Source organism: Siphateles boraxobius, unplaced genomic scaffold (assembly GCF_051911475.1).
Source record: "Siphateles boraxobius isolate OS27281-9 unplaced genomic scaffold, OSU_SipBor_1 1, whole genome shotgun sequence".
NCBI lineage: Eukaryota > Metazoa > Chordata > Actinopteri > Cypriniformes > Leuciscidae > Siphateles > Siphateles boraxobius.
In genome coordinates this window covers 22,760,778-22,904,956 of record NW_027508699.1, presented here as the reverse complement: position 1 = coordinate 22,904,956, position 144,179 = coordinate 22,760,778, and the positions used below count along the sequence as shown (strand labels likewise).

The 144,179-nt window shown below is 42.2% G+C and overlaps 1 long non-coding RNA gene and 1 pseudogene across 2 annotated transcripts; one reads left to right on the top strand and one right to left on the bottom strand.

The window, feature by feature from the left end:
- Positions 1–50: 50 nt before the first annotated feature.
- On the top strand, positions 51–704 carry LOC143738023 (uncharacterized). The gene is made up of 3 exons (XR_013203824.1): positions 51–146; positions 310–378; positions 623–704. It is a non-coding gene; the product is annotated as an uncharacterized LOC143738023 (long non-coding RNA).
- A 27,631-nt stretch (positions 705–28,335) lies between these two features.
- LOC143737669 (cadherin-18-like) lies at positions 28,336–110,610 on the bottom strand (annotated as a pseudogene). The gene is made up of 12 exons (XR_013203694.1): positions 110,470–110,610; positions 104,081–104,565; positions 86,859–87,153; positions 83,537–83,656; positions 57,020–57,187; positions 56,520–56,707; positions 56,136–56,389; positions 54,157–54,293; positions 52,398–52,519; positions 45,631–45,745; positions 32,775–33,026; positions 28,336–29,116 (listed from the first exon to the last, which is right to left on the bottom strand). The product of XR_013203694.1 is annotated as a cadherin-18-like (transcript).
- Positions 110,611–144,179: the final 33,569 nt, after the last annotated feature.

Below are 144,179 nucleotides of genomic sequence, written 5' to 3'. Positions count from 1 at the left end.
CATGACGTAAGAACATTTGAAATCGACAAACAGCGCAAAGAAAGTAACGTTTTTGTTGAAGAAATCGGCGCAAAATGCCCGTTGTCTAAATTGACAAATTGCCAAACAACAGAACTCCTGGTCAACGGAAGAGCTCTTTCACAACTGTAAGTTTTTTTTGTGTGTATTTTTCAGTTTACATATAGCTTTCTCTTATCCTTGATATATGTCTTTCAGTGTTAGATTTTACTTTCTTAGAATTGTATGACAGTCGCATTAAATCTGAGTATATGTTACTTTTGAATAACAGCTAGATATGTTTTAATCCAGACTCCAAACTGCCTGTTTGAAGATGAATATAAAACCGATGACGCAATAAAGTCTCCATTTACAACAAAGGTAGCCTACTATAATATTGTGTTCTGTGTATATGAATACTCTATTTTTGCAACTTAAAAGTGTTAATCTTATTGTCTTTTGAAAGTAAAAGTTAATAATATTTCAGTAATTCATAAAGAGGTAATGGGAAAATTGGAAAAAGCATTCAGTCTAAAACGTTTTCAGTCTTTTGTGTTTAAAGCAAATATTGTATGTGCTTGTAATATCGTTGTATGTTGACAGACCATGTTTTAAAATATTTCAGGTAATTACTCTGGGGCTGATGGTCAATGTAAAGGACACAATCTGTCAAACATAAACCTGCAGAGGTGAATGGATATGGGAGCTAAAGAGACTTGTAACTGGTAGGTGGTTTTGTAACTTGTTGTAAATCTTCACAGAATTACCTTTATATTATAATACAGATTATAGTAATCTTGTTCAAATGTTAGGAAATAATTATGTTGGTTTAAGAAAGCCAACATATTGTTAACCTATTTGAACTAAATATTATTATTATTATTATTTTTCTGAGACAAAAATTTTCAACTCTTAACTCCTAGAGCTTTAGTGCTAAAAGCACCTAACACAGACCATAAATGATCTCATCCAAAAGACATCCAAAAATGAGAATTAGCCCATGATTTACTCACCCTCAAGTCATCCTTGGTGCATATGACATTCTTCTTTCAGACGAATACAATCGGAGTTATATTAAAAAATGTCCTGGCTCTTCCGAGCTTTATAATGGCGGTGAATGGCCGTTTCTGTTTTAAGTCTATAAAAGTGCATCCATCCATGATAAAAGTAATCCACACGGCTCTGGCGGGGTTATAAAGGCCTTTTGAAGCGAAGTAGTGCTGGGCGGTATACCGGTTCATACCGAAAACCGGTGTATATTTTTGTTATGATATTAATTTTTAATATACCGCCATACCGATGTATTTAATTACACAACGTTCGGAACGACATTACGCCACGCGACACTGTTTCAGACAGACCCTTTACAATGTTGCACTTCTAAGCAGCGACTGCGAGGCGAGAGTAAACAGCAGTGCTCTGGTGTTACGTTACAGGGAAGATGGATGCTGCAGAACTATGGCGTTATTTTCCTGTCAAATGTCGAGAGCGCATTATTGTAGCGCGAAAGTACATTAATATAATGCGCGAGCGCCAATCTCTCTGCTCACGCGCGGAATATAATGTGCCGCGCTCTCAGATACACGCTGCTCACGTAAAGGCCTGTTCACACCGGGACGAATTTCGCGTGCGATATTCGGCAGCGTTTAACGCCTCGTGACTAAACAATGGGCGCCAATGTGAGTGTGCACACCGACGCTTAAAACGCCACGCGTAAAAGCGTCATTTTTTTTAAAACGCCTCGGGTTCGTTTTTTTGGTTTGACGCGCCGCGTCAAAAACTATCCGACCAATGAGATTGGCGCTTTTGCTCACGTGTCTGGAGCTTCTGAAGTTACAGTAAAACACAACTTGGGGGCGCTCAAACACAAAACGGTCTTGCCGAGCACACATACGTAATGGCGAAGAAGATATACAGCGTCTACTACACCAAAGCAGAGAATGTCTAATGACCAAAGCCCGTCTACGGACATTCTCTTATTAGACATTATTATTATTAGACTTATTAGACACACTCTGCCGGGAAGAAATAAGACGAGGAAGATGCAAGGCCAGATGAATGTAGAGCTGCTGGTCTTGTTGGTGTCTTTATAAAGAGACACCAACGAGAATAAAGAACTATATGACAAACGCGACAAACTTGCTCTCTTCTTCTGAGTGACAAGCGTGTGTCAGAAGCACTTTGTGGACCGGGGTATTTCTGTTTTACATTAAGCGCCATCTAATGTCAGGGAATAAATTTGCATGTTCACTCGGCTCATCGTCAGCGAAAATCGCTTGGGTGTGAACACAAAAAACGCGTTGAAAAACGCTGACGAATAACGCGAGCCGATATTCGTCCCGGTGTGTACGAGGCTTTAGAATAGGTCTATTTTCTCTGGACTCGCTCAGAGAATCCTGCACTTAAAACGTGTTCAGTGCAATTGCGAATCTCTCCTCTTCCCCAGCTGACAATTTGAGGTTATAAGAACGTTTTCATAACGTTCCCATTAAGTTATAAAAACGTTATTTCTGAATGTTATAGGAACATTCAAAACGTCCAGTTTTTTAGACGTTGTATTAACGTTATTTCTTGGTTATTATAAGAACTTTATTCAAAACATTATAAGAACGTTCAATTCTCCCGTTATATAAACGTTGTATTAACGTTATTTCCTGGTTACAAGAACGTTGTTAGAACGTTAAGAAATAACAATTTTAGGTTATACTGGGCGCTATTCTATTCTACAATATTCACTAATGACAGTAAAATAGACCATCCTAAGTCAATTTACTGCAGTAATTCCTCTCTCAACCAGTAGAAAATGCTTTGAACACCTGATTATGCATGAGAAAAAAAAACGTCATAAACCGGAAAACCGGCATCATTTTGAAAAAAAAACGTGATATAAATTTTTGGTCAAACCGCCCAGCACTAAAGCGAAGCGATGCGTTTGTGTAAGAAAAATATCCATATTTAAAACTTTATTGACTAAAATAACTAGCTTTAAAATAACTAGCTTAGCATATATTTCTTTCTGCTTTTGAAGTAACTAAAACGTACAGCTTCACTAATAGCAAAGAGATGCTGCACTTACAGGTATGATTAATTCACTCTAGAAATAGTTCTATCGCCAATACATTCAAATGCAGTGTTACTTTATCTGTATCTGATTTAAAACAAGCAGAAATCTGTAAGAAATGTAACGATCCATAGACAATATAAGCGCTGTTAAGTCAGAGCAATAGCCTCGTGGGCAGCGCTGTGCCATGCTGGAGCTGTGCTCACGGCGACCTGAGTTCCAGTCCTGGTTCGAGGTTCAGGCTTTTCAAGCCAACATCAACGTTTGTTCACATAATTTAGCCTCTAGTTGTGTTATTAATATGGATTAAGTATATGTTTTAAATTACAGAAACAAAAAAGATACTCATAAGGTATCATATTTATACTTTCAATAAATTAGTCTTTACATAATTTCTGATTACTAATTAGGCTGGCTAATTTTGAAAGTTTTCAATGTCAATATTGCTTGTGATCTTAATATGTATGTATTTGTATTCTTTCTGTTTACACTGTTGCATGATCTTCTTTTATAGGCTATGAGGAAAAACCCTACCATGCACACAGATAATAGAGTTCACTGCTGCTAACTGGGAGAGCAGCTGGACAACTAGAAGAGAGAACAGTAGAACACATATTAATACAGATGACTGTATTCTTCTTCTGCAAGAACCAAGACTAGCAAAGACTGATGATGACGCATGATTGCACATTGGACTTTACTGATTTCTTCATTTAATGTTGGCCATTTACTGTACGCAGAACTTCTAATAATTTATGTGGATGCCATTTATAAACCTGTTAGATTCTGATGTTTTAGTTTTGAGATTAATAAAATTGTATGTTTTAACAATGTTATAGCTATTAGCTAAGCATTTTTTTTGTTTAAGAGAACATTTTGGGAACAAAAATAAAACTTCCCGCTAAAAACTTTACAAGAATGTTAGGGAATGTAATGTTCTAAAAATGTTATGATTAAACCTTTATAGAAGGTCATCACAAAACATTTTTAGAGTGTTCTTAGAGAATGTTATGCCATCTTTTAAGAGAACATTCTGGGAACAAAAATAAAACTACCCGCTAAAAATGTTATAAGAACATTAGGGAATAATGTTCTAACAATGTTAGCATTAAACATTTTTAGAATGTTTTTAGAGAATGTTATCCGATTTTTTAAGAACATTCTTGGAACAAAAAGAAAACTATCCGCTGAAAATGTTATAAGAACATTAGGGAATAATATTCCAACAATGTTAGCATTAAACATATTTAGAATGTTTTTAAAGAATGTTATTAGAACTTTTAAGAGAACATTCTGGGAACAAAAAGAAAACTACCCGCTGAAAATGTTATAAGAACATTAGCGAATAATGTTCTAACAATGTTAGCATTAAACATATTTAGAATGTTTTTAAAGAATGTTATTAAAACGTTTAAGAGAACATTCTGGGAACAAAAAGAAAACTACCCGCTGAAAATGTTATAAGAACATTAGCGAATAATGTTCTAACAATGTTAGCATTAAACATATTTAGAATGTTTTTAGAGAATGTTATCCTAGCTTTTAGGAGAACATTCTGGGAATCAAAATAAAACTACCCGCTGAAAACATTATTAGAACACTGCATGGTAATGTTCTCAGAACATTTTTAGAACAAAAAATTTCTAGCTGGGTTGTTGATGCTTTGGTCGCTCTGACGTACCAGCATTATGTTGGAGAGAAGGAAATTGTCACAACATGAAATATAAACAGAAAAACAATCAATACATTGACACTGGAAACCTTTTATAATGACAGCATTTTTATATTGCCTATTCCGCATCTCAAAGCACGCATACAGCTTGCCACATAGAACCGGTCAAAGTAAGGATTGTGCATTAAACATTTGAATTGTTTATTAATAAACTAGTGTTCTCTGTCAGTTTTCGGTTCATTTATGAGACGCGCTCCAGTTCACGCGCCGGCGCCTACGTGTCGTAATAATATTGTCTACTATATTTGCTTTTTATTTATTAATCCAGTCAATTTGTTGATGAAAACATTTATTAAAATGAAGATACAATTTATACAAAACGAAATTTACTTAAAACAAAACTTAATAAGTGGTCAGAATTATGCCTGACCCATTCCAAATGTTTTCCGATATATGGTGACTCAAGCACTGATGGACCAAAGAGCGTGCATTTTGACATTTGCAGTAAAACTTGAAATATAAATTCTCAGAAAATGCATTTCATACAAATATATTGAAACGTCTGTTTATATAGGCCTACTCCGTTAATAAAGGTGTCCGGACATTGGAAAAATATCAGTCCACGTGCGTTTTATATTTAATATGAGGGAAATAGACATGCATGCATGCGTGACACAAAAAATCTTTAACCTTTAGGTAGCAAAATATTTTTTAGAAAATTCTACTAGACTAACGTCACTCATAAATCATGAAATTCCACACATCCACCATCTCTTGAGTTTTATTAAAAATCTTTAACTTTTAGGTAGCAAAATATTTTTTAGTAATTCTGTCAATTACACTTCTGGAAATCATCTCGCGACCCCCCCCCCCCTCGCTGTCTCGACCCCTACTTTGGGAACCCCTGATCTAAAGAAACTCGACACAGCTGCACATAATAATCAATTAATGACCTTCAAATATGAAATTTAATCGTAAGCTTGGCAAACAGTTTTGGAGAATTTTATGTTTCCCCATTCAAAAAGATTGGAGCTGCACTTGCATGCCAGAGAGGTGTTTCAAAGATGGCCGCCAAGTGAAATAAATAAAGGGACTTTGACTAAACATGTGAAAAATCACCCAAACACACAATGAACAGATAACACTTCCATGTGCATGCAGCTCAAACAAGCCTCCTTATTTCAATATCAAGATGATCTATTTACATAGAACTTTATTTTCCATTTTGCCAGGATATTCTAATTGAAAATAAAATTTCTGAAATGGGCCAAACCCCACCTGCACAATCTCATAGCAGCCGCATATTTTACAGTTGAGTAGAGAGGAGAGATTTTATTCTCTTTTTCCTCCCTCAAAAGGAGAGTAAACTGCTGCGCTTCCACAATAATGAGATCAATTACACTTCTCCATCGTGTTTTGTGCCTCCATTCCCAATCGATTTTTTTGAGAATCCTCTTTGAAGTTTTTGCCGCTCTGTTTCCAGAGCTATTCTGCTATTTGTCCTTGACTTCATGGAGGCATACCTGATAAAAACATACCCAGGGGATGGAACATGCATGGTAAGAAAAAAAAATCTGCAAACCTTTGAAGGTGCAGTGAGTAAAACGTTTTGAAGGCAACCCAAAATAAAAATTAAACTACTCTTCTCCATCTTGCTATAATGTAGGAACTCGGAATGACAATGCCTTAAAAGGAGATCAAAACCCCTGGGTTGTTCTTTGAATATGAGTCAGTTTCAATGTATTGCAGCAACCTCACTCTAATGCCCTAGTTCAATAGTGAAAGATCACATTAAAACTTTCAATTTCTTCAAAGTGTAAAAAATAATCCCTTCTAACCTTTTTAGCGCAGGTATTTCTTTCTTTCACTCGTTTTAAATATTATTAAGGTGTCTCTGTAGCGAAAATATCGAAACATCACAAAACAAAAATGTGAGCTCACCTTTATTAAAATTTTTAACATAGCTGTCCGGAATATTCAATTCTAGACTGGTAAATCGCACAATCCATTTCGCTGTAGCCATGAGATGAGACATTTCTTCTGCGCTACTGTCATGTCTCGTATCACAATGCGGACTCACCCCCAAACGTTTTACTCAAACACAACAGCTTCCAACTTGCATCTCAGTTACCAAATGACATCCAGTTTTAAAATGACTGAGTATTTCTACAGTGTTCGTCTTGTTGAAGCTGATTGTTTTGTCCATTGGACTATGTTTTTTTTAGGGGCAGCTTTATGATAATATACAGGTGAAATGATATTAACTCAAATCTGTATTTTATGTCCACATATTTATTTATTTGGTGAGTAGAAAATTTACACATACCTCCCTTTTGCAAGATTTGTCAGCATTGTCTCCACTGCTCTTCCTTATATGTCACCAAAATATCATCAACTTCCCCATGCATGCCCCCATGACATCTCTGGCAGACAGCAATATGTCAACTTCCTTCATCACACTCGTGTCATCAATCATCCCGCTGAAGCAATCAAGCCAAGCCAGGGAAAACTGTTTTCAGAGGGATTGTGGTAACTCTGAAAAACCATCATGTCATGCACCGAACTAAGAACTGAATATAAAAAAATTTAAATCAGTATACTGTAAGCTAAATGCTGTTGCTGACTGCAATTGTGACTGCACAGTTGTTACAATGTTCTCAGACATTATATTTAAGTCTCACTTTTAATATTGCTGTGCCATTTTGACAGGCAGTCAGTTTTAAAATACCCTGATAACCGAGTAAAACACATTTGAATTTTTGTAGGACTGATATCGTGCGATCCAATGAGGCTGGGGTTGGACAGACCAGTCAAAGAGCTGTGTCACAGTGGGCTGACATTATTTTCTCATCCTCTTTGTCTCCTCCTCGCCTGTCAGCCTCCCCACTGTGGTAGACAAGATGGAGACTAATCCCTCTGACTCAATCTACCCTGACATTCACAAAGCACCTGCGTCTGGATACAGACAAACAGCAGGATGCTTGTGCCTCCATATCAAAGCATTTAAGATGAGCTGAGTTTCACGCCTAGCTTACGCTCACTATACTCTATATTGGCCCTCCTGTAGCGCCAACATGATTCATTACAACCGTGCATTAAAACACTTTTTGGACAAACAAACTGCTTTCTCACTCCCTGCTGTGGAGTGAGCCTAATTTTGAGAAAATAATAAAGAGTGTAATAGACTGTGATTTTTTTTTATTTTTATTTTTTTTTACAAATCTTTTAAGCTGTTTAAAATCTCTTGATTTGTTGTGATCAGTAAATGCCACTTTAGATCATGTCTGTAAAACATCTTGTGTTTTTTGAGGCTGGTCATGATAGAACTGATGTGATGCTAATTTAACAGCATAGCTATGGCAAATCAATAAACAAAGCATCACGGTTAAAATAGCAAAGGGAACTGTAACAACCCCTTTAAATTCATTAACTTTTTTAGAGGGGTCACTTGGAGAATTAAATTGAAATTCCTATTTAAATTGGGAGCTACGGATACATACAAATAGCACAATTAAATTATACAAAAAAAAAGTGTCCACAAGTTTCTAAGTGTTTCAAGCCTTAAAGCTACTTTGACTAAACTCTATTTTACAAACAATGTTACCCTGTCATATGGTCACTTTATTGAGAGCTTGAAATGAAGCAAAATCTTAATACATTCTGGATTGCATTACACCTCAATTAAGGATGGAACACCTCATTTGACTAAAGCTTTAATTTAATAACCTTCATCTAGATCTCATTAGGCATGCCTGTTTGACCTAAAAACTGCCTTTGGCCACTTATATGCCTATGAATAGAGCTATAACCTACTTGCAATAATGTAAAAGGTTCTGATTTAAGTATATTGGTGACATGAAAAAAATATGTGCTGAATGCAAGTGACTAATGTTGTGTGGCCTTAACTGTCTGAATGGCATGTGATCAATTTCTGTGAATAATCTCATTGAGGTCATTGAAATTATGTGTTGCAAGGAAATAATATACCACCTGTATACAGGCTATATAAAGCCAAAGTCAGAGAGAGAAGCATACATAGTGTAAAAAACAACAACAACGGAAAACAACAACACTCAAGATGGTAGTCTAGCATACCTAGTGCAAGCTTAATGACAAGAGACTGTAAAGTAAGCTGTCTTTACCTCTTTAACTGTCTGCCTTATGCTGGGAAATCTTGTCAAACCTAGCAATAGTAACCAAGTGGGTGGGGCTTAACAACGGGTCGTTTATTACATCACTACAAACTGCTGAACATTAGTCAAAGGTTATAGGCTATTAGTGCTGCACGATAAGCAGTGAAGCACTGATCAATACTGTAATGAATTATTGTGACAGGCTAAATGTACTAATGTCTAATGATTCACTATAATAGACTTAACTTCATTCTAAACATCTTTCCATTTCTACAGTTTACTTTCTTCATTCTGTCAGTGTCATTCCTCATTTAAGATTTAATGGATTTAATTTAAGATAAAACAATTTTTTTTCATTCTTGATTATGTGGCGTATTTTTTTAATATCTTTTTCTTAACTACAGAGGTTCTGGTTGACTACACAGATTCACACAAGAGTGGCAGGTCAAAATAGCTCCATGCTCCAGGAACAGAGCTGCCAAAGATCTGTGCCAGTGGCAGGAACTGAACTGTGCCCAGGTGACAGGCTACAGAACCTGAAGGGACGGGTAAGTAATAATAAATTACTGTCTCTTATCATCTATACAGTATGCCAAAAAGTCATGATAGGCATAGCTTTAAATGTTTTAAATGTACAGGGTATTTGCCATACAAAAATTAGCCATTTTAAACATGCTTTAATTAGCCATCTAAAACAACAATATAAGCCTATAGTGCTAAAATAATAACCAGTAACCATGCATTACCTAATGCTTTTAATGTTAACAGATTAAATCTTAATGTAAAGTGGTAAAGTGTTTCCATTGTTTCTTTTTTTTACATTTTAATTTTTTTTAACAAAACGTTAAGTTTTTAGTCTTTTTTTTTACCTTTCAAACTTTTGGGATTGGTAATATGTTGATATTTAAAATAAGTATTTCATGCTCACCAAGGTTGCATTTATTTGATATAAAAATATAAAAACAGTAACATTGTGAAATATTATTACAATTTCAAATAAATTCAAAGTCCTGTCAAAAAACTCTAGATGGGGCAGGCTTATAGGTCCTTAACTCAACCTGTTTGCAATCACATTATTCTCTATAGGGCACAGCTGATTGGTTCCTGCTGTATCAGTAGCCAATGAGGTTGTGTGCTCCACATTCAAATATTTGGTTAGCATTTGCTTAGCAGTGCAGTGTGCTTTCAGGAACCCTCCACATTCCCGAGCTCCACCTTTTTAGATCTGCTATTGGTAATTCATATACACTATATTGTACAGTAGCAGCATGTATTACTTGCAGCGTGTCGTGTATGTATTGGCATTAGCAAGTCCCGTACTTACTCTGCAGCAGTAGCAGCGTAGCAGATCTATTCCACCAAGACTAAATACTGTATATCAACATTTTCATACACATTACCATGTCATGATAGAACTGATTTTTTCTTAAATATATTTTAAAAAGCAAGTATTCCGGTGATGGAAAAGCTGAATTTTCAGCATCATTACTCCAGTCTTCAGTGTCACATGATTCTTCAGAAATCTCTCTAATGTGTTGATTTAGTGCTTAACTCTTTCCCCACCAGCGTTTAAAAAAAAAGTTGCCAGCCACCACCAGCGTTTTAAATCATTTTTACAAAAATGTCATGGCCCCTAGAACATTTTGTTGTATGAATATCTGAATATGCAATATATCAAAAGAGAGTACAGACCCTTTACTTTTATCCAAGCTACATGCATTCTTTTTGGTAAGTATAATTTTAAGCAAAAGGTTTTTTTTTGTCAAAGACTACATCTGGATTGGGTTAAGAATGATGATCAAAACATAGATGGAGGTAAATCGAGTACATAAACACCCCTAATGCTTGCACAGTCCTGTAGCACATCCCAGGTCGACATTTCATTCAGTAACATTAGACAGTTTTGATTTGTTGATGATTGAGTTATTTTACATATGCATGTGATTACATATGAGATTGCTTGTTTCTGCATCTTCTTCGCATGTGCTTTGATCAGGAGATTAAGCACTCTGTCAGAAGATGTGTCATAGCGTCTCCTACGGTATAATAATGAAAACGCTGAAACCCGGAAAATTCCGTGTTTGCCAGCGTTTTCACAGCCCGCCAGAATGGGCGTGGCTTAGCATGTAAACATAGGGGCTGTAGGCTGACTCTAGAGAGAACCGAGGTTACGTTAGTAACCGAGTATAGTTCTCTTACGAGAGGTTCTCTCGTATTGCGTAAGTTTAGCTTACGCTACGGGAACACTTTGTCAACGCCATGCGCGCCAAGCATCCACCATGAGACCCCGAACTTTCAGGGAAACCCCATAAGTGGAAAAATAAGGTGGCCAGCCACGCGGGCCATCACTTGTACATAAGCACACATAGGGAATACAGAGCGGCACGCCGGTCTGTATAGGCACATGGCACATACCCTACTAGTGCAGCTCAACCAGGAGAGCTGAGTCACGGGAGAGTGTTCTGAGCAGGATGATCTGGGCAGAATACACCTCTTCTTCACACTGACAACAGTTTAGCCTGCAAGGCAGGAACTTCTAGGTTATAAAACCTGACAAAGGTAGACAGGGAGCTCCAGCCCGCCGCTACACATATGTCATGGATAGAAATCCCACTGGACCATGCCCACGACGAGGCCACGCCTCTCGTGGAATGAGCCCTGATGCCCAGAGGGCATTGCAGACTTTTTGACGTTTAAGCAGCCGCTATAGCGTCCACTATCCATCTGGACAGGCTCTGTTTCGAGGAGGCGAGACCCTTGGTGCGCCCACCAAACGAAACAAAAAAGCTGTTCTGAACGCCTGAAGGAGGCGGAGCGCATAATGTAAAATATCAGCGCCCTGACAAGGCAGAGGAGATTCACATCACTTTCGCTGTCAGATGCTGGCAGAGCTGACAGCGAAATAACTTGCGCTCTGAATGGAGTGCACATCACTTTAGGAACATAGCCATGTCTAGGTCTGAGGATGACTTTAGAGTCATTCGGCCTGAACTCAAGACACGACGCGCTAACAGACAGCGCGTGCAGGTCCCCCACACGTTTTACTGACGACAGTGCAGCCAGAAAGACGGTTTTCAGTGATAGATATTTCGACCCCATGGAGTCTAGCGGTTCAAATGGAAAGGCTTTCAGGGCCTCGAGGACCAATGAAAGATCCCACATAGGAACCGACGGGGGGCGCGGCGGGTTCATCCTTCTAGCTCCTCTAAGGAAGCGGAAGACCAACTCATGTCTTCCCAGTGACTGGCCGTGCGTCGATTCTGCAAACTCTGCCACGGCCGCCACGTATACTTTGGGCGTTGATGGGGACCTTCCCTTATCCAACAGCTCTTGTAGGAAGGTGAGCAGATGCGCCACCCCGCATGTCCGTGGGTCCAGACCTCTGTCGGTGCACCATCCGGAGAACACCGACCATTTAGACGAGTAGAGCCTTCTCGTGGAAGGAGCTCTAGACTGCATGATCGTGTTAATCACTCCTTCTGGCAGGGCAACGAGTACCCGTTGATCAACCATGTGTGCAGAGACCAGCGCTCTAGACGCGGTCGTCCAGAGCGCTGGAGACCAAATAAGGAGGCGTTCCGTCAGATTGCAGAGATTTCTGGTTCTGACACCGCGCTGACGGTTTACATAGGATACTACAGACATGTTGTCAGAACGGACAAGAACATATTGGTCCTGTATGAACGTGAGGAAGCGCTTCAGCGCATTCTCGACCGCTATCATCTCCAGACAGTTTATGTGAAAACACTTCTCTTGGTCTGACCACTGGTCGAAGACCGGTCTGCCCTCGAACAGCGCGCCCCAAACCGAGTTGGACGCGTCTGTCGAAATGACTTTCCGATAAGAGATGGTTCCCATCATCACTCCCTGCTGGTACCAGTCGGCTACTAACCAGGGCTGCAGAGCGCTATGCAGGTCTGAGTCACTCTGATTTTCTGGCCGACCAGCGTTGGAGCGGGCGCATGCGCAGTAGGCCCAGCTGAAGCACCGCTGCAGCTGATGCCATACAGCCCAACATCCTTTGAAATGTTTTCAAAGGGAGAAAGCTGCCCTTCTGGAAAGATGCGGCTAGGTGGCGAACACGGCGCGCGCGCTGTGTCGATAAACGAGCCGTCATGGTCACCGAGTCCAGTTCTATTCCTAAAAAGGAAATTGGCTGGCTGGGCAGTAATGAGCTCTTGGTCCAGTTGACCGTGAGACCGAAGCTTTCCAGGGGACTGAGAATCACTGTTCTGTGAGACAGCAGTTCTGTCTCGGACTGTGCCAATATCAGCCAATCGTCCAGATAGTTCATTATTCGCAGCCCCTGACTTCTCAGGGGGGCGAGCACCGCGTCCATGCTCTTCGTAAATGTACGGGGTGCTAGGGACAGGCCGAACGGCAGGATGGTGTATTGATATACCTGACCGTCGAAGGCAAATCTCAACAATTACCTGTGACGGGGTATTATCTGAATCTGAAAATAGGCATCCTTCAGATCTAGAGAAATAAACCAGTCCCTCGGGCGAACGTGCGCGAGGATTTTCCTGGTCGCACGCATTTTGAATGGCCTTTCCGCAAGCACTTTGTTCAAATCTCTCAGATCTAGGATAGGTCTGAAGGCTCCGTCCTTCTTGGGTACGAGAAAAATATCGGCTGTAAAAGCCTGACTCGCTCAGAGAAGGCGGCACCTTTTCTATCGCCCCTTTGCACAGCAGCTTAGCTGTTTCTGCGTGAAGTAGGTGTGCTACTTCCGCATTCACAATCGTCGCGGTCCGGGCTTGAAAGCGCGGGGGACGGCGAATGAATTGAAGTGTATAGCCCTGCTTTATTGTGCTCAGCACCCATTCTGAAATCCCTGGGATAGTTTCCCACGCAGCTATGTGAGCCGCTAGGGGATGAATGGCCTCCGGGTTCAGATCGCCGCCATTTGCGGGCTTGTGAAACTGAACCGGAGCCGAAAGCGCGGCGCGCGCGTTCTCAGTTCTGCGCAATGGCTGCTCGCTGAAAAGCCGAAACCGGCTGATTTATGTGAGATGTCCCAATCATAAGGGATGGGGAACATTCTTTTGTCACTTTTGACGCGCGAGCAGCGCTCCGGGCGGAAACATTTCCTGTAAGCGTGAGCGCGTGTGTGCAGGCACGAGACTTACAAGTGTATTTGATGCCCCGATCATAATGGATAGGGAGCGTTTTATTAATGCCCTGCGTTTTGTGATAACACTTAAACGCGCGGGCGGAGCCTGGGGGGAGGTTAGTGTTAGTAAGCGTGAACGCACTCTGGCGGGCACGAGACTTACATTCATAACCTGCTTTCTTTTGTGAAACTGACCCGGAGCCGAAAGCGCGGCGCGAGCGCTCTCGGTTCTGGGCAATGGCTGCTCGCTGAAAACCGAGACCGGCTGATTTATGTGAGATGTCCCAAACATAAGGGATGGGGAACATTCCTTTTTTTTCACTTTTTGACACGAGACTTACATTCATAACCTGCTTTCTTGATCGTGTAACAGAGCGGGCAGATAGTGGGCACAGACTTGTGGACACATTTCTTACATTCAACACTCGAGCGGGTTTTCTGCGCTTTATGAGAATGTGCTCTGTGAGATTCGGAGTGCTTATGTGTAGGGGTGAACACTGGGGCGAGGGCACTTTCACTACACTTACAACACCGATGGCATGAGCCGGACCAGACATTATACTCTTTTTGAGATTTTTCTAGGTCGCCGTGAAAACGGCGTTTTACGTGCAGGCGAGAGGGTAAACAAACCGGCTCATTGGCTACTAATTGAACCACTGCAGTAGCCTGTTTGAAGGGGACTGACAGGGAATAAACTTTGACGGCGGTCCGGCCGCAGCGGGACACGCGCGTCTTTTCGGAGGCGATGTGTCTGTTAGTAAGCGTGAGCGCTCGTGAGCGGGCACGTAACTTACATTCTTAACCTGACATTATGCTGCTACTCACTTGAGATTTCTCTGGGTCGCCGCGAGAACGGCGGATGTGTGCAGGCGAGCGGGTTGCAGTACCGGCTTGTTGGCTGCCAAATACACCTCTGCAGTAGCCTTATCGAAGGGGACTGACAGGGCGAGACATTTCGACGGCGGCGCGCAAGCCCGTCCGGGTCATGCAGAGAGCTCGAGAGGGCTCTGCATGACGCGAACGGGGACGCGAGGGCGGGGTAGCTCTCTTGTCACGCAAAGAGAGCTAGCCGCGTGCTCGGTGGTCGAGCAGAACTGGAACAGTGTTTGTTACGAGGGCGCGTGCACGAGTAGTGGGCACGGGACCTACATATAACACAGATGATGCCCGTCCGGGTCATGCAGAGAGCTCGAGAGGGCTCTGCATGACGCGCGAACGGGGACACGGGTAGCTCTCTTGTAACGTAAAGAGAGCTAGCCGCGTGCTCGTACGTGTCCCTCGGCCTCATCCTCAGATGGTTTCGGCAGTGAGGCTCGTGAGCGGCAGCTGCGCGTCGGTGAGGAGGGGCGGGGGGTGTTGAAGGCTTCGAGTCGAGCCCGCAGGGTCGACAGCGGAAGCACTTCACAGAGCTCGCAGCCCCGGAAGTGCGAGGCGTCTTAAAAAAAGACACTCGCTGCTCTTTTAGAATAGGTTTTAGCCAGGGCCGGCGCCACGGGGGGGGCGTGAGGGGGCGACGCCCCCTCAACGGGACTCTCCCGCCCCCTCAGATCACCATGAATGTAAACGAGATTTTACTGATAAAATATGCTATTTAAAAATCACATTTGCCAATTACATTTTCACATTTTCTTGTTTTTGTGAATATTAAGCTAAATTAATAATATTTTAATTAAGGACAGTCTGTTAGACAAAGTCGAATTTTGATTGGTCGTTTGATTTTGCGTGCTCTCTCACCCTAGCATTACGTTAAATTTCTCATAAGGGAAAGATCACACGACGGTTACGGACTGTAGAACGGATATTCCATAATTTCAAGGTTGAATAATGCATATCGGGGGCAATCGGGAGAGTCGGCATAGGCGGAGGGTGAACCAACTCCAGGGTAAGGCTAAGATGTGTGCTTCCCCTGCATTTAAATAGATTTCCTAACCATGTAGTTTTAACCAACGTCGCCTAGCAACAACTTAAACGTCCCAGTATAAACGCTCCCGTTAACTCATTTGTTATTAGCGCAATACGTTTACAAACTGTTAATTTGAGCAAAAAAACAAGCAATACTGTATGCCTGGCAGCCAATACAAATAAACATTGCCTTACCTAATGCAGCAAAATCCTGCGTTTAGACATGGCATCATGCGTTGATGATGCCCTCGTTGTTTAGTTTTGTGGTTATGTCACTCTCAATTAGAGCTTAGCTGCTAGATTCTCTGCCCGAGCCCGAACTTGACCCGAACCGACGATATTTCCCGTCACTATCCTCGGGCCGGGCCGGGCCTTTGATCTAGAGACGTGCACTCCCAACTCAATAGAGTGCGGCGCGGGACTAGATTTGATGACCGAGCGCGGGCGCGGGCGGTAATGCACATCACTCTGCGTGTGCGGGTTGCGGGAGAATAAAACGATTCGCGAATCACGGGACTCCCTCAAACTAGAAATATTTATGAATAAAACATATAAAAACTAATACATTTTTATTCATCTGTTGCAGAAAAGCAACAAGAACAACTATATGTGTGCTTTAATAAGCAATAACAAGCGTTAAAGTTAATGCTTTAGTAACAAAGTCACTTATGCTGATGTCTGATGTGTATGATGGCGACACGTAGTATTTGTATTTTGGAGGTACAGAAAAAAAGTCTATTTGTGGGCAGGAGCGGGACAAAACATTAATGTTGCGGGCGGGGGAAAGTAACATAGAACGTAGTTGAGAACGTCAGTTATATCGACCCACGTTTTAAAAAATCGTCGGGTTTAAATCGGGCTCGGGCTCATAATTACAGTTAATTTGTCGGGCCGGGCCGGGCTCGGACACAACGTGCAAATGAATGAATTTGTATTTAAAGTGATCACAATTTAATAAAAACATCGCAATTTATAAATTATATTGCTGTCATTTATTTAAAAATTGTTTATCGAAAAAAATGCATAAATCCTGCAATTTATAAATTATATTGCTTTAATTTATTTAAAAATTGTTTATCGAAAAAAAAAAAAAATCCTGCATAAAATGAATCATCACGCGCATGAATTATCTCTGCGCGTGCGCACGCATGCAGTTTACGTCGTTTTCCACACACCACAGCTGAGCCAGCCCCGTCGCGCTTATCATTTGGTTATGGAGTGGAGGAAACTGATCCTAGACCAGCAATTATGTGCAGCATTTCTTTATAAAAGCAACTAGTAGAAGCAGTCAGGCTGCTTTTGAGGGAGAAAATTTCACTCGAATTGTATATTGTCTCAAGTCCGTGGCCAGGGGAAGGCTAAGCCTTTTTAGCAAAAAGTTTTTTTTTCTCTCTCATCAAAACGTCTTATCAATCGTCTATAACAGTCTATATCAAGCAGGGACACGTTTGTGTGCATTTTATTTTGTGATTTCACCGTAACGAATAGAGTCTCTCCAACAGCGATAGATTGAAACGCGCGTCAGTGTGAAAACTGCGCGAGCCACCAGACAACACTGTATCCGCTTCACTGATCGCAGCGGCAACGAGCACTTTGATCACTTCACTTGATTTAAAAAGCAACACATTTCAGCGCTAGAACAACTCTAATTTGACAAACGAACAAAATGAATCCTCTGCTAGTTAACTGGAGATGTAGAAATGGATAGATATTGGTACATCCGTGCCGCGAAGATGTTTTAAAAAGTGGTGGGGAGAAGATCGACCCTGGCAAAAAGTGGTGACGTGCGTTAATGTGAACGCCCCCTCTCGGTATTTCAGACGCCCCCTCATCAGCGCTCGGCTGGCGCCGGCTCTGGTTTTAGCAAGGTAAAGGATACGTCGCTGGATAGCGTAGCTCGCACAGATGGCTGAAGGTGGCGAAGACGGCCGGCTTCCTCAGCGCTGTCCTAAGCTGGCTGTTCGCTGTTCGACGGCGGCGGTGGCTTCTCTCAGATTCAGCGATGCGAAGAGCTCGCTGAAGAGACGAAAAATCAGGGAAGTCAGCCTACAGCACCTATGTTTATACGCTAATCCACGCCCATTCTGGCGGGCTGTGACGCTATGAAGGCGCGGGCGCCCTTCTTTGGGCGTGACGTCACGCCGGGCTCACTGGTAGGCTGCAGCAGTTGCCCGCAGGGCAGCCAATGAGCACGCGAGATGCCCTGCTCTAGGTCTGCTAGCTGCTGCACTGCGTTGACAATGAATACAAAATTAAGGATAATTTTTGGGCTTCAATATCTCGAGAAGATGAATCTTTCCCGTAGCGTAAGCTAAACTTAAGCAATACGAGAGAACCTCTCGTAAGAGAACTTGAAATTAAAAGTTAAAATCCACATTTCATTGATTGATTTGTTTATGTATTCAAGTCCTGTGTTTTTTTCAGTTCTTGGTTTGTTCTCACATGTGGATACCGGTTGTTCTGTTCCTCTTTGTCTAGTCCAAGTATTCTGATCATTTTGTTTCTTTGAGTTTTCTTTTAACGAAATCAACTGCTACATTTAGATCCAGTTCTTTTCCTTCATTTTTGTAACCAAGTGTGACAATGTATGTCTATTCTATCATTTTTGATCAGTGTAACGCTTCCTTTCTGAATAAAACAATGATTTTCTTAATAAAAAATGACTGATCCCAAACTTTTGTATCATAGCGTATATGACATTTCAAATAAAATACTCCAAAGCAAACTTGAAATAATGAAATGTGAATGCTAACAGTGAAAGGGAAACCAAAATGTGATAACTCGATTGGACAGCAAAGGTTGATGACAATAGACTATATTAAATGTCCTCACAGTATGTCATAGTAAGCTCATTGGATTAGTGCCTCTACAGAGGTATGTCCTGGTGTGAGTAGTCTTCAGTGTCAGAGCAAGCGTCAGATCTCTTAACCTGCTCACAGCTATGCCCGAAGGCACCACTTTCCCATTCAGCCAACCCCACACCTAGCCTGACAAATGATTACTATTGTGGACAGACTATACTAAATCCCTCTCATGTGGCAGGTCTCGCTGCCTTGAAAGAAATCAACAAGGGTATGGAGACCAGTGGTCATGGTTTCAGTTAGTGAAAATGTTTAAAGCAAGGCTTGAGTGGATGGTCAGGATCTTACAGGATTTGGATTTTATTTTTAGCACGTCAAGAATCTGGACTACTTCCATTAGCACGGCACAGTCGTACTATTAACCTGCTTGTTAAGTGTCCGGATCCAATTATCGCCTGAACAATCTGCCTAATCACACTTATGTCATATTCTGCAATTTTCACTCGCAAGTTTTAAAAGGGGAAACAGAAAACACTATTTGGGCAAAAATGTTTCACAGCATGCAGTTTTTGCTGCAAAGTGTCCTGCCCAAATTTCACGGGGATGACGCTAATTGTTTTCATAATTTGCATAGTCTGGTAAGAGCGGCTTGCTCTCTTGATCATCTAAAAGCAGAAGTAGTCTCATTCAGCCATCTGCCATTTGCAACATCACTAGCAAGTTTGTGTGTGTGCGTGCCTCGGGGATGTCTAGACTTAAATGGTGCGTTTTGTCAGATACTTACATACGTAAACACTATGTAAATGTAATACAATCTACTAATACTCAACTAAAACTCTAATAAGAGTTATAGTCAACAATGTCTAAAGGGGGCCATCAAAATCAAGTGTATCCCATAATTATATCATTTAAAGTCTGAGACTCCTATAAGCAGTTTATAAGAGGCTTTTATTGTGAACTTTTTTAGGGAACAGAATATCCTACTAAATAAAAAACCTGGATTGACCTTGGCGAGAAGTTACCATGATGCATCTATCCTGCCTAGATTGGCCCCTAGTGCTCCTTTGGCCAACTAGCCTATATAGACTTACTTGGAAATGCTCATAGTGGTTCACTGTAGTTCAATTTCACTGAACAGTATCCACTTAATCATATTCTAATCCCATCCATTCTGAGCTTAAGGGCCAAAGTTTTAGAAAACAGTTTTATCTGGCCCAACATAGTGTAACAGGCTCAGGCCTGTTGCCATATTTTCTTTCACTGAGGGTAATGCTACTACACACCACCAGCGGTGCTAGGATGCTCTAGTGACTGGTATATGCAGGTGGCTGATAGAGAAAGTCAGATTTGTTGGGCTGAGGAAGCATGGCCTACCTGCTGCGTTACCACAAAGCGATCTGAGTCCTGATTGAGGAACTTTGGTTTTAAGCTCAATCAATGCAAGGAGTGTTATATTTTCCTTCATTTATTCTATGTCTTTTCTGGTTTGGTTTTTATGTTGGTTTGTAATCATTGCACATGCTTTTTCTGTATTGTTTGAGATTGCTTGCTATCTGGCTTCACTGATAATGCTATGTCTTCTATTTAAGAAGGACTCTTTATTTCCAATAGCATTTATACCGCTTTCATTCATTGATTGGATATCAAAAAGTGGACTTCCATTCATGAACAATTTCATTTCTTCACCTTGTGGATCTCTTGAATACAGTAGCACAAGGATTATTAGATGTAACTTTTCTGTTGGATTACCTGAATGTTTGATTTGTTTAGATTGTAATTATTCTATGTTCAAGATCACCATCTCCATCTTCAACGGTCTATCTTTCTTATCATTGAACGATATCAGATAAGGCCTTCACTGTTGTTTATATTGCTCCATATTAAGCTGGCTTTCATATAATTAGGTTTCGAGGACTGTAGGTATTTACATCTGAGCCTCTCTACATCTGTACTGTTTATTTCTTTCTCATATGCTCTTTTATGGTTGTTTTCACCATCCATTGCAGTTTTAGCGTTTAATTTTCTTTGTTACATTATTTTGTATAAAATTGCAAAAGCCAATTTTTTATAGTCTTTCTGTTTCATTTGATTCATACCTGGTTTAATTTGTCTATGTTAATATAAGTTGGCGGGTCCCTTCCTAGATACTAAAGTACACTTTATATTCTGCAAAGCAAGTCTGATACACATTATTCCAAAAATCTTGATATCTCTCATAATGTGTTGACCAAGAGGAATCTTTGGTCAGTTCTGTAAATATAGAGCAGTAAATGTAAAAACCAGGAAAGCTTTAGAAGTACATTTGTAGCTGCACAAAGTCTCTGCCCTTTTGTTGAAATGGTTTCTAGAGAGAGCTGATTGTTCTTAGCGGAAAAGCGGTAGATAAACAAGTCTCGCACTAGAGCACAATATATGTCTCGGAAAGGGCATCTAGGTCCCGGGAAGTAATTACCCTCAATCTACGCACAAAAAGGCTGTGTGTCATCTATGGGCCAGTAATGAAATGGGCAATTATGTAGTTCATTATTTTTAATACAAGCTGCCATGTTGAACAGGGGCGTGGAGAATCCACCAGAGTTAGCTCCTGCGCAATAAAAGTAGTCATCAAAGGCAGCGTGGGAAATTGCTGCACACTAGCAAGCTCTGTGTCATACAGCTCATCACGGTTTGATTCCCCAAGCAATTTATGCAGACGGGATCAAATACATTTGACATTGCGGGACTCATTCAAGGTCTATTTTTGTGGCAATAGTACATCTGAGGAAGACAAACAAAGAGGGCAGAAAAGGAATATGACAAAAGAAGCACTTTAAAAAAATATATCAAATACTTGCAGGGTTTTGCATGTATAGTTATGAATGTGAAAACATTTTCAAATGTAAACTATTAATTCAAGATACTTTGGCCAGTTGTCATTTTGATATGGATATTTTCCCTTACGTTCTATCATAAATTATGATATTCACTACCGTGAAAAAGTTTGGGGATGTCATTTTTCTTTTCTTTTTTTAAGATGCCTCCTCTCACCAAGGTTGAATCTATTTTATCAAAATACAGTAAAAACAGGAATATTGTGAAGTAGTATTACATTTTAAATGAACTATTTTCTATTTTAATCCACTTAAAATGTAATTTATTCCTGTGATATTAAAGCTGCATTTTCAGCATTTCTCCAGTCTCCCATTCAAAAGAATGGCATTTATTTGGAATATAAATATTTTGGAACAATATGTTTTATTGTCGATTTTGATCAATTTAATGTATCCTTGGTGAATAAATGTATTTCTTTTAAAAGTCGTACTGACCCAAACCTTTGAGGGGTAGTGTATTACTGCTGAACTGAACTCCAAGTATCTAAGTTTTGTTAGAGTATTTTCAGTACTGTCAACAAAATTGGGACGGACACACAAATTTTATAATTAGCAGCAGAACACCAAACGGAAGTCATTAGCTGATTGGCTCATCAGATGTCCGAATGAAAACGAGAACAAAGACAAACAAGACAATAATCAATCACGTAAGAATCACGACTGATTACTCTAACATTTCATTACACTTTGGCCCTTTAGAAGAATTTGCTAACTGAATAAAAAAATTATTCCAACCTTCGGGATGTTTTAATTGCTTTCAGAGTGAGACTGTGCAGAATATGTTTGGTGGATCTGTTGGGTTGTCTTAGGTTCCAATGGAGTTCACTGAGCATGATCCCAACAGAGATCTGTTAAAGCAGCATGTTACAGTAAAACTCATTAGCGCAAACGGGCAAACCTAACTTCAGTTCTGTCATACAGAATTATTATAAAGGCATTTTATTAACAGTTAGAACCATTGTTTTTTTCTATATATTTTTAATTCTTTAGAATACATTACAATGACTCACATTTCAGAAATGAGCTTGTCTGATACGTCCAAACATTAAGTGTGCGACTGTGGAACAGAACTGGGCCACTCGCCTCAGCCACGGCATTGATGAGTTCCTCTAACACTAATTGGGCTGTATAATTAGAACAGTGCAGGCAAAACGAAAAAGCTGAGGGATACTAAAGGAGAAACCTGTCAACAAAATCTGTTGATTAGGATTTATTTTTTCTCTGAGGCACGGATATGAAATTGAACTGAAAGACTATACTAATAGCCTGGAAACAGATGAGGTCAGGTCCGGTAGGGTGCCTGTCTTTTCAGTACCATTGTATTTTCATTATTCAAGGTATAAAAGATGAAAACAATAAAACAAGGACATGAAATTAAACCCTGTTGATGTGAAAATAGCATTGTGAGCAGTAATAGTATTACAAATCTGTTCACACTGTCAGAACAGAATAACACAGTTCTTAGATAATCACATAATGACAATAACAACAAAACATCTGACTACAAAAATTATGATGATTCATGCGCAGGCAGGAAAGGACTTAAAAAAGATCATATCAACAATATCTTTCATAGATGAATTTAATGCATTTGATTATTTATTGTTAAATTTATGAATACCTGAATACATCTTGTGTAATCCAGTGTAATTTGTAAGTCAATGTTTACAGGCTTACAATGTTTAAGTTGAGTTATTTTAAAGTTGTCAGTTAATAATAAATAATAAATAATAATCTGTTATATAATTTTATAACTCAGTCAGCTCTAATAAAAAACATTAATAAAGAAATGTCTTGCTATATGGCTATAGTGGTTGAATTGTTCAATTCAAAGTGAATTGCCATTTTGGTTTCATAACGTAATGTTTTTTTCTGGCACAGGATGCAGGATATTCAACCAGAAAAACAAACATAATTTGAAGCGTATCCATGAATAACTGATTGGATTAAAATGATGATAATAATAACAATAACATATATATATATATATATATAAAAACAACTGATAGTGAATTTTGGGTCCATGACATGCAAAGGTTTTAAATAAAATTCCTTTAATTTCTTTAAAGAAACATTCCAAAACATCCAAGTTAACTAAGGCAATATCTTTTACTAAAAGCAATTCATATTTTATGCTAACCTAGATACAGCCAGAATTACTATATTCTATTGTCACTGATCCCAGTTTCATTACAGGGACTTCTGGGATCTTTTGCTCAATATGCGATTCATAAAATAATTTGCACACTACATCCATCAGACAAGCAGGTCAAAACTAGTCTGTGAAGAGTCACCAGATCGAGTCTAAATCACATGCAACTGTCACAAAGTCAAGTCTCTCAAATCATCAAAATTGTTGTAGTCCAATTATTAAATCCCCAAATCTGTTATTTTCTTTTATATTATCATGCAATTTGAGTAGACTGGTCTTATACAATACCTGAATGATTTCCTTTCATGCTTTGAATAATTGGTGATTTGTTACACGCCAATTCGTTTTGAATTCAAATACAATTAAGAAAAAAATAATCAAAAAAATAAAAAGAAGAATGAAAAGTGACATGGCAATCTATGTGTACTTCATCCAGCGTCAATCACCCAAATTGAACAGGTCAGTTACTATAAACCCAGACTCATTTCACCCCACTTCAATTTGTGTTAAAACATTTGATCTGCTTTTGGTCGCATGATAATGATGTATTCCGCTCATACTAATCAGGGTCAGAGTTTTGATGAGCTGCCAGATTGAGTAGGAAAAGTCCATATCTGTGATGAGGCTACAGAAGATCATCATTCCCACCACCACCATCACCATTAACAGCAAAATAGCCACTTCTTCGCCTCAAACAAAAACAACAAATTATCAATCAACACTGAAGGCTGAAACAGGAAGAAAAATGCACTGGTGTGCGTGAGTAGGTTTTATTAGGGTGTAGGATGGATGTAGATGAGTTCATAGAGGCAGAGATATAAAAATATATATAAAAAATAAAGTATATATATTTTTAAAAATTATATTAAAATATACATTTAAATTATATAATATACATTTAAAATATTATAATACAATTTCTTTAAATATTGTAATACAATATAGAAGCCTCTAATTTTTCAATACCTTTTAAACTACTAAGAGTTCATAAGCAGTCGGACCAGTCAAGAAGGATGCCTGAGGCACACTGGCCTGATTAGAGAGGTGTGAGACAAAAATAAGAGCATTGATACCATTATTATCATAACAATTATGTTTTGCCAATTAAATGTCAGGGTCTTAAATATCATGACTCTTTGCTGGCTGTGCTGTTTTGTTCATGGCCATAATGTAACACTTATAATATACCCAGTCAGAGGACCAACAATCACATGGTCATGTAATATTCAAGATGTGAACGCGGACGTCAAATTGGCCAACGCGGCCAAGGTCAGGTTTTTCATTAAATAATACATAAAATTTCATATCATATACCTCCAGAACACTTGGAATATTCGACACTTCACATAGGATCATTCTGTGATACTTTTGTTTCCTTTTTAAAAAGCTTGATGCAAGTCGCTATTTACTGCCATTATATGGACGAGCGCAAACAAGATATATATATATATATTTTTTTTTTAATTCTCCTTTTGTGGTCCATAAAAGAAAGAAGGGCATATAAGGTATTAGAACAACACCAGGTAATTTATAACTTAATTTTCATTTTAGGGTGAACTAAAGACCAATTACAATGTTCAATGACACTCAAATGTATTCAATTAAAATATATATTATACACAGAAAACTCTTAATGAGTTGTTGTCCTTATTAAATGTAACTTGACATGGCATATTTTGAAATTATGTCTTAAATATGTATAAAAAAAATCAACTTCTTAATCTAAAGCTTAATAACTCAAAACAATCAAGTATAAAATCGAGCCTAGAGGGAATACCCATAAGCCCTTGTGCTTGAGTAATTTAATTATGCATACTTGGTCAAAGCATAGGAGATTATGCAGACATGAAGTAGTTGTTTAATTATGTTGATGTTGTTTCGTTACAGTTGATAGTCATGTTTTGTGACAATTCGCCGTTAGGATGATTAGTTTTCCTCTGCTGAACTTGGGTCCTGTTGGATTTAAGCCTTTTCTCCCATACATTAGAATAAGAATATGAATATATATATATATATATATATATATATATATATATATATATATATATATATAAGATTTCAATAACATAATACAAATACTGTTAGTTTACATAATATGTATTGTTTGGTTTCTGTACATATACTGTACACATGTATACACTAACAATATTTCTATTACAGTTTTTTTCAATTGTTTACACGCAATTTTGAAAACCGGGTTCTTTTTTTCAAATGTAATCACAATTATCCAAACAACACACTCAATTGGCATCATTCCTAGATTGTTTGCAAAATGACACACTTCTGTCAAAACATACACACTTCAGTCAAAAGATATACACATATTTGTGAAAATGCTATTAGTTTTCATTTAACCAACACAGTCCTCAATGATCAGACACTATTGCAACCAGTTTCACACTGCTGTGATAAATAAAAAACACATTTGTAAAAAAAAACTATTTTTAGGAAATAGCATGTGCTAGATTTTTGGCCAGACATTGTTATGTAAGGGATAATTTAGATGAACAAAAAAAATGTGACAAACAAACAACATTCTTCATGATTAGTTTGAGATATAGGGAGAATGTACACAAATAGGCCTACTATAAACCTACCATGCACTGCACAACACTGATTTCTGCAGAATCATATTTCAAGTATTTATTTACAGTATTTCTTACCATAATCAGTTACAGTAATCAACCAATAATGAAATCAATGAAAAAAATAAAATCTGTAGACAAATAAAAATCACTGCATGAAGTACATACAGTTTGACTCTGAAGAAAAACTACTTTAAAAGCAACAAGAATGTAACTATTCAGTTACAGTATCAACTCTTTGTCCAGCTTCCATTGGTGTCAGTCCATGGTTGATAACATGGTCAAGAAGTGTTGCACGGATTTCTTGAGTCAAATTTAGTCCTCGTCTTCTTTGTTCAGGTTCTATCAACTCTACAAGTCATTCTCTACATCTTCCTCTACCTAGGCCTCTTCCTCTATCCCCTTCTTCTCCTCTTCCTCTACCTGGACCTCCTCCTCTACCTCCTTCACCTCTTCCTCTACCCCCTTCATCTCTTTCTCTACCTTCTCCTCCTCTTCCTCTACCACCTTCACCTCTTCCTCTACCTCCTTCTCCTCTTCCTCTACCTCCTTCATCTCCTCTTTGAGCTCCCCCTCTTATTCTCACTCTTCTTCTTCTTCTTCTAGCTCCTTCCATTTTTGTTGAAGACAGGTGAACTCACCTGCTGCCTTTTATAGCACACATGAGTGCTGCGATTTCAAATCAGCACATCTGTCCTTCCAAGCCTGATGGATGTGCATATCCAATTCATTCATTAGTGTGGTCAATGGCAAACCGGGGCTTTGTAATGACAAGTAAGTAACCTCACAATCCATATCTGTGTCTAAGGTGTGAAAATGTGTGTAGAGTTTTACAAATCACTGTGTGTAATGTTTTGCAAAAAGGGTGAAGCTGACAACGTGCTTACAATTGTGCAAATCTAGGCTCGTGTTTTGCTCCTTGAGTGTAAGGTTTTGCTAATAGTGGGAAAGTTTTAATTTTAGTGTGTAAGCAATTGAAAAAAACTGTATATTTTATATTAAATATATTAATTAATATTTATATAAACCAGAAAAAAATCTTATTCTAAATATAAAATTCTAAATATAAAATAGTTTAGTTTAGTTGTATCTTGTTCATTTAGATGGTTAATTTTACTAATAGAGACTATTAAAATGCCACATTAGGTAAACTTGATTATATGAGTCTTGATAGACTTAATTAATTTGGGGGAATTAGTTACCTGAAATAATTGGTGTACATTAAACCCATTAGTGTCAACAGTGTCTAAAAATATAGTCTTGAGGAATCAAGACTGTTTGTACAATTAGCAATCCAGTACATGGTTAACAAGGTCAAAAACATGTTAACCTGTCAAAAACAAGGTTCTCATCTTATCATTTTAACCAACTTAAAATCATTGATTTTGCTGTCAGTAGGCATGTTTCTGGAATTGGCTTACTAATTAGCTAATGCTGCTGTCAGAGGAAATCATCCCACTTTTGAAACTTCCTCAGAATTCAAAAAGTCGTCATCCTAAACAATCCGACACTACTAGTGACAGCCGAGCGCATTTAGATCAGTAAAAGCGGCCGTTGTGTTGCCGCTTGTGAAGTCATCATCATCATCACGCCGGCTTTTAAAGCAGTCTGTAGGCTCTTTATCTGCATGTTGTGAGGCTCGTGGGAATTGATCAGGACTGGATTGCAACACAGACATTTCACAGTTGATTTATAAGTCCTAGGAAAGTAATAAAAGGTGCCCACTCAAGCATTTGAATCCAATTATCTTTCACAGAATGCTGTTGTTATCCAATTAAAACTCTCTCTGCTCATGAGAATTATAATACCTTATTTTCTTGCTTTTGACAGAGGTGATTTATACTAAATGTTGCACACTATGTTCAATGTCGATCTAGTATAGAAAGGCACATCATATTGGGTGAAAAATGAAAACTTAAACACTAGGCTGTGAAAACAGAAATCAAATTGATCAGCGTAGTATGAAAGATGTCATCAAAAATCAGTTGGGATATGGAATCGGACGCTTTTGTAGCTAGAAAAGGAGGAATATACAATAGAGGCATGTTTTACTTATCTGGAATCATGAATTTTATTAAGCAATAGAAAATATACATCAGGGAAAATAGCTTCCTTTATGAGTTCTCATTTTTTTTCTCAATTTTAAACTTTTTCTTCAAAAATCAACTTACTTCCACTTGTAGAGGCCAGTGAAAAATAGCAGTCAAATAATCCAACAGCAAAACTGGATGACAAAAAACTTCAGTCTTCACTGCAGTCCCTTTTGACCCGACATCAGGCAAACGACACACAACTTCTGTTTTACGGAACATGCGCAGCCATTAGGGGGAGTGCTGCTGGCCTTTGTCTTGAAAGACTCTGCTAAGTATTTGTACCTCAGGGCCCCAGTTGTCTACCTTACTGAGGTCCAGCTCCGACTGAAGCTCCGGCAGATCCAGAGAGCTGATGGAACCAGACGGGGAGCCGCGGCCCTCGTAAGCGTACGTCTGAAGAGAATCGTACGGCGGGCCACTCGTGTCCCGGTCTGCCTTTACCACCTTGAGCTTAATCACCTCATGGATGTCCTCATCCGGTAAGGTCAACGACGGACTGAGAGCCTCCGTTCCCATTGCCCTCCACACCTCCGACTGCAGGTCCTTCCTTATTCTCATCTCCTCGGCTGCCTCGGGGTTCCTCAGCGCCGCAATGTCAAAGGCCTCCGTGTCTTCCTCGCCTCCCCCCTCGTCGTCGTACGTGACTACGTTCTCTCTGATATCCTCCGACGAGATGATCAGGGGCTCCTTTTTGCTTTTCTTGCTACGCAGAGTAACAAACAGAACCACGATGGCTACAAGAGAGGAGACACAAGCTCAGTTTGCTCATCCATGTAAATGGTGGTGTGAATTAGCTTTACAACAAATGTGAGTTAGCAGACATCCCAACCTGCAAGAAGTCATTTCAGGGAGGTATCTCTTTTTGTTAAGGGAGGGGGGGTGGTTGTTCGGTTTTGTTGACGGGGGGACGGGGACGGGGACGGGGACGGGGATTTCGGTTTTGTTGAGGGGGGGGATCTCGATTTTGTTGACGGGGGGTGGGGGGGGGGGGGGGGGGATTGGGTTTACACGCGCTTCAAGAGGCACATACGCAAGGTCTCTCGCTCTCTCCCTCTATGCCGAGCGCGCGCTACACGGTTTGGAGCTTGCGAGCTCCAGATTCCTGGAGATTTGAACTAATTTTCGGGCATCAGGGAGCCGCTATCAATATGCGGGTCACATATCAAATGGGAGTGCAGTCATCTGCCTGCTGACATTCACCTTATCATTTATGTACTGATGTGAAATCAATGATGTTTTGTCATAAATAGCCATGAGCCTCTTCTTTTGAACAGATTAGCCGTTTTCTAAAACCTAGTTAGCTGCAACAATAATATAATTATTGTTAAAGTCCTCCTGTGGTGAAAATCAAGTTTTTATTGTTTTTATGTCTATGTGGTGTTTTTAATGTGCTTTAAGACAAACCATGTTCACATTCATAAGTCAACACCAGTGCAGAGTATTTTCTTCTTAAATATGCAGTGAAAAAAAGAATCTCAAAAACACGGTTTGAAATTGCTGGTGTTTCTGATATCACAAACCACCTTGTAACCAGTCACATCAACGTGCCGGCGGTCTTTAGCATTTCATTTTCACCGAATTAGCAGGGGAGTCTCGAGAGATGCAAGGTTATCCCAGTATATTTTTTTGTTGATAAGAAAAATCGGGGTAGATTTAGCAATATACCGTGTATGATGTTTATTACGATGTCATGATGAACTATATGACTTTCTCCACTGACGTTCTGAGTTGTTCAAAGCATTTATGATGATTGTTAGAAGGCAGACAGAGATGGCGAACAGGAACATAGTTTGTGTAGCAATAGCAACACATTATTAGCTGTTTGGTAACATATTCAACCAAAAGCCTAATCAAACAAATTACCATTATGTGTCCAACGTTGTAAAGAGCGATACCATTATGCACCATTTACCTCAGTAAGTTGGCCGAGTGAATCTGTGAGCTGGCATGAGGGGAAGCGGGGCAAATTAGCATATTTATGGATCCGCGTATACTAAATAAAGCAAGGTGTAGAGTTGCATTCAAGCTATTTTAAGGCGAGACACGGTAGGCAAAAACATCGTTTTTTTTTCACTGGTCAATTTTGAGATTTTAGGATATTTGTCTTCAATAACATGTCTTCTTTCAGACTTGTGGTGAAAAAAAGTCTGAAATACACATTTAGGTCTTTATTTTACTACACTTTGCCTGTTTGCGTCTGTAGATTTCTCATAAACTCATCAAAAGTTGTCGTTATAAATCATCCTTCTGCTCCGCGATCGCGATCTGCACTCTGTCATCACACACACCGTTAGAAAGCTTGCTCTCTGCTGTACAATACTGCCGGATCCAAATATGGTCATTTCCTTTTTATCAGCAACCAATCGCGAAAGTAAAAGGGGGGATTTTACTCTAAATGCGCGATCTCATTGGCTGATGCTAATTCTTTAAAGCCCGTTTTCTCAAAATGACTTTTCTCTCTCACTCCAAGTCCGAAATCTCCACGTCAGTAGCACCTATATACACCAAACTTTCCAGTCTTGTACCTAGTTATATTATGAAGACATTTACAGAGGGATTTGTAAATATATTATTCTTAGCCTGATTTACATAACATTTTATTCCAAAAAACATGTCGAAAATCATTTTTTTAAGGCTATTGGCAGTATATTCTGATTTACAGGATAACAAAAGTAGATATCCATAAATCCCTCTGTAATTTTTTTCCCATCTAATATGTGAACACAATGAAAAAATAATTTTGAACCTGGCTTTATCCAATACTCAGATTTCGTTTTTTAAAATATATGCTCGTTTTTTAAAATATATGCAGATTTGCGCATATTTAATTAGATAATGTCTAATTTGCATATTTAAACATTAAATTACAGAAAACTTGTAATACATTTTTTTCTCATCTTAATGTAGGTAATCAACTGGCAAAGTTTCATGGTGATATCTGCTAGTTAAAAAAAATACCCTATTCACCTGTAGTGTCTCGCCTTAAGGCATGAATCTTTTTTTTTTCATTCCATGTCATTTTGGTGATCAAAGATGAGTTTTAAGGGATACAATTATTGACTACAGGGGGACTTTATTATAACCATAGAATCGATACTAAATAACACTGCTCATAAGTGACTGATTTGTAATGAATAAATCAATGTGCCACAAAAAATTATTTATGGATCCATGTGAAGGGCAAGGGAGACTCTGCTGTAGCACGTTGCTAACAACAAAATATTTTAAAATATTTACCCCCGGTTTTACAGATAAGGCTTAAGCATAGTCCAAGACTAAAATTAATGTTTGGGCTAATTTAACTAAATCATCTTGCACTGACATATCTTAAAATGTCACTGTCATTGTTTTATCTCAAGAAGCACACCAGTAATGTTATTTTTTTCTAAGGAACGTTTATAAAAGATACTTACTGCAAATGTACTAACTGAACTAATGCCTAATCCTGGCTAAATCTGAGCCCTGCCTGTGAAACCAGGCCTTAGAATTACATAGCATACACATAATAGGTAAAGTAGTCTATGTTCATTTGATGAAACATAACTATATTACATTTCTCTCAACTGGATGAATGTTTTCACTGAGTTCCATGAAGGATATATGCGATAACTCAACCCTGTTGAAAACACCCAACCAACCTAAGCTTTTTTTTTTTTTCTAACCAGCTTGCATAATATGTTATCTTCAGAAAGGTAGGTAGGCAGCTCACTAGACTTTGAAATGGAGCTATTGTGTTTGAGTATTATGCACTGCTCAGACAAAACCATCTGTATTGTGTTTTGGTAATGAGCATCTAAATTTAGTATCTAAATCGACCAATATTTGAATGTCTGTTCAGGTATATGCATGTTACGATTGTTGTTCCTGGTTTCAGCCTACACAGTTGTGCAGCATTCCTGAGTAGTGTCTATATTTGGCCTTGTCAGTAGACCAGAGTGAGAGGGGGGTTTTCACACTTCCTGCAAGGTGAAATTTCTCATTTACAACCAGTAAATTTCAAGCAATGTTTCTTAGGATGTCAGATAAAAGAAATAAGCAGAGGAGAACATCTTCGATATTCTATATGTATGTACTGTACATCCTCCCACTATCCCTTGGATCTTTCTAACAAATGATCTGCAACAATGTAAAGTTCATATTTGCTTGGTTATCCTGCAGTATAAATCCATCAATCCACCCATCCATCCATCCATCCATCCATCCATCCATCCATCCATCCATCCAGAAAGAAACAATGTCATGCTGATAATTTAATTTATAAATAAATAAAATGAATTTACTAGTGGATTCAAAACTTTGGACCCCATTGTATGCTTCTGCTCTTTTCCTGATGGCAAATTCATTGAGGAAAGAAACAAGCTCGTCTCCTAGCTCTTGAGTTTTCAGTCTTACCCAAGAGGATGATCACGCATAGTAGGATGGCAATTAGGGCTCCAGTGCTGAGACCGGCCGAGGATAGGAAGGCTTGAGCCCTGCACACTGGCGTTCTGGCGCTGCGTTGGCACGGACACACCCTGAGCGTAAGCGTGCTGGTGCTGCTGAGGAGGGGCTCTCCTCCATCCCACACAACCACGGGCAGCTGGTACAGCTCCTGTTCTGCCTGGCTGAAGCCCTGCCTGCGCGCCAACACGCTCGCACTGCTATCTGTCAGAGAGAGCAGAGGTTTATTCTCGCTGGCTGCATGCATGACGAAGCCGTGCAACAGAAGCCAACAAAACAATTCACCCCCCATCCTCAGCAGTTGCCTCCGAGAATGGAGAACAGCTTTTCGAATATTGCATTCTGTTACTTCATTTTCAAGCTGTCTGATATGATTTTGGATTCTTCAATGTTGAAATGACAACAGATATAAAACAGCAGCCATTTAATAATGTGATTGTTTAATGTTATTAGTTCGAGGCAAATACAATGCCTAGCATAAGTGAACTCATCCATGCTAGAGTTGACTAAAAAGAGGAATAAAAAAATCATCTTTTGAAAATCGATCTTAATGCCTTAATTTAAAAAATTAGGAAAAATCAAACCTTTAAGGACACCAATTGTCTTTGTGAATGAATGATGTATCGTAAATAATAAATGTTCTTCCTTAAAATACAGGTGGCATAAGTCAGGACACCCCTATGTTAAATTCCCATAGAGGCAGGCAGATTTTTATTTTTAAAGGCCAGTTGTTTTATGGATTCAGGATACTATGCATCCTGATAAAATTCCCTTGGCCTTTGGAATTAAAAAAGCCCCACTTCATCACATATCCTTCACCATACTTCGAGATTGCATGGTGTTATTTCAGTTAGGCTAATAGCTGGTTTGATTTGCATTGAGAGATGATCTTAGGGAAAGTGCCCCATGCCAATCTCTAGGTATGGTGAAGGGAATGTGATGATGTGGGGCTTTTTTAATTCCAAAGACCAAGGGAACTTTATCAGGATGCATATTATCCAGGATCCATGAAATAACTGGCATTTAAAAATAAAAATCTGCCTGCCTCTATGGGAATTTAACATAGGGGTGTCCTGACTTATGCCACCTGTATTTTAAGGATAGAACATTTATTTATGTACGATACATTATTTATTCACAAAGGAAATTGGTGTCCTTAAAGGTTGGATTTTTCCTCATTTTTTAAATTAAGGCATTAAAGGTGCAGTGTGTGACTTTTAGCAACATCTAGCGGTTCGGTTGCGAGTTTACACTAAGGGCTCAGCCCACCGCTCACCCCTCCCTTTCGAAGAAGCTACGATGGCTAAAACGGGACAAACATCGTCGTCTGAGACGGCAGGGAATAGCCAGAGTAAACCAAGTTTCTGTACCACAGTCCATTATAAACCACATTATGGATAAAGTATACAAAGCCATAGTCAGGTGAGGATCAAGGGTCTTAATACGTAATATAATAATAGTAATTAGTTGATTGTCTCACGAACGTAACCAGCACATTTCTCCCCACATAGCAAACCCATAATACAGCGAGGGAGAAGAACCACATGAAACTATGCAACTATATATTTTTTCTAACAGGGTAGTAAAAGTTTAGCTGGCTAATATGAGCTGTTACTGTGGCTGAGCTGGTTAAAGCATTAAGCCTTGTTTATACTGGACGCGTCCGCATGAGCCCAAAGGTGCGTGCGGCAAAAATAAAGTGATTGTAACAGCGCGCGCGCCTCCCCATCCCCTAGACACCATTTACTACACACAATAGGCTTTTTTTCTCTGATTTTGGAAACTCGATCGACTTAAAATGCTTCCAAGATCGACGGGTTGGTGATTCCTGTAACTGTTTTACAGTCAATGACAAGAGAATCAGCTGTCTCTAGGGCTGCAACAACTAATCGATAAAATCGATTGTAATCGATTATGAAAATCGTTGTCAACGAATGTCATTATCGATTAGTTGGTCTGCTTACGTCACGGGGAGCGTTTACTGGTACGCACACACACGCAAGGTCTCTCTCCCTCAGGCGCTCTGCCGAGCGCGCGCGCTACACGGTTTGGAGCAGTCTCTTCTGTCTCGCATGCGCGCTCTTGCTTGCGCGCTCTAGATTTCGGGAGTTTGAACTAATTCGCGGGCATCAGGGAGCCGCAATCAATATGCGGGAGACTCCCGGGACTTCCGGGATCTTGGGATGTCTGTATTTTGTCTCGAGCATCAGGTTGCGCAATCAGTTCGCTCGCAACGTAAGTGATGGATTAAAATAGCGCTACCGCAGAAATAGGTTAAATTAAAACGGTCTTTACAAAGCGAAGCACTAAATATAAAGGCAGTTAATAACAGCAGCAGTAAAATATTGTTTTTTAGTCACTGTACTCAGTGGTTTTCAGCGAATGCTTGTGCACTAATGCATAATTTCTCCTGTCCTTTACTCAAGCCTGTTAGCTTGCTGGGTAACGTTACCTCCATTCCGTTCTCTTTTTATAGCATTTGTCTACTAAGTTTTAATTGTTTTTCAATCGCGATCTACTGCGGCTCTACATTCACACAATTGTTTTCAGTCTTTCTATATTTATTTAATCAATTTATCCTTATATTATTCTTTTATATATTATATATAATATATATTATATTCTTTATCCTTATATTCCTTATATATAATTAATTTTAAATAAAAATTAAATGAATTATATATTTTAGATGTTTTTAGTTTGTTTTTAGTTCAGATATTCACATCTGAACAACATGTCTGTGTAAATTTGTTTTAACAAAAATTGTGTTAAAACATAATATGTTGGATATCATTTTTTTAACAATAATCATGTTTGTCAACTTGCCATCAGCAATTATCATTAAAAACAATGCAAATATTGATATTAGTAAAACTCAATGTGTGGCTTTTGCACTTTTTAAAGTACACTTTTACACATAAATACCCTGATTTACGGTTTTATTTAGTTATAATAAAAAAAAAATCTAATTTAATTTCTATCCGATTAATCGATTAATCGAAAAATAATCGTCCGATTAATCGATTATCAAAATAATCGTTAGTTGCAGCCCTAGCTGTCTCACGAACGTAACCAGCACATTTATCCCCACATAGCAAAGCCATAACACAGCGAGGGAGAAGATTTAAGTTACATGAAACAATCCAACTACATATTTTACACCACTGACAAGGGAAAAGTCACTACTCACGGTGTTTATGGCTACCCAGATAGCAAAAAATATCGGCACGGCTTCTTTTTGCCGCCGGCCCCAAACTGTCGGCTATAGGTGCGCCCCGCTGGCGGAGATGAAACGTTTGCCGCCGAATACGTCACTCCCATTTCTTGCGAGATGCCGCCGGCGAAAAGCCGCCGGGCCGCCGACTTCATTCTCTCTGGCGGTTGCCGCCGTCTAAATGAACCGCGGCCGGCTGGCGGCAAGCCGCTTTGAAATCGACCAGCCATGTCATTGGCATGAGTGGAACTGACAGCATTTTAACTTTCACATTTAAAGCGATTATAATTATTATGTGAATTATATCAAATTTTGTTGTTGTTGTTGCTCCAAAGTCATTAGGGTTTATAACAGATTTGACTCAGTCTGATTCCATGATAAGGTTTAGGAAAATACATTTAAATTACGTTGAAACTCTGAAGTGATTCAGTGATATGCCTATGTAAAATATATAGAATTATTTTAGTCACTTAAGGTGACAATTCTTTACATTTCTTTGATTTATGCACAATTGAGATGCACAAATAGTCCAAAAAGAATTCCTTTTGTAAAACTTACTTGGCAATAAATATCTTTCTGATTAGGTTTTAAAATAAATATTTCATTCATGGTATGAACAATTTAGCAGAATAAATGGATGAAGTTAGACTTTTCACCAATGCCTGAAATCAGTGAACAGTGAAAGACATCTGCAACTTGGCCAAAAGCATGGGTATGCTTTAGATTTTTTTTTATTAATTTGCAACCATGGTAATATTTATAATAAACATGAAAATCCCTGTTTTGACCTGAAAGATAAAGTGAAATATTTAGAAATATTTAGTCTCTCTGTCACCCCAGGAAATTTCGTTTATGTCTTTCATTTTTTTACAAGCTCGATTTTTTTATTTATTTGACCTTTTACAGGTATAAGGGATTAATTTGCAATTGCGAGTTTTGCAATCTGTACAAATGTTTAAGAAAGTATTAAAGCACAAACAGAGAAGTACCTCCACCGGCCGAGAGGGGCAGTACCTAAAAAACGGAAGCAGATTTACCAACACAACAGTGGCCACTCGTCACACGATTTCAGTATTTGGAGAGGATATCCTATCTAGTCATTGACTACGATCTTTAAAGTAAGTACATTTTTCCTTTTTGTGTAACGCAATATTATGTTCATTTTTTACATTTTTAGTTCATCTTTTTCAAATATGTTCTTGCCTTACTAGTCAAGCTAGTAAGTTAGCCTTGTTTACAAAGTTTCCGTCATGTTTCTGACATAGCTAACGTTAGTTAGGCTAACGTTACTTAGTTTCTTCCTGGCGTTAGTTTTTTCTTTTCTTCTTTTAACTATATTTACGTATGTTTATGCCAGTGTGAGTACTACAGTATGTGGTTTAAGATAGTATTGGTCAGTCAAATAATTAACTAACTTACGTAACCAAATCCTGAAGGACAATTCTCCCGCCCACGTGGGAATGGTAACGTTAGCAAAATCTTTACGACAAGAAAGACTGATCAGTATAACTTGTGTTGTTTTCTAACTAAACATAATGATGTTTTGTTTGATTCGACAACCATGCTGCTAGTCTAGTTTAACTTACAGTGTTAGCTAACACATGCTGCTTCGCCTTTTTTACTCACTGAATTCAAGCATGTTCGACATGTTGAAATGTATCTAGCTACAGTAAATCGCCAATGCTTTACATCTAGAAAGAAAGCTTTACATCTAGAAAGTTTAACTTTTGGTGTTTATATATATATATATATATATATATGTATGTATGTATATATATATATAATGTGTATATATGTGTTTATATGTATATATGTGTGTGTATATGTATATGATTGTGTTTGTCTGAACATGGTTTTCTGTTGATCCACTTGTGAAAATGACTCGTTTTTTTGAAGGGGTGAGCATTTTAATGTTATTGATTTTGCCTGGAAATTAATCAAAAAGTATACTTTATGCAAAATGTTCTTCTATTTTAGATGGTTCACATTGTTCAGTTTATCAACGAGGAGGATCTGCCATTTGCAGTGGTTCCGCAAGAGTGGCTCAGCGAGAGCATGTGCCATTGGCCCCCATTTAACCTCAGCAAAAAGACGAAGGCAACAATTTTGCCATCCTCTGCACACCTCCACACAGCACCTGGGAGAAACATCATTTTAAGTTCATGAAGGGAGCAGGTAAATGGGTCTGACTTGTGTATTTGATTTTCCTGTATTTCATCTGTGTAATTTATTTTCTGTTTATTGTGGATAACTGACTCTTTCATTCATTATTCCCTACTCTAGAATCTTGGAAGTCTCAAGAAAAAAAAAAACTCTAGAAAGATGCATCGATTCCAGAAAACCAGAAAAATGCTGAACTGGTATGTAAAATCTATTGCTGTGATGCTGGATTTGTGATCCTGCCACTAAACTATACCATTTGTTAGATTTTCAAATTTCTGTTTCCTCTTTCTCGCAACCAGGTTTCTCCCCAGTAATCCAGACTCCACTTCACAGAGCCAAGAGTTTGAGTACAAGTAAGTGATGTTATTTGTGAAGTTTTTTTGTCTTGGAAACTATTGCTTCTATTTGATGTCGGCATGAACCGGAAATTACAAACGACTTTTCTCCAGTGTTGTGACGTATTTAAAAGTGAAACGGTATATTGAACGGAGGGCAGGGTTTTACTCTAGCGCTCCTCTTCTCCATCTCTGCTCATAGCACGGTTTGAGGGGAGTTGCCACGCCCTCGCACCATAGCACATGACCGGAAGAGAAGTCGTTTCGAGGGGGGAGGGAAGGGTAACGTATTTGATTAAAGATTATAAGGCTACATGAATTTTAAAAGAATAATGAAGTGCACAGATAAATCATTTATAATAAACACTACAATATTACATATAAAAATACGAATTGTAAAATCTTACTTCAAGAGCAGGTGAAACAAGTTCAACAAACAATGTTGAAGACGTTTGCTTGCACTGAGCAATTAGGCACAACTTGCAAACAGCACCTGTGGTTGTCGGTTTAATTCCCACTGGGGCTACCTGTACATGTAGTAGACCTAGATATAAAGTAAAATTTAAGATTGTATACTGCATATATTACAGTCTGAATCCTTAGCCTTTCACATTTTTTATTTATTTATGAGAAGCTTCAGAGAAATGTAATTTGTAACACTTTTTTGGATTTTCAGCTTGGTGTAGGGGATAAAGCATGTTTTAGAGACATGTTCCTGAAGACCATTGTTCAAAGTAAGTTGGATATTTTTTTTAGATTTAAGTAGATGTGTATGTCCTATTGTCCTCATGCAATTCAAATTAAATGACAGATCTGTATTTTCTATATTAGCCATCCGGAAGGACCCGGCAACCCAGGATGCACTGATGAGGCGGTCCAGGTTAACGTTACGCGTTACCTGAAAGGAGCATCTGACCGTGAAGGCAGAAAAAGGCGCCGCACAGCTGAGAGGGACCCACAGCCGACCACTTAAAACTAGACTGACTACTGACACCCCAGAATCACTGACAACTGGAATCCTTTCTTTATCTTGCAGTCAGTAGAATCAAGACCCCTAAAGAAGTCAGAAGTGTCAGACTACACTCACTCACTGTGGAAATTACTTTCTTTTTTTCTTTTTCAAATAAAGCTTGTAAATCCTTGTGCCACAGGTCAGCATTACCGTTATAATGGCCTATTCTACTCCAGAGCTTTACTATAAATTACTACCACTTATCATATTGTTAGAAATGGCTTGTAAATGTAGTTATACTTTTATTTATTTGGTATCTTGCACATTTGGTATCAAATATCCTCTTTACTTGTCATAATGTTTACTGGTAATTTTTTACCCTAGAGCTGTCCTTTTTATATGAACACTTATTGTAAGTGTTGTAATTTGCTTGTAAGGCTGTTTAACCAAAATTGAATTGGAAACCTGCATGTTAGTATATTGATTTATTTATTTTTCTGTTATGTTTCAGTGATCTGAAATATCTTGTTTAAATGACAGTTACTGTACTTTGAAATGTGGAATAAAAATGCCAATTGTAAATTTGTCTGGTTTGAGCAATCATTATTCTTGCTAAACTGCATGCTATAAATAAAAATATATATATATAGCCAGAATAAGCGGCGGCAGAGCGCTCGAAAATAGCGTTTGCCTCCGGCGGGCCGCGGAAGGACGGCCTTCAATATAAAGGCGGGGGAACGGCGGTTGGCCCGCGGGCCGGCCGCTTAACGAAGGCGGTATGAAGGCGGCTGCCGCTTTTAAAAAGCGGCTGCCGCCGGCGGTGCGCCGTCCAACGTGTTTGCGATGTCGCCATTCTGACGCTTCTACTGGCGCCGGAGGACCGACGGTGGTCCGCCGACTCATTGCTATCTGGGTAGCTTCTAGCTTTCTGCTGCTTCTCTTTCAAGGTAGTGACGAAACGCGCTCTGTAACGCTGTTTGTTCGCTGTCGGCTACGGTAGAAACATGACGTCACAATATGTCGACCTTCATAGAAGGGGATTCCCGCGCCTATGTAGATATAAATGCCTCATTCTAAGGTTATAAAAACATTACGGTTTATTAAGTAAGTTCTTTATAGACCACTGAACACATAGTTATGGGCGTCATATTGCATTTCTGTTAATAGATACTCACAGTTTTTACACATTGCACCTTTAAGATCAATTTCCAAAAGATGATTTTTTAGTCAACTTGGGTGTTCACTTATGCTAGGCACTGTATATTTAGGCTAATAAATTATTGTCAAATGATCATGGGACCCCATCACTTTCTAGTAGCCCTATCCACGTGATTTTGCCATGAGGAAGTAAGCTATTTTCTGTGAATGTGCAAGACTTCAGAGTCATTAGCCGTTATAACTAGAATATCAAAGTGCAGTAAACTGTAACACTTTTTGTGCTACAAATCATTGTTTATTATTATGACAATACATTAAAATAATATGTAAGAAATACCAGTTTGCATATCAAACAGCATAACAAGCTGTTTTGTACAGCTAAAATTTACTGGAAGTGGATTACACCAGAAGCCGGACACATTCAATTTACAATTGGCCGTGCCCGCTCCTACGTTAAAAATAAGGTGGAAACACAAATAAAATAAAATAAATACAATGTTTAATCAAGATTATTTTAAGCATGTGTATTGCACTGTACAAAATTTGTGGTGTCAATTTATTCAAATTATCAAAAGTGATAGTAAAAGGGTCTTCTGAACTTTCTATTAATCAAAGAATCCTGAAAAAAAGATATATATATATATATATATATATATATATATATATATATATATATATATATATATATATCATGTTTTCTACAAAAATATTAAGCAGCACAACTGGTTTCAACATAATAATATAGAAATGTTTCTTGAGCTCCAAATCAGCTTATTAAAATTAATTCTGACGGATCATGTGGCACTACTGAAAGTTCAGCTTTGTCATCACAGGAACAAATTATTTTAAAATATATTAAAATAAAACAATTAATTTAAAATTGTAATAACATGTAACAATATTCCAGTTTTACTCTATTTTGATATGCAGCAATATGGATCATAAGAGACTCCTTTCAATTTTTTTTTTAAATATTACCGACCCCAAACTTTTGAACAGAAGCAGTCGGATCCTCCAATCAGAATTTAGTCAGAACTACATGTATGTGTTTTCTAAATGCATTTTAAGCTGGGTACACCAGAAAATAATGCAGTAAATAATCATATACATGTAGTTTTCTTGTCTGATTCACATTGGTACATGTTTTCTTGTGTATGATTTAAAAAACAAAAAAACAAGAAAACAACTGTTTGCTTTTCTGCTGTACCTCCCTAACAGGAGTATTGAAGTGCTGGTGTGCTGACAGACTGTACTCCCTATGGCGCTTCAACTTTTCCCAATTTTTAAGATGGCTTGTGCAAAGTTTTTCACCTTCTCTCTAGCTGTCGCTATCTTTCTTTCTTACATGCGCATGCACCCACTGACAGGCAGGTCCTAAGCACCTCAGTGTATGCATGGTCATGCAGCTTCTTCACATTGTAATTGTGGTTTGAGCTAGTGTCTTCTGACTCTACAGCCTGGGAGGCTTTTGAGGGGGATTTGGATGCAAGAAGAACCCTGTCTCCCTCTGAATATTAACTACCGGGAGAGCAAGAGCATGGGTTTGGGTTTAACATTGGTAGGGACATTTTAATGTCAATCATGCTATACGAATGCACAATGTTTAGATAAATTACCTGTTTCAGCTTATCAGGTGTATAGGAGTATTTACTGTATATAAGTATTTAGCCACAATCTTTTGAATACTAATATCCAATACAGAATAAAAATATCCAAACAATGTACTAGATTTAGATTTTCAGATCTTACCAACAATACAATTATTTAGTTTTTTTTTTAAACGATCAAACCTCCAGATTTATTATTAGGCTGTAACTGGGAACCAATAAGTGACCAACATTGGTATTCTATGGCCTGGTTTCACAGACAAGGCTTAGATTAAGTAAGGATAAGGCCTTAGTTTAATTGGGACATTTAAAGAGATAGTTCACCCAAAAATGAAAATTCTGTCATTATTTACTCACCCTCATGTAGTTCCAAACCCATAAGACTTTCGTTTATCTTCGGAACACAAATGTAGATCTTTTTAATGAAATCTGAGAGCTTTCTGTCACTCCATTGACAGCTATGCAACTACCACTTTGACACTTTGACACAAAAAATAGTTAATAGGGATCGTAACACTGATCTATATCAATCAAGCGGTTTAGTCCAAATTTTCTGAAGAGACACGATCACTTTATACATTAAACAGATTTAATTTAGGCTTATATATTCACGTATAACCTTTCATCAATTCACACATCAGTTGTGGAAAGATGAAGCTCAAGCATGTTAGCTTGACGTGTGAGAACCAATGAGAATCATTCTCGTGTGTTACTCAGCACGTTTGAGATTCAGCAAGAACCAATGAGGTTTATTCTTGTGCATCAAGCAGGTTCAGTTGAGCATCTGTTTATGTTTGCTGATCAATGTTTATATTTGAAAAAAAAAAAGGCTAAATTCAATCTGTTCATCATATAAAGCAATTGTAGCCTTGGAAAACCCTGATAAACTTCCGGAAAATTTGAGATTTGTTCTGCAACTGAGAAAGGTTTGGTGTCAATTGAGTCTCTTAAAAAAATTGAACTAAACCGCTCAATTCATATGGATTAGTTTTTCGGTCTCTTTATGAACTTTTTGAAGCGTCAAAGTGCTAGTTGCGTAGCTGGAGAGTACAGAAAGCTCTCAGATTTCTTCAAAAAGATCATCATTTGTGTTCTGAAGTTGAACAAAAGTCTTATGGGTAAATAATGACAGAATTTTATTTATAACTATCCCTTTAAGTAGTTTGTATAAACATGCAAAAAAACTGGTGTGCATCTTGAGACAAAACAATGGCACTGACATATTTTAAGATATGTCAATGATAGTTGCTTTCAGTTTAAACAGCTCAAACATGCATTTTAGTCTAGTACTAGGTTTAAGCCTTGTCCATTACACCGGGGGCAAAAGAAAACACTAAAAACTAAAATCAGTCAATTGAATTATAATGTACATCATATACAGTACAAAAATGGATATTTATTTTGAGATAAAGATATTTAAGTGTTATTAAATGATTAGTGCTTTTAAAGATTAATTTGAATTGAGTGTTAGAGCTTGAAGGTAATCTAAATGTAAGAATAGAGAAATGTGATGGCACAATAATTTTTTTTTAAAAAAATTAAAAAAAGCATCTAATATCTGCTTATAAATGATTTAGTACTGAAATATCATGCATGTAGAACCAGCAACTATTTTGTGTGCATTAGATACTACAAGAAGGAAGATTTTCAAACTCAAGGTTATCGTTAACACTATCAAAATTAGCATCTCTGAAATATTTATGCATAAATCAGCCTTTCATGTAATGACCTCTAGGTTTATCGCGTTTGTGTTTGATTTCATGCTGTAGGGGTTTTATGAAATGGCCTGAAGGTAGACTCCATTTAATCTGTCCAAACACTATTAAAAAATGAACATGAAATGACAGAGGGTGGAACGATCATTAGCGTATCTTTACAAACAACATAGAAAACGTGGTCTGTAATTATACATGGATGGGAAATTCACAGTTATGCTTTGATTTATGTAGCAGTGAATCGTAAACACTTTCCCTGTGAAAATACATGAGAGCGATTCATGCATGTACTGCAGATAATTAATCATCACTGTGAGATGTGTAGTGCAAAAAATATTCAAAAAATAGATAAATAAATACGAAATAGCAACAACAAAAACAACAACAACATATACTGCCAATACTGCAGTTCTGGCATGAACTGCATCGCTCTAGCTGTTATAACTTAATGTGAGTGTTTAAATGGCGGAGATAAATGGCCTGAGAGAGAACTGCAGTAAATTGGCCCAGGAGGGATCCTCTCAATGTAATGTGTCCCATCCCAGATGACACAAACACAAACACTCTTGCCAAAGCTGTGGCATGCTGTCAAACTTGATGTAGGCTATCTTTGCGGATTCCCTCACCCATTCTACTGAAGCAGTGAAGAGCTTCATTACAAAGGCTTCCTAGAATCAGAATATGAACTATGTCAAAAAACATAACAGGCAAGATGATTTTTATCCAGTTGAACTCGCTGCCATTTCCCAGGGGGAAAATAAGTGCACCTCCGGAGGGAATTTCCATCATATTTTTTTCCACCTCACCCTGGCAAACGCTATGGTCATGTGGATGCTGACATAATGACTGCGGTGCCAGGAGAGAAACATCTACGTGATCAAAGATGACAGCCTTACACACCCACCCAATCACAGGAAGCTCAACAGAGTGCTCCTCAAGTGTGTTCAGAGGATTGCGCAAACCCCCAATGTGTAAAATGGTCCGTAATGGTACATCCGCAGGGATATTATTTAAGGATGGAGTGGCCTGGGGGAAGGGGGCTTGGCTAGGTTACAGATTCAAATAAAGCTCTGAAGCACTGGATTCTCTGAACTCTGGGATTTTAGCATCTGCCTCTTATCTCCCTGATTGCCCTGTTAAACTCCGATCGGTCCACCTGCAGCCCCGATTCATTGAAGCAGCAGTCCGGCATTAAAAGGAAATCATTACAGCCTGGCCGTCTCCACCAGGGAGCCTTGAGCTAACATAAACACAGACCTGGTAACGTTTCCAGGGAAACGGCAATGTTGGCCTTGCAATGATATTAAAAAAAGAGCAAGAAGATGAGGGGAAGGCAGAGAATGAGGGTGATCTGTATGACAACATGTGGTACTAAATATGTTTGTGGAGAGGCACTGAGGGTTTGCCCTGAGCAAACATCAGGAAATCAGTTGGAAAACATTAGAAAGATTCCATTTCAGAGATGCCATCGGAGAGGCTCTTTAGATCAGTCGGATCTTATTTGACTTTCATGAGAGCCTGTGCACAACTTAAGTTCTGAATATGGAATTTGTTTTTGTAACCAACTCCTAAAATACTTGCCTCATCAAACTATTTCTAATTAGATGTTACACCAAGCCAAAACAAATCCTATGGCGGCGGTTTTGTTATTGTTTATATTTTACCTTCATTGTCCTTCAGAGTGAAGTTTGGATTCTCTGGAAGGTCTTCTGGTACAGCAAAGGTGAACCGTCCATTGGCGAAGTTGTCCTTGTCTGTGGCCCTGATGGTCTGAATGATCTACAAAGAGAAAGAAACCGAACAGAACAAGAGAAAACGTACTCGGTTACTAACGTAACCTCGGTTCTCTCTAGAGAGGGAACGAGTACTGCATAATATCTTACGCTATGGGGACAACCTCTTTTATATATTAGATATTGAAGCCAAAAATTATCCTTAATTTTGAATTAATGTAAAACGCAGCATGCAGACATAGGCAAGACGGCTCGCGCGCCTATTGGCTGGCCTGCGGCAACAGCAGCAGCCTATCGAGAGAGGCCCTGCGTGACGTGATACCCAATGGGGGCGCTTCGCGCCCATTTCGTCACGTCCCGCCAGAATAGGCATGGCCTTGGCCTATAAATACGCTCGACAGGCTGATACAAACTGGTTTTCATCACTGAAGCGAACCAGCGCTGTTGTATGCACGGCAAGATACGCAGTACTCGTTCCCTCTCTAGAGAGAACCGAGGTTACGTTAGTAACCAAGTACATTCTCTTACGAGAGTATCTCTCGTACTGCGTAATATCTTACGCTATGGGGAACACAATGCAACACGCCGTGCGTACTGGAATCCAACACCAAAGTCCCAAGGGCAGTAACCCGGGGCTCATATAGTGCATAATCACCGTAGACTCACAGAGAGTCGGAGAAGAGAGGCTTCAAGCATCATTCCCCATGAAATAGCATCCCACAGGAGCTAGTTATGTTAACAGTGTTTCACGCAGACAGGTTGAACGTGTTCAGCCTGAACTGGGTATAAGTACGGGTTATTCAACACCCATGGAGCTGTTCTATCGATCAGTGAGCGATGCACAAGCAAAACTCAGCATTCTGCGCCGGCGGAGCGGGGCAGATAGTACTAAATTTTAGACCGACAGCAGCTTGGCCTGTAAGGCGGGAACCTCTAGGTTATAAAACCTTATAAATGTAGACGGCGAGGCCCAGCCTGCCGCCATACAGATATCCTGCAAGGAAATCCCGCTAGATCACGCCCACGACGAGGCCACGCCTCTCGTGGAGTGCGCTCTGACACCAAAAGGACACTGCTGGCCCTTAGAAGTGTAAGCCAGCACTATGGCGTCGGCTATCCATCTGGATAGGCTCTGTTTTGATGCGGCCAGTCCCTTGGAGCATCCGCCGAACAAAACAAAGAGCTGCTCGAGCAGGGATACATAAGCTCTCAGTGCCCTGACAGGGCAAAGGAGACTCGCATCCTCCTCCTCATCATGAACCGGGAGGGCGCACAGGGAAATAACCTGGGCCCTGAACGGTGCGTTGAGGGATTTGGGCACGTACCCGTGCCTTGGTTTGAGTATGACTTTTGAGTCATTAGGCCCAAACTCCATACATGACGCGCTTACTGAGAGCGCTTGTAAGTCCCCTATGCGTTTCACTGAAGCGAGAGCCATAAGAAACACCGTTTTGAAAGACAGATGTTTCATGTCTGACAAATAGATCTGTGTGACAACATGTGGTACTAAATATGTTTGTGGAGAGGCACTGAGGGTTTGCCCTGAGCAAACATCAGGAAATCAGTTGGAAAACATTAGAAAGATTCCATTTCAGAGATGCCATCGGAGAGGCTCTTTAGATCAGTCGGATCTTATTTGACTTTCATGAGAGCCTGTGCACAACTTAAGTACTGAATATGGAATTTGTTTTTGTAACCAACTCCTAAAATACAGGCTTGCCTCATCAAACTATTTCTAATTAGATGTTACACCAAGCCAAAACAAATCCTATGGCAGCAGTTTTGTTATTGTTTATATTTTACCTTCATTGTCCTTCAGAGTGAAGTTTGGATTCTCTGGAAGGTCTTCTGGTACAGCAGACTCCCTTCGACTCCCTTTGCCTGAAAGAGGTCTCTCCTCACCGGTATAGGCAACGGGGGAGTGCTGGTCAGCCGCATTAGGACAGGGAACCAAATCTGGTTCGTCCAGAGCGGAGTCACGAGCAGCACTGGGCATCCGTTTTCCCTGATTCGTTCCAGCACTTGAGGCAGGAGCGAGACGGGGAAAAGCATAGAGGGGGCAGCAGGGCCATACGTGGGCCACCGCATCCCTGCTCTTGGAGAAAAAGGCAAGCGGGCTGTGGTACCGGCTTGTTTACTGCAAAATACACTGGAACAGTCACATTGTTTGGAACTGAACGAGCGAGAAGTTTCGGTGGAGTCTGGCTGCGGCGAAACTTAAACACCGTGGGCCTTAGCTGACTATATGTGTGTTGGTTTCTTTTACAGAAAACGTGGCACATGCAGTGTGTAGTGTTTGTGGACACTGGGTTGTGGGCACATTCACTACATTTAATGCACAATTGACATGAGTCGATCTCATTTGTGCGAGCCCTGCACTGTGGCGGGCTGTGTTTGTGTGTAGAAATGAACACTGGGCTGTTGGCATTTTTATTACACTCATAACCAAAAAATACACTGCTTATATGATATTTCTGGGTCGCCGTGGAAACGGCATTTGTGTGCAGGCAAGCGGGCCATGGTACCGGCTTGTTTACTGCAAAATACACTGGAACAGTCGCATTTTCTTGGAACTGAATGAGCGAAAAGTTTGGGTGTAAGTCTGGCCGCGGCAAGACTACATTTTATCTGTTGCGAGAGCTGGGATCGAACACGGGTTGAGCCACAGGGGGAAACGACAAAAGCTTAAAATAGCCCGAGCGGATAAGAGAGCGTCATCACAGTTTTGTGTGTGTCGGCGTTTGTTTGCAGATGTGCGTGTTATACAACAGGCTCATTGCTGCAATATTGACATTTTCAGCCGTTCAAACTAAGAGGAGCTGAGAAATGTTTGAGAAATGGAGATTGGTCCGGCCTCGGCGGGACTAAAACACACTCTTTCCTCATTTCGCCGGTGACGCACGCCCACGGGGGGCGTCGAGCAGATAAGAGAGCGTCATCACAGTTCTGTGTGTCGGCGTTTGTTTGCAGGCGTGCGTGTTATACAACAGGCTCACTGCAGCAATATTGACATTTTACGCCGCTCAAACTAAGAGGAGCTGAGAAATGTTTCGAAATGGAGATTGGTCCGGCCTCGGCGGGACTAAAACACACTCTGTCCTCATTTCGCCGGTGACGCACGCCCACGGGGGGCGGGGTAGGTTTCTTATAACGTAAAGAAAGCTAGCCGCGGTTTTGATGCTGGCCCGTTTCTCTGACGACTCGCTGGCAGAAGGGGGGGAGGTCCACAGAGCTCACTCAATCCTCACTGTCCGACGCCAGGATAGCGCAGCTGGCCTTCTCTACAGATGCAGCTATCTCGTCGTCATAATGGCGGAGGCGGCGGCGCGCGGCGGCCGTTTTCCGTCAGTGAGCGACTCGATTGAAGCTGGTGAAGCTGGCGGGCGAACCGGCGAGCTTTCACGGGCTGGAGAAGGCTCGGGGACCCGCTGAGTACGGCGGTTTACGGCGCGGCACTACAGCGGGCGGGAGTGCAGACTCGGAGAAAAAATGCCAGGCGAGTCCTCAGAGTCACCATGGCAATAGCTCGCTCAGTGAGCGTGAGAGCTGCATGATCCTTACCCAGGCGGGAAACGCAGATGAAATGGCGGTCCCTGTCACTGAGTGCGGCTCGGCACGAACGAAGGAACGAAGCATCTTTAAAAAGACGCTGCTCTTTTAGATAAAGAGAGAGAGAGTGTGAGTCGCGACGGCGAACACACACTCTCAGCAGAGTAAAAGGATATTGACGCCGGAAAGCGTAGCAGGTAGGGCGGCTGAAGGAGGCGAGGTGAAGGCCAGCGTGCTTCAGGCTCGAAGGCTCGTCCCGCAGAAGGCTTACTGTCAGACGGCGCTGCTTCTCACTCCGGATCCAGCGATGCGTGTCAGTTTGTATCAGCCTGTCGAGCGTATTTATACGCCAAGGCCACGCCTATTCTGGCGGGACGTGACGAAATGGGTGCAAAGCGCCCCATTGGGTATCACGTCACGCAGGGCCTCTCTTGATAGGCTGCTGCTGTTGCCGCAGGGCAGCCAATAGGCGCGCAAGCCGTCTTGCCTATGTCTGCATGCTGCTGCACAGCGTTTTACATTAATTCAAAATTAAGGAGAATTTTTGGCTTCAATATCTTGTGGAAAAGAGATTTTCCCCATAGTGTAAGATATTACGCAGTACGAGAGATACTCTCGTGAGAGAACAAGCTCAAGCTTAGTTCTTTCTTACTCCAAAATTAAAGTTGAATGATAAGTGGCACTAAAAATATCTAAAAGAGATGCTTTTGCATCTCTGAGAGTCTGGTTGTGTCACTATTTATAACCCAGAAATGTAATTGGATCACCTGGGCTTCTTCTTCTTCTCCAATTTTGAAAGACATTAACTTCAGACTGCTGACCCGAAGCCCCTTGGCCAGTTGGGTGTTTGGATTACAGTCATTGAACAGATAGCTGGTTTGAAGCATTGCTCAGCCTCATGATGTTTTGTCAGCTTGTTAACCTAATTGGCTCCTGCTAGCACATCAGCTGTAAGTGGGAGTTTCCTCATGCATTGTCTGGACCAATTATTGAAGCCTTTCACCTGTCTGTGCTGCATGACACATGTTAGACCAGGGGTTTCTCTCTCTAGAGCACTTTTACATCAGAGCATCTGATGTGGATTCGAATTGGTTTTATGTAAGATTTTGCACAGTTTGTTGGTGTTTCGGTAGTTCAGTTTATGTTTGTAATTGGTATGAAATCAACCGGTTCTAATATCAGAATGGAACAGATATTCTTTAAATACAATTATACACCTGTGCAAGCTACTGTTCACTCTTATTCAAATATAATGCAAATTTTTCTCAATAAACTGAATCTGGGAAAAGCTTGCATTTGTTGCCGTTTTGGTGGTTAATTCAAAGGCATGATTCAGGACTAAACAATGAGATTTTTACCAGCCCTGTCAACATTTTTAGTGGCTGCATCTTATAAAAAATTGTAACAACAGAAATATATTACATTTTGAAATATTAAAATAGTAAAAGTAATTTAAATTTTAATAATATTTCATAATATTACTGTTTCACTGTATCAAATAATCAAATAAATAAAGCCTGTGCGAGCATAAGAAACTTCCCTCAAACACATTTTTACAAAAATTGGTAACACTTTAGTTTAGGGTCCAATTCTCACTAGTTGCTTATTAGCATTCATATTACTAGGATATTTTCTGTTTATTAGTACTTATAAAGCACATACTAATGCCTTAATCTGCATGACCATATTCTACATCCCTTAATCCTACCCCATACCTAAACTTAACAACTACCTTACTAACTATTAATAAGCAGCAATTAGGAGAATATTGAGGCAAAAGTCATAGGTAATAGTTAGATTCTGATTCTGAGATAATAGTGAGAATTGGACCGTAATCTAAAGTGTGACCAACAGAAGGGAGTAGAATAAAACTTAAGTTCGGAAGCAAGAGTATAAAAAACACCAGTGTAACTCTGCATTACAGCTTTCTTCCCAAATTACAGTGCAGTGAAAATCAAAAGGAAAGAGTTTCCTGTGAGTTGATGCCAGTACAAGCAATGTGGTTCTGCCTTATCTCTGTGGAAACACTCAATCAAGGGCCACAGCATGACAGCAATCCCTGATTATCTTACAAAGTTACAATCATGAATTTCAGTAATTGGGAGGAGGATTTTATTTAGACGTTAGATGGACTGATCTGAGGCAAGCAGACCAAAAGTCATAATAAATGAGAGCCAACATCTACGCTTACAAATGGACCTCTGCCGTATAAAAGACAGTAAATGGGTTACTGGGCTTGAATGAAACAGAATATGTATAAAAAGCTCCATGGTGCTTTAAAAGCAGCCTTTAATTAGGAAATGCTCCAAAATAAAAAACACAACTATGTATATTAATCACACATTTTCTTTCAGGCAGAATCATTGACCATACCTTTACACTTCGAAGTTTTGCTTACCTGGACAATCAATGGAGGGACATAAACCTCTCAGGTTTCAAGAAAAATATATGTTTATGGCTTTGGAACGTGATTGTGAGTAAATGATGACCGAATTTTCATCATTTACCCTTCAAATGCCCTTAATGGTTTAGCAGACACAAATGTCTGGAGATGACCTTTGATATTTAATCACCCCCCCCCCCCCCCCCCCACCCCCCCAAAAAAGTATTTCCACCCACTGTGTGTGAATTGTGTGTGTTCAACCGCTTAAATCGTAATCTCATTCAAGGGTAAAGCTATAACGGCTATGCCGCTGCACATGGGCCTAGATTTCAACATGCAATGATTAACATTTCCTGTGAGCCATTCTTAGTGCGCTTGATGCTGACTCCTATCTGCCGGTGAATACATTGGTACACGCTGAATTATTTATAGGTTTAAGAGCCTCCAAAGTCTGTCGAGCCACAGATAAATCCATCCTTGATGGTGTCAGACATCTCATAAAAGAAGCGTATGTGTTTCTCATTTATGCATGTGTCCATAGTATTTGTGTACATGGGAGTGTGTGGGTTCATACATATGTGAGAACTGAATGGCAGAATTTCAGAACCATGAAAAAAGATGGTTTGAGAAAATAATAGGGCAGGAGAAAAGGACAGGAGAAAAGTGCAGATAGGAAAAACGGTTTCAAGGGTTCAGATGGGAGCTGACAGGTCGAAAAAGAGTGATAGGGACACACTGAGAAAAGGAATGAGAAGTGATAACTAACCTGGCCTGCCTTGGAGCCTTCACACACAACCAGAGCACTGTCTGTGGCAATATAGGGGGCATTGTCATTGACATCCAAGACCTGGATTGTGACTGGTACATAGCTCACCAGACTTGGATTGTCTGAAAAAAAAAAAGAGACAAATATTCAATCATGGATATTTTCTGTCAGGACAGTTAAAAAATAACCAGCAAAACAATGATGAATGAATGATATATGAGAGATTTCACATGATTGAAGTCATGCCATATCAGGACACACTGGTGTGAAGCTTAATTGACTTAATTGACAATATTTGCTGATGAATACCACGTTTTATTTACAAAATAGAGATATTGTAACCCTTTTTGGGGGTTTCTTTAACTGTGAGAACCTGGTAGTTTATTTGTCCAACAGTATATACATACATCACAGTTGTTGTCATTTTTGCACTGAAAATTTTCACCACAATGTAATTTCCAGCCCACATCTAAAATGCTCTTTATTGTGGAAATGACAAGGAAATTACATTTTGAACTTTTAACAAAATGACTGACTCCTTTTTCTTGCCACAGTTAATTTCCCATTTACATTTCAAATAACAATTAATTAATATTTTTATATTTTTGGCATAATTAGACAAAATTACTGCACACATCTTTTTTTTCTGTAACACTTTACAATAAGGTTAATTTACTAACATTAACAAACAATGAGCAATACTTGTGTTACATTATTTATTTATCTTTGCTGATGTTAGTTAATATAAATGCAACTGTTCATTGTTGGTTAATGTTGGCTCAGCTTCATTTAATAATATTAAAATATTATTAACTTTTGATTTTAATAATGTATTAGTAAATGTAAAAATTAAGCTTTACACTAAGTATTTTTCATAGTTTGTTGATGTTAACTATAGTTAACTATTAGTGAAAGTAAAGTGTTACCAAAGTGTTGGGATGGAAATGACACCATAACACCATAATGATTTTCACACAATACATTTTGAGAAGAATCATTAACATTTTCAACATGTAATTGCTTCCTGTCAAGCCTCCGCTGTCCTTCACACTAAAGGCAAAAATGTGCAAAATAAATCCTGAAAAGCCTGAAGTTGAAAATATATTTTCATGATGTAACATTATAGTTATTGCATTTACCATGTTGAAAACCTTATAGTGAAAAATAAATAATTCATGTTTCTCTCATGGGATTCACTGAAGCATGACGAGAATTTAAAATTCGTGTGGGAAACGTTAGACCCATTTTGGAGTCATGTGCGAGGAATGTCGTTCAGTATAATGGAACTGAGATTAACTACAGTGACCTAAGTTTATCAGTTCAGTATCAGCAATAACAGAGGGCAGTTTCAGCCCATTAGCTGAACACCATTGTGAAGAAAAGTGTAGAGGAAAGATAATTGCTTAGATAAGCATCTGTAAAAAAAGAAGAAGAAACAAATAGGAAAAAGAGAAGAAAATTGATTGACCCTGTCCACCTTCAAAGCCACACCAGCATGCTTGCAGCAGCCTCAGCATCAATCCCACAATGACACAATCCTTCAAGGAGACATTTGTTTTGGTCAGTATCAATGATTCAGACTTCAGGGCCTATGATTCCCTCTTGGACAAGGTGTTCTCTCTCCAAATTTCAAGAAGAATGCTTGATTCAAAATGAAGTTATCATTGGTAAAATGGTTCCCTGTGTTTTCCTCAGAAACCAACATAAAAACAAAAATCAATGAATACAGACAGGATTCTGGCCCGAGAGCAGTACATACCAATCTCTGAAGCCATCACTGTGATGTTGTGCCAGGCTACCTCCTCTCGGTCTAGACTTCTGGTGGTTGTAATCAGTCCACTGTCAACATCTATGCTGAAAAGTGCATCACCTTCTGCATTTTGGTCAATGGAATACCTAAAATTGCAATACAGAAAAGTTAAACTCAAAGATATTGTTCAAGTTATGATGATATGCATTTCAGATGCATTTCTGAAGACTATGCTTTAATAGTCATTTTAATGCTGAAAAAAAGTGTCCTTCAGTTTGAAAAAAATGTATTCTGTTAACCAATGATTATCCAAAAGCAGATTCTTATAAGCCTCATGATTATAAATGCATTTCCTGTCACCTACGATTTACACATAATTTCTGTTTAGACGGGACTTCAAGATGCTTTGTCACACTTAACCAGTTGATGATTAGTGAATAGTTTTATGCATTTAGCTAGCTGCAGAAGAAAACCCTCAGATCTCTCTGAACAGGAGTCGACATTATTGATATTTACTGATAACAAAAAACTTCATTTGAATGCTGTCTATAGGCAACATCACGCAAGATATAAAAGGCAATATGTTTATAACAATTTCTTAATTCCACTTTTTAAGAAAAATTCAACTTTTTTTCTTAATTAAAAATAAATATTATTAAGGGTCAATCCATTTCTGATAATTCCCGGTTGCTATTGTCACGCAGGTTGTTTATGCATTTAACTTGTGGCCACGAGAAATAAATTTCGTTCCTTGAATAATATGAAGTCGTGGACACGAGCAAAGTATGTCGTTCTCTCAACATATGATCTCAAGGCCACGACTTTACACCGCGTGGCCACGACATAAGGATGACCTTCTTATGGATGACATAAGGATGACATAAGGATGATCTCGTGGCCACGACTTATCACGTTCTCATGAGTTAATATTAAGTTCCCAGAAATTTATATTTCGTGGCCACGACAAAACTAAGTGCCCCCTCCCGGTAACCGTAATAAACCTTCAAGCCTTCAAGGCTTTTTAAAGTTTTTTTTTTTTTTTTTTTACAAAACTTTAAGATGAAGCTTAAAGGCTTGAATGTTTATATACCACAGATATCTGAGGGTTTTCTTCTGCAGCTAGATAAATGCATTCATAAAAAAATATTTTCTAATCATCAACTGTTTACTATATTTGATAATATATATTATATTATGTTACTATATTATTATAATATTATTATATATTATATATATATTATTATACTATTATAATATGATAAGTTGAAATCAATAGTTGACAATCAACAAATGACAGGAAGAGCTTGCCACTACTACAGTTTTCTATGGGACAATATTCTACCGAATCTCACATAGCACAGAGATTTTAACGCAATTGCATGCTGTGACAACCTCTGCTGTTGGTTTTGGGACTTGCTGTTTGGTACCTGAGCCCACTAATTACCTCAATTGGCAGTCAACTGGAAGAACCTGTGACCGTGCCTTAGACGCTTCTTAAGAGATCACCAACTGAGCCAAGAGAGAGGGAACTTTGGTTTTGGACTTTGCTTGCGTTGCATTTTGTTACCTTTTGCATTTACATTTCAACTTCAACATTGCATTACACTTTTCAATGTTTCAATGATGACTACAAAAACACTGTTATTTTCTTTAATTGTTTTCATTCTATTATTTAGTGTTGCCTTATTCTTGCATTACTTTTGAGCCTATAAATTGGTTTACGTGTGTCCCTTGTTTTTGTTGCTTCCCAGGAGCCATGGGTCGTAGCTCTTTTTTAAAAATTCTGCATCCTATTTACTACCTCCATTTGAATTCAGTAATTGAATTAGAATTTAAAAGGCCTTCTCAATTTAATACCGAATGGTGGATAATATTACTGCATGTACGCTACACTACAGTACTGTCAGAGGCAGGCTATGACATTTTCTCTGATAGCCATTTAAAATATACCTCAAGGCCGTATAGCATTATTCTCTCAGAAAACTCACCTGACTTTGCTTCTAGTGCTGTCCGGGTCTTGAGCAGTTACCATGCCAACCTCTGTCCGAGCCGGAGCGTTTTCATACACGTCTATGATATAGTAGTCCATAGTAAACACTGGAGCCTCATCAACATCCCCGATGATGAGCTTGAGCGTGGTGCTGTCTTTGAAAGGGCCCAGGTAAGAAAAACGAGGATCCAGATGGGTGTTGACACCTTCAATGTTCAAAGAGTATGCCTTCTTCTTCTCGTAGTCCAGAGGCTAGAAAGGACATCAGTGATAAGATCAAGGGAGAAGCAGAAATGACATTTTGGCCAGCATGGAAAAAGGCTGAAAGAGCAGACATGAATTTACATGAAGCATCGGTTCTGTGTGAACATCTAGATCAGACCTTTCTGAGGGAGATGATTCCTTCTCTCTTGTCACTGTCTGTAGAGATGGAAAACATGGTAGCTCCTTCTTCATTGGTAATTCTGTAAGTCATCTCAGCGTTGATACCAAGGTCTTCATCGTTTGCTTTGATTTTACCAACTGCTTTCCCTACCTCAGCAGATTCTGGCACATAAAGCTGATAGTTCTCTGAAGTGGATAATAAACACAAACAGAACAGATGTGATTTTATTAAACATTTGAAGGTGTTTGATGCAAATATTAAAAAGTGTTGCTTGCGCTCTGCTGATTTGTAGGGTTTATATGGGATAAACCTGAGCAAACTCAATAAAAGCTTTTTTTTTGTGCACAAAATAAAGCTCAAACGAATGCAGCCATTTGGGATACATTCAAAGTACATTCACAGGGATTTAGGGATTAGATGGTCTCTGTTGAAGGGGCGTGCCTAAAATCCTGACTTTTTCAATGGTGAAAGAGACTGAGTGAAGCAGAGACTCATACTTTGAGGGAATCGTGGTGGATTGTCATTGACGTCTGTCAGTGAGATGTTGACTGTGGTAGATCCGGACAGACCCCCAACAGAGCCGGCCATGTCTTTGGCTTGGATGATGACGGAGTACATCTCTTTAGTTTCTCTGTCCATGTTCGGCAAAGCCGTCCTTATGACACCTGTGACCCAGAGGGTAGAAAGCATAAATTTAGCTCCCGCTGACCTAAATACCCCATATCCCATTGTTGGACATTCAAAATTGTATTCCTATTTTCTGCAAATTACGGTGTTTAAGAACAAATATTAAATGTAAAACGGGCAAAATTTGGAGTTGCCATTATTCACATTATTTATATTATTGATCTGCCTTCATTGACACCATTATATGAGAACTGAACTGAGCTGGACGATGACATCACTGTTTCCTCCAGAGCGGGTATATACATAAATTAACTAAATTAATAACTTTTTACAACAAAACTGAACCATCACTGAACTTATTTAAGTTAGAGTATGACACTATTTTCTTCTACATCTGCTGTAATGGCAGAAACAAACTTTGTTGCATTATTTTCCTGTTATCACTGTAAACTGTATCACTGCTTTGAAACAATCTGTATTGTAAAAAGCGCTATATAAATAAAGGTGACTTGACTTGACAGTAATTATGAATCTGTATATTGGCCTAGTTGTTCTTATTATTCCTCCTGGAGGTATATAAAAAAGAAGGTACTGATTAGATAAGAGTGAACTACCAAATTCAACTGAGCACTTTTACTTACTTAATCAGAGTTTCTTGTTAGTTAGTAGTAATTACTAGAATGTTAATATTGCGGCACTCATTTGTGTTGTTATTCATTAATGATTGAACAGTATTCTAAAGTGTTACCTATTATTTTATATTATACTTACACTGCTATTCAAAGGTTTAGGGTCATTAAGGTTTTTTTTCTTTAAAGTAATGAATACTTTTATTTGTCACGGATGCATTAATTTACTAAAAAGACAAAGGCACTTAAAATGTTACAAACATTTCTATTTCAAATAAAAAATTACACAGTATCTACAACATATTAAGCAGCACAACCATAAAAGCCACAAACAAGTCATCCACACAACTTGTGCACTATATTTTAATTCCTTTTAAGCCATATTACATCTCTGTGTGAGGATTAGGCTGATAAGAATTCATTATTCACAGAACATCTTGCTTGATAGCCATGGCCACCTTTCAGTTTCATTATATGGAAAAGAGCTGCTTGAACATTCAGCCTAACATCTCCTTTTGTTTTCTACAGAAGAAAGGAAGAGAAATGGATTTCGAAAGACATTAAGGTGATTAAATTCATTTTGGGGTGAATTATCCCTTTAAATCAAACTTCTAATCGTTTGATGGCATTTCCAGCAATAAGAGCTCTATTTATTGGAAGAGTACGTGTCCAGAATATCATTTGTACATATTGTAGATATTTGACCCCTATTGAGGTTGTGAGCTCACAACGAAAGGTTATCCTCTGATTAGCCCCAGCTCTGACCTGGTCCAGGTTCTTTTCGAGCTTGACAACACACCAGCAGGCGAGTGCTGACCTCTTAACTCTATGCACTGTTCGTATGTGGTGTAAGCCCTTAGCATGAACCCTACTGTCCAGATGTGCGCACACACACATGTGCAAAAAGCATGCTGGTGATCATCTCTTGCATACTCCACAACTCTAAAGCAAAGTCTGCCATCTGCTCCAAGTGTTCCCTCAGGAGATAGAGGATAATACAGGGATGAAGGGAAGGCTGCAAAGCAGAACAGCTTGGGTTTGCCATTTGAACTTGCATTTGAGCCCCTTTACGCCATGAGATCCCATGGTGATATTTACTGAAATGAGCATCAACTGACAAGACACACTCAGGCACCAATGCACCAAAACAGCAAAGGGTGTCTTTAAAAACAAATGGAAATCGATAGCATCATTTAAAAAAGCACAAGCTTTGTCAATACATAGCATTAGGTAAATTTTATTTACTTGTTAATAATATAGCAGTATAGGATACTTGACTGTTTCATCAAATAACTGTATTAAATGCCTTTATATAGTCACACTCAAGGTTACCCATAAATGCCATTATTTTCTATTGATGTTTTACAATTATGCAACCTGATGCTGTACTGATGTATACATTTAACATGGTGTACTGATGTATACATTTAACACACACACACACACACACACACACACACACACACACACACACACACACACACACACACACACACACACACACACACACACACACACACACACACACACACGCGCACACACACGCACACGCACGCACACACACACACGCACACTCGCACTCACACACAAATATACAGTATTATTAAATCTGATTTTATTGCTTTCAGCTTTACGACAGTTAATTACTGTTTGCGGATAACATTTAAATAAACTAAAATGGAAAAAAAAAATCTCTCTTCATTTATAATTGCCATGGGTTTACCTGCATAAAGCAATAAAAACACTAGGGTGCTTTTTGCCCAAAAGTCGTGGACATGCAACATTTATGAGAACTGATTAGAGTAAAAGGTCTCTTAATTGTCTCCAAGGGCTCTGGTGGAGCATTAACCAGTCGCACAGCAGACACTAACATCTCACAGGCAGGGGCTGTGTTCGAAATCGCCCCCTATACTCTCATTCACTATTCCCTACATTACTCCACTAATATACTTGAATGGAAATAAGTGAGTGAATTCAGACACTGAGTATGCTGAAAAGGCTGAGCTTTTGGATAGTTTGTGCTTGCTGTTTAATAATCATTTGAAACTGGCAGTTCCAGTAGTGTGAAGAGATTTCTTGAATTATGTCATGGAAACAAGCATGTATAAACCTTTTTTAAACTATTTAATAATCAAGTAAAAAGGAATTTATACCTGAATGATATTACGCTGTAGCCACATTGGACCAGCGGTTTGTAAAGTGGATGGATGATTCAGCTGCGGGTGCCATCTTCTGGCAAGATGCGGGAATACATTAGGCGTGACCCTAACAGTGCATTATTGGTATTCTCTAGCCGTTGAGCGTACATTATTTGTACACTTGTTATTGCAGTGCATTATGGGATTGAATGAGTGCAGGCGATAACGTCCACAATGGTTTTGGACACCACTACAAATTTACAGGTAAAGGGGGGCGATTTCAGACACAGCCAGACTTATCGGACACCAGTCATGCCATTCTGTACTCACATTCTCAAGTTCAAGGCGGCAGTCCAAAACAGTGAATCTAATCACAATACAGGCAACAGTTCACTTCTAGAACGAGCAGTCAATTGAAGTGGCGTCAATGAGTTTGAATTAAGGTTGTTGGAAAAAAAAAACCCCAGCATGAACGAAAAGAGAAAGTGCGATCTATATTATTTCTCTATGAAGCATATTTATTCAAGCCACAAAAACAAACATGCCTACTGAAAAATGCACTGTACACAATCATAGGGTGAAGTCAAAATGTACATAATACTGTATATTTGTCCTAAGTCATATTTTAATGGAAAACTATTTGAGTGATGCTCTGGTGCTTTTTTAAACACAGCGTTTCTCTCTGAGTGCAACCCTCGTTGTTTACTCTTTGTTTTGCTAATGTTTGAGGCTCCTTTTAGCGGAAGGGGTCTGATAGCGATGCCATGCAAAGTGATAGAACAAATTGACTAGTGTCAATCCAAATTGGCTAGTGTGTTGGTATGCATTACACACGACAGTGGATTTTCACCTACATTTGACTGGTTGGTGGGTGTTAATTTCAAACCCTAATCGTAATCATTATGATCGCAACTTGTAATAATTGCTTCAATGAGATCATTGTTTCTCCATTATGAATACATGATAATAACTAACTGCATGATTTGTATTATCTTAGAACTGTCCATTTTTTACATAGGCTATGGACATTACTTTGACACAGTCACCTCTGATAATGGATCACTCTAAATTGTAATGTACAAAACATGATTTTTCCTGTAAAGCTGCTTTGAAATTAAATGTATTGTGAGAAGCGCTATACAAATAAACGTGAATTGAATTGAATTGAACATCTACCTGAAAAAAAATACTGTATAACATATGAACAGTATTTACACATGCACACACAACACAACACAAAACACAACACAACACAAAACACAATACATTCATAAGCAAGCCCAAAATGTTATCAAGGAGCTAACATATAAGGACGACCTGGGAGGCAATGACAAGTTGGGAATTTATTTTTTATATTATGTGTGAAAGTGTGAGATGGACAGTTTATATATTCGAACATGCAGTTCCTTTTTTAAATGGACACGACCAGTGGGGAGTGAGAAAAAAATATGCAAACAGATACCTCAATCCGCCAGAACAAATAAACACACGCCAGTGTTCAGCCCCAGAGAATGTCATAGAGATTGCACCCAGCCCATTGAGGGCAGACACCACCTGCCAGGACAGGGGATTTCAGCAGAGAACACAACGGAAAAAGCAAAATGTTCATGTTAAACAGGCTCTTAGTATTCAGCTAGTAGCCACAAAGCAGAGACAGAAGGTAAATAACGCAAACAGGACCAGACAATGATGCAGAACTGGGTAAGCCCAGCTCTATATACTCGGGAGTTTGATTTCCTATATGGAACAACAGATAGTCAGCACTTCCTATAGTGAAAGTGTAAAACATCATGCAGGTTAAGCATCACCCGCCGGCAAATGGGGCAATCTAACTACTACACAAAGGTAATTCTCAGCTAAGAGGATTAGATACAGTGATGCACGTTATTGTAGTTTATATAGAAATTAATGGGTGGAAACAGTGGCTTCTACAGTTAGAAGAAAAACAAATAAAGAATACTCTATATCAAAATATACAGTACAATACTACACTTTACCATACCGTATGCACTATTGTACATCATACTATTATATTATACAATACTACACCAATCTGTACAATACCATACCACACCACATTAAACTACAAATATTGAAATTTTGAAAGAAAATACTAGAACAGAAAATAAGTGAATAAGCAAAAAATAACCTCTAATAATTTTATACTATTATACTGAAAAAACACATTTTAACTTCATAGCACTAATAGTGGCACTGAATTAACATACTAAATGATTTTTTTAAAATAAATGTTTGTATACATTTTATATAAAAGTGCTGCAGTGGATGTAGGGTGTTAATGCAGGTGCTTTTGAGTTGATGCGTGAACATTTAATTTGAACATTAAACATTACCAAATACAGACCATACAATGGTGGTTGACTGATATGGATTTTTTGATGGTCGATGCCGATATCTTAGAGAGCTTTGTGGCCGATGACCGATACGATTTCCCACTCTTTAATTTAATGATAGTAAATATAACATATTAATCCTATTATAGTATTTTTCACAAACAAAAAAATAGTTACAATTAACATGACTTAAAGATACAATATGTAAGAGTTTTGTAATAAAATATTCAAAAACCACTTGCACAGTGTGATATATTTCATGCAGTTGTGTACTTACATTATTCCAAAAGTTCCCAAGGATTTGTAAATCCAGAGAAATTATAGTTTTAAATAATGGCTTGTCCCTTGTCATTGTCGTATATCAATGACGTAATATCCGCGCTATCCTCGGTTCCCTTTCGTTGTCACTCCGAGTTACGTCGGATGACGACGAATGGGGTTTCGCTTAGAAAGCCTATCAACTTCGATTACAAAACGAGCCAATGGCAAAGAAATGCCATGGGTCTGCGGAATTTGCATGGCGTAACTACGCCCCACCTCGTGGGTATAAAAGGAGGAAGCCGGCAACATGCAGATATGTTTTCGCTTCCGAGCCAAGTGTATTCTTCTCTCCACAAGCCATCTCTGAATTGTCAGCTTCACAAACGAGTACCTCGAGTGTTGGTGTGACGGCGATCTACGGCGAGAGCGTGCTTCCTGCTGATCTGTTGCAGTGGTCTGCCAGTCGTTGCGTTTCTCCCCGGGTGCTTCAACACTTGAGTTTTCTCTCACTAAAAGAGCTTACACGTGGCACGTCTTTTTAAAGATGTCTCGCCTGTGTACTTCTGGTTGCGGCAGATTGGTATCGGAGTCTGATGGGCACGAGTGTTGCATAGTATGTTTGGGCATTGATCATGCTAGAGCAGCGCTGGTGGATGACTCATGTTCTCTCTGTGGGAACATGACCATCGCGTCCTTACGGTCGAGACTCCGTGAACTCGCATGAGTGAGAGTCCCCTCATCCACCCCCCGTTCTACGGCTGGTGGCCAGGGTGACCTGAGGTTTACGGTCTGGAACAAGGTGCCGACTATGTGTCCGCGACTCCAGCCCCCCTCTTCAATGACGATGCCCGCTAGTGAACTGCTGATTCCCGCGGGTCTACCCTCTGGTGGCCCGCGTGTTTCAGTTGAAGCTACAGAGGAAGATGCCATGTCTGTTGCAGCATCACTAAGTGGGTTTGAGTCTTCTGGAAGTGGGGCTCGTCACAGCTGCCACCTTTCGGTGTGCATACGGCTGTGCTCGAGACTGATCCGGAGATGACGGCCATGCTTTCCCGCCCGGGAAGCCGCGAGCATCGGACTTGAGTGGAGGCCTCCACCCTGTCCCGAGCGCTCGCAGCTGGACGATTGGTTTTTGGGTAAGACCCTCGTCCTTGGCAAACCCCAATACCATTCTTCCCGGATGTGCATGATGCGATCTCGAAGTCCTGGAAGACCCCCCTTTCTTCTCGGGACTGCTCGCTGGTCTCATCCGCCTTCCCTCCCCTCGATGAGGCAGCTGCCCGTGGGTACACTGGGCTTCCCCCGGTTGAACGCTCTGTTGCCATGCAACTATGTCCTCAGAGTGCTTCTTCTCGGGGCGAGCCTAAGCACCCATCCAAAGCCTGTAGATTTTCGTCGACCCTGGTGGCGAAGTCTTACAGAGCGACGGGACAGGCAGCTACTTCACTGCATGCTATGGCCACTCTGCAGGTCTACCAGGCCCAGATGCTCAGAGACATGCACGAGGGTAGGACAAACCCAGGGCTCTTTGATGAGCTGCGCGCCGCGACCGACCTTGCTCTCCGGGCAACGAAGGTTATCGCGCGCTCCCTGGGTTTGGTGATGTCCACAGCTGTGGTCCAGGAGAGACATCTGTGGCTGAACTTGGCTGACATGCGGGACGCCGAGCGGACCCGTCTGCTTAACGCCCCCTTGTCCCAGGCCAGCCTCTCGGCGGTGCAGTTGAAGATTTTGCCCAACAGTTTTCAACTGCCCAGAAACAGACCGAGGCCATCAGACACATTCTGCCCCGCCGGCCCGCTGCTGCCTCCACCCAGCCGGCCGGGCAGACGCCTCGACCTGTTTCCCGCCGAGGGCGCCCTCCTGCGGCTCCCGCCCCTCCCGCCAGGACCACGCAGCAGCCTCTACCCAGGGCCGGTATCGGAGGAAGCCGCAAGAAGACGCCACAGCCCTCTCTTGCCCCGCCGACCGCTAAACGCCGGGCCAAGCGGCGCTCCTGAGATGGGCTGCTCAGGGATGATGGTTGTTTTTCAGGAGGCGGTAGCAGGACCACTCCTTCCCCCGGTGGAGGGCTGGGGGAAAATCTTTTATTCTCCACTCCCCGCTGCTCACTCACGGGTGGGCAGCACCCTAATGTGGTAAAAAACAGAAAAAATCCCCTCTTCCCTGAGCTCACAGAGTTCTCGGGCGACACAGAGCGCCACCCACAAGCCGTGCTCTCCTCGCACCCCTCTGTCCCAGAGGCGGTTGACACGGCGTGCCGTCCACGGACCGCTTCACCCCTGTCCCCCTCTGTCGCTTTACCCCCTGGTCCCCAGAGGACCAGGCTGGTCCTCCCCTGGCCCCCTCTGCCAGGGCGCGGTTGCTAACTGTGCCCCCACACCGGGCCGCTATGCCGTCCACGTCTGGGCCAGTCACTCCGCTCCGCTGCCCCTCCGGGGGGACGCCTGTGGTTCGCATGATCCCGCTGGTTCAGTTCCTGGGAGCCTGGCTAGAGCTTCCCCGTCTGTCCCGCTGGATCGCGCGGACGGTCAGGCTCGGCTATGCGATTCAGTTCACACGGTCTCCTCCCCGCTTCAGGGGAGTCTGCTCCACTTTGGTCGGTGGCAATGCCCCCATCATGACGGCAGAGATTGCCACCCTGCTGGCGAAGGGTGCAATCGAGACTGTCCCTCCAGCCGAGTTGAGGTCCGGCTTCTACAGCCCCTACTTCATCGTCCCCAAGAAAACCGGTGGGTTACGGCCAATCCTGGACCTGCGTGTGCTGAACCGCTCCCTTCACAGGATGCTGTGCAAAATGCACACCGCCAAACGCGTTTTCGAATGCATTCGGCCCCAGGATTGGTTTGCAGCGATCGACCTGAAGGACGCCTACTTTCATGTCTCCATTCTTCCTCGACACAGACCGTTCCTTCGGTGTGCTTTCGAGGGGCAGGCTTACCAGTACGCGGTTCTTCCTTTCGGGTAGGGCTGAAACGATTCCTCGAGTTACTCAAGTTACTCGATTACAAAAATTCCTCGAGGCAAAAACTCTGCCTCGAAGCCTCGTTAAATTCCTATGACGCGCACTATAGGCGCGGCGCAGGGATTTGATTGTTTCACACGGACCGTTTATTCACACGTACCTGTTCAGGAAGCATATATTTTGAATTTAGTTGGCGCAATGGCGGAGAATAAATATGTAAATAAACGGCAGAAATTGTCTAAAGTGTGGGATCATTACACACTTAATTCACTTAATACACTTAACTCGCTGAAACAAGGTAACGTAGTCTAAGCCTATTGATGTTCGCTGATTTTAATCCCATACTGTATTTGTAGCGATGTCGTTGTGATGCGGTTTGACTAGATATGATTTTTAGCTTTGATGACATTTTGAAGTAGTAAACGTAACTATCACGTTCAATTGCAAGAGAGTATAGCCTAAAAAAGGAACCCCTTCACACACACACACACACACACACACACACACACACGCCAGTCAGACCGATTGCAGCAATGCATCACATATGCTCAAACTTTTATGTAGCCACGCAACAATAATTTCAGCATGCATTCACTGTACACACAGGGACGTGATGGAGGAACAAATATTGTATTGCAGTCTTTGCGAGACCTTGTTTGTATTTCACGTCTGCCAAATACAGACAACAACAAAAAATTAAAGTCCCCAGCCTGTTGGTTTTTAATAAAGATTCGGAGTACTCATTTTTCAGTTAAAACGCACAGAACAAAAAGTGCGTCAGCTTTTACTGCATGTTCAACAACAAGTCACGTTACAGCTCTTCTTCAGCGTTAAACTACCAGAATACACAAATATGCTTAGATGCTTAGAGTGGTTATATTATAACATCTTAAAGGAAAATTTACATATGAGATAGCTTTATAACTTGCATACTATATAACTTATAGTATATAACTTATGACAGCTTTAACTGAAATAGACACAAGTTTAATATAACTATTCTGTTATTCTGTTAATAAAACACACACACACAAAAAAATTCCGATTACTCGATTAATCGATCGATTAAGTGCTAGATTAATCGATTACAAAAAGAATCGATAGCTGCAGCCCTACTTTCGGGCGAGCCCTGTCTCCTCGCATCTTCACGAAGGTCGTCGAGGCTGCCCTTGTTCCCCTTCGGGAACACGGGGTTCGCATCCTGAGTTATATCAAAGACTGGCTGATCCTAGCTCACTCTCGAGATCAGGTTTGCGAACACAGGGACGTAGTGCTACGGCACCTAGCTCGTCTGGGCCTTCGGGTCAACTGGGGGAAGAGCAAACTTTGCCCCGTGCAGAGGATCTATTTTCTCGGTATGGACATCGACTCGGTCGCCATGTCCGCACAGCTTACGAGCGAGCGCGCGCAGTCACTGCTGACTTGCCTGAGTCAAATTCGAGGGCAGGAGTGCGGTTCCACTGAAACTCTTTCAGAGGCTCCTGGGGCATATGGCATCTGCAGCCACGGTCACGCCGCTCGGATTGCTTCATATGAGAACGCTTCAGCTTTGGCTTCGCGACCGAGTCCCGAGGTGGGCATGGCAACACGGCACGCTCCGAGTACCAGTTACTCCGACCTGCCGTCAGTTCTTCACCCCGTGGTCGAACCTCAGGGCGGGTGTCCCCCTGGAACGAGCTTCCCGGCATGTTGTTATCTCAACAGATGCCTCCTCCACGGGCTGGGGCGCCATGTGCAATGGACATGCTGCTGCGGGCTCCTGGACAGGACCCCAGCGGCTATGGCATGTCAATTGCCTCGAGTTGTTGGCAGTACGCCTTGCCCTGCACCGCTTCCGGGCGTTGCTCAGGGGTCAACACGTACTAGTCCGTTCAGACAATACCGCCACTGTAGCGTAAATCAACCATCAGGGTGGTCTACGCTCCCGCCGTATGTCACAACTCGCTCGCCACCTCCTCCTATGAGGTCAGAAGCATCTGAGGTCGCTTCGAGCCATTTTCATTCCCGGAGCGCTGAACTTTGCAGGCGACGAGCTCTCGCGGCTTCAGCCACTCCCTGGAGAATGCGACTCCATCCCCAGTCGGTTCAGCTGATTTGGGACCAGTTCGGGGACGCACAGATAGATCTTTTTGCCTCCCACGACTCGACCCATTGTGCCCAGTTTTATTCCCTGACTGAGGGCACACTCGGCACGGATGCTCTGGCGCACAGCTGGCCGCAGGGCCGCAAGTATGCGTTTCCACCAGTGAGCCTTCTTGCGCAGACCTTGCGCAAGGTCAGGGAGGACGAGGAGCAGGTCATCCTGGTTGCCCCTTACTGGCCCAACCGGACCTGGTTCCCCGAACTACTACTCCTCGCGACAGCACCTCCCTGGCCGATCCCTCTGAGGAAGAACCTTCTTTCTCAGGGACGGGGCACCCAATGGCACCCTCGTCCCGATCTCTGGAACCTCAACGTGTTCAACCACCAGCGGTGGTGGCTACCATCACTTCCGCTAGGGCGTCGTCCACTAGACACGTCTATGCGTTGAAGTGGAACCTCTTCGTCAGCTGGTGCTCTTCTCACCTAGAAGACCCCCGGAGATGCTCAACAGGGGCTGGAGCGAAGGCTGTCTCCCTCCACCCTGAAGGTCTATGTTGCCGCCATTGCCGCACACCATGACCTCATCGAAGGTAAGTTGGTGGGGAAGCACGACCTGGTCATCAGGTTCCTGAGAGGAGCGAGGAGACTAAATCCGCCTCCCCCTCCTCTCGTTCCCTCTTGGGACCTCTCAGTGGTTTTAACTGCCCTGAAGAGTGCTCCATTTGAGCCCCTGCAATCAGTCCTGTCTATGAAGACAGCGCTCCTGGTTGCACTGGCCTCCATCAAGAGGGTAGGGGACCTATACGCATTCTCCGTTGACGAAGCGTGCCTGGAATTCGGGCCGCCTTACTCTCACGTGATCCTGAGACCCCGGCCTGGATACGTGCCCAAGGTTCCTACCACTCCCTTCCGGGACCAGGTGGTGAACCTGCAAGCGCTGCCCCTGGAGGAGGCAGACCCAGCCTTGGCACTGCTCTGTCCAGTACACGCTCTCCGCGCCTATGTAGACAGAACGCAGTGTTTCAGGACTTCAGACCAACTCTTTGTCTGTTTTGGTGGGATGCTGAAGGGAAAGGCTCTCTCCAAGCAAAGGTGGTCTCACTGGATAGTGGACGCCATTGCTTTGGCTTACCAGCAGCCAGGTCGACCGTGCCCCCTTGGTGTGACTGCCCACTCCACCCGGAGTGTGGCATCCTCTTGGGCTCTAGCGCATGCTGCCTCGCTAACAGACATCTGCAGAGCTGCAGGCTGGGCGACACCTAACACATTCGTCAGATTCTATAATCTCAGAGTGGAGCCTGTGTCCTCCCATGTACTCGCTTCAACCAGCTCGTACCGGACCCGCTCAGGTGTCTTCGCTTGCTCGCCATTCCACTCCACGGACTGGATACGTGTGATATTCTCCTCAGGTGAGCTTCCCCGAAAGCCCTGAGCTCCTCCAGCACTCCTGCCGTCGGCGCCAGTGTCTATTGCCTGCGCGTCGGCTAGGTGCCTCCCGTGTGCATGGTCCCTCCTCTGAGCGACCCTCACATGTGTATTTCCACTGTAAGCCTCTCTGAGCATGTGTCTTTCCCTTGGCAAGCCACCTTGCCACCCCTGGGGTTGAAATATTCCACCTGCGGCTGGACACCCCAGTGTTTTCCATATGCTTCCTTTGGGTCATATGTGTATTCTCTAAGTTCCCCCACTCTGGGTTGGCATTAATTGCATACTTCCCCTAAGCTTGGGATATGCTTCCCAGTGTACCTTGGTATTCCTGTGTTAAATGGAGTCCTTCGTCCAGTCTATGACAGGGATCTCTATTTACGCAGGGCACTGGAAGACAGCGGATAAGGTGGCGTGATTAGACTGGTAACCCCATTCGTCGACGTAACTCGGAGTGACAGCGAAAGGGAACGTCTATGGTTACGTATGTAACCCTCGTTCCCTGAGTAGGGAACGGAGACGTTACGTTTGCCTGCCACTTTCCGCTGTACCGCGGGGATCGCCTGAGCTCAGTCTTGGCTCCTCAGCGAAGAAACATATCTGCATGTTGCCGGCTTCCTCCTTTTATACCCACGAGGTGGGGCGGAGTTACGCCATGCAAATTCCGCAGACCCACGGCATTTCTTTGCCATTGGCTCGTTTTGTAATACTCAAAGTTGTTGGCTTTCTAAGCAAAACCCCATTCGTCGTCATCCGACGTAACGTCTCCGTTCCCTACTCAGGGAACGAGGGTTACATACGTAACCATAGACGTTTCTGCTTGTAGAAACCATAGATTTAATACATAGATGCCTCAATGGGCTGCTATGTAATGAGATATCTATGTATAGGCTGCATTATACAATATCTTGCACGCCGCTGTTGTGTCATTCATGATTTACTATTATTGAACGGCGAGTACAGAAATTCCAAAAAAACATAAACGCAAATCAACTGAGGCAAGCAGGCTTTGGGACAAACGGAGAAATAAAACAAGGATCAATATCGGTGTGGCATTTTCGAGATGGAGAGAGCTTCGCAACAAACTTGGACTTGATCTGTCGAGTCTATGACAGTGAAATTAAATACAGTATGTGTTGCACAAAAATATTTAGCCATTACTTGTAAAAACTGTGGGTTTGTTCAAACATACTTTTAGTAATATTGTTCTTAACCTGTAAAACTGCTCATTAACCCACTAAATCATTTGACAAATAGTCACATATTAGTAACAGTCTAATGGCATTACGTTTTCATGTTCCTTGCACCTAATTCATTATGATGACATAAAATAGCCTAATATAAAAACTTTTAGTTGATATATAATTTATATGATTCGTGAACTCCATACATCTCTGGATGATGAAAATTACATCTCCTATCATTCCACTCTCCTTCATAGCGTCATCAAGCTTTGTGTTTGTTATTGTTTTGAAAATGAGACCTCTGGTGGCGAAAAAATTACAGATTGTACCTTTAAAAAGAAAGTAATCACTGTATAACCAACAATGCACCTAGTAATCTGGTAAGTCTGTGCACATTAGAATCATATTTTCTCAATGACCATGTAACGCTCCTGTAATTTTACATACAGAATACAGTGAATATAGATGCCAAATGGATATAGCGCAGCAAAAAAGCGTGAAATCAAGGAAGACAGAGATAAAGAATCAGAGCTCATGTGCATCTGCGTGAAAGATAAAAGTTGTATTCAAATTATGATTGGGTAAAATACAGAAAGTGAGCAAATTTATATACAGACACTGACATTTTTAAATATATACCAAACTATAAATACTTGAATATGTACAAATATTTAGGTATTTTGAGAGCATAGAAAGAGCAACCCTGCAGCCTGCAAGCCTGTTGTGACTTTTTGGTTGGTGGAATTTTTCGAAATTGTCTAGTTCTCTTACGAGAGTATCTCTCGTACTGCGTAATATCTTACGCTAAGGGGAAAACCTCTTTTCCACGAGATATTGAAGCCAAAAATTATCCTTAATTTTGAATTAATGTAAAACGCTGTGCAGCAGCATGCAGACATAGGCAGGACGGCTCGCGCGCCTATTGGCTGCCCTGCGGCAACAGCAGCAGCCTATCGAGAGAGGCGCTGTGTGACACCATATCCAATGGGGGAATTTCGCGCCAATTTCGTCACGTCCTGCCAGAAAGGGCGTGGTCTCGCCCTATAACTATAGCTCGATAAGGCTGGTACACTGATTTTCATCTCTTCAGCGAAGCATCACGCATCGCTGGATCCGGAGTGAGAAGCCACGCCGTCTGAGATAAGCACACAGCAGGACGAGCCATTGAGTCTGAAGTTGCTGGCATCGCCGCCTTTAGCCGCCGTACCTGCTACGCTTTCCGGCGTTATATCCTTTTCATACTGTGTGTGTGTGTGTGTGTTCGCCGCTGCGACACACATTTTTGTCACTGTCTCTCTCTCTGCTAAAAGAGCTGCGTCTTTTTCAAGATGCAAAGATCCTGCGGCTCGTGCCGAGCCACACTCAGCGACGGGGACTGTCATGTCATCTGCGTTTCCTGCCTGGGTGAGGACCATGCGGCTCTCGCTCTCGTCGACGGCGGATGCCCTCACTGTGAGCTACTGCCGATGGTGACTCTGAGGACTCGCCCTGGCATCATTCTCAGAGCCTGCACTTCAGCCCGCTGTAGCGCCGCGCCGTAAAAGCGCCGTGCCCAGCGCGGCCCAGAGCCTTCTCCTGCCCGCCAAAGCTCGCCAGTTCGCCCGCCAGCTTCGCCGGCATCGCTCGAGTCCCTCACCGACGGACAGCGGCCGCCGTCTGCCGCCGCTTCCACCATTGAGGTTGACGAAACAGCCCCGAGCCTTCTCCAGCCCGTGATAGCTCGCCGGTTCGCCCGCGAGCTTCACCAGCTTCACTCGAGTCGGTCGCTGACGGACAACGGCCGCCGCGCACCGCCGCTTCCGCCATTAATGACGACGAGATAGCTGCATCTGTAGAGAAGGCCAGCTGCTCTATCCTGGCGTCGGACAGTGAGGATTGGGCGAGCTCTGTGGACCTCCCCCTTCTGCCCGCGAGTCGTCAGGGAAACGGGCCAGCATCAAAACCGCGGCTAGCTTTCTTTACGTTATAAGAAAGCTACCCCGCCCCCGCCCCCCGTGGGCATGCGTCATGGGCGAAATGAAGAAAGAGTGTATTTTTAGTCCCGCCGACGCTGGACCAATCTCCATTTCTCAAACATTTCTCAGCTCCTCTTAGTTTGAGCGGCTGAAAATGTCAATATTGCAGCAATGAGCCAGTTGTATAACATGAGCGCCTGCAAACAAACGCCAACACACACAAACTGTGATGACACTCTCTTATCCGCTCAAGCTATTTTAAGCTTTTGTCGTTTCCCCCTGTGGCTCAGTGGCGAAACCCAAAGCCTTCGCACGGGAGACCCGTATTCGATCCCAGGTCTCGCAGCAGATAAAAATTTAGTCTCGCCTCGGCCAGACTTGCACCGAAACTTTTCGCTCGTTCAGTTCCAAGAAAATGTGACTGTTCCAGTGTATTTTGCAGTAAACAAGCCGGTACCATGGCCCGCTTGCCTGCACAAGAATGCCGTTTCCACGGCGACCCAGAAAAATCATATAAGCAGTGTATTTTCTGGTATTCCGGCCACAGCCGATGGTGTTATGAGTGTAATAAAAATGCCCACAGCCCAGTGTTCATTTCTACACACAAACACAGCCCGCCACAGTGCAGGGCACGCACAAATGAGATTGACTCATGTCATTGTGCATTAAATGTAGTGAATGTGCCCACAACCCAGGCCCACAAACACTACACACTGCATGTGCCACGTTTTCTGTAAAACGAAACCAACACACATACAGTCAGCTAAAACCCACGGTGTTTAAGTCTCGCCGCGGCCAGACTCCACCGAAACTTCTTGCTCGTTCAGTTCCAAACAATGTGACTGTTCCAGTGTATTTCGCAGTAAACAAGCCAGCACCACAGCCCGCTTGCCTGCACACAAATGCCATTTTTACGGCGACCCAGATAAATCCCAAAAGAGTGTATTTTCTGGTATTCCGGCCACGGCCGATTATGAGGGTTGTAAGAATGCCCACGTCTCAGTGCCCATTCCCACACAGAGACACAGCCCGCCACAGTTCAGGGCTAGCACAAATAAAATCGACTCATGTCGATTGTGCAAAAATGTAGTGAATGTGCCCACGACACAGTGCCAACAAACACTACACGATGCATGTCCCTCGTTTTCTGTAAAAACGAAACCGACACACATTCAGTCAGCACAAGCCGACGGTGTTCTCAGTGCAGTGAATGTGCAGTGAAACTGCTGAGCAAAGGGGCCATAGAACCATTATCTCAGGCTCAGAGCGAAGGGGGGCTATACAGCAGATATTTTCTGGTACTGAAAAAAGACGTGGGTTTCAGGCCCATTCTAGATCTGCGACAGCTGAACAGAGTGCTTATGAAGCTCCAGTTCAGAATGCTGACAACCAGGAAAATCCTCGCGCAAGTGCGCCAGGGAGACTGGTTTATGACAATAGATCTGAAAGACGCCTATTTCCAAATACAAATAGCGTCACGTCACAGGCGATTCTTGAGATAAGCCTTCGAGGGCCAGGCATATCAATACACAGTCCTACCGTTCGGCCTTTCCCTAGCACCCCGTACATTTACGAAGTGCATGGACACGGCCCTCGCACCCCTGAGACTTCAGGGCATGCGAGTTTTGAACTACTTGGACGATTGGCTGATTCTAGCTCGATCACATTCAGAGCTCATAGAACACAGAACCACATTACTCGAGCATCTCGAGAATCTGGGTCTCACAGTCAATTGGGCCAAGAGTTCGCTGTTCCCCAGCCAGAAGATCTCTTTTCTGGGAACAGTACTGGACTCGCTGTCTATGACAGCACGTCTGTCGCCAGAGTGAGAACTGGACATTCAGCGCGCCGCGAAATCCTTTCGCCGCGGCTCTATAGTCCCGCTCAAAGGTTTCAGAAAATGCTGGGCCTCACGGCCTCGGCATCTTCAGTACTCCAGCTGGGCCTGCTTTGCATACGCCCACTGCAGTTATGGCTGAAAGTGCGAGTTCCACCCCGGGCATGGACCTCTGGTCTGTTTCACCTCAGGGTCGACATGAAATGCGTTTCGGCTCTGGAACCTTGAAAAATAGCCGACTGGTATCAGTCAGGCGTGAGTCTGGGGACTCCCTCGAGTGTGACGGTGGTGTCCACGGACGCCTCCACCTTGGGATGGGGAGCGCTGCTCGAGGGCAGACCGTTCTTCGGCCAGTGGTCAGAACGGGGAAAGCTCCTACGCAAATGCCAGTCGACAACGCGCTATGGCGCTTTTGTCCCCAGATAAAAGGCCGCCACGTTTTAGTCCGGTTGGACAACATGTGAGTCGTGGCATACATAAATCACCAGGGTGGCGTCAGGTCCCGAAACCTTACAGGCTGACGGAACGCCTCCTGGTCTGGGCTCAGCACAACCTGCTTTCACTGAAAGCAGCGCATGTGCCTGGTCGCCTGAATCTGGGACCAGACCGTCTGTCCAGAAACAATGTCCCAGGAGGGGAATGGTCGCTGCACCTGCAGACGATCCAACTGCTGTAGGAGACATTCAGCAGAGCGCAGGTGGACCTGTTCACGTCCCAAGAAAACGCTCACTGTCCGAACTTTTTCTCCAAGAGCAGGGATGCGCTGGCCCACGTATGGCCCCGCTGCCCCCTCTATGTCCCCCCCCCCTCTCGCTCCAGCCTCAAGTGCTGGAATGAATCAGGGAAAACGGATGCCCAGTGCTACTCGTGGCTCCGCTCTGGACGAACCAGAATTGGTTCCCAGTCCTAATGCGGCGGACCAGCACTGCCCCGTGGCCGATACCGGTGAGGAGAGACCTCCTCTCTCAGGCAAAGGGCTCGATTTGGCATCCCTGCCCGGAATTATGGTCCCTACATGCATGGGCCATCAACGGGTACCCGCTAACCTCCTAGAGGGAGTGTTAAATACAATCACGCAGGCTAGAGCCCCGTCTACTAGACGGCTCTATTCCTCAAAGTGGTCAGTGTTCTCTGCCTGGTGTCAAGCTCAGGGCTTTTCACCCTCAGACTGCGGGGTTACGGAAGTGCTCTCCTTCATTCAGGAGCTGCTGGATAAGGGCAGAACCCCATCCACGCTCAAAGTATACGTGGCGGCCATAGCGGCGCTTGCAAAGCTGACGTCTGGCCAGTCACTGGGGAAAACGACCTGGTCGTGCGATTCCTCAGGGGAGCTCGGAGGCTGAATCCTCCTAGACTCCCCTCAGTCCCGGTGTGGGACCTTTCTACGGTTTTGGAAGCCATGAAAGGTGCCCCATTCGAGCCAATCCATTTGTCAGACATAAAACATCTGTCTCTCAAAACGATATTCCTTATGGCTCTCGCTTCAGTGAAGCGCGTAGGGGACTTGCCAGCGCTTTCGGTAAGCGCGTCACGCATGGAGTTTGGGCCTAATGACTCAAAAGTCATACTAAAACCAAGGCACGGGTACGTGCCCACATCCCTCAACACACCGTTCAGCGCCCAGGTTATTTCCCTGTGCGCCCTCCCGGTTCGTGATGAGGAGAAGGATGCGAGTCTCCTCTGCCCTGTCAGGGCACTGAGAGCTTATGTGTCCCGCTCGTCGGACTTCAGACAGACTGAGCAGCTCTTCGTTTTGTTTGGCGGACGCTCCAAGGGACTGGCCGCATCAAAACAGAGCCTATCCAGATGGATAGTCGACGCCATAGCACTGGCTTACACTTCTAGGGGCCTGCAGTGTCCTTTGGGTGTCAGAGCGCATTCCACGAGAGGCGTGGCCTCGTCGTGGGCGTGGTATAGTGGGGTTACCGATATCTGTACGGCCGCGGGCTGGGCCTCGCCGTCTACATTTATAAGGTTTTACGACCTAGAGGTTCCCGCCTTATAAGCCAAGCTTCTGTCGGTATAGAATTCAGTGCTATCTGCCCCGCTGTGCCGGCCCAGATGCTGAGTTTTGCTTGTGCATCGCTCACTGAGCGATTAAACAGCTCCATGGGTGTTGAATAACCCGTACTATTACCCAGTTCAGGCTGAACACTGTAGGATGCTATTTCATGGGGAATGATGCTTGCAGCCTCTCTTCTCCGACTCTCTGTGAGTCTATGGTGATTATGCACTATATGAGCCCCGGGTTACTGCCCTTGGGACTTTGGTGTCGGATCCCAGTACGCACGGCGTTTTGCATTGTGTTCCCCATAGCGTAAGATATTAACGCAGTACGATAGATACTCTCGTAAGAGAACGTACTCGGTTACTAACGTAACCTCGGTTCTCTCTAGAGAGGGAACGAGTACTGCGTATCTTGCCGTGCATACACAGCTCTGGTTCGCTGTGGCGATGAAAACCAGTGTACCAGCCTTATCGAGCTGTAGTTATAGGGCGAGACCACGCCCTTTCTGACGGGACGTGACGAAATGGGCGCGAAATTCCCCCATTAGATATGGTGTCACGCAGCGCCTCTCTCGATAGGCTGCTGCTGTTGCCGCAGGGCAGCCAATAGGCGCGCGAGCCGTCCTGCCTATGTCTGCATGCTGCTGCACAGCGTTTTACATTAATTCAAAATTAAGAATAATTTTTGGCTTCAATATCTCGTGGAAAAGAGGTTTTCCCATTGCGTAAGACATTACGCAGTACTCGTTCCCTCTCTAGAGAGAACAGAGGTTACGTTAGTAACAGAGTACGTTTTTCACAACAAATTCCATGGGTGAACACGATTATTCTTAAAATAAGTTGAAATAATGCCAACAGATGGCTTCAACAAAAGCACATACCATCGATTAACAACCTCTGAGCTCACAGTAGGTCTGTCTTTAAACATTTCAAAGTTATTTTTAAAAAAATAAATCCAAATGGACAAAATGAATGTAGTTTTTACTTCTGGAACCCGACTGTTGAACTCTATGGAGTGGATTAGGACTAACTTAAGTGCCTCTGATTGGCCATTGCATTCAACACGCTCAACAAACACATCTGTGATTGGCTACAAGGCTCAATGCTGAAAAAAAACACATTGTAAACAGAAACATTTGATACTTTTAACAGAGCGCTCACAGAAATTTGCATGGGAGCATTTGAAACTGCAAAAAGGCTGGCATCGTTAAGTTTTTAAAATGTAAGTATCGACCTGGTACTGAAATACCGGCCCTTTTGACAACACTGGCTTTATCAAAATAAAAATGACAAATATTGTTTGATACATTGGCCTTGGCGATATATTGGTTGACCACTTGTTGGAAGTAACTAACTAGCAACACTACTGTCAAAGTCATCTAGACTCATTCACCTTTAGTTTCGTTTTCATGGACTTTCAGTTTGTTTTCATTCATCACGTGTTCCTTTCTTAAATTTTCCCGCCACTCATGACAGCTGGTCATCATTTAGTTTGTCACCACCATGCATTTAGTTTCTCTCTGTTCACTCAGTTTCTGTCGGTCAATGTTTGCGTGTTGTGCTCGTAATTTGTATAAAAGACACCTGTCCACAAAATCTGTATCTTCCATTCCATCCTGTCCACCACCATGGGCAAGACCAAAGAGCGGTCAAAGGAATAACCATAAATCGCCAAAATAACCATCAGTCGCCCTTGGTCTGGAGCTCCATGCAAGATCTCGCCTCATGGGGTAAGGATGATAATGAGAAAGGTGAGGGATCAGCCCAGAACTACACAGGAAGAGCTTGATAATGATCTCAAGGCAGTAGGGACCACAGTGAACAAGCAAACAATTGGTAACACACTACGCTGCAAATGATTGAAATCCTGCAGCACCCTCAAGGTCCCCATGCTCAAGAAGGCACATATAGAAGCCCGTCTGAAGTTTGCCGATGAACATCTAATGATTCAGATAAGGCTTGGGAGGAAGTTTTGTGATCAGATGAGACCAAAATTGAGCTCGTTGGCATCAACTCAACTCGTCGTGTTTGGAGGAAGAGAAATGCTGATAATGACCCCAAGAACACCATCCCTACAGTCAAGCAGGGAGGTGGAAACATGCTCTAGGGCTGTTTCTCTGCTAAGGGTACAGGACGACTTCACCGTATTTAGGGGCTAATGGACGGGGCCATGTACTGTAAAATCTTGGACGAGAACCTCCTTCACTCAGCCAGAACACTGAAGATGGGTCATGGATTGGTCTTCCAGTATAACAATGACCACAAACATACTGCCAAGGCAACAAAGGGGTCGCTCAAGAAGAAACACATTAAGGTCTTGGAGTGGCCTAGTCAGTCTCCAGACCTTGATCCTATAGAAAATCTGTGGAGGGAGCTGAAATTTCGAGTTGCAAAGCGACAGCCAAGAATCCTTCTTTCAAGAATCATGATTTAGAGAGGATCTATAAAGAGGAATGGACCAAAATCCCTCCTGAGATGTGCGCAAATCTGGTGACCAACTACAAGAAACTTGCTTGCCAACAAGGGTTTGTCCACCAAGTACTAAATAATGTTTTGCTCGGGGATCAAATACTTAATTTACTCACTGAAATGGAAATCAGTTTATAACCAATATATAATGTGTTTTTTTCTGGATTTTTTGGTTGATATTCTGTCTCTATCCATTAAAATAAACCTACCATAAAAATGATTGACCCTTCAGTTCTTTGTACAGTAAGTGGGCAAACTTCAGCAGAGGATCAAAATCAGCAGGGGATCAAATAATTATTTTGCCCACTATATGTATATGTATGTATATATATATATATATATATATATATATATATATATACACACACACACAGTGGGGAAAATAATTGATATTATTTATAAAGTTTTTTAGCTTTTATGTTCAATACTTGTCACCCTTATAGATCTACGAATAAACTCAAAACGTGATAAGTTTTATGGTGGTGATGCTCAGAGCAGAGAGAGGTGAGCCTCCATCAGCGCTTTATCCCTCTCCTAGAGTATTGGATTATTTGAGCGCAATTCACACACACTGCTCTCACTGCTAAGGGTACAGGCACGTCCTGCCAAAACAAAGAATGCAATGCTGATATGCAAGAGTGCAACGTTAAACCAACACCCTATGATAAAACCCCCAATGTGAACATTATCATATGGCCTCTTAATCCCATCAAAACCTTCATAATAGCAACAAACAGGGGATTAGAGATGAGAAAAGAGTTGAAAGAGTGACCGTGGCAGGATTACAGTCCATCCAATATCATAGTTCTAGCGCCAAAGACACCACTAAAAAAACAAACCGCCATCACAGATCCTGCTTCAGTGGAGGACGCCAACAATCCCATGGGTCCCAGTGGGAGGGCGACTGAATGAGCAGTTACACATAATAAATAAATGCATAGTGGAGTACCCATGAAGCAATTCTGTGTAAATTGGAGTGGTTCTGTGGTGGATATCTGAAGGATAAAAGTATGTATTGGTGCTAAGCTGAGTCCCTTGGGTCAGCAGCTCATGCTGTTGCTGACAATGTGGTGCTGAAGAACTACGCACACAATAACAGCTGGAACAGATGCTACTCACCATTTTACCTTGTACACTGCTAATATAGACGACTGCTAGTATGAGCATTTGCACCACTACCCTGGCACACTCGAAGGCATATAAGCCAAGCAAATTTATCCTGCATCAAATAGGCTCTATCATGGGAAAAACACTCTGCAGGTTGGCACTTTCAAACTGGGACAAACACCCTCCAGGCACATTCAACTTGACATAAACAAACACCACCACTGCTGAAATTGAACCAAATGGCTACTAGGCACAGAATGAAAAAAGGAGGGAGCAAGGGAAACATTAAATTAAGATATACACTGTAGGCGAGTGGTACATCATAACAAGTAGGCCACGGTTTGGGCGTTTTTTGCCGCCACAAAACATTGTAGTCTGGGTCGCACGGTGCCGCACTCTCGATGTTTCAATCATGTGTTGACAGGGCTCCAAACTGCGACTAAAATGGTCGCATTTGCGACCAAATATATTTATTTGCGAGTGAAATTTCTGTCAAGGTCGCCATTGGCGACAATACAAATTTACTCCCTTTGATTGTAAAATTTGCATCCTACGTGCATGTTTTATAACCAGCAGCCTATCGCTTCATTTGTTTTGTTAACGTCATGAAATGAGATGCTTTGTGTGAACGTCACTGAGTGAAAGCGCCAAAATATGAACGGGTAAAGCGAATATCACCTTTCCGCGCCAGAAAAAAAATGTCAAAGCGAAAAATATCTGACTTCTTCAAGCAATCCTCATCTCTGTCAATCGCCAGCACGGATGACACACCTGCTAACAAAAAAGCAGGCTCCAGCAGCTGTGCCAGCACGAGCGCGCAAGAGAACGCCAGGGACACAGACACAGGGATTCATCTTTCCGCATCAGTCAATGAACAACGTGCCGAAAGAAATTTCAAAACGTCCTGGATTCAGGAGTTTTCTTGGCTGAGGTATGATCACGAGACACAAAAAATGTTTTGTGACTTTTGTTCAAGAGCGGGCAAAGAAATAGCGGGGAAAACGGAGTTCATTGCAGGAACTAACCATTTCAAAAAAGAGACTGTGAGAAAACACGGGGACAGTAACAAGCATAAAAATGCACGTGATCACATAATCGCGAAGAATGCTCCACAGACTACACCGTTAGCACGTGCAGTTTCTCGTGCATGCGAGCTGCGGGACGAAAAGGAATGGAAGGAGTTACAAATGAAATTTAACACAGCCTATATGATCGCACGGGAAGAGCTGCCGTTCAATAAATTTAGTTCACAGATATTATTAATGAGAAAAAACGGACTTGATGTGAGCAAAACTTATGATAACGACACATCTTGTGCTGAGTTTGTAGGATGCATTGCAGATGAGCTCAAAGAACAAGCACTGACAGATACACAGACAGCTAATTACATCTCCATTATCACTGATTGTGGCACAGACGTTTCTGGGAAAGACAACGTTATTGCATACTGCAGGCACATTTCTGCAGGTGTGGCAGTGAACAGGTTTATTGGTTTAACTGAGCTTGAACACTGCCATGCACATGGAGTATTAGATAAAATAAAATGCTTGTTTAGTGATGCTAAACAAACTGATCGTGATTGGTGGCAGAAGAAGATTACTGCATTTGGAGCAGATGGGGCTGCCGTTAACATGGGTGCTCGAGGAGGAGTAGGTGCTCTCTTAAGAGAAGAAATAGGACAGCACATTCTTTCCTTTCATTGTATGCCACACAGACTGGAATTAGCCATGCTGGATGTTCAGAAGTCTGTTCCAATGATTCAAAATGTCTATGACTTGTTACAGCTAATATGGAAAACATACCATTTTAGCCCCAAAAGCAAGCGTGAGTTGAAAGCCATTGGCATGGAGTTAGGCTGTGCCATACGAACACCTTCTGCTGTGAAGACCCAGCGCTGGCTGCCTCACATTTACAGAGCCCTTTCTGTTTTTCTTGCATCTGATCAGACTACAGGCCAGGGCCAATATACAGCTGTGCACTTCCACATGCAACACCTTGCTGCCTCATCCAAAAACACTGAAATAGCAGGAAGAGCAAAACACATCTCACAACAAATGGAAAAGTTGCCTTTTGTGGGGTTTTGTCACTTTCTCCATGACCTGTTTGGAGAAATCTCAAAGTTGAGTCTTGTGCTCCAGAAGAACTCGCTTATTCTACCTCAGGCTAAAGCAGCTATTGATTCCTGTGTTTGTACAATCAAGGGAATGAAGGACAAACCAGTGAGAAATGGAAAGTTGGAGGAATTTCTCAGTCACACAAACTTAAATTCAGTTTCTCAGCATGAAAATGTGGTGCAGCAGGACAAAGCCCAAAGAGAAAAACAGACCAGAAGGCAGAAAAAAGCAGCCTCATCTGACTATGTGGGCATTTCCTTTCAAAACATACAGCTAAAAGGCTGTGATCTCCAAGGTTTCAGTGAAGAACTAAACCACCTCATTGATGAAACTGTAGACATTACAGTTAAGGAGCTTGAAAGGAGGTTTGAAGTAATGAGAGACAACACACAGCACAAAAACATACAAGGGACAGAGATCATTCAATGCTTCTCAATCTTTTGTCATGATTCTTGGCCAAATGACATCTACACTTTTGGGGTAAATGAAATTGACACACTGCTGAAATGGTATCAAGACATCTTGCTGAAAAATGGATGTGACATCACTGCTGTACAGGCAGAATGGAGATTGTTGAAAACCCTTGTTAAAGGACAGTTTTCAGATAAATCCTATTGCAGCTTGTGGGAAGTCCTACTAACAAAAGAGCCCTACTGCACAGATTTCCAGAATGTTTTGCATCTAGTTGAGATAATGCTTGTCCTACCAATTTCGGCTGCTCAGTGTGAACGTGGCTTTTCAGCTCAAAACAGGATAAAATCTAAAGTACGCAATTCACTCCATGTGTCAACCTTGGAAGATTTGATCAGGATCAGCACTGAAGGCCCATCACTTGAACAGTTTGATCCTGAACCATGTGTCAAACGCTGGCTTTCTGCAAAAAAGAAGAGGAGACGGCCAAACTACACTCAGTGGCCAAGTGATATGGACATAATCATGGTCAGTGGCAGTGACACTGGCTCAGATTCTGCGTAAAAAATTTCATTTGACTGTATATAGTTCATAAGTTGGAAGTGACATTCAGTTCCCAAATAAGCTTCAGTTCCCAGAACATTCACAAGATGAAAATGCTGAAACTGTATGAAGAGGAGAGACATGCATACAACAGGGTGACTAAAAGTAAGTGCATTGTTATGTGGCTCTTAAAAAAATTATTTGGCGCCTGTTTTTTTCCCCTATAGGAGCCAATGGCTCCTTAATTGATTTTTTTGTTTGGAGCCCTGGTTGATAATATTATGAAAATGATTTGTTTATCCACCCGGGCTTTGAAAGAGTAATTGAGTGTACCATGTAAGTCTCAGAAGAAAACCATCCATATTCATCGCCCTCAATGTAGGTTTATTGATTTATTTCTAAGAGACAACCGAGAGTGACATTTCCCACATTTCCCGCATTATTTAACAAAATTCTAGTTTGTGTGCCTGAGTCTGAGTGTCTTGCGGAAGAGCATACAAATCCAAATATATTACTTTAATGCTCAACTGATGTCGCTGGGGCAAAAGACGCATTCTGGTACTGGTCAGGATCTCCCTCACTCTTGGGGGATTTTTGCTGTTTTTAAATCAAAGGTTGAAACAACATGTATGACAGCCCCTCAACAATATGAGAACCTATCAATTATTATCCACATAGGGTTGCGCAATAAATTGGGAGTTCCTTTGTGAGCCTGAAAGCAGTTTTACAGAGAAACTGTATCTGTGTTTCCTACAGCCTATTATTGTGGAATGACTCATCCGCTGGTGACTTTGCACAAGCTCGCAGGAACAATCAGAAAATATTCAAGTGGAGCGTTCTACAGTCGAAGGCATCTCAAAGCGTCCATAAAACAGGTTATTCTGAGAAAGCGAAGTCTTTGCATACCGGTTTTGGGGTCAACGGTGAAGAAAGGCTGCCCTTGGAGAATGCTGTAGACGATCTTGGCACTGTTTCCATAGGTGGGATCATCAGCGTCTGTGGCAGTGATCTGGAACACTGATGTTCCTGTGTGGACATAAAAAATATGTCTAAGTTAAACTGCTAAAATTATTCACATGCTCAGATTTGCATTCATTCTCATTAATGCATGCCACAAGCATGCTCCAACAGAGGCAGATGCAGCACTCATATGCCGCTTGCTAATTCAAGTGATTCATCTCATGCCTCCTTGACCTGTACCAGGTTGAATTCACCTGTCATGAGCCTCTCTCCTCCAAGCCTTAAAGCATCTAATGCTATTACAAAGTGTGTTGGGCTTTGATGGTGGTGATAACGCTGCTCTAGCCTGAGACACATTCTCGGTTTAAGAAAGAACACAAACACAAAAGAGAGAATAGCCCCTCTTGAGAGTCCCTCAACTGACTTATATGGCTCTATGAATGCTGCTAGTGGTTACTTCATCACAGATTGGTGAGTGGAGTCAGATAGCTTGCAAGCTCACTCGTGGTTAGGGTTGTAACGGTATACCGGTATGGCGGTTTATCGCGATATTGACTTGTACGATTATCATATCGTGAACATTTGCTTATCCACGGTTTTGGAAAAAAAATTAAAGCAGATCTCAAATGCGCATATGCAACTTATTTCCACTTGACTACTCCACCCATACATGTGCACTGGAGAAAATGTCTGAGACTGAGGCTGCGAATTCTTCGAAAAAAAAAGTTAAAATCTGCAGTGTGGGAATACTTTGGGTATCCGAAAAAAGAACGTGGGTTTTTCCTTGAAGATTGATATCCAGTTGTGTCCAGAAATATGGACGAAGAGTGGCTGCAAAATGAGGAAATATGTCAAATATGTTCTCCCATATTCGCGAACACCTTCCCTCCCTGCAGATAAAGTTCCATTTATAACTTAAGTCCATATTATTTACGTGTTGCTGAGGGAATTTACAATATAACGCAGATGTCACGTAAAATGCGCGATTTGATAGATGGATGAATAAATCTAAAATATAGCTGTGCAATAAATAAAATCGCTATATGAGTGTGTCTATTAAACAGCGCAAAAAACTGTAAATCTATATTCTGCTTGTTCAGCGTGTCTGTGTGAATGAGCAGCACCGTTTCACCTAGTATATACTCAAGTATGTGGGACGCTCATGGTGTTTAAAGCGTCTGCCGTCTCACTCACTATATAAGGACGTGAACACATGAACATATCCAGAGCTGCTCTGAGAGAACTAAATAAGCATTTCATAATTTTGTTGAAAATAATCATTGTCAAATACACTCTGACTGAAACTCATAGGAGTTTAGTACAACCTGTCAAAATAAAAATTATCTTAAATAATAATTAATAAATTAAGAATTTTATTAATTCAATTGATCAAACATGTTTGTTCAAATGGGAGATCTGCAGCTTTATTTTTTCGTTCTTATTTTTTCAAAAGGTAGATTAAAAAAGTTTGTTTTAATAAACCATATGTTCAACCAAAAAACCCTATCAGTTTTCATTAATTTAAGGTTCATTGCAGCTGATAATAATAATCATTGTTTAATACCGTAAACCGTGAAACCGTGATATTTTCTGAGACTATTATCATACCGTGAAAATCTCATACCGTTACAACCCTACTCGTGGTGTTTGTCATGTACCCGAAACCAAGTATATTATTTGGGAAGGCACAAATAAGGACCTGTGGATAATTAAATCTATTGACCGATAAGCAAAAAAGCTAATTATTTTGCAAAGAATAAAGTGATATTTAAATTAAACTATTTAAAATTATTATGAAATGGCATGCCTGTGAAGCTAACAAACTAAAGTGAGAAATTTATAAATGAAAATGTGCATGGTGTGATTTTAAGTTCCACAATTTGCTTTTGTGTGCACTAATATATTGTTGTAAACTAATATTATATATTATGCATATTATCTAAATAATTTGAAATGTTTATATTAATGTTTTAAACAATCTGAGAAATATTAAAAAATGATTTCTGAATGATGCTGAAAAATCAGCTTTGTCATCATAGGAATAAATTACATTTACAAATATATATATATATATATATATATATATATATATATATATATATATATATATATGTATATATATATATATATATATATATATTGTAATAATATTTAAATTGTAATAATATTTAACATATTACTTTTTTACTGCATATTTGACCTAATAAATGCAGCTTTGGTGAGCACAAGAAACATCTTTCAGAAACATCCCCCCAAACATCTGAACGGTATTGTAGGCATATAATATAAATGTATATAATTAATATTTATTTATGTTAAGGCATATTTTCTGTATGGAAACTATATTTAGTTTTGAATTGTTGCCCACATTCAGTTCTGTCCGAATACTGTACAGATAATTTTGTCATGGCAACAGATACATATAATAGCCTTCTGTTTGTTTAATATTTGTCAAGACTCAATGCACTTCATTAAAAACATGAGAGCAAACAAAAACAACCTTGCCCTTATTCTATAGCTGTGCCCCCGCACAGCTATAGAATAAGGGGGACATTGTGCCGAAAGGTTGTGAGGAATGATAATTTCACAGCTCTTTGGCTTGAGTCCAGCCAATTGATTTGGATAGGAAGGAAGAACTCTATGGACAATTAGCACTTTCCTGACAGTCCATTTACTGCAGAGCTGATGTGCACTGCCATTGATGCAAATTGCATGCTCTGCAAGTGGATTACTCATGTATTAGGGTGGATAGCACAGATCTATAAAACATTGACGTTTCAAATTGAGATATGGGTGTAAAAGACGTAAACACAGCTGGTTTTTGTGTATCGAATGCTGCTTTAGATTGGTAGCACTTCAAAACATTTGCACCCCATGCGTGAGTGAACATACTTTTGAGGCTTTTATGTGAGATTCTCGTTTGATTTTGACATTACTCATGAAATCTCTTTTTCTACAACAGACAACATACAGTATCCTTTTGAGAGGCTTTCTATAAGAAACAATAGTCACCTTTATTTACGTAGCGCTTTTTTTTTTTTTTTTACAATACAATTTTACAATAGCTTTAATAAATCCTACTATAAATCCACCGCAACCAACCAGCAGCATGTGATTCGTCCGGGTCCAGGCCAGAAAGGCTCCTATCTGCAGTTGAACTGATGAGGCAGCTAATAAAACCTATGCTCTACTGACACAACGTTCTTGTGTTCCCCGGGCACAGCCTCAGACAACCCCCAGAGCCAGAAGGTCCTGACTATTGGCTCACCGATGTCTGCCATCTCAGGCACGGAGGCTGAAAAGATGCCCTCTGGGAATTTGGGGGCATTGTCGTTCACATCCTGGACCTTGATGATGAATTCGGACTCGGGTTCCACAGCTCTGTGGGTGAAGCGGTCGATGGCCCGTGCATGGAGCACATAATGGCTCTTCTTTTCTCTGTCCAGGCTTTTCTTTGCATGAATATCTCCCGTTAAGTCGTTGATTATGAATATGGAACCGGCACCTTCTCCAGAGAGTAAATACTGGACGGAGCCATCACCTTCGTCTGAGTTTGAGTGTAACTGAAAGTAACAAAGAAAAGATGTTTTTATTTTCTGTAACACTGCTATTTTGCCTTAAACCAAATGTAAATGTTCTGCGGTGTTAAAACCACATAATAACATATTCTGACACATCGTGGTATGTTGAAAATGCAGATTATTTATGCAGTTTAGAAAGAGAGACATCTATCTAGAGGGATATCTATCTATCTATCTATCTATCTATCTATCTATCTATCTATCTATCTATCTATCTATCTATCTATCTATCTATCTATCTATCTTATTCACTGGTGTCTACACTTATCAAACTTTATTGACTGTATTGACAAACTATGCTTATTTAAAAAATACAGTTATATTAATTATTTTAATTTCAATTCATTTGAATTCTACTTCCTAGCATTTAAATGTGATCTGTAATTCTACATCATCTCAGCCAACTCAATTCAAATTCAGGAAACTTAACTCGAATTTAAAATGTATTCTCACTTCTGAATGGCGCACAATTAGAAATTTGAATCGGGATTTAAAATAACATTTAAACCAGGATATAAACAAAGTTTTAGAATCTTGAAAAATAATAAACATTTCAGATTCTGTATTATTTCTACAGTAGGTCCCACTAGTGACATTGACCATGTGACTCTCTGTACAGACAGTCATATATTATTGCTTCCACTGAAGAACAAAATTATTTGGATACTTGAATACTAATCATGTTCTCCAGCATGATTTAGCCTATGTTAATTTCTCAATTCAACCTTTTATTTAAATTATGATGATAAAAACAGTTTCCAATAAAAACGATAGAAATTGTAAAATAGAAACATTTTCCTTAGTGGTCTCAGACTTTTGGTCCCCATTAGAAATACAGCAACTTCATAGAATAGTTTTAAATGTCAGTCTTTGCACTTTTAAATCATCTAACTTTAAGAAAACAGGAAATTAAATGACAAAGACTTACAAATAAATGTTTGAAGTCAGAACACAAATACATTGAAACACTCCTGTCATAACCTTTACATATGTGGGATAAATGACATGTCATACAGTTCAAGCGCTTACTTTTTTTTCATGACAAATTTATCACAATAATGACTGTGCCGAATCCCAGCTCGTCACAGAATGCTCCTAATTTTTAATTAGCATGCTCTTTAAATAGAACTCACATTACGAAATGAGCATAAGGGTACCCCATGTGTTCTGAGGAGATACTTTTCAGAGGAAATGGTTTCCTAAGCAGTTTAAGTTTATTTTTATTTTTTATTCAGGGGTAAAAAGGCATGGTAGAGACTCAGCTACCCTGAAATTATGAGGCTAAAGCCTGTGGCTACGAACCAGGACAAAATTGAGTTTCATGTGAAATACACATGCATCACTGGGGTGAAAGGATACCTCCTAATAAACATGGGTTAATCCCACCATATTCAAATTAGTTATGCAATAATGTTCTGTAACAGAATACTGCTTTTACTGCCTGAAGGTAAGAATTTTCTGTGATAGCGAATATAAATATCCAAACAAGTATTTAGAATTTGCATAAAGAAATATGCAGTCTACAACTATAATGCTGATCCTTCAAATACCTAATTTTGCTTATTTATTTATTTACACAGCAAAGTAAGTTACAGCCCTTGGTCAGTTGACTACTTATTTTCTGTTCCAGCGGTACAGCGGTTGTGGCAGGTGGACGTAACGTCTCCGTTCCCTCCTTCAGGGAACGAGGGTTACATATGTACATACATACATACACTACGAGTTACGTCAGTGACTGACGAAATGGGGGTCTCTATTTAATCACGCCACAGCGGCTGTCTTCCAGTGCCCTGCACAAGCCTGAGCACCCTGTCGTGAGACTAGCACTGACGAAAGGCAGGAATACCCAGGTACACTGGGAAGCAAATCCCAGTGAAAATATGCAACACAATTCCTGCCCGTAGGGAGGTCTTCCAGAATACACATATGACCAGCGAACGGGATGCATATGGAACACACTGAGGTATCCAGCCCGCAGGGTGGAAGATTCAACCCCAGGGGTGGCAAAGTGGACTTGCCAAGGGAAAAACGCATACTCAAAGAGCCTTACCGCGGAAATACACATCCTGGTGGAGTGTGCCTTCACCCCTAGGGGGCATGGCAGGCCTTGAACTATGGTATGCCAAGACAATAGAGTCCACTATCCAGTGAGACAACCTCTGCTTGGAGAGAGCCTTTCCTTTCTGCTGCCTGCATTCTTCCTACGTAAGCACGAAGGGTGTGCACTGGACAGAGAAGTGCCAAGGCTGGGTCTGCCTCCTTCAGGCACATCGCTTGCAGGTTCACCACCTGAACCCTAAAAGGAATGGTGGGAACCTTGGGCACATATCTAGGCCGGGGTCTCAAGATCACGTAAGAGTTAGCCTGCCCGAATTCCAGGCACGTTTTGTCAACCGAAAATGTCTACAGGTCCCTTACCCTATTGATGAAGGCCAAAGAAACCAGGAGCGCCACCTTAATAGAAAGGTATTTAAGCTTGACTGATTGCAATGGGCCGAAGGGAGCTCTCTGCAGTGCAGATAGTACCACTGCGAGGTCCCAAGAGGGCATGAGTAGGGGGTGAGGAGGATTTAACCTCCTCGCCCCTCTAAGGAACCTGACGGCCAGCCCAGGTTATGCTGTCCTACCGTTTTTGACTCCACAAGGTCGTGGTGTGCAGAGATCGCAGCCACATAAACCTTAAGGGTGGAAGGACAGAAGAAAGGACCTTCTCTGCACGAATAACACCAGGTGACGAAGAGGTTTCACTTCAGAGCGTAGGCGTGTCTCGTGGACAAGGCTCTAGCTGAACTGATGGTAGCCACCACCCATACAGGTTCCACAGATCGGCACGTGGGTGCCAGAGGGTGCCCAGTCTCTGAGAAAGGAGGTCCCTTCTCAGAGGGATTGGCCAGGGAGGGGCTGTCGCGAGGAGCACCAGTTTGGCCTGAAGGTAAGAATTTTCTGTGATAGCGAATATAAATATCCAAACAAGTATTTAGAATTTGCATAAAGAAATATGCAGTCTACAACTATAATGCTGATCCTTCAAATACCTAATTTTGCTTATTTATTTATTTACACAGCAAAGTAAGTTACAGCCCTTGGTCAGTTGACTACTTATTTTCTGTTCCAGCGGTACAGCGGTTGTGGCAGGTGGACGTAACGTCTCCGTTCCCTCCTTCAGGGAACGAGGGTTACATATGTACATACATACATACACTACGAGTTACGTCAGTGACTGACGAAATGGGGGTCTCTATTTAATCACGTCACAGCGGCTGTCTTCCAGTGCCCTGCACAAGCCTGAGCACCCTGTCGTGAGACTAGCACTGACGAAAGGCAGGAATACCCAGGTACACTGGGAAGCAAATCCCAGTGAAAATATGCAACACAATTCCTGCCCGTAGGGAGGTCTTCCAGAATACACATATGACCAGCGAACGGGATGCATATGGAACACACTGAGGTATCCAGCCCGCAGGGTGGAAGATTCAACCCCAGGGGTGGCAAAGTGGACTTGCCAAGGGAAAAACGCATACTCAAAGAGCCTTACCGCGGAAATACACATCCTGGTGGAGTGTGCCTTCACCCCTAGGGGGCATGGCAGGCCTTGAACTATGGTATGCCAAGACAATAGAGTCCACTATCCAGTGAGACAACCTCTGCTTGGAGAGAGCCTTTCCTTTCTGCTGCCTGCATTCTTCCTACGTAAGCACGAAGGGTGTGCACTGGACAGAGAAGTGCCAAGGCTGGGTCTGCCTCCTTCAGGCACATCGCTTGCAGGTTCACCACCTGAACCCTAAAAGGAATGGTGGGAACCTTGGGCACATATCTAGGCCGGGGTCTCAAGATCACGTAAGAGTTAGCCTGCCCGAATTCCAGGCACGTTTTGTCAACCGAAAATGTCTACAGGTCCCTTACCCTATTGATGAAGGCCAAAGAAACCAGGAGCGCCACCTTAATAGAAAGGTATTTAAGCTTGACTGATTGCAATGGGCCGAAGGGAGCTCTCTGCAGTGCAGATAGTACCACTGCGAGGTCCCAAGAGGGCATGAGTAGGGGGTGAGGAGGATTTAACCTCCTCGCCCCTCTAAGGAACCTGACGGCCAGCCCAGGTTATGCTGTCCTACCGTTTTTGACTCCACAAGGTCGTGGTGTGCAGAGATCGCAGCCACATAAACCTTAAGGGTGGAAGGACAGAAGAAAGGACCTTCTCTGCACGAATAACACCAGGTGACGAAGAGGTTTCACTTCAGAGCGTAGGCGTGTCTCGTGGACAAGGCTCTAGCTGAACTGATGGTAGCCACCACCCATACAGGTTCCACAGATCGGCACGTGGGTGCCAGAGGGTGCCCAGTCTCTGAGAAAGGAGGTCCCTTCTCAGAGGGATTGGCCAGGGAGGGGCTGTCGCGAGGAGCACCAGTTTGGAGAACCAAGTCCGGCTGGGCCAACCAAAAGGACCTGCTCCTCGTCCTCCCTGATCTTGCACAAGGTCTGTGTGAGAAGGCTCACCGGGGGAAACGCATATTTGCGGAGGCCCCACCGCCAGCTGTGTGCTAGTGCGTTCGTGCTGAGGGTCCCTTCGGTCAGGAATTAAAACCAGAGGCAGTGGAAAGTGTCTGGGTAAGCAAACAGATCAACCTGTGCGTCGCCAAACTGTTTCCAAATTAGCTGAACCGTCTGGGGATGGATTCTCCATTCCCCGGGACATGAGCGTTGTCGTGAGAGCTCGTTGGCTGCACAATTGAGAAAACTCCATAACTATCACCCAGGGAGAAAACACACAGTGTTGGCAGATCATTGCACAGACCAGCAGCAGGAATGAGATCTCGCTGGAACAAGCCGTAACACCAACACTACTGAAGAGTCGCTCGTCTTGTCTTTTGAACTCGTAGACAGCTTTGCAGTGGAGAGAAGTGAAGTAAGACTCGGCTCCGAAGCAGAAACATAATGCAAGACTGCATGCGCAGCTCTTTTATACCGACGAGGTGGGGCGGAGTTGCGCTATGCAAATTCCGCAGACCCATGGCATTGTTTTGCCATTGGCTCGTTTTGTAGAACTCGAAGGTGATAGGCTTCTAAGAGAAACCCCCATTGCATCAGTCACTGATGTAACTTGTAGTGACTGACTAAAAGGGAACATAAACGATCACTTCTGTTCATGTCAGCTTTCAGTGAAAATCAATATATGAAACCATCTGTGGTACTCATTTAATTAGTATCACATATGCTATGCTCATGTAATTAAAGTAACACAAGCTGGAAAAAAATGCATGCAAAATAGCAGAAAGCTTCAGATGTATAGGAAGCTGGATGAGACTACCTGAAATGGAGAAACACAGCTATTTTCAGGCCACTCATCCAACAATAAATGTTGCCATTTCAGTTGCTAATTATCACTAATGTGGCCTCAAAAAAGGCAATGTGTCTGATCCAAAAAATTAAAATCTGAGCAGCAGGAATTGGCAGAGCATGGCCCTTGGTGTGGAGAAAAAAAAAACATTACTTGGCATGTTGCTGGGTTGCTATTCAAGCAGCTTTCTTTTCCCACCGTGTTCCCATAATTCTTGGCAGCCTGTGTAATCCCACCGCAGTGAGCAATTAGTCAGAATGACGTTCACCTTCCAAACCTTTTCCCCCTGGCTAAGAGGGACATTCACCTTCTTAGATATATATGCCAGGCGGGCCTGAAACCACAAAATTTCTGGGGCTATTGCTTTATCTACAACCCTTTTTGTATATGCCTGGTTACAGCTGCAATGCAGCAGGGCACATACAGTATTAAACAGCACCAAACACAAGTTCTTATGCACAAAGCTAAACCCGTGACCCAAACCAACGCCATTGTTTGAGGATGCGTTTGTCCACCTCTTTCATCCAGCTATGTATCCTAATGTTCACCTGCTGGCATCCAGCATTATGAAAGATTGATGAATCCTCCTACAATGCACTTGAAAATGAGTGACCCTTGTTTTGAACTTGCCTCGTATTTATGGAAGCACCATTCACTCCTCCGAATGCATTAGGTTCCCGAAGAGATGGATAGAGTATTTGAATAATGCGTTCTATCACTACACAATTCCTTAAACAGAGGATGAAATAGATGTTGTTGTTTTTTTTGTTTTTTTAGAAAATGTCCTAATGCTGTTCATTTTTCCTTTAATTTTTCAAAAAAAAAAGTATGCACATATACACCAATATGATCTTCAACATTAAATTTACTCTATTTACTGACTAGTCCTGGTCTTATTGTACATGATCGGTGCATGTTACACCTAAAGGAAAAATAGCTATCTTTAGTAATCTGAAACTAATTTTCTTTTTCTGCTGATATAGGCCAAGCAGGCTATTGGTGAGTCAAGTTTACCACCAGCCAAACTACTGTTAAGCCATTACTTTAGCATTTATAAAAATAAATCTAGATGAATAACCTGTGTCACTTTGACATATGTTGCATCACTAAAGTAAATGAGTAGGGCAACATTGTCTAATAAAAAAAATAAAAAAAAACATTTTTTTTTACTGACATTCATTATTATTATTGATATTAGAAGTAGTAGCAGTAGTAGTAGTACTAAAGTATTTTTTGAAAATGAAAATAATACATATAATTTTTTTAATTCAGTGCAACTGCACAGCAGACACTAAGCTGAGCGTCTAGAGCGGTTATTGGCTGTGCTGTAGGGCTTTGACTCCGAACTTCTAACTGAAATAGAATTCGAATATTTAAAAAAAAATTATATTCAAACGAATATTAGGCAGCCTTTAATATTCAAACCTGTTATGGGCATTATTTTTTGTAAATGTGTTTGTTTGTAAACTTTGTTTTAAATTCAGATTCCGAGGCTTTTTCACGCCTGGTGAAGTTGTGAATCACGAGCTCATTAGCAAGGAAATTATTGGTCATCTGGGCTCCTGTAGGTGACGTTAGTGTCCTGGTTAGCGCAGCGCATATTTTGTATATCAAAACAATGGCCTACAACAACAACTCCTGATGAGGAGTTCGAAATCTACACTCCTGACAATTTGAAAAGCAACGATCAAATACATTGCCGAGAATCTCTTATTTGCATCTTAAGTTTATTGCCAATAATAATGACAGGTTTGCGAAAAGTGTAGAACTCGGTGACGGTGAGCTCGCGCAAAACACATCTTCAGCACAGGAACTAATTTAAACGCATCTGATTGGCCGATGCGTTCAACAGACATGTCTGTGATTGGCTACAATGCTCAACGCTGCAAAAGCACGTTGCAAGTACCTTTAATGCAGAGGTAAAAATATAAATAAAACTGTAATAACCTATGCACTTTTCATGATTAGGTAAATCAATCGTGGCAGCTGTAATCTTATTCACATTTGTTTTTCTGATTAATTGTTTTGCTCTATGAGAAAGACAAGGTAACAATATATTCGGGGCTTTACTGAAAACATCCAGGGCTTAAGCCCCCTTAGCCCTAGCGCTGCAGCATTTAATGGTCAAAATATTAATAATTAATATTCGAATATATTCAAATATTAATATTAATAAACAAACAAACTTCGAATATTATTTTTGGGCAAAGTCAAAGCCCTACTGTGCTGCGGCAACTGCACGAACCTATGGCGAGGCGGCTCATATGCGCGAACCAATCAGGCAGCTTCAGGCCCTGGCACGTCATAGCCCGCCAGAATGGGCGTGGCTTATAGCTATATAAGGCCCCATCCTCGCCATAAAACCAGATTTAATCTCCTTCAGCAAGTCTCCACTGATGATGAGATGGTGCTCTCTACACTGCGGGCTCAACTGGCCAGTTTCACCATCAACGACCCCGCATCTGCTCCTCTTCCTTTGCTCGAGCCACACAAAAAGAAGTGCACAAAGGATGCCAGAGTGGACAATTACGAGCGAGCACACGCCGGCCCCGTCCCCGCGTGCCTCGCTATCTCCCAGAGAAACTCCCTCGCCAGTCCTGTTCACACAGGTGGACCAACACCCCTCTCAGTGAGCGGCCGGTCTCGTCTCTTTCGGGGCATCAGACAAGGAGGACGACGAGGAGGACAGCCATTCTCTCACTGCCCCCTCAACACAAGCTAGCACGAGTGATGAGATTCAGCCTCGACGCAGAGCTTCTCTGCGTGCTGACTAAGGCCGTTGAAGACCTCGGGCTCGAGTGGTCTTTGCCTGAGGAGCCCACACGTAGCAGGTTGGACGAATGGTTCCCGCAGGGGTGCCAATAGGCCCCTCAGTGGAGGCCTGCACCTATCTTCCCTGAGGTACACGACAATCTAACGAAGTCGTGGAAAGCTCCACATTAAGCTCGCCTAAAGCCTTAATTTTCCTCAGCGCTCTCCACAGCCAACGGCACTGTGGAAAAAGGTTACGATGCGATTCCTCCCTTCGAGGAAATGGTGGCTGCACACCTCTGCCCGCCCACCGCCACGGGATGGAAAGCTAAAGCGACTCACTCGTCCAAGCCTTGCCGCGTCACTTCAGCTCTCGCCGGCCGTGCATACACCTCCGCTGGCCAAGCTGCTTCGGCGCTTCACACCATGGCTGTGCTCCAAGTTTTCCAGGCTAAACTTCTCCGCTCAATGGACGAGTCTGGACCTGAACCGGATACTTTTAGAGACCTGCGCAACGCTATTGACTTAGCTCTGCAAGCTGGCAAGGCAACCGCCCAGGCGATTGGCAGGAGCATGGCGTACTTGACAGTGCTTAAATGTCAAATTTAATAGAGATGAAGGATGCGGATAGGGCAGCTTTTCTGGACTCCCCTATTTCCACCACCGGACTGTTCGGGCCAGCAGTCAAGGGTTTCGTGGAACGTTACACCGAGGCTCAGAAAGCATTGCAGGCTATGCGTCATTTCCTTCCTACATGCTCCAGCTCTGCTTCGGGCTGCCACAAAATGGCACAGCCCCGTAAGCCTTTAAAGCCAACGCCGCCTGTCTCCCAGCCTCGTCCAACGACTGAGGCACGTCAACGCTCTCGTTCAGCAAAACGTCAGCAGTTCCCGGAGCGACGGGGACCCCGTCCCCTCGTACACATTTCCCAGTCCCCTCTTTTCAGGCAGCTGGAAATGTATTTACTGCAGTAAACGGGTCTGTTTTAAAACATGCAAACAAACGCAGTTTTTACGGCGACCCAGATAAAGCACAAAAAGAGCACTTGTCTGTCTGTTCTCCCTCCGGCTCATGCTGGGAGTGTAATAAATGTAGGTCGTGTGCCCACAATGAAGTTGGCACCCCTGCACATAAGCATTGTTTCCACAATGCTAGTTTTCTCCCTGGCTCGCGCTGGAGGTGTAATAAATGTAGGTCATGTGCCCACTATAAAGTACACATCCCTACATATTTAATGTAGGGCCCGCCCCCAGACATAATTCAACCCCTAGCTATGCGGGCCAAGGCCTGGGAGGCCATCCCCGGTATATCAAAATGGGTTTTGAATACAATAAAACGAGGCTACTCGCTACAGTTCGCTCGCAGACCCCCGCACTTTGGAGCCGTGAGAAACGACGTGGCTCACGTCCTTCGCACAGAAGTGTCGAAACTGTTAGCAAAAGGGGCCACATTTCACACTCATGTGGCTGGGCAATCAATGGGAAGAAGCGACCTGGTCGTGAGCTTCCTCAAAGGGCCAGAAGGTTAAACCCACCTCGACCCCCCTCCGTGCCTTTCTGGGACCTCTTCATGGCCCTGGAGGCCATTAAAGGAGCCCCATTTGAGCCGCTTCAGCTCGCTGACCAGAAGCTTCAAAACTGCTCTCTTCTTGGCGCTGGTGTCAGTTAAGCGATTTGGTGATTTGCAAGCACTTTCAGTAAGCACTTTCTGCCTTGAATTCGGACCCAACGACTCCAGAGTCGTCCTTAAGCCAAAGCATGGGTATGTTCCTAAAGTTGTAATTTCTATTGCTACAGTGCTTAGATTGGGGGATCGCTTCAGTCGATTTAACCTGGTTTTATGGCGAGAATGGGGACTTATATAGCTATAAGCCATGCCCATTCTGCCGGACTATGACGCACCAGGGCGCGAAGCGGCCTGATTGGTTCGCACGCATGAGCCGCCTCGCCATAGGTTCGTACAGTTGCCACAGCACAGCCAATGACCACTCTTGACGCTCAGCTTAGTGTCTGCTGTGCAGCTGCACTGCGTTTTAAAAATTTGGCTTCAATATTCTTGAGAAAAGGAGTTTGTCTCCCATAGCGTAAGCTACTTACGCAATACAAGTTCCCTTCTCTCAGGGAACCGAGGTAACATTAGTAACGAGACGTTTCGAATGCTGACTAGCATTCAAACGACTTTAAGAGTCAACATCCTGTGTCCAAAAAGTCACAAAAAAACAGGAGAGGGGGGGAGGCAGATGAGTGGGAGATAGAATGCATTGACTCGTCCTGCAGAAAGTGTGACGCTGTACCCCTCCACAACATTGCCACACAAATGAAAGGCTTTGATACCTGCCAGACAGATCTGAAAGCAGCCAGCCTAGAAAATACAAATGAATCAAATGCGATTAATAGGATTATAAATCAAAGTAAACACTTGAGCACAATGAAAACTCATTATCCATTTGAAACAAACCGGGGGTGTTGCACATTTTGCATGCTAAGCAGACTGATCCGACTCGGAATACATTCTGCCATTAACTTATAACGGTGACCACTGAGTATTTGCACACCCTCTCAAACATGCACATGCACACACTCTAGTCTACGCTTCATTCAGGGCTCTAAGACATTTTATTGTGGTGCGAAAGTGATGTATTTAGATGCATTAGAGTACCTTTTATGGATCAGAAGCCTTCTTAATGTATGCATGTTATGAGGTGACACTACACAATCTTGCACAAACATTTAAGTGCTTTAAAGGGACAGAGACCCTCATGGCATTCCAAGCCTCTTCTTTCTTCTGCGGAACACAAAAGGTATTGTGGTAAACAGTTGGTAAACAATTACAGTTCCAATTAACTTTTATTGTATAGACAAAAAATACAATGGAAGTCAATGGGAACTGAAACTGTTTGTCACAAACATTTTTCAAAATGTCTTCTTTTATATTCCACAAAAGAAAGAAAGTCATACAGATTTCGAACGACTCGAGAGTGAGTAAATTATAACAGAGTTTTCATTATGGGAGGACTATCCCTTTAAGAATACACTTGTGCACATATAAATGAGACTTTGAAGAAACAACCTATGTTGTCAAAACAAGCACCTCATTAGAGGTGCCTTGGTTTCGACCGACCTCATTCCAGCAGCTGTTTTAATATTCATAACAATGTCTACATTAAGAATGCACAGAAAAAATATACATGAAAAACATTTCTCTCTGCAGAATGCAGACATGACCGTGATGCAATGTTTGCGGTTACAGCTGCCGCAGACCTGAGAGCACAGGTTGCCTTGTGCAGGGGCTTGATAAACTGCCCACGCTACAAGAAGGAAAGGACTGATTAAATCAGGGCTCAGCCTTCACCGCTAACCGCAAATTAAAGTCGGCGTGCTGATGGAAAGGTCAATTTTACACTGCACCAAGAGCCCTTCACGTCAGAATAAGGAAGTGTGCATGGGCGGCACTGAGTTTGGTAATTTGCCATTAGTGAGAAGGAGGTGAGCGGTTTAATGTAATCCACCATTTTAAAATCTGCAGTGACAGATATTCATCAGCCAGACCGACACCAATAGGATGACAGTGGACTGATCTCTATTGGTCTTCCTCTACTCCAAAGTCTGTTTTACTGTAGACCCTCTCTAGTTATCACACATTCACACTAATGTGTGCTACCAGTCTGCTGGTGGGGAGATTAACATTGAAAGAGACCATCGAGAGCCCCAGCAGCTTGCTAGCTCTCTATTACAAATTTCAAAGCTTAAGCTATTTGTGTGCGTTTGCATCTCTTTCTGGGTGTCTTGGTGTGTGCATGTGTGTGTGCTTTTCTACATGAAAAGGGAGCATATTTACCACAGCAATAATCTACAGTACGAAGAACAAATTGTATCTGCTATGCTAAAATATACTAAACAATTTTTTTCTCTTTTGCTTTTTTTTTTTCAAACTAAAAAGTGCTCAAGTGCATGGCAGGAGAGCTACATTGCATCTATACATTACATACAGCTGATACGATCTTTGTTCTTGTTCAGATGCTCACGGCACTGTTTAGCTATTAGAAACAGGTGGAGTAATATACCAATAACAGAGAGAATCTGTAATTATTGTAATCTAACTAATACCTCTTTGATTGAAGACGAGAAGCATTTCTTGTATGATTGTTCTTTGTACATGGATCTGCGAAAGAAATATTTGGGTGATCTCACTTGTTGGTGACGTTTGTATTGATATGTCACAGGTTTGTGAGGACCTGAAGGATCATGTGACACTGAAGACTGAAGTAATGACTGATGAAAGTTCAGCTTTGGATCAAAGAAACAAATTATATTTTAAAGTATATTAAAATAGAAAACCATTATTTTAAAATGCAGTAATATTTTACAATATTACAGTTTTTTCTTAATGTTTTCAGTATGTTTGATCAAATAAATGCAGACTTGATGAGCATAAGAGACTTCTTTCAAAAACTTAAAAAATAGTAATGTTTCCAAACTTTTGACGGGTACTGTGTGTGTGTGTGTGTGTGTGTGTGTGTGTGTGTGTGTGTGTGTGTGTGTGTGTGTGTGTGTGTGTGTGTGTGTGTGTGTGTGTGTGTGTGTGTGTGTGTGTGTGTGTGTGTGTGTGTGTGTGCATGTATTTATATATATTAAACCCTGTATATTTGTACACAGAAGCTTTTAGAATACAATTTGGTGTTATATTACACAGCAACTTGTCTTTAGATATTCATATTTCAAATGTTACAAAAACAGTTTCTATATTTTGTAATCATTATGATCACAACTTGTAATAATTGCTTTAATGAGATCATTGTTTCTGCCTAAATTAATACATGGTATTAGCTAATTGGATGCTTTGAATTATCTTAGAACTGTACATTTTTGACAAATTAACATTACTATGACAGTCAACTCTGTAAACAGATAACACTAAATTGCAATGTAGAAACATGCATTTTTCTGTAAACCTGCCTTGAAACTGTATTGTGAAAAGAGCTCTACACATTAATGTGAATTGAATTAAATATACAATATATACGTTTATTTTCATTTGGCTGATGCTATTTTGCAAAGCACAATACAGTGTTTTGCTCAGGGTTCAGTGTTGAAAGACTGATTCCATTACTTAATTAACTACAATTCACCCTCTTTTGGAGTCCTCCTGATTGAAAATTTGGTTTGGCCTCCTAGAGGTTACTTTCATCAACTATATAACGATATGCCATTTTAGTCAGAAAAGAAAATAGACTCCAATTAATAAATGCAATACGACGAAAACATGCTGATTAAATTTATAAAACATTTTTTGTCCAAAAGACAAAAAAATTATCAAATTAATTGGCTAAATACAAACATTTAACACAGTTTACATCATTTCCCTAGAAAATACCCCCCCCCCCCCCAAATTGCTTTTCGTAATTATATTCTTTTTTTATGAAATACGATGGCCAAACAGTAACAAAATTACTAGTTTTCAGAGCTGTGCGGGTGTTGAATTGTATTTTATCCACCACATTTCAGGATAATTTCTTTCTAACCAAATATCATATGTGTATGTTCCGTTTCTAACCCACAAAAGATGGTCCCAATGAAAATTCTCATCTGTTTTTATAAAGTGACATAGTTTATGTTCCCATAACTAGATATTTGACGACAGGCAGGGTTTTAGTAGAACATGTCTGTCTGGGCCCCCAAAACCTCTTTTTGTCTGACCACTGAAGTGGAGAGAAGAAAAGATGGTGGTCTGAAGGGACCAGACAGGAGAAGGTGTGAAAAAAAGAGAGGAGTGTAGGAGGCTACTGAGAGCCTCAACCCATTTCTGTCACTGCAGTTTAAGAAAGCCTGAGAGAAAATATTCAGCTAACTCAAATCTCTTACAGACAGGTCACACCACAGCAACATAAAAATTAAGTGCTGCAACAATAGCTCAATTGAATTGACTCTACTGATGTTTAAAAACTAAGTTTAAAAATACTATTTGCAGTATGACTAGTGTAGTCCAATTCTAGTAAAATCTCTCCGATGCCTAATCTCTCTTATGAGTCAGTTCTTCTCAGTGAATCAAAAGCATACATCGCAGCCAGCAGTGTGGTCAGGCTTTGAAAAGAATCAGTCTTATGAGTGTTTCTATTTAGTGAATCAAAAAATCATATAGCGTGAATGTAGTCCAATTGCAAAACAAATAACTCTAATGAATCAGTTCTTCTCAGTGAATCAAAACCATACATCACAACTGGTAGACCAATTACAGAACAAATGACTCTTAGAAGCCAGCTCTTCTCTGAAAATCAAAATCAGTGTAATCCAATTACAAAACCAATTACTATAATGAATCGGTTCTTGTCAGAGAATCAAAACCATTTAGCACAACCAGTAATCCAATTACAGAAAGTGAATCCTACGAGTCATTCTTTCTATAGTTCTTTTCAGTGAATCAAAAGCGGGACCAGTGTAGTCAAACTCCTGAGCTGACTGTTATCCTTAACTAATCTAGAGTACTGGTTGTTCAAATAGCAACTTTTTTCAAATTTTGTTTTCTTAAAAGTACTAAAAAAAATTATTAATGGGACCATTATAGAAATGGGATGGTTTCACATCCCTAGCACAAATACACATGTCTGTATTTACACTCAAGTGTGCAGATTTGAAGCACCTGTCCAATGGTGCTTGAAGGAACATGGCACTCACACACTTAGCTCAGTTCCTAAGGGATGTAGGTGTAGACAATTGATTACTCCTCGGCCGTTTCTTCATAAACTCTGCTATCTTCATTTAACCTTCACCTTGCTGAGTCACTGTCAAACGCTGTCAATGTCACCCTGTATTATTCCAACCCATGAAACAGTGGTTTTATCTGAGCTGACAGTCTTGGCGAGTATTCACAGAACCGAATGGGCAAAATACTTGATTGTACCTCTGCTGATGTGTATAAGCCAGAAAGAGATCTCTGGATTTTTTCCGGAGTCACAGAATAAAAGGTGCTTCAAATGATTATCATAAGAACATGTTAGCTGTCTCCAACTTTGCGTAAGAAGACAATGAAATAAATAGAGACAAAAAAAGGCCTTTAGATCCTCTCGTTTCTCTGTAGTCGACAGTCAAAATAATTGTGCTCTTATTAGCAGGGTGGATGTCAGTCACAGGTCAGTCTTTAATTTGTAAGCCAAATCAATTTTCTGACAAAAACATGCTGTTCAGAGAAACATGGATTTTGTTTCTGATTAGTCACCTGCACTATTTACTCGCTTCCAAGAAAATATGATTACAGGAATACATTGACATCGCACATTTCAATTATAGTCCAAAAACATGACGTTCAGCCATTGTCTCTCAGTTAAAACAGTGCTTTTTCAAAGAACCGTTTTCTCAACAAAGCATACACGGTTTATTTCAGAAAATCACCTGCACAGTGTAAAGGTAGGGTAGGCAATTTCGGAGAGGCTTCCCATACGGAAATGTAATATATATGACATATCAATATGGAATATATGCTCATATAAAGTATGTGAAACCTATCTGAAAAAGGAACAAATCCATATATTGACAAATATATCCCATATAAATATGTTTATGTATGTATAATAAATGTAATATATATGTTTGATTGTGTGTGTGTGTGTGTGTGTGTGTGTGTAATACATATTTTGATCATGTCCATAGATGACATTTATGCTCATATTGTGTGAAACATAATGTACAGTATATGCACAGCCATATGTGAAACTTATTAGAAATGTGAAAAATTACATATATTGACATATACATTTATCTCATATAAAATATATGTTTATATATGTATAATACATATGTTGACATATATATCTCATATATGAAATATCCATATATGAAATATATGCTCATATAGAGTGGACACGTATATACTATGTTTACTATTTCATATATGGTATAAACCTATAGAAAACCATATAGCATACCAATTGTTTGCATATGTTAATAAACTTAAATAAGACATATATTGTTCACATATATGGTCTTAGCAGCATACAGTAGTATTGAAACAGTAAAGTTACAAGTATACTTTTAGTAAATTGATATAAGTATACTTAAAACATACTTGAATTTTACTTAAGTTTACTTAAAATGAACTTGAAATATACTTTTTTGTAAGGGAAGCTACCTTTGAAGCATATAATCCCACCCTCCCTTCAGAGTGCTTTCAAAGCCAGGTCTCCTCCAAAACACATGAACGCACACAGCCAGAGCAGAGTCTGCAAAGCGCCATGAGAGATGGCGTTAAATTACCTCATGTTTTAAAGCACATAACATTACAAAAATAATTAACGTAAACAACTTACAGAGCTCTTACTTGTCCTACTTGACTGCATAAATCTGAGTCTGAGGACGGCTCGGGGTAGAACGTCACAGGTTGCCATCTTGTAGTTATGGTTACGACATGTCTTGAACGCAGCATAAGCGCTCGTTGTTTTGGTTCAGGAGGAACTGTAAAAACTGGCTGCTGTTTGTTTTCCAGCAGTCTAAGACTGTCTGTCTATAACTCTGCATAGCCTTAAGGAACGCGCTGATGGTGTGTGTGATGTCTGTGCAAGCAGGGTGCGCGGAGGTATGGAAATGCGTATGTTGGCAGGAAGGTTTGCATTTGGACTAAATGCATTGATTGGACGAAAATTATTTTTGGTCCTGAGACTTCCACAGAAGATATGTAAATTATTTAATATTCAGACCACTTATATTATTGATTGCTATCAAGATATTTCAACCAGTATGGCAAAAGTGTTTATAAAAACAAATTTGCCTACCCAACCTTTAAGCACATTTGACCACACCTGCACACAGATCAAAACAAAAAAAGGGCTCTTACCTTCCCCACGTACTGGTCTTCTGGCCCGATGTGCTCTTCCAAAACAAAGAATTGATTCCAGATCCAGCCTCGTTTGGGACGATGGTGCGAGTCCGTGTCGCTGTCGGGCAGTTTGGTCTGGTTGTGGGTGAATGTGGTGCTGGGTGGAGAAGGGGTCCCATAGCTCCTCTGGAGCACACATAGGCACAGCAGCAGAGGGGACAGACAGGCAGGACTGCTGGCTGCTCTCATGTTAAAGAGTCGCAACGTTTGAACTCCCGCTCTCGCTCACCCAGACAGAGGTCTCTCTCACGGTGGGCGGCTCTAGACACCGATCGGACCAGTTCGCAGGACTTGGCTGATGGCCATGGTTTAAAATCCTGTTGTAGGAGAGACCCAGCGGGCAGCACTCACATCGTGGGCCAAGGGCAAGACGTGTTGATTCGTTGGAGAGTCGCCGACAACCGGAGACTCACTGGAGGCAATGGAAGATTTCCACGAAACATCTGTGTGAAGGAAAGATGACAAACTGTACTTTTATGGAGGGAGAAATGAAACACAGCCAGCGATTACATTTTAATTCCACAGAAAATTTCAGAATAACTGTTGCTGTGAAGACCTAAGATATGAAATTTGGCCTAAACCTCCATTGCGATCTTGCTGTTTGCCTTTCAATGAAACATCTAATACAATGATGGAACAGCTGTTCCTGTATAGCAGAGATCATGACTGCTGGTGCACGGGACGTGTAATGAGAGCTCCAGCGTGGCGAGGTCTGCAATGCATGTCCATGGATACCTCGTAAAAAAAAAACGGATAGCTCTCATCTCTTCTGCCTTCCTGACAATTTGGATTCATCACTTGTTGAAGAGAAACTCACTCGTGCTCTTCATTCCTCGACGGCATGAGGGTTATTGACATAAGTGAGTGAAAGCGCTTTAGGGTTAGACTTTTTCTAAACGAATGGAAATTGCGATGTCTAAGATGCTAAAAAAAGCAAAGAACAAATAAACAAATGACAATAGAAACACTGGGGGGGGGGGGGGGTGGTTCCTATCAACTTAGCTATATCTGAACATTTAATTTCCAAGCCATGTTTAAAATAGTTACAGTAATGCTGAAGCCTTGTCCCAGGGGTCTAACATTATATGACCGGATTATATATTTCATGGTCACAAACTGACAGTGAGATACCTGAGAAACTCCTTATGTTTGTGAGGAAAGATGTCAGCATGACATGTGAATGTAACTTGAATCTCTCCAAAATATTTTTCTGGCAGAAATTTTACAGAAAATTTATTTGATATTGCAGAGATTCAGAATTTTAGGATGTGTATTATTATGTGAATGAATTATCCCACATAGGCCAATAATTCAGTAGACAAAATAGAAGTGGTCAAAATTAATGAGTCTGAATGAATTTCATTAAAAGTGCTGCTTGTTTTAGCTATTATCTCAATGAAAGAGCCACTGATATATCAAATGATGAACATGCTGAGAGAATTGTTTTAGACCACCAACACTGGCAGAACTAACAGAAATAATTATTATTCTCTAGAAGTTTTAGTCATAACAGCTTGACTACAAGAGAATTAAAAAAACAGTTTGGTTAGGTTAGGTTCATTAGCATGTTCTTCAAAACTAAAGAGAGTTTGAGCATTTACAGGTCAACACATCAGTTTCTTTCAAAAGCAGCTGCTATAAACTGTACTGTTGGGGTAACGGTTTATTTAATGAGCGAATGAATAAGAAGAAAAGGCACATTGTAAAGTTTTATAGTGTCCTAAATTCACTAACTGGACCACACAGTAGGAGAATTAGTGCCACCATTCTATCACTGGTAATTGTATTTTTCATACACTGTGAGTAAAATAAATAATCACAAGGTTTTATAGAAACATATTTTTAAGTTCAAAAGTAACTTTATATTCTCTTTTTCCTTAGAAAAGCATCAGTGTAATGGTGCTTTTGAACCCAGAAACCTCTGTACTAATCAAAAGAGCAAACATTGGTTATTGTTAAGAACAGTGTTTTTACAGCCTAAACTTGAATAATGTTTATTTTGTAGCATACAGAGTCATTCAGGTGCAAGGCCGCATTCTTATAACAGTTGAATAAACAAGGATTTAATACAGAGTAAGTTTAGACACACTATTGCCAATTTAGACACACTATTGCCAATTACTTCATCCATGTTTGCTCTGCAAATGAGAATAGATCCCAAAGAACAGCGCCAAACAATCAATTGTTACGAGTGTCCGAGCAACACAGCAGTGATGTTTAATTCCTAAAAGAATCGATTAAATGGATCACTGTTTTTGAACAAATCAGTTAGCGAATGATTTACTGACACTCTCATAAAGACAGGGGCTTTGTACGAAATTTTATACTGTCTTGACTTGAGTAGGTACTTATTTTTAGTTAAAAAAAAACAATCGGCCATCCGGGTACTTTTTTGCCTACTCTTTGATGAGTACTGTGAATTCGGACATTGTACTCGTCACATACTGATTTTCTACTCTTTGATGAGTACTGTGAATTCGGACATTGTACTCGTCACATACTGATTTTCTACTCTTTGAGGAGTACTGTGAATTAGGACATTGAACTCGTCACATACTGATTTTCACTAACTTTATAGCGATTTTGGATGCAGTACAAGGCACTTGTTAGTTTACAAATGAATCAGTGTTTTTGAACAAATAAATTGAGTGAATAATTTAAAGACTCACTTATTTAATTACTGAATGAATCAGTGTTTTTGAAAAAATCGGTAAGAGAATGTTTCAATGACTCACTCATAAAGACAGGGGCTGCGTCCAAAATCACATACTCTCTTGAGTAGGTACTTATTTTGAGCAACTTCTTTTGTATACTTCTTTTGTCACATACTTGGGGCCCTATGAAATCTGTTTAATTTTTTTCCCAAATTCTATTTTTTCCCTTTTTTTCCCACTTGAATTATTTTGGGCTCATAGTGAACCTCAGAGCGGCTCTGGAGATGAAGTTTATGCATTCATGTCCTCATATAGAGGCGCCAGAGGCTGAAAACATCTGTGTCTGTGTGTGTGGTAAATGTAAATGAAACCGCATGTCTGCACCATTCATTCAAACGGATTTATATTTAAATACTGTTTAATATTTGATTGATGTGTACTGACTTGTTTTTTATTTATCCATCAAAATTGACAAATTCCGTGAAATTCCACATTATACAGTAAATTCCATTTATATACACAAACAAACTCATATGAAGAACAGTCTCTGACTTGTATTTTGAACTATAAATGATTGTGATGAGTAAGAGCTAAAGATAAACATCTAAATGAAGCAACTCACATCTGTGAATCTGGATTAATCTGTGTGATGAAACGTAATTGATGTGAACTTGCCTGACTGAACTCACCGCGCTTGATGGAACTCTGAACACCAGTCTATTAATGATTACCAGACTATTGGCCTCAGGCCACTGGACAGTGTGTTTGTCATAAAGGAATGGATCGTATTTTGAGATTTTTTTGACACCTTGTAACTCAATTAATGGAAGCATGAGTGGATAAATGTTGGTTTGGACACTACTGTCTCAAAACGGAACAGAAAAAAACAGTCCCAGTTTCATCAATTTATGCTAATTACACAAAAATGTAATTCTAATTATGTAAATTAGTTGATCTATTTTGTATTCCATATAAAAAAAAGTTGCCATGTGAGCCAGATGTGGTTCTAAAAAACAAAAATCTTTTAAAAGGAAAAAAATTAAATTAAAAAAAACATGGCGATTGCTTTTTACTGGCTAAACATGAAAGAAAAAGAGCAAAAAATATTTTTTCTTCTCAAAGAATAAAAGCAAAAGCACGAGTCTAGTTTCGAAAGGAAATGAATATGCTAGCTTCTCATTCAGAATAATGTCCATCTGCTCAATCAGAAGCGCAATTTATTTACTGAGTCTTGCTGAAGATTTTTCAAGAGGAGGAGGGAGGGCAAAGCCTTTACTCGCTCTTTTAAGCTTATTGTGTTGCCTTGAAAAGAAATTGCTTTTTGAGTGCATTTTGACTAATACTGGGTGACAGCTCCCTTTCCTTTCATGATGTTCCAGTGGTTTATGTTAAAACAGATGGTTGAAAAGGTTTTCAGGTGCTTAACCCACATCCTTGCAATTTGCCATGCAAGGTGCATTTATCTGTAATATTGATGTCTAGACCAAGACGTAGACCAATGTGACCATTTTATACAATGATCAATTTCAATTAAGTTTAAGCCTTATTAAACGGTGATTTTTCATTTGTATTTTTGTACTCATGCAGTAGTGTGAATTTGAATTTGAATTTGAAGAATCAATTCATTAGTTAAGTATATTAAGCTGAGATTCACAGGAAGTGTCAAAACACAAGGTTAACAAAGGTTAAATAATGAACTTTCTGAGCCAGAGAAAAAGGTGTTACACATGTGAACAAAACACTGCTCCAGCAACACCTAAAAGCACAGTAGGCCAGGAGGCACCGATAACACGCATGCCCTTGTTCTGCACTTCAAAAGCAAAGGGGTCTCGAGTGATCCACGCAGGTTTCTTGAGGTCTTCAAAACAAATTTGTAATACTGATTAGAATCCAGTGCAGCTAATTAGGATGCTAATTGGAATGGATTGAGGCTCAGATGGAACAGAGGCTGAGAGGCGTCTTCTCACAATGACATTTTTCCATGTTTGTTCCTGTCGGCTCTACCCCACTCATTGCTTGAATTAATCTCTTTAAACATGCAAATTAAAAGAAACGTCACTAATGGAATTTGAATCTAGGAGTCATTCTGTATTGTGAGATAGTGTTAAACGAATATTTTCCGGGTTCAGTGCAAGTTAAGCTCAACTGACAGCACTTACAACAAAAAATAGTTTAGACTTGCCCCCGCTTTTCTTTAAAAGAAGAAAAAATCTGGGTCACAATAAGGCACTTACAGTGGAAGTGAATGGGGTCAATAGGCAAACATTAAAAGCCCCTTTCTTTCAATAGTATAGCCAATAATATATATATATATATATATATATATATATATATATATATATATATATATATATATATTATTTTAGTATGATGTTCACATACCTTTGTGATTTACATAACCTTTGGTGTGTAAAGTTATATCCAATTTTACAACTACATTTTACAGGCAACATAACACCTAAAACCTTAAAATGACCATAAAAATTATGAGAAAAAATTTGCAGCTTAATAATACACAAGTTTAAGCGCTTTTATAAAAGTTTCACGTGTCTCATTTCTTCTTTTAAACTGGCCCCATTCACCTCCCTTGTAAGTGCCTCACAATAAGAGTTTTTTTTTTTTTAGTAAAAATCAAAACGATGCTGATTGAGCTTAACTTGTACTAAACCCAGAGTATTCCTTCCATGTTGGAGTCGGCTCATGCATCATAGAGAACCTTTGAGACATGAAGCAGTAAAATTTCCCCAGTGTAGTTGATTCAGCCCACTTTATTCAATTTCATATTTTCTCTCTCTACTTCTCATGTCTTATTCACTTCTCAGCAGTAAATTGCAGTTCTTTATATAGAACTGAAGTGGTTTTGTAACCTGAAAGCTCTCCCTGCCGTCTGCACTAAATCCAGTGGCATGAGGAAAAGGTGATGCTGAGACTGATTGCCAGCTATAGGATTAGTAATATCGGGGGAGGGACTCCAGGGATCCATTGATGTGCATTTGTCACCTTGGCATGTCCACTGCATGGAGGCATTGGTTGAAGCAAGCCACTTCCCCCATGCATCAAATACAGGCTGGTCTAATCACTCTGTCATTGTCAGACAACCAACATTGACAACCCTCAATGTCTTTTTGTTAGGCACCCCCAATTTACTCTGAATGCTTTTCTAAGAACAATAAAGAATACACTTCTGTATGTACAGCACACTTATTAAAAAAATATATAACAATAAAGCATTTTCACATGTGGAGTTTTGAAGTCCACTGCAACCATTTCTTTATCATCTTAGCTGTAAATGATTAGCAGTAAAGAAATAAACAATAATAAATACATTACATATTTGTAGAAAGAAAGCTTGCCGTCCATTTTCATGAAACAATCAAGAATCACTAGAGAATCAGACACAAGGACTTTGAACAGCTTCACTTGCTGAGCTTTGTTCACTGGAAAGTGAGACAGAGCTCTGAAGAATTACATGCAGCCACGATAAAGTACTGGAGTAATGAAAGAGGCACAGATCAATGGACAGACACTGCTTTCCTTCCCTCGTCCCGCTGCTCCGTTTCGTCTATGACCACATGTACACTAGAACAACTCCTAGACTTTCTCCGAATGCCTTCTCACCACAAGCCAGGCAAACAGAGGCAGCAAGCTTCAATCAGCAGATGAGTAAAGAAAAGCACACAGAGTGCCTCTTACCTTCTCAGTCTTTCCTTAAAAGATGACAAGGCTTTGGAATACGGAGGAGCGCTCCTGATGTTCCACCACATTTTTTTAAAGTCACACAGAGAGTATGTGTGCAGCAGCACAATCCAGTCCAGAACAGAACCGCTAGAGCTCCCAAATCTGCCAGCCTGCAGCAGCTCAGAAGGCGCGCTCTGATTGGCCGGCTACACGCGCTGTCATATCCACACACACACACACACACACACAGGGAAAGTCAGCTCTGCTTTTTTCCCTCGCCCATTTCCTATCCGTTCGCTCGCTCGCTCCCTTTCTCTTGCTTTACATCTCTCTCTCTCTCTCTCTCTCTCTCTCTCTCTCTCTCTCTCTCTCTCTCTCTCTCTCTCTCTCTCTCTCTCTCTCTCTCTCTCTCTCTCTCTCTCTCTCTCTCCATTCGCAGCAAGGAGAGGCACATATGTTCTCAGTAGTGAGCAGTGCAAGCAGTGTTTGGTTTAAGGCAATAATGTGGCTCCAGAAGGAAACCTAATTAATAATATAGGGAGCATGGGGAAAGCAAGAGGGATGTGAAGCGTGTGTATGCTGAGCCCCACAAGACCGAAGGCCTTTTTTTTTCTCAAGGAGGAAGCTCTGTCAGCTCATAACATAACAGAGGGCATCAGGAACAGGGCAGTAGCTCTGTGGAAAGGTAAAATGAAAATGTGATAAAACAAAGGCCTTGGGGGAGAAGGAGCTTTATGTACCGCAACTCCTAGTCATCAAACTCTCAGCTTGCTCTCTTAGGCTATCCATCATTTACCTCCAGGTTTGTTTCCCCTTTTTTCTTTCAGCCTCCACACCAGCACAGGTTGATGATTTATCTTTTCGACTCCATTTATTTATTTACATTCTCTCCAACCTTTTTTCATCTCTGCTGGTGTCCTTGCAGGTGGGCTTGAGGATGGCTTATGTAAAATGAAGATGCAGAAAGATATAAAATGCTGTCATTAAATATATGCATATTTTGATTTTAATTTTAAAGTATAGGCTACAAATTGTAATTGTGCATATATATATATATATATATATATATATATATATATATATATATACAATAATATAATGTTAAAAGTGTTTTTCTTTTTTTCTCTTTTTTTTCAAAAACAAAACTATTATATCAAATTGTGGGGGGAAAAAACGTCCCGGGTTACGTATGTAACCCTAGTTCCCTGAAGGAACGAGACGCTGCGTGAAACGCTGCGGGAACGCCTCTTGCGTTGTGCGTCATGAAGCACGTATGGAATCAGCCCAATGGCGAGACGGAACGTCACGAGTGACGTCATCGACCAGGAAACTATAAAGCACACCCCTGAACACAATGGCGACAGCTACTGGAAAAAGTCTGAAGCAAGTCGATCAAGGGAATGCCGGGAGTATGGCAACGACACGCAGCGCCTCGTTCCTTCAGGGAACTAGGGTTACATACGTAACCCGGGACGTTCCCTTTCAGGAACATCGAGCTTCGTGAAACGCTGCGGGAACGCTAATACCCACTTCGCCATAAGAGCAAGTGACCGACTGTGTGAATCAAAGATTCAATTCAGCCGAAAGCACCTGCGCCCCAGGGGTGGAGCTGAGGTCTAGGTCATAAAACCTGACGAAAGTATGCGGTGAGGACCAGCCTGCCGCATCACAAACGTCCTGGAGGGAGACTCCTGACAATAAGGCTTGGAAGCCGCCATACTCCTGGTAGAGTGAGCTCGGACAGCCAAAGGTGAAGGCTGACCAACCGACTCATAGGCAAGTGAGATGGCCTCAACCACCCACTTGCTCATCCTCTGCTTAGACACTGGGGACCCCTTCTTAGGTGGTCCAAAACAAACGAACAGCTGTTCTGATTTTCTCCACAGGGCAGCTCTGTGGACGTAAGCATCTAAAGCCCGAACAGGGCAGAGCAGATTAAGTTTTTCCTGATCAGATGATGTAAAAGGAGGAGGACAGAAGGCCTGCAGAACTATAGGTCTGGCCACATTGGTAGGAACCTTAGGGACATAACCTGGCCTGGGGTGGAGAAAAGCCTTCACCATCCCAGGTGTAAACTCCAAACACGAAGGAGCAACCGAGAGAGCCTGAACAACTCCGATTCTCTTAAGAGAAGAAATGGCAAGGAGAAAAATAGTCTTCAAAGTAATAAACTTATCAGCAACTTCTTCAATAGGCTCAAAGGGAGCTAGGGAAAGACCTTCTAGGGCGATAGCTAAGTCCCACGGACTACAGGCCTCAGCCTCAAAGTACCACGAAGAAAGCGAGTTATAAATGGGTGTCTCCCCAGAGAGACTCCACTGAAAGGGACATGGTAAGCAGCCAGTGCCGCCACATACACCTTTAGTGTGGAGGGGGATAGCCCTGAGGAGAAACGCTCCTGCAGGAACTCCAGCACTGCACCCACTGGGCAGTTAACTGGGTCCAACAGGTGTTCTCCACACCAAGAAGTGAAGAGCCTCCACTTCAAGGCATATAACCTCCTCGTGGAAGGAGCTCTGGAATGAAGGATGGTCTCAACAACCTCGGTTGAGAGACCAGCCCCTACGAGCTGGGCCCCCTCAGAGGCCAAGCCCATAGCTTCCACAACTCTGGGCGGGGGTGAAGTATCAACCCGCTCGCCTGAGAGAGAAGGTCCCTCCTGATCGGAATCTACAGAGGAGAGCCGTCTAGAAGAGACACTAGGTCCCTGAACCATACTCGGGCCGGCCAAAACGGGGCTACAAATAATAGACTGACCCCGTCCCGGCGAACCCTCTCCAGAACTCCTGGGAGCAGAGCAATCGGGGTAAAGGCGTACAGGCGTGACCTCGGCCACGCCTGCAGCATAGCGTCCAACCCCAGCGGGGCTGGATGACTGAGAGAAAACCACAGTGGATAGTGTGATGCCTCCCTTGGCGCAAATAGGTCTACCTCGGCACGACCATACTGCATCCAAAGGAGCTCCACCACCTCGGGGTGGAGTCTCCATTCCCCGGGCCTCGGCCCCTGCCTCGACAGGATGTCCGCTCCCTGATTTAAATACCCCGGGAGATAAATCGCCCTCAATGAGAGAAGCTTCCCCTGGGACCATAGAAGGATCCGGCGAGCCAGATTGTATAACGGGCGAGAGCGCAGACCCCCCTGATGGTTTATGTAAGAAACCACCGATGTGTTGTCGGACCGGACAAGAACATGATGACCTCTCAGGTCTGGCAGGAAGTGCTTCAGAGCCTGAAACACTGCCAACACCTCTAGACAATTTATATGCCAAAATTGATGATGGTCCTGCCACAGACCCTGGGCTGGGCGACCACTCATGATCGCCCCCCAGCCTGTGAGGGAAGCATCTGTCGTTAGCGTTACACGACGACAAAGAGCTCCCAGCACAGGTCCCTGGGACAGAAACCAAGGATCCCTCCACATGACCAGAGCACGGAGACAACTCCGTGTAACTTTGATCACGCGGAGGGGGTTTCCCCTCGGGGAGAACCCCTTGGTCCTGAGCCACCACTGTAATGGTCTCATGTACAGCAGGCCGCAGGGTATAACCCTGGACGCTGCTGCCATCAGACCCAGCAGTCTCTGGAACTGCTTTACAGTGAGCAACTGGCCTAGCTTTACTCTTTTTACAGCTGAGAGAATCGAAGCGATGCGGGCAGGCGACAGGGGAGCCCGCATTGCCACAGAATCCCATAGTACCCCCAGAAAAGATGTTATCTGTGATGGAGATATGTGTGCGAGGACGACATCTCGATGCCGAGCCGCTTGCTGCTGCGATTGAGCGCTAGGCCAAACGGAAGAACACGATATTGGTACGCTTCGCCCCCGAAAGCGAACCTCAGGAACTTCCTGTGTTGCGGAAAGATGGAGATGTTGAAGTATGCGTCCTTCAGATCTATCGTGACAAACCAGTCCTCGGACCTGATTTGTGACATGATTTGCTTTAGCGTGGGCATCTTGAATTTGAGCTTGGCTACAGCACGATTTAATAGGCGCAGATCTAAAATTGGACGCAACCCCCCATCCTTCTTTGGAACGATGAAATATCGGCTGTAATAACCTGACTCATTGCTGGGAGGAGGAACCCGTTCTATAGCCTCCTTTTGAAGGAGCGTTTTCACCTCTTGTTCCATTACCAGAGCCTGCTCGGGGCCCACCACGGTGGGCAGGACCCCGTTGAATCGAGGAGGAGGAGATCTGAACTGAATGGCATAACCCCTTTCTATCGAATGCAGAACCCACTGAGATATTTTTGGAAGACTTTTCCACTCTGCCAGAAAATCTACTAAGGGTACCAGCCTCTCGAGGCTGGCCTCTGGAATTTTTTGTGCAACAGACACAACGCCCTGTATCGGCGCACCAGCAGGGGACAACTGGTCTGACTGCTCTAAACTCCTCCTCAGAGGGGGCGAGCGTCCCTCGGGAAAGCGCTCGCTGGGCCCGTCTGCGCCCCGACACGAAGGCGGGGTTGGCAGAAGGGACCCCTGAGGGCACCGTGAGAGAACGGGCACCGTCTGAAGCGGTGAACACCTCCCTCTCACGGTGGGGACCACCCTCAGCATCCTGACACCAGTGGCGTCAGGACTTCTTAGACGAAGCCTTCCTAGCCATAATGACTGTCCTCAGATCAGTCTTACCACTAGAAGGCTTCGCCTGAGACTGTCGCGTCTGTTCCACTGTTTAGAAGGGGGGCCACGAGACGCGACACTCTGCCTTTGTTGCGCCCTATGTGAGGAGCTAGTCGACGGCTTGGTCTGCCCTCGCCCAGCAGACCCTGGGACATGAACTTTAAGTGGGAGGAATTTTTGAAAAGCTGCAGCTTGTTTCTTTTCTTCCTGAAATTTATCTATGACCGTGTTTACCGCGTCACCGAATAAACCAGATGGAGAAAGTGGAGCATCCAAAAGAAAAGCTTTCTCTTTATCCTTCATATCAGACAGATTAAGCCACAAGTGTCTCTCTGCGGCCACCAGGGCTTTCATAGAACGGCCCATTAGTTTAGCCGATTCCCTGGTGGCACGCAGAGATAAATCTGCAGCCTGACGCAGTTCTCGAACCACGTCAGTGCTGACCTCCTCACTCTCACTCATATCTTTTAAAAGATCGGCTTGGTATGCCTGCAATATTGACATCGTCTGCAGACACGCCGAAGCCTGACCAGCCGCCGAATAAGCCTTACCCACCAGAGCCGAAGCATTTCTGAGAGGCTTGGTGGGTAAAGCTGGTGCCTTAGGAGACGAGGAAGACTCAGCAGAAAGATGGCTATCTAGAGTCTCCTCCGCCTTGGGCATCGCCCCATAACCATATAACTTAGCCCCCGATATATTAGAATATGAGGAAGTCTGGGGACTAAACACACGATAAGAGGCGGCTCTCTTCCACGACCTCGACACCTCGGTGTGGAGATCGGGAAGAAACGGAAGGCACCGCCGTGGAGGCTGAACGCGGGAAGGCAAAAATCGTTTGTCAAGCTTGCTTTTAGAAACATATTCCTGCCTAACCGCTGGCCACTCAATGCTTAGTTTTGACACAGCACGAGTGAGCACCTCCATAAGCTCCTCGTGTTCAGGGGAATGAGGTGACGAGTCCTCAACATCCCCTGTCTCAATACTGACAACATCCAGCTCCTCAGAACTGGATAGCTGCAGTATTGGTGCCTCAGCCTGGGGGTAAGAAACCGCAATGCGTGCTTCCACACCTGAAACTGAGGCACTGGAACTGGTAGGTAAAGGCTGAGATAAGGCAGAGCCCGTCTCAAACCCCGCTGACAGATCCATTTGCGATCCCCACGACAGGCGCCGCCGCTCTGCCTCGAAAGAAGCGGGACCCGAGCCGTGGGGAGCGCGAACCGAACCACTCTCCTCGAAGAGTGATCGGCGGGAGCGGAGCGTTCTTAATGGAAAACGCTCGCAATGCTCACAATCAGCCCCCTCGAGAGCTGACTGGGCATGCTGCACTCCCAAACAAACAACACACAGATCGTGTGTATCCCCACCCGTGAGAAAACGAGTACAGGGGGGAACACACTTTCTGTATTGCTGCTCGCTCGTCATACTGATATATGTGAATATATATATATATAGTTTTTTAAGTGAAAAACTCCTGCCTAGCAATCACTAAGAACAGACAAAAACACAGGGACAGATTCACACACAGAGCGCTTGCTGAAGACAACAGAAGCTGTCGCCATTGTGTTCAGGGGTGTGCTTTATAGTTTCCTGGTCGATGACGTCACTCGTGATGTTCCGTCTCGCCATTGGGCTAATTCCATACGTGCTTCATGACGCACAACGCAAGAGGCATTCCCGCAGCGTTTCACGCAGCTCGACGTTCCTGAAAGGGAACAGATTATTCCCTTGGATTAATCTTTGGTCAAACTTTAAGGTGGAGTTTAAGCATGAGTGGGTGTCAATAGTGGAGATAAATGACCACATTCACTCACACATTTTTACCTCTCTTTTTTTCCTCCATAGATTTATTTTGCAATATTGTAATGTAAACCATAATGTGAATGAAGAGTATTTAAGTATTTATTTTAAGACTGACAACAAATTTCCATTAAGTTCCATTACCATTTGAGTAATCTTTAAATGCTGCTCATGATGAGATTTCAGAATAAATGTTTTTAATAAAAATATTCATACAAAAACGTCTTTTAAAACTAATTAAATAAAATTCTTAAGTTTTAAACAATGCAGTTTTGGTAAATTGCAAAGAACCCACAGTTTCTGTGGCCTTGAATTAAACTAATACTTAATTTGATCATGTTTAAATTATTGTAATTTAAACCATTTGTGTAGCAAATTATTTTGCAGTGAATATGTTTGGGTGTATCAGAGAAGTAAAACAAAGACTAATATATTCAATCTGACAGCATTTTAAACTAAAAGGATTCTTGAACCAGAAATAAATAAATCTAAACTCACAAAAATTTAACTTAAACTCAAAATCAACCCTGAGGACTAGTGAAAAAGTAAAGTCAAAAACTGAACAACTGAACACCTGTTGACTTGGAGAGCAAAGATGCCTGCAAGAGGATTATGATCTTTACAGAATAGCATTTGAATTCACTGTGCAAATGGCACCAAATGCAGGCTACATTTCAGTGCGAGAAAGCCTCTGATTTTACGCTTCTACTTACATAATATTATATAAACATCTCAATCCAATATCTGAAATGCCTTCTCTTCAAGGCTCCATTGAGATCCATGTTTAATTGGGTTTGGGTGGAGGATTTGTTCCGAGGCCCGTTCTCACTCGCTTTCATATGGCACTTTGAGCCCAGAGCTGCAAAACAAAAGACCACATTGCACACTGTCCTACTGTCCTACTGTTATTCTCTAAAAAGAAATTTAAAATTATCCCAATGTCCAGAGAGAGAGAGAGAGAGAAAGTGAGAGAGAGAGAGAGAGAGAGAGAGAGAGAGAGAGAGAGAGTGAGAGTGAGAGTGATGCTTTTCAATGAATATGACATAAACTACTTACTGCTAACAAATGTATATATTTTGTCATGAAGGTTCGGGTGGCTCCTCATTTTCAAGACTGATGGACTGCCTCTTTTTCCATTATTCTTGAGGAAATTATATATATTCCCCAGACTGGGTTTATTCATTCAACATGAAATTATACTTAATGAAAAAGACTGATTTCATGATTTCAATGATCAAGATTTCAATTACATCCTTTTTTCCCTTTTATCTTTTCAAACATCCAGACACACAACAGGATGTATTCTATTAGGGCAAGCAACTATGAGTAATAACTGTATCAGTGTGATAATGACAGTAAAGGTAAATGCATTATGGGTTAGTCAAGTGACCGTACACTATTCTAGGAGAAACTAACTCCGTCTGAATAGTCTTTCCCCAAAAGATGTAACAGTACGTCCGATTTGGCCGATTCCAAATAGTCAACTTTGCAACTCTCCAATAATAACAAATGCAAATAGAAAAAGCATAAATATGCAAACTCATGGCAACACTAGTCACAGAATGTTACATATAATAAATCAATTTAACAGGTATCAGGTTAACAACCCATGCTCTCAAAACAGAAGTGAACCATTAGCTTAAGCATTAGATTTAGCACTTAGTCAGTTCATTCATACTTAATGCATGAATGGCGTACTTGATGGTTTTATTTTATTTTATTTATTTATTGGTAGACTCATTGTCAAGATAAAAATAAGAAGAAGAAGAAAGAAAGAAAGAAAGAAAGAAAGAAAGAAAGAAAGAAAGAAAGAAAGAAAGAAAGAAAGAAAGAAAGAAAGAGCAAATTAATGAATATAGAACATTAAAATGTCTTTTATTTTTAAATACGAATGTGTGTCTATTATCTATTACTTATCTGTCCCGTTAATTATATAAACCGTTTTAAGCCATTTTCAAGCCTTCTATCGACACATTTCTGCACATTCTGCAAACGGACATCACTTCCATTTAGTACAGCTAGGAGCCTCATTTTTGCAACAGTCAGATTCTTGAGTCAATTTCAATCAAGGCCTCATGGCTCTAATTACTATATTATTTCCTATTATAGAGGTAGTGTGAGAGTGCCACCAACAGCCCCATAAATCACTTGACATCTGTCCCTGAGGTTAGGCATTTCAGTGTATAATCTGAGCTATCTCCCACAGACACTTAAGGACTCTCTAATGGTAGTGGATGCATCTATGTGCAAGAAAATGGCCTTATATAGCATTAAATTATAAAATTTCTCTACAATATTTAATTAATTATAGTACATTTATATGCAATTACAGGACTTTGTTTTATTTCAGAAATGTCTAATATAGTGTTTTGCGACTATATTACATCATAGCTGACATTGCAGTCCTTGGCCTGTGATGATAAATACATTTGGCTGCATGATCAGAGTATGTTTTAGGCTTAATACAAAGGATCTGACATCCCAATACTTTCAGAGCAAAGTTAAACCAGACCCTCCAGCCATAGCAATGACTTAAAATGAGTAGATTTGACAGGGGCCCATTATCCGGTCTCTTAATCTGGCATCTGTGTTACACAGTGTCAGAGAACATTTATCCCTGAAGCAAATCAAAAAATTAAAAAACTAAACTTGTTTTCAGTACAAAATCAGTGGTAGGACTTTTCTTATAATTAACAACTTGTTAAAATACCAATTACAGTTCTGTTTTGTACTAGAGTTCAGTTCTGCAATACTTCCAGTCCAAGACAAAATTGCAACAGTGTTGATATACAGACTAACAGACTGGGACTTTCTTACTGTTTGTTTCACTCTGCTTTTCTTTGTTTGTGTTCCTCACAGAATGTCAGTTCTTGCATTAGTGGTGGAAATTTTGGTGACACTTTACAATAATTTCCAATTAGTTAATGTATTAATGTTTTACAATAATGCATAAACATAGTTCATGCATTAACTATTAACAAACAATGAGAAATACATTTTAGTATTAATCTTTGTTAATCTCAGGTCCATTAAATATATATTTAGGTTGTGAAAATGTTTTTGCAACCCGTTCTCACGGCAATTCGTACGAATTCATACGAGCTCACTTGTATGAATTTGTTTGATTTTTGCTAAATCGTACATATTTTACGAGTTGCCCAATTCTTATGAATTTGTACGAATGACCTACCCCTGACCGGGCCCCTAAACCTTACCGTCACTGGGGTTTAGACGAATCGTAGGAATTCGTACGAGTGAGGTCATACGAATTCATACGAATCAGTCACATTTCACTCACGTCATGAGATAGCGTTGGTTTGATTCTTTCAAAGACACTGATTCATTCAGCAACCATATAGTTTTCTGTATGATGGAGTCATTCAACCGATTAATTCAAAACACTGATTTAATTAGGAAAGAAACACCACAACGGTTCTATTTTCCTTGACGGAGCAAAAATGGGCAAATAACTGGCAATATTGTGTCTAAAATGTAAGTTACTCAATATTAACTTTTTGTTTATTGATTTGTTGGCATGATGTTCCGTGCATAGCACAGATGTTGCTTGTAGCTTGTTTAATAGCTATTGCTTAATTGTAAATATACTCTCGTTTGACAATTATATAAATGATAGCTATTCTTATCCTCACTAAATGTGATAAAGTCCACACAGTGTGAAAAGCAACAGCAAGACAGTGCACGGGGTCAAAGTGTTGACACAGACACAGAATTCATCACAACGGGTAATGGTCCTTTAGACAGTGGGCTAGTCAGAGGCCACTAGCTTATTGACATTCATGGGGCCACACGCTGCTGCGACATACTGGCAGGCTTCTATACTGCTGTGACAAAACACAGACTCTGCTGAGACAATCACAACAGTGTGTGTTACACCTCAGTGAAATTGAGAAATGCCTAGCAGTGATAAACATGATAGCCTCTCATTTCCTGTGATGCCCATCTTGTATATGTGAGCACATCAGTGAGTGTATATATGAGCAGGAACTTGATTTTTATCATGGCATGTTCACAAACAAATAAACATTTTTATCCGGATATGGAACTTTCATTTCAGCCACGGTGTATATGCACTGGCAGATTAACTGCTACCTTGTAATACCTCAGTTTGTTGCTTGGATTCTTCCTCACCACATTTACTGTCATTTTGGCTCGACTCCAATAAATGAACACTGTTCCATAGCCAGAAGATGACAATAAGAGTCTGTCTGCAGTTAAAGGAGGTAAAATTCAGTTTCATTTGCCTCTTTGAGAGAAACTGAATAGAATAATTAAGCATTTATTGTATAGCATCAATCATGGACATTTCAGGAGGATATAAGTATAAGCTATAAATTAGTAGCTGGCAAAGGTGATCTGTTTGTTGTTAGAAGGAGTGTTACAACCTCTTATGGTCTAATGTCAGAAGAAGTAACATTGAGGTTACGTCAGAGTTGGGTGAAGGTATGAAAAGAGGACTCACTAATGCAGAAGTTAAGGGCTTTTATTAATTATAAAAAATAAAAATAAAACTACCCAAGGGGGAAAACGTCTCAGGTTACGTATGTAACCCTGGTTCCCTGAGAGGGAACGAGACGCTGCGTTGAGACGCGGTGGGAACGCTCTGCGTGATTGCGTCGTGAAGCACGTGTATAATCAGTCCAATGGAAGAGCGAGACGTCATAGGCGGTGACGTCATAGACCAGGAAGCTATAAAGCACACCAGAAAACAGACCGCGACAGCTTCTGAAAAAGCCTGAAGCAAGTCGATCAGGGCATGCAGGAAGTATGGCGGGAGAACGCAGCGTCTCGTTCCCTCTCAGGGAACCAGGGTTACATACGTAACCTGAGACGTTCCCTTTCAAGGGAACTCGAGCTGCGTTGAGACGCGGTGGGAACCCCATACCCACTACGCCATAAGACAAATGCCCGTTCTGTGTGAAGTCCTTGCGCACACTAGAAGCAAGCAACCTAGCCCCGGGAGTGGAGAGGTGTAGGTCATAAAATCTGACAAATGTAGGAGGTGAGGACCATCCTGCCGCATTACAAATATCCTGAAGGGAAACACCCGAAATTAAAGCCTAGAGGCAGCCATACTCCTAGTAGAATGGGCCTGAACAGCCACAGGTGAACGCTGTCCGGCCGCTTCATAAGCAAGTGAGATAGCCTCAACTACCCACTTGCTCATTATCTGTTTAGATGCAGGTCAACCTATCTTAGGTTACCCGAAGCAGACAAATAATTGTTCTGATAAACGCCACTGAGCAGCTCTGTGGACCTAAGCATCCAAAGCCCGGACAGGGCATAACAGATTTAAGATTTTCCTGATCTGGGGTATTAAAGGTGGAGGACAGAAGGCCTGGAGCACAAATGACCCGCACATTTAGTAGGGACCTAGAAATACAACCCGATCTGGGGTGAAGAAATACTACCACCAACCAGGTGCAAATCCAAGTACGTGCAGGCCTCAGCCTCATGTACCACAGAGAAGACGAAATTAAGGATCTCTCCTCAGAGATAGCCCAGCAAAGAAACATTCATTACAGAAATCAAGTACTGTACCAAAAGGGCAGAAACGAGATTCAGAAGGAGTTCTCTGCACCAGGCAGAGAACAGCATATTAGTCTTCTCGTGGAGGGAGCTCTAGACTGGAGTATGGTCTCCACGACCTCGGTCGAGAAACCTGAATCTATGAGCTGGGCCCCCTCAGAGGCCAAGCCCACAGTATCCACAACTCCAGAGCTCCCAGGAGCAAAGATATCGGGAAAAGCGTATAGGTGAAGTGGCAACCACACCTATTACATTACATCCAGTCCAAGCGGAGCTGGATGCGTGAGGGAGAAACACAAGGGCAATGCATTGTACAAGCGATGCGAAAGGTCGACTTGTAGTTTGACCGAAGTTCTCCCTAAGAAGCTCCACCACCTCGGGGTGAAGTCTCCATTCCCCGGGCCACAGCCCCTGCCTCAACAGGATATCTGCTCTGATATACGAGACCATCAGTGTGTTGTCCGGACCCTTCGCCGACCAACCACTCATGATTTCCCCCGACTTGTGAGGGAAACATCCGTCGATAGCATTATGCGTCGACAAGAAGCCCCCAACACTGGGCCTGGGCGAGGAACCAAGGTTCTTCCACATGACCGAGGCACGAAGGCATAGCCGCGTGACCTTGATCATGCGAAAACGGATTTCCCCTCGGAGAAAACCCCTTGGTCCCGAGCCACCACTGCAGGGGTCTCATGTACAGAAGGCCAAAAGTAACTACGTTGGACGCAACTGCCATGAGCCCCAGCCAAAGACCGTTCACCGAGCGGCCACTCATGACCGCCCCCCATCCTGTGAGGGAAGCATCCGTCGATAGCGTGACGCGTTGACAAGAAGCACCCAGCACTGGGCCCTGGGCGAGAAACCAAGGCTTCTTCCACATGACCGAGGCACGAAGGCATAGCCGCGTGACCTTGATCATGCGAAAACGGATTTCCCCTCGGAGAAAACCCCTTGGTCCCGAGCCACCACTGCAGGGGTCTCATGTACAGAAGGCCAAAAGTAACTACGTTAGACGCAACTACCATGAGCCCCAACAGTCTCAGAGACTGTTTGCAGTGAGTGACTGACCTAGTTTTACATTCTTTACGGCTGTGAGAATCGCAGAAATACGTGCAGGAGACAGACGTGCTTGCATTGTTGTCGAATCCCATAATACACCTAGAAAGTGGTCCTCTGAGCTGGGAGGAGTACACTCTTTTTGGTGTTGAGCCGCAACCCCAACCTCCTTATGTGGGACAGAACGACATCTCGATGTTGAACTGCCAAAAGCTCGGACTGAGCTAAAAATCAACCAATTGTCGATATAATTTAATACGCGAATGCCCTGGAATCTCAGAGGAGCCAGAGCTGCATCCACGCATATTGTAAAAGGTGTGGGGTGATAACCTAGGCCGAATGGAAGAACCCGATACTGGTATGCTTCGCCCCTGAAAGCAAACCTCAGGAACCTCCTGTGATGAGGATGAATAGATAAGTAAGCGTCCTTTAAGTCTATTGTGACAAACCAGTCCTCGGACTGAATCTGTGACACAATCATATTTAGCGTAAGCATAATATGCTGTTTAATTGACGCAGGTCTAGAGTAGGACGCAACCCCTCATCCTCTTTCGGAACAATGAAGTAATGGCAGTAAAACCCTGACTGTCTGCCGGGAGGAGGAACCCCTTCTACAGCTCCTTTTGCAGAAGTGTCAGTACTTCCTGCTCCATAACCAAAGCCTGCTCGGGTTCCACCACAGTGGGGAGGACCCCTAGAAATCTGGGCGGACAAGAACCGAATTCTGAACCCTTTTCTATAGTGTGCAGGACCCACCGAGAAATATGTGGCAGTAGTTTCCACGCTGCCAGAAATTCTACTAGGGGAACCAGTCTCTCAAGACTGGCCTCTGGATTTGGTTGAACAGTCAGTACGGTGCCCTGAAGCGGCGAACCGGCAGGGAACAACCGAACTGACCGTTCTACGACCCTCCTCGGAGGATTGTATGGGGACGCTGACACCTCGGTGCCCTGAACGGCGAACCGGCAGGGAACAACCGAACTGGCAGCGCTGCGACCCTCCTCAGAGAGTCACACCCCAGAGGGCGCCGAGGAGAAACGATTTCTCAAAACCGTCCCTGCCCCGGAGGAGCCCTCAGAAGCTTTATTAGAGATGACAGTCCTCAGATCTTGCCTCCCTTTAAATAAGTTAGTTCCAATGACCCTCCTCGGAGGATCATTGGAAAAAGCAGGCACCTCGGCACCCTGAAACGGCGAACCGGCAGGGAAACCGAACTGACTGCTCTACGACCCCCCTCGGAGGATCGTTTGGGGACACTGACACCTTGGTGTCCTGAACGGCAAACCGGCAGGAAAACCGAACTGGCAGCGCTGCGACCCTCCTCAGAGAGTCGCACCCCAGAGGGCGCCGAGGAGAAACGATTTTCTCAAAAACCATCCCTACCCCGGAGGGGACCACCCTTTAGAAGCCTGATAGCCTCGGCATCAGGGCTTCCTATTGTCCAAGCTTTTTTAGAGATAAAATAGTCCTCAGATCTTGCATATCTCTAACTGGCTAGACTGCTACCGCCACCCAAGTCCCCTTTGATTGTGGAGGAGCCCAAATGGCGATGCTCGCTGTGCTGCGAGGAGCTAAGTAGACTGAGACTGCTCCGCCCAGCAGTCTCAGGAACATAGATTGGTGAGGAAGAAACCTCTGGAACGCCGCTGAACGGTTTATTCTTAGTTTTTTGAAAGCGGAGCATCCAGAAGAACAGATATAATTTTATCTTATTTTTCTTTACTTTTAAATCAGAAAAATGTATATATATATATATATATATATATATATATATATATATATATATATATATATCAGTCCGTGGCCACCAGCAGGAAAACAACCGAACTGGCCGTGTGCGACCCTCCTCAGAGAGTCGCCACCCAGAGGACGCAGAGGAGAAACGATTTCTCGAAACCGTCCCTCCCCAGTATAGTTTATCTGTTTTTGCACGACGCAATTCTCGAATAGCGTCAGTGCTGACAACCTCACATTCATCCATGTCTTTATAATTTACCCACCAGCGTTGCCTAATAAAATTTTTTATTTAGATGGCTGGTGGGTAACGTCGGGGTTAAAAATTATGACGCCGACTCGGGAGAGAGAAAGCTAGCAAGCGTCTCTTTAACCCGAGGCACTGTCATACCGTGATACTTAATACCCATAGCATTACTATAGTTAGACGTAGGGCATTAAACACTAGAAACCGACTTATTCCACGATCTTGACACCTCAGTGTGGTGTGGAGATAGGGAAAAACGGCAGTCCCCGACGAGGAGGCTGAGATACAGAGTTTTTCTGTTTTTAGATTTATTTCATCAAATAAACTCCTTATTTTCACTCTCATAAAGTTCAGCTGGCCAGAAAATATTTAACTAGCAACAGCACTAGATAAACCTCCTTTTAAAGCTCCTCTTTATTCAACAGAGTTATGAGCTGACTTATTTATTCATTTATTGAAAACTCAAACATCTGCCTTTTCTTAATATCTTTATTTGTTTTGTTCTCTTTTTCTAAACAAAACACTAACGATACCAATTCCTCGGAACTGGAAATCGCCAGCACTGGATCTGGCAGGTGAAAGCTGAGATAGGGCGGAGCCCGTCCCAACCCCCGCTGTCAGATCCGTTTGCGAACCCCAAAATGCGAGTCGCCGCCGTGCATCGGCAACAGCGGGACCCGCGCGGGGAGCGCGAACCGAACCGTCCTCCTCGAAGAACGCCCGGCGGGAGCGGAGCGTCCTCACGGACAGTTTCTCGCAAAGCTCACAGTCAGCCCCCTCGAGAACTGACTGTGGCATGCTCCACTCCCAAATAGTAACAAAAAGCTGATGTGTGTGTCCCCACCCGTGATATAACGTGGGCAGGGAACAACACAAAAGCTGCTTGCTCTCTTTTGCCATAATATATATATATATATTGCAACTTGACAGACAACAATAAATATGACAAGGACAGAATACACAGATCGCTTGCTGAAGGCAACAGAAGCTGTCGCGGTCTGTTTTCTGGTGTGCTTTATAGCTTCCTGGTCTATGACGTCACCGCCTATGACGTCTCGCTCTTCCATTGGACTGATTATACACGTGCTTCACGACGCAATCACGCAGAGCGTTCCCACCGCGTCTCAACGCAGCTCGAGTTCCCTTGAAAGGGAACTAGAATAAGCAGCAAGCCTTGAAACAGAGGGAACATTCAATGGTTAACATACGACAGGGGGCCTTTCTCAATCTGTGTTCTTGTCTGTACTTGTGTTCTTGTGAAACGTCATCTTTTGTGGCCCAAGTACTGTCCCAATACACAAGTTTGCATTTTGGCAAGTACGGTTAAAAATCCCGGAAGTGTTCTTGACACGCTCATTTTACCGAGGATGCATCGGTTGGTAACTTGTGTGAACTTGATAGCAGAAATATCCCAGCATTCATTTCGGCATTCGAGGAAGGAGCGGGAAGCAGAGAGAGGCAGGTCAGTAAGTCGTTTTTCTTCAATTTCGTACGCTATATAATTTACTAAATTAACTTCTGAGAACATTTGATGCAAGAAATCAACTGTGTAGATTTCAAATATTGGCATTTTTACAAGAATGTATGGCGAATCGAAAATATGCTCAAACGTTTTCGGAAGTGAGAATCTCCATAAGCGCCTGCGGGTGTAACGTTAGCTAGCGAGCCAACCGGCCCACAGACTCATCGTCTCAAACTGTCAGCAGCGTTCTGTGTGCTCGTCACCTTGTAAGTTAATTCTTCCAAGAACAACTAGCAAAAGTGTTCTCCCCAAGAACACAAGTCCGTTCTTTGCATTCTTAGTTTTGAGAAACACCCAACGATCTGGCACAGGACTGCGACCACAAGGAGAATAAATATGGAGCAAACAAGGCAGGTAATGAGGGAGGACAGGTGGGGTAAATTAACCAATAATCAGGAAACAAGATGGGTGGGGTCAAGACAATAGGCATGTGCTCTCAGAAAGAAAAAAAAACATGGCCAGTGAAAACAATCTTTTGAAAACAATGATTCACACAAATCATAACACGAATTTACACAAAACATGAGCGCCTAGCCAATGAACACATAAACCAAGCGCTCAAAACACACAAGCAGAGCCGGCCCGAGCCTTTTGGGGGCCCTAAGCAGAATTTGATTTGGGGGCCCCCTCCCACTACGCGGAGTCACCTGTGCTTGATGATTATTGACACAAATATCACGCAATAATGATACATTATAAATGAATACAGTGAGGTTATGTATTATTAATACAAAATAAATACTTAATAAAAAATAGATAGCCTACTTAAATAAAAAAAGTTTTAACTTTTACTTTACTCTTTTACTAACTCTCTGAAACTTCTTAAAACAAACTGTCTCAAAACATATCAAATAAATTATTTGCTAAAATAATGAAATCAACTGAGAAATCAGAAACATAATAAGAGCAAGGGTTCAACAATGACAATTATTGTGGAAAACTGTAAAAATATTATAATTTCTCAAATGTCTCAATACAGTGTAACTGTCCTCAAATTATTATTATTTTTCATTATTGTAACAGACTTTGTTGGATTGTACATGACAGAATCCAACAAAGTCTGTTACTATAATACTGGTAATGATGTACTGGCGCTCGTATATATGTGTATGCAATGTATTTTTCCCCTCGGGGCTTGCCGTAGATAGGAATGGGTCAATTGCTGCACAAAACATATCGTAAATAATCATGCAAACATACTTTTATCTTGCTCTTTTTTTCTCCTCCTCTGTCATTTTCTTCTTTCTATTTTCGGCACCAGAGGAATATGTCCTTTTTTGTGACATGGTTTAACATTACCATGACTATGTGCAGTTGCACACGAATTGTCTATGCACGCGCGAGGTGTCTAGATTATGCGCATGACTTAAACGCTGGTAGACCCAGCAGCAGTTGTAGGCAGGTATATTGATCATGAAATCAGAATTTTCTTGTCTTTGATTATTCATTCATATTAATTCATTCATTTACGTCACTTGTTTAAGTCATCTAAAAACAAAATTGATGACCCAGGTCATCAGCACGATTTCATCTCTCAAGTTCCCCAATTAAGTAATTTATGTTTGTCTCTTACCCAATTCTCAGTGCCATTTGAGTTCAGTTTAGTGTAGGATTTGAGGGCGAACCAAACACAAATGAATCTTCCAGGTGATTCGTTCAAACATAATTCCACACAGAACTCAACACTCCAGACCCCAAATCACCAGTCTAATCTAGGGCCATAAATGGAGTGGGCTCCAACCAGTCTGAGCTAACCAACGAAAAACCCCGGCTAAGAACTGAATGACCTTGAAAGCTTCAAAGAGATGTGCCCAACTAAAGGAAGAACGTTGTCAACATTTGATAGTTTGGAAAAGACTGATTGGTTCAGAGATGGCACAGTTCGGGACCCACCAAGATAACGGCAGAGGTTGTTTGATCCCAAGACAAAGGATTTAAAACAGACCTCCTTCTTCTCAAGGACCTCTGAACGACCCCAGGGTTGAAATCTCTTAAAACCACAAAGACTGAGACTTTACATATAAAAATACATACAGTCATCCCAAAACAATTCTTGACTGACTTATAATCAAACATTGTTTAACTACATAATCCTATATTGTATCTACAACCTATGTATGTGTCTATTATGCTTAGATCACATACAAGTCATGTAATTTTTATAACTATTAGATGTTTGAATGAAAGTGTGTCTTGTTTCATATCAGTACGATCATATGTTCTAAATTCAGAAGATGGCTTGATTGAAATCTCTGTAAAATGTTGTCACAGTGTCTGGTTTGTGTTCCCCAGGTGTCCCCTAGAGGTCTCTTTCCCATACTGTCACGATTCACACTGGAACTGCCTTCCCCACAATCCTTGTCTGTACCAATCATCTGTTCATTGCACTCAGCTGTTCCCCGTCATCATTGTACTCAGCTGTTCCTTATCACATTGTTAGTTTCTGTGTATAAATACCCTGTCTGTTTCAGTCCATGTCACAGAGTCGTTGTTTGATGTCACTTACACTTCCAAAGTTATTTCTTACCTGTTCTTGTTTTGTTTCTTTGTTTATTGGACTGCTAATATGGATTTTGAACCCTGCATGGATGACTACGAATTGGATTGCCCTAACAATAAATATACTGCTTTTGGATCTACCAGTTTTCCCGTGTGTTCCCGTGACAAATGTTCCGTGTTCTTATAATAGGAATCATGTCTAACACTAGAGCTGGAGAGTAAAGAGATCACAGATAACGCATGATTTACGATGAGAGGTTAAGAAAATGCCACCTCTCAAATAAAGACAGTGCCTAATTTGTCAGAACTCATACAGGAGGCTGGACAAACATTTAAGTTTAAAATCTTAGGACCCAAACAAAGTAGAGTTTAGTTGAGTTGTGTTTTTCGATTTTACAGAAGTCATGGAGAAGCCATAATGGGGTAACCGGAGAGACGAGTAACCATGTAGACGAGCAGACAAAATAACCCAAATCAAGATCAGAAGAACATAGGTTAAACAGCTTCATTCAAGCCATCTAACTACTTTCGTCTCAATTTTCTTTCTTTTTCTTAGCTTTCTTTTCTTTTCCGTTGAGAGTATAGGTTCTAAGTTAAGTTTTGCTGCAAAGTTTCGGTTAAACGATTCGACTGCAAAGCCAGCTTCCAACTTCAAACACTTTCCATCCATCCGCCAACACACCACGTGATTGGCCGCACAATACATCTTTCCAGGCACGAGGAGACTGCCAGCCAATAAACGATCCCGGAAAACCCCCTTTTACGACGACAAAAGGAATCCCCAAAGGAACGCAAAGACAAGCAAGTTACCTCCAGACTCTTAACTGAACTGGTGCTTCAATAAAAAATTTAATAACCCCGCCTAAGAAACGATAGAAGGGTTAAATTAATGATTGATGGTTCGTTCAGGTCATGTCTTATAAGTGCATATAGACACTTGGGATTTCATCATCTCACTCTTAAAATTTATTATTTCCTCACTCTTTTTCTTTCCGCAAATCGTATGAATGTGTGTGTGTGTGTCTGATTGTGTTAGATATTAGTTTTATGTGTTATAATAATCAATAAAGTCTTGTTTGTATTTTTAAAATAATTGTTATTGTGTTATGTGCTTATGAATTTAATGTCTTAAACTGGTGATCTAAGTTACCTGGCTAATATATAGTGTTTCACTATAGTTTGGATATTTATATCCATTTTAGAGCTGATAGTTACGGCCCGTTCATATGAACGCTGGACAATTCATTTGCTCGGCCGAAGTAATTTACTTCTCAGAGAAGTGAGGAGTTTACCACTTCTAGGAGATCTGCTTCTAAGCAGTTTAACACACTTTTGAAAAAGGACGTGGTGAGTGTGTCAAGATCGCAGGCTTTTCTGCATTGTCTTTTCATATTTTTCACTGCTGATGATTTTCACCAAGGTGCTTTTTGTCTGCAACTCTTCTTCCTGAAAAGGGCAATATCATCAATTACACTCTGTACTTTTGAGTTAAAGGACTCAAGAAGAGAATCAACAGAGTCCGCAGATATGCTTGGTGTTAAAGATATGGCCTTCTCATTTAAGTATCTATTCTTGACAGACACAGATCTAGCTTCAATAGTAGGAGATAAAATACAGAAAAATACAGAAATGATCAGACAGTGTTACGTCCTTAATAACAATCGATTAAATGTTTAGACCCTTACTGATAAGTAAATCTAGAGTTTGTCCACAACTACGGGGGAGCCCGGCTCCCCTTAATAAGACATGGGCTCCTTTGAAAACATGATTCGTGAAATTTTGGGGGGTCTCAAAAAATATTGACAAAGCTTTATTTTGACGTGCAATTTCAGTTTTGTGCAATGAGATCATCGTGGAGTATTATGTGTAAATAGGTCTGTAAATAAAATGTTATAGGTCTGCGTGACTCTCGATGTCCTAGGCTAATAGAACGGAGGAATTATGGTAGGCTATTCTTCTGTAGCCTGACGAGTAATTTAATCCTTGTTCAAGTGAACTCAAAGACAGCCTATGTAGCTATAGACTATTTGGGGATGGCTGTTTGCTGTTTGACATCAATTTGTGTCGATAAAGTATAATAGGGTGAATCCTGTATATAGTGCTTGCATAGTGCATACACTTGTAGCTGTTATGTTTCTTTGAAAGTCCTTGAAATTAATGGGTTTCAAAGAGCAGCGCTGCGCATTCCGCATAGTGCGTATCTATAGGCCTACAACGAATGTTATTTCTCGTGCCATTTATACTCTAAAAAATAATTTTTGCATGCATATGCTACGCATTTTTCGTGTGCATATGATGCGTGCACTTTATGGCATGTAATGCGCACGCACTCTCCACCCTAATCCTACCCAAGGGGTTTTCAGTGCGTAGCATAGGCATGCTAAAACCATTTTTGGCATGTAAATAACATTCGTGGTATAGATACGCATTTTCATGAGATTGTGTTGCAGAGGCGCTTCAGTCCTCGACACGCGCAAGTGCACGAACACCCCTGACCCCCCCCCCCCCCCCCCCGTTGGAAAAAAGGACATGGTATAGTTCGAACACTGTGTAGATCTGTGTACATGTTGAATCAGATCAAAAGTATTTAAAACAGTTATGATTTCTTTTGCCATATTGGTTTCTGCATTATCTATGTTAATATTAGAATCCCCAGGAATAGCAAAGCAGTCAAACTCTGAGGAAATTGTTGATAACAGTTCTGGAAAATGACCATCGCAATGTCGCGGTCAAGACTCAATGACCTCATTAGAGCGAGAGTCCCCTCATCCAGCGGTGGTGGCTACCATCACTTCCGCTAGAGCATCGTCCACGAAACATGCCTATGCATTGAAGTGGAACCTCTTCGTCAACGAGAAGACCCCAGGAAATGGCCGATCAGTGTCATGCTTTCCATCCTGCAAGATGGGTTGGAACGAAGGCTGTCTCCCTCCACCCTGAAAGTATATATCGCCGCTATCGCCGCATATCACGACACAGTCGAAGGTAAGTCTGTGGGAAAGCACGACCTGATGTTGAACCTGCAAGCGCTGCCCCTGGAGGAGGCAGACCCAGCCTTGGCACTGCTCTGTCCAGTATGGGCTCTCCGTGCCTACGTAGACAGAACGCAGTGTTTCAGGACCTCAGACCAGCTCTTTGTCTGTTATGGTGGGAATCTGAAGGCTGTCTCACTCGATGGTGGACGCCATTGCTTTTTGGCAAACCAGCAGCAAGGTCGACCATGCCCCCTTGGTGTGAAAGCACACTCCACCCGGAATGTGGCTTCCTCTTGGGCTCTAGCGCATGGCGCCTCACTAACAGACATCTGCAGAGCTGCAGGCTGGGCGACACCCAACATATTCGCCAGATTCTACAATCTCCGAGTGGAGCCAGTGTCCTCTCATGTACTAGCTTCATCCAACCGGTACTAGGATCTGCTCAGGTGTCTTCGCTTGCTCGCCATTCCACTCCACGGACTGGATACGTGTGATATTTTCCTCAGATGAGCTTCCCCGACAAGCCCTGAGTTCCTCCAGCACTGCTGACATCGACGCCAGCGTCTATGCCTGTGCGTTGGCTAGGTGACTCCGTGTGCATGGTTCCTCCTCTGGGCAACCCCAACATGTGTATTTCCACTGTAAGCCTTTCCCTTGGCAAGCCACCTTGCCACCCCTGGGGTTGAAACATTACACCCTGCAGGCTGGACACCCCAGTGTTTTTCCATACGCAGCCCACTCGCGGGTCATATGTGTATTCTGTAAGTCCGTATTCCGTTCGGATCGAAATCAGCTGTCGGAGAAAACAATGGGAGGCAGACTTTGCATTTATGTAAACAAAGGTTGGTGCACAAACTGTTCCGTGGCTGATAGTCACTGCTCTGAAGCAGTTGAATACTTGATTATCAAATGCCGGCCGCACTACCTATTACGCGAATTTGCAGCCGTGTTTATAGCTGCTGTTCATGTTCCCCCACAAGCTAATGCTAACGCAGCCCTGAGGGAACTGCACAGCATAATTAGCTCTATGCAAAACAAACACCCGGAGGTCCTGTATGTTGTTGCAGGGGACTTTAATCATGTTCACCTGCAAGATATACTCCCCATGTTCCACCAGCACGTCACCATCGCCACTAGAGGGGAAAATACACTCGACAAAGTGTATACAAATAGACGTCGAACATACAGAGCCTCCTCCCGCCCCAACCTTGGCGCTTCAGACCACATTTCTATCATGATGGTCCCTGCATACTGCCCCATACTAAACAATGGAAAATCTTTGCAGAGAACCATCACTGTGTGGCCCACTGAAGCCGTTCCAATGCTGCAGGACTGTTTTGACACCACGGACTGGCAGATGTTCAGAGAAGCAGCAACGAAGGGATACACAGTGAACCTGGAGGAATATACTACATCAGTACTGGGCTACATCAAAAAGTGCGTTGAGGATGTTACAATCACCAAAACTGTCATGGTCTCTCGTAACCAGAAACCATGGCTGAATGCAGAAGTGCGCGCCTCCTGAGAGAGCGGGATGCTGCATTTAGCGGGGGAGATCCAGACGCACTGAGGGCAGCCCGACGAGGCTTGGTGGCAGCATAAGGAGGGCAAAATCAAATTATGCTCGGAAAATACAGGGACACTTTCCTCAAATGACCCTCGGAGCATGTGGAGGGGCATCAAATGCGTTACGGACTACAGCAACAAAAATTTTAATTCTTCCCGAGACCCCCGACTACCTGACGCCCTTAACTCCTTCTATGCCCGGTTTGAGGTATTAAACAACACCACCACGTCCAGCGTCATACCTCCACAGGAGGACCCCCGTCTTAGTCTGACAGCAGCTGAGGTGAGGATGACACTGCAGAAAATAAACTACCGTAAAGCTGCAGGCCCCGATGGGGTTCCGGGCCGGGTCCTGAAGGACTGTGCGTACCAGCTGTCAGATGTCATGACGGATATTTTTAACATCTCACTCTCCCAGGCCAGAGTACCAACGTGCTTTAAGACGTCTATCATCGTCCCTGTGCCAAAGGTGGCCGCAGTGTCCTGTTTAAATGACTACCGCCCGATTGCTCTTACACCAATAGCAATGAAGTGCTTTGAGAGGCTGGTTATGTCACACATAAAAAAGTCCATCGACATAACAGCTGACCATCGTCAGTATGCCTACAGGGGGAACCGCTCGACGGCTGACGCAATCGCTGCTGTGGTCCACAAGTCCCTCACACACCTGGAAAACAAGGATTCCTAGGTGAGGCTGCTCTTCTTGGACTTTAGCTCTGGGTTCAACACAATCATCCCACAGACACTGGTGAATAAACTAGCAGCAATAGGTCTAGCTCCATCACTCTGTCAATGGATTTTGGACTTCTTGACCAATAGACCCCAGTCTGTAAGAGTCAATAATATTACATCATCATACATCATCCTCAATACTGGCTCCCCCCAGGGCTGCGTTCTCAGCCCGCTGCTCTACACACTGCTCACGTACGACTGCAGAGCTCACTATGACAGCAACCTCATAGTGAACTTCGCAGACGACACTGCAGTGGTTGGGCTCATTACCAATGGGAATGAGTTAGCATACAGGCACAAGGTGGATGGACTGGAGCTGTGGTGCAAGGAGAACAATCTCATCCTGAACATGAACAAGACCAAGGAGATGATTGTAGATTTTCGCAAGAAGGGCATTGTCCCCCCTCCTCTCCGCATTGATAGTGCAGTTGTGGAGAGGGTATCCAGCATCAGATACCTTGGAGTAGACATCTCCAACACCCTTACCTGGCGTCAAAATACCTTGACCACCCTAAAAAAATCACATCAACGCCTATATTTCCTTAGGAAGCTGAAGAAGGCAAAGATGGACATTAACATCCTCAGATCCTTCTAGAGGTGTGTGGTGGAGAGTACCCTGTCTTTCTGCATCACTGTGTGGTATGGCAGCTGCACAATGGCAGAAAAAGAGATGCTGCAGAGGGTGGTAAGGTCTGCACAACGGACCATCGGATGCAACCTACCAGGCCTCTCGGACATTTACTCAAGCCGATGCAGGGAGAGAGTAACCTGCATCATGAGGGACTCTACCCATCCTGCATACGGACTGTTCCCTTTGAAGGGAACTCAACAATACATCAACAACGTTATGGGGAGACGCCTCAGGCGTGACATGTGTCTGAAATCACTATCAAATCACGTCAATCATATTGACCGGCGACAGTCCGTGAATCATTAGCGTGAATGATTAACGTGCGACCTGGAAGTATAAAAGGGAGCCTTGCAAACATGACAAATCATCTCATCGTCTTCAGGGACTGTCTGTTTGAAAACACTATTCAATGAAACGGTAAGAAAATGAAATGTACAGCACACGAGTGTGTTTTTCCTGCCTGGGAGAAGAGCGCGCACGGGGGGTTCTCGAGGGAATCCTCTGTGTGAACTGTGAGCGTTTTTCTCTTAAAACGCTCCACTCTCGTCTGGCCCTCTTCTCGAGTGAAGGGGGTTCAACGTCTGGTCCTCGTGGTCCCGCTCGTGCCGAGGCAGAGCGGCGACTTGCATCATGGGCTTCCAGATAGAGCTCGTCGATCATCTTGAGAGTGCTGTAAACCTCTCAGATCATTCGACGGCTGACGCGGGCGAACTGCAGGTCGATGATGAGGATTTTTCACCGACGGTTTCCTGCAGTTGCTGCTCTTCAGGACGAGCAGGAGATGGGCGAGGAGGTTTATAATCAGGTAGATCCTGAACCCTCTCAGCCACCCTGCCCCGTGTATGCAGATCTGGTGGATGTTGTGGAACGCGCCGCCAACAGGCTGTAGCTGCCATGGCAACGCGCTAGAGGAGAGACCGCTCGCGGTAGGCTCGGCGATCGGTTTCTCCCCGGCCATAAACCACCAGGTGAGCCTTCCATTCCTTCCTGATCTTCACACGCAGATCGAGAGGGCATGGAAGAGCCCATACTCTGCCCGTATTCACCGACATCAGCGGGTTAATTTCGCTGATGTTGAGGGGATCGCAGAGCATGGGTATGTGTCGATGCCGCCCATTTGACGAGTTGTTTGCGAACTATCTCGTGTCTGGGCAGGTGTCGACACTGAGAGCTCCAACACTGCCATCCAAACCGCTAAAGACAACAGCGCGTTTGAATGGCAGAGCATACACGGCAGCAGTTCAGGCTGGTGCTTCCCTGCAGACCATGGCGGTGCTGCAGGCATACCAGGCCGACCTGCTGCAGGATCTCGACCCGGGGGCAGGGATGTCCCCTGAGGCGGTTACTGAGCCACGCCGAACCACGGTTCTTGCGCTCCGGGCCACCAAACAAACTGCTGCCGCGATCAGTCAGTCGATGGCGGCGATGGTGGCCACGGAGAGACATCTTTGGTTAAACCTGGCTGACGTCGGGGGAGAAACAGAAGGCCTTTCTCCTCGATTCGTCGGTTTCGCCCTCTGAACTATTTGGCCCCTCCGTGGAGGCGGTGCTTGGGAAGTTCAGGGAGGCAAAGGCGCGCTCAGCTGCTTTTAGGACCTGCATACCGCTGAGATCCGGTTCCACGCCCAGGCAGGCGGGGGGGCCTGGCCCTTCGCGGTCTCAGGACCGTAGACAGGGCCAGAGAGCCAGTGTCGCCTCTCGTGCGCCCCCTCCGTGGAGGTACAGGGCGCAGAAAGGGCGTGAATCCCGCAAGAAGAGGGGTCTGAGGGAGGTTATCCAGCACAAGCGCACACAGCGACGTGATGGATAATCTCCCCGGGGGGCTTCATTAAAAAGAAATCCAGCCCTCTCCTCTCTTCTGACTCCCCAGACGTTCATTAGATCCGGCCTGGGGCTGGGTCTATGATAAGAACGATGTTCCAATGGCCCGCCTAGGCTTGGTTAGTAGAAACGCCTCTTTCAGGCATGTAAAGTGGTGGACCCCAGGGTCATAAAGAACTATCTGGCGAGTCTTCACTCCGCACGCCGCAGGTGAGCTGACTGGTCTTTTTAAGAGTCATTTTTTGTGAATTAAAATTCCGAAATGTATCTCTCTACAGACCTCGTTCCCTGTATAGAGCTATGGGGTCATGTCAAGGTAATAAGGTAAGAGAAGTTTCCTGGATTATTAGGGTCCTGAAGTTCCCCGTTAGGTGGCCAGAACGACAACTATGTTAGCCTCCGGGCTGTTAGCCACCTCAGGGTAGAGTAGTTGGTCTCTCTCTTAGAATTTTTTGCTTAGAGTGTTGACTGACGCTAGAGCTTCAGATAGATCTTATGTCCGGCCCACGGGTCCGTTTGACTTCTTCATGAGTATTTCGCCCCTTGAGCACTGTTTGGGTTTTCATTAGGCTGAGCGATTCTGGAGCCCTTTCTATGGAATAATACAGACTATATTCTTTAGTAAGGCTGTGGCTCCTCCGAGCCCTCAGATAGATCTATGCTTACAGGCTGGCCCTCACCAGGGCCGCCTCTGTAGCTGGCCTAGGCTGTGCCAGGGATAATAGAGGCGCTCTGCTAAAAAAAAAAAAAAAGCATTTCTTCCTCTGACCCTTCACTTTGTGAATGTAGGTTTCTAGCATCCCTGTACAAACAGCCTCCTCCCATGGGAGTCGTTAGGCCAAGGCCTGCCCCCTTCTCTGCATTCGGGGGGGACTAGAGTAATGCAGCGTGGTGGAGAGGATGGTTTATAAGGACATGGTAGGCCTCACACAGGCCTCCGTGATATATATGTCTTTATTGAGCAGGGCTAGGTCGTCTTTCGCTTCACAAAGAAGACTGGGTTTCCTGCCGACCCTGCCATGCAGAACTGGCCTACGGATTTAGGCCGCCAGTTTAGGCTTCACTCACCTCGCTGAGCTACTGCTCGAGCGTAGGTTGTAGGTGGTTGGCCTTCATTCAAGCCCCACTCCCCTAGGTTGGGTACAGATAAATTTCTGTCACCCCTAGAGCCGCTGGCAGGCCCGCACCCTGGTAACCTCAGGGTGAGGTGTGAGTATTCCCCTGTGATACAGGGTAGGTCTGAGAACTTCACTCCCAGTTCTGTTTTATCCTACCTCGCACCACTATGGCTCGGGTCGAGTATGAAGTAAGCTTCACCTCTTCTTTGGTCGAAGTACGCTCCCCTGAAGCCAGAGCATTGCCCTGAGCTGACGCCCATGCATATATGGTAGGCCCCTGACTAACTGGGGCCTCCGTTGAGGCAGAGTGGCGTATGTTGTACTCCCCTTGTTTTAAGGGTGCTAGCTTTCTTGCGGAGTACACTGCCATGGGCAATGTGATTAGGCCCCAGGATGCTGTAGGCGCTGTGTAAACAGCTTTTCTGCCAACGAAGGCTGCGCCATTAGGTAGTAGGCCTCAGCAGGCCTCCTTGATTGAACAGCCCCCTAGAGGGCACTGTAGGCCAGCTCACTTTACGTGGTTGGCCTTGGTGGTTCGGGCAGTTGACTTACTGATGGGTAGTAGGCTGTAAACAGGCCTCCTCGGAGGTGAGTCCCAACATTGTGGCAACAGTGTATGTTATAGCAGAATATGACTTGCTATCAGCTAGTAGGCCCGACCAGGCCTCCCTGATAGGCGAGTCCCCAGCTGGCTGGCCTTAGCGGGCCACATTGTACTGTCACCCGGACTCAGGGCTCATAGCTACCAGTGGTTATCAGGTAGTAGGCCACTCAGGCCTCCCTGAAGGTGAGTTCCCCACATACTGTGGTTATCAGGTTGTAGGCCTCACCCGGCCGCCCTGAAGGCGAATTCCCACTTACGTTGGCTATCAGGTGGTAGGCCTCTCTGGGCCTCCCTGAATGTGAGCTTCCAAATATTTTGGCTGTCAGGAAGTAGGCCTCACCAGGCCTCCCTGAAGGTGAGTTCCCGCATGCTGTGATTATCAGGTAGTAGGCTCCTCCAGGCCTCCTTGAATGAGAACGGTCAGGTAGTAGGCCTCACCAGGTCTCCCTGAAGGTGAGTTCCCACAGATTGTGGTTACCAGGTAGTAGGCCTCACCAGGCCTCCCTGAAGGTGAGTTCCCACAGATTGTGGTTACCAGGTAGTAGGCCTCACCAGGCCTCCCTGAAGGTGAGCTCCCCACATACTGTGGTTATCAGGTAGTAGGCCTCACCAGGCCTCCCTGAAGGTGAGCTCCCCACATACTGTGGTTATCAGGTAGTAGGCCTCTCCAGGCCTCCCTGTGAATGGTTCCCTATGGTGCTGGGTTTATTAAGCTAGTGGCCTCTTGCTATCAGTCTCAGCTAGCCTTAGTAGGCAGCTGCTGAAGGCGAGCTTGCGCCTTGGCTCGCTAAAGTGTTTATTCTCTGCTTCTGGTTTCCTCCCGGAACCTTTCCTGCCTACAGCCTGGTTTGCCTACCAGGCGGACCTTGTGCTCCCCTCACCGAGGGTCACTATGAGCATGCGGCCTCCTGAGTCTGGTCAGACGGTTGTAGGCCTCTTGTGAGGCCTCCCAGTTAGATCAGCCCTTAGGCCTTCACAGGCCTCCTCAGTGTCTTGAAACACAGACACTGGGTAGATCCGTGGATCGAGTAGAGAAACTCCCCTCGCTAGCAAGGGTTGGAAAGCGCTATGCTGAGTCATACTCTCCGGGATATCCCGTCTCTGAGATCCGGGCCGAGTGGTTCGCTGCCAGCTTCGCAGTCCCTTGGGTTGGATGCCTTACTTAAGGCAATTGTCCAGAGGCTCTGTCTTCGAAAAGACAGGATGTGGCCAGACTAAGTGTCTATGTACTGACGCCAGGTCAGGCCGTCCTGGTGGCATTTCGGGGTGAGTATGTTCCCCTGAATAGTGATTGGCTGGGGTTCCTTCGGGTTCCCTAGCCACATTCCCTAGAAGGGACCCATTCTAATTGGAAGCTGTGGTTCCAGGCCCGGTGCCGGCCCAGGTAGGCCTTTCATTTAACCATGTTTATGAAGGTTTTTCCTGTGAGGCTGTAGCTTGGGCTATGACCGTAAACTGGAATGCTGTCACTGACAGCCCAGTGTGACCTGAGGGTGAGTGGTTCTAGCGTTTCATTTGAAGTTGCTGGTTCTGACAGTTGTCACTGCCACTTGGCATGCACTCCCCTTAGCATGGCGGCGTTGGTATATCGTTCCCCATAACGTCGTTGACGTATTGTTGAGTTCCCTTCGAAAGGGAACGTCTCAGGTTACGACTGTAACCTATGTTCCCTGAGAACAGGGAACGAGACAATACGTCTCCCTGCCATGCCTCGGGGCTTGCCTGCCGTACAGTCCCTTCAGACGATAAGGTGATTTGTCATGTTTGCAAGGCTCCCTTTTATACTTCCAGGTCGCACGTTAATCATTCACGCTAATGATTCACGGACTGTCGCCGGTCAATATGATTGACGTGATTTGATAGTGATTTCAGACACCTGTCACGCCTGAGGCGTTTCCCCATAACGTCGTTGACGTATTGTCTCGTTCCCTGTTCTCAGGGAACATAGGTTACAGTCGTAACCTGAAACGTTTTCCCGCCTCCCCTAAGGCAGAAGGCTGCGTAGCATTCAGGCAAGGACCACCAGGCTGAAGAACAGCTTCTACCCGGATGCGGTCAGACTAATGAACTCCTCCACACTGCCATGCCTTTGTCTTTTTAAGAAATAGTATTGCACATTATTTATGTTTTAAATGTTTTTAAGGAAGTATTTTTCTTAATTATTTAAGTAGTTGGTCAACACTGAGACCTGAGTTCTTATTTCGTTCCCCTCATCCGTGTTGTGAGAATGACAATAAAGTAAAGTCTAAAGTCTAAAAGTCTAAAGTCTAAAGTTCCTACTCAGGGAACGAGGGTTACATACGTAACCAAGACGTTACCCAAGCTCTCCTGTAAAATTTCACATATAGCCTATTTTCAGTAATGAATGGCTAAATGCCTTCACATATATATATATATATATATATATATATATATATATATATATATATATATATATATATATATATATATATATATATATATATAAAAAATGATCAGCTAACATAACATTACCTGTTATGAATGAACAAATGAGAAAATTTATGAATAAGTGACTGTAGTGTATGACTGTAAATAAGACAGCTTATTTTTTTAATTTGCTTGAAAGCTTGTGCTTGTGTTTATTTTTAATCAGTTTTTTTTTCTTCTAAGTACACCCTCAGACATTGATTGAATGTCAATGTTGAAAGAAAATGCCGTCATGTGTTTATGGCCACAGTTCTCCTGAGGTTTTATAATGAGATGGGAGACCGCACATCTCATATCTTTTGAATTTGGGGATAAGTGTCACATTGAAATTCTACACTTTGGCATTAGTTAAACATGATGGATGGATGCGGCAACTTGTAATTTATTTTCATGGCCAGGGCAATGGCTCTGAAAGACGAGATCACTAAAGAGGAATCATTAATCTGGACACTGTCACTCTGGTAGCCATTTGAGTTACAAGGTCAGAATTGAAGTTTATTTATAAAAAAAAAAAAAAAAACAGGCCATAATATTAGGCAGGTTGAAATGTTTTAGAAATTTTAAAATTGAAGATATTAGAGGTAGAAGTATTGCATCTTAATATACTAGTGAATTCAAGGCTTTAATTACCAACAAAAGATGTGTGGGCATGTTTCTGGACTTTTATGAACCGTTAATGTAATTTATAGTTAAGCTATACAATAGAACTGTAAGGTGCAGAACTTAGTAAACCTAATCCATTCATTCAAGAAATCCTTTCATTAATTTCAACAGCAGAGGAGATAATTCAAAACCAGTGAGCAATGAAATCCTTTCTGAAGAGGCAAACGCAGCATGAGTCCATGAGTTTGGACATGTGCTTCCAGGAGAAGAAAGTGACTCAACCCCTGCTGGAATATTACTGGTTGCCGCTTAAATTCACAGTCAACACAAAAGGAGATTGCATTCAATACTGGGTGTTCTGATAGCAGCCGTGACAACTTTTATCCTACATAAGCTTCTTTATCCTTTATTATCCTTCCTCCTTTGGAAATGAACAGGGAATGCCCATTGCAATGTTGCAAATGGTTACTGCACTAATGAACATTCTCTGTGGTACGACGCAGTACACACAAGTGCACACCAGCAGGTCTATTAAACCAGAACACAGTAACTACTACAAGTATAGCAACAAGCAGTTGCTAAATTATTTAAATTTTGTTGTTTTTCCTTTTTTTTTTTTTTACCAAATTGGTCTCAGAGAGAACTCTTTTAATCTTCTCAACCATTGACATTTTCTAAATTCTGCATCTACTTTAAAAAAACAAAAAAAAAACATGCATTGTTTTATTTAGTTATAAGGCAGAACCAAATGTCTTTAAATATGCACGTAAGACTGACTAATTGTGCAATGCCTCACTACAATAGTCCACTTGACATGCTTTTAACATAATTAATGTGAAAGCACAAAGGATTGTAGTACAACAATTCTAGCGCTCCGCTAACTTCAATCCAATACCCATTCCGTTTATTTTTGTTGTAGACCTTTTTTAAAGTTAAATAGACAAATAGTTTGTATATTCTGTCATCAGTTGCTCTCAAGCCATTCTAAACCTGTTTGATTTTGTGAAACAGAAGTTTAGCTAAATGTGAATGCTATTCTTTTTAATATCAAGCTCCAAAAATGACAAAAGCACCATAAAAAAGTCCATGATTTGATATTTGGTAGAGAGAAAGGATTTTAATAAAAAATGGCATATACTCTGGTTCGGGAATATTTCACACGAGTTATATGGCCTACTTTTATGGGGTTTTTTTGTTTCAGTTTAGAAACTTGACAGTCTCTGGTCACCATTTGCTTTCATTATAGAAAAGAGCGATGTCAACATCCTGAGCATCTGTTTGTATTCACAACAAAGAAAATCACACAGGTGTGGAACAACATGTGGTAAGTACTGATGACAGATTGTTCATTTGTGGCTAAAATATACCTTTTAGACTACTGTATATGTAGAATTACCAAAGTGTCTGTGTTTAAGAGGAAGCATAAATTCTGACTGGGTATTATCTAAAAAATACTGAAATATCCTGTTTATTTTGAGCTTAAACCTTGGATAGTGTTGATGCAGACACCCATTATTGTGACAGTGATTGATTCTAATGTCAGCCACACTGACAGGGATCGAAGGAGGACTTTATTTCTGTACAGCTTGCTTGTTTTCCAAGGGTAATATTCTTGATCAAAGTAAAGGGGTGGTCTGCTGTTATGCTCAAAACTTGCTCAGTCAGATCTAGTGGACTTCCCATCAGAAAGCTATGGATTTTTATTATTTATTTTTAAAAGTGGAATCTCATAGGAAGATGATAGTTTATCCGTTTAGGACAGATGCAGTTGCTTTCAGATTTAAGATTCAGTTGCCCCAAATCCCCAAATTTATTAGAGTGAGATGAGTAAATGCTTACATTTAGTCTAGAATCAAATAACTATCATGTTCACATACAACGCCTCTGCACTTAGTCCTGATTTTTTTCTACATAAAGACAGGAGAGCTAGTCAGTCAATAAATTGGAAAACAAAGTAACGTGTTACTTATTTGAAAAAGTAACTAAGTAATCTAATTAAGTAACTCGAGTTACTCGAGTTCCCCAACTCTGGCTACAACAACCATAATGAAATGACCCTTCACAAAAGACACTGCTTTACAATGAATTCTGTTGGAGAGCTACATATGACAAATTATCTGTTCAATAAAATACCTCATATACTCACCTGTTGAGTAATAAACACTTAATCTCCACATCATTTTTACAACATTCT